The sequence below is a fragment of the Hemitrygon akajei genome, chromosome 17 (genome assembly GCF_048418815.1).
Source record: "Hemitrygon akajei chromosome 17, sHemAka1.3, whole genome shotgun sequence".
NCBI classification, from domain to species: domain Eukaryota; kingdom Metazoa; phylum Chordata; class Chondrichthyes; order Myliobatiformes; family Dasyatidae; genus Hemitrygon; species Hemitrygon akajei.
In genome coordinates, this window is record NC_133140.1 from 51,267,614 (window position 1) to 51,389,509 (window position 121,896).

Below are 121,896 nucleotides of genomic sequence, written 5' to 3' on the forward strand. Positions count from 1 at the left end.
ATGACATTGGAGAGGTAGTAATGTAGATGAACAGAGTAAGTATTTAGCAGCTTCCTTCACTGTGGAAAACACCAGCAGCATGCTAGAAAATCGAGAGTGTCAGTAGGAATTAAGTCATTGTTTTGTAGGAGCAGGTGCTAGGGAAGCTGAAAGGTCTGAGGGTAGGATAACAGAAATCCCATTTGCTAATAAAATTAACTTCATGCCATATTACTATGTTAGAATAGAGTGTTTTCTAACATTACCCTTGGTTACGCTGACTCTTGGCTACGCAGCATGACTCTGCGCTGTGTGCTTTCACGTGACTGCCGACTGGTGACATTACGGCCTCGCATGGGAACACCAGTGCCTTTGAGCGGAAAATCCTACAAAAGGTACAGCTGCCTCAGGAATCACACCACCAGGTTCAAGAACAGTTACTACCCCTCAACCATCATGCTCTTGAACAAAAGGGGATAGCTACACTCGTTTAAGGACTCTGTTGTATTGCTACTTCATGCTTGTTATTTATTGCTATTTATTTATATCTGCATTTGCACAGTTTGTTCACATTTTGCAGGTCCTGATGTTTAGAGTTTGTCATTACTGTTCTATAGATTTGCTAAGTGTGCCTGCAGAAGCACAATCTCAGGGTTGTATGTAGTGACATGTATGTACTCTGATAATAAATTTTACTTTGAACCTTGAACATTAGAATTCTAATATCCTCTTGTTTTCAGATCTCCCTTGTCACTTTAACTCTCCCTTTGCATGTAATAACTTTCAGCCTTACAAACCTCTGAGAGATCTGAGCACCTCCAGTTCTGATTCCATTTTTCTCTAGCTTATTACTGCATTATCAGAGCTCATTCCTCAAGCTGCCAAGAATCTAGAGTGCTCCCTTCCTAAACGGCTTTGCTGCTTTCTCTTCCTTTAAGTGTCTTACTCAAAAGGTAGGAAATTATAGGCCAGTTAGCCTGACTTCAGCAGTTGGTAAGATGTGAGAGACAATTATTAAGGATGAGGTTTTAGAGTACATGTGGACACACAATAAAATAGGCCGAAGTCAGCTTGGCTTCCTTAGTGGGGCATCTTACCTGACAAATCTGTTGCAGTTGTTTGAGGAACTATAGGCAGGACAGACAAAAGAGAGTCAATAGATGCTATTTATTTGAATTTTCAGAAGGCCTTTGACAAGGGACACCTATGAGGGTGCTAAACAAGATAAGAGTGCATGGTTCTATAACAACAATACTAACATGGACAGTAGATTGGTTGACTGGCAGAAGGCAAAGAGTGGGAACAAAGGAGGCCTTTTTTACTTGACTGCTGGTGACTACTGGTGTTGGGGCCACTGCTTTTCATGTTATATGTTAATGATCTGAGTGATATAATGGACTTCATGGCTAAAACTGCAGATGATACAACGAAAGGTAAAGGGGCAGGTAATGTTGAAGAAGCAGGGAGTCTTCAGATGAATAGGCAAAGAAGAGGCAGATGGAATACTGTGTAGGGAAGGGTATTGTCATGCACAGTGACAGAAGGAATAACGATTTAGGCATCTCCAATGTCTGAGTGAATTCAGACATTGGAAATGCAAATGGACTTGGGAATCCTAGTGCAGGATTACCTAAATGTTAACTTGCAGATTGAGTCGATAGCAACAAAGACAATGCAGAGTCAGCATTTATCTCAATTGGACTAGAATACGATCAGACCCGCTTAACGCTGAGGATGTGTTTCTTGGAGGTGGAGTGCCATGCGGGGTCATTATAACATGACGTAAATTGACATATGAGCCTGATAAAAAAAACCAAACCCGAGATATATATTATTTTATGTATACACAGTAATTTGTTGAGTAACAAACACATAAATAGGCCTAACCCGTACATCAGTGGAGCAGCAACACATTTCAACGGTGGAGGGAAGCAGGTGGTGGTTACATCTTAGAGAAGGGACCAGGCTGTGGGTTCTCCTCTAACTTTGGCTTCTTCTTCGAGTAGGCATTGAGATTTGATGGCCTCTTCTTAAGTTTCCTCTCCTGAAGTAGTTCTCGGTAGCAGGAAATCATGTTGAGAACACCTCTCTTTGCCTTATTACTTCATTCCCAGTCAGGGTCGATGAACTGGTCCATGATGTGTGTGACTGTGGTGATGCTGAGGAATTTTGTGGTGAGATTTCTTGCTGGTGTTTCCTCTCCTCCATCCGTGTCCTTCGTTTCACCCAGGATGCGTTGCTCTGCCAATCCTCAAAGCTCTTCGTTATTAAGGCTCTCGCCATGAGAGTGCAGTAACTCTTCAATATCACCATCACTAACTTCCACTCATCCCGCTTCACTGGCCAGTTCAACGATATTTTGGGTGACTGGTTCTGCCTGAAATCCTCAGATGTCATTGTATGCTTCTGGCCATAATTTCTTCCACACTCCATTCATGCAGTTTGAAGTTAATTCATCCCAGGCTGCTCTGATATTGTCTACAGCTTTCATAATGTTGTAGTTTTTCCAAAATTGCCTGATGGATTGTCTGTCTCGACCTTTTGTTTCCTCTACAAGTTGCTTGAGTGTGTGATGAAGGTAGTAGTCTTTAAAATTCGATTTTACACCTCGATGCATTGGTTGGAGTGGTGTTGGGTGGATGGTAAACCACTTCTACAGGAATGCAGGTCCACAACATGTCAAGATTCTCAGGGTGACTTGAGGCATTATCAAGCACCAACAACGCTTTAGGTTCAAGGTAATACTCCTCACAATACCGCTTCACTGCTGGACAAAAATGTGATACAAACCTATTTTGGAAAACACCAGTCGTCACCCAGGCTTTCTTGTTGGAATTCCAAATCACTGGTAAACTTGACTTTATAATTCCTTTCATTGCTCGTGATGTTTCTGGATGACACACAAACACAGGTTTTAACTTAAAGTCATCTTTAGCATTGCCTGTTAGCAAGAGACTCAACCGGTCCTTTACAGCCTTGGACCCAGATGCATGTTACTCTTCTCAGGAGATGAAAGTATGAGAAGGCATTCTTTTCCAAAATAGGCAATTTCATCCACATTGAAGACAGGCTCAGGAGGATAATCATCCTTTTGAATTAGGCCTTCAGTGTTGCAGGAAAATCCCGGCTGCCTTGCTTTCTGCACTAGCTGCTTCACCAGAGATATGTACGCTATGGAGGTTACTGCACTGTTTAAATCTATCAAACTGACCTGTGTTGGCTGTGAATGTTACCAACATATCTTCTTCTTCTTCTTGAATATGATTGAAGATGTTTCTTGCCTTTTCCATTATTATCAGCTGGCTTAGGGGCATGTTTTGTTCTGTTCGGTCATCCACCCATATATTTTCCATTTTTTCAAGCAAGTAGCTCCTTGAACAAGTCACCGTCATTAATAACTCTGAGGTCATTGTTGCAGAAGCTTTTATCTTGTCTGTATCTTTTTTATTTGTTCTCATCGTCGATGTAGCCAATTTCAAACAGGGGCCTACATCAACCTGACGCTCACCAGCTTCCAAACGCTGTATCACTTGCAATTTTACATCCATGCTAATGCTTTTCCTAGACATCGCAGACGTACTCCCCTCACTGGAAGTAGACGGCTGTTTTCCAGACATTATGGGTGAAAAAAATGGAATAAATTGGCAATGGAGCAAGAACGCTTACACATGAGGGGGAGGCAGAGTGTGAACTATTATGTGACTGGCTGTGAGTGGCTCGGAGCGTATAAAAAGCACTCTCATTGACTGACTGAATGTTTACTGCAATGCCAGCTGCTCTTGAGAAGCTTAGGAGTTGTTTATAATGAATTTTTTTTATTTCTAAAAATTTCAATAAAGAATTGAATAACCGCATTGTAACGAATCAGTCCTCTGCGGGTAGCTTTTTGCAGGGTGTGAGTGTATAAAAGCAAGGATGTAATGCTGAGATCTTATGAGGTATTCTTCAGATCACAACTGGAGTATTGTGAGGTGTTTTGGGCCCTATATCTAAGGAAGGATGTGCTGACATTGGAGAGAGTCCAGCAGAGGTTTACAAGAATAATACCAGGAATGAAATGGTTAATGTATGAGGAACATTTGTTGGCTTTGGGCCTGTGCTCGCTGGAGTTTAGAATAATGAGGGATGATCCCTTTGAAACCTATTGAATATTGAACGGCTTCGATGGGGTGGACATTACAGAGCATTAAAAAAATGCAGATACTGGAAATCTGAAGCAAAAGCAGCAAATGATGGAATCATTCAGCAGGTCAGCTAAAATCAGTGAGGAGACAAGCAGGCATCTCACGTCAAAGATAGCAGTGGGGAAGTGAGAAGGTGCGTGTAACTTAGATTTCAGAGTGGAAAGAATGGAGTGGACAGAGGTAATGCTTGTGATAAGAGTGTGCTCAAAGTTTGTCAAGTACCAGCCACTGGAGGTGGAAAAGAAATATGAAATAAATTTAAATAGAAAGGTGCAGCCATTTCAATGGAGACATAACAGAGGTGGCTGTCAGAATTGAAGGCTCAGTGGAGAATGAGATGCTGTTTTCAAATTTTTTAGATTCATTGTTGGAGAAATAACAGAGAGATTAGAGTGGGTGAGAGAGAGAATTAAAGTGAGGAAAAGCTGGCCTCCCGGGCACATTGCACTTTCAACAGATCATCTACCATAACTTTAGCCACCTCTAAAGGGATTTCACCACCGGTCACATCTCCCCCTCCCTTCTACTTTCAGCATTGGAACTGGATTATGTTGTTCGTGATTCCCTGCTCCACTTTTTCATATCACCATCACTACCCTTCTCATGGCAATTTATCAGACATCTTCAAGTGTTGCATTACCTTCTTTCTGTTTATCCAACACCACGCAAGCCTTCCAAGTTAGTGTTTTGCCTTCAGACAATCACGGTATGATGAGATTTTCATTGGAGATTGCAGGTTAGATGATTGTTTTGCAGAACACCAACAGTAAGCTTACAATCTCCTGAAGCTTTAATTCTCCATCCCACTGGCATGCTGAGCTGACTGCCATTGGTCCATCAATGTTAAAATAGGCTTAAAGGATAGCATCTACACCCATCTGGGCAGGTTGCAGCCTTTGTGGCTTCATGTTGAATTTAATCATTGTGGAGAACCCACCATTTGCTCTTTCCACAGATGAAACAATATTTCTGTTTCAAGCTGCAATTCTCAGTCATTAAGGTTATTATTTTGACAGGTTTGGGGTTTGCCCCCTATCACAGACATTCCCTCTTCTTTCCAGCCCTACCACATTCTGCAACTTCTGTTTTCTCATCTTTCCAGTTCTGCTGAAGGGTCCTTAACCTGAAGCACAGACTGTTTCTCTCCCCACCGATACCACTTGATCTGCTGTGCACCTCCAGCATTCTCTGTTCTCGTTTCATGTCACTGAAATCCATCTACATTGTTGATACTAACAATGAGTTTGGGAACATTTTACAGAGCGACAGGAATAATTTCAGAAGATTGCATCATGCTCGATTTGGCCTGCCATCCACAGTCAACCAGCCATGTCTTTCCAGCAGCTAATTTTGTGACCCTGGAGGGAGGAAGGATCTGGAGGCTTAGCTCACAGTGCCATCTGTCTTCTGGGAGATGAATGGGCCATGAGCAGCAACTCACCCTCAGGTGGTGGATCCTGAGGCCCTGTTCCTGGAACATCCTAATACCATTAACAGTGATTTTTTGGCTACTGAAAATTAGTTGATTAAAGAAATAATAATAAAGCACAAATGAGAGAAAATCTGCAGATGCTGGAAATATGAGCAACACACACACAGACAAAATGCTGGAGGAACTCAGCAGGCCAGGCAGCATCTATGGAAAAGAGTACAGTTGACGTTTCAGGCCAAGGCCCTGTGGCAGAGCATCTGTCTTACCATTGGGCAGTATTTTTAGGAGCCTGAATTCTCATACCACTGGCTTCAAGCACAGCAGCTTCCCTTCAACATACAGCCTGAACCGACCTGCACAAACATAATCACGGGCCCACCACATTGATGCAAGAAACTTCAGAGAGTTGTGAACACAGTTCAGCACATCGTAGTCTTCCCTGCAAGAGTCCATCTCTACTTCTCACGTCCTCAGTAAAGCACCAAGCATAATCAAAGATTCCACTTACCCTGGCTATTCTCTCCTCTCCCCTCTCACTGAGCAGGAGATATAATATTCTGAAAGCGCCAGACTCACTGACAACATCCATTATAAGGTCCTTGTGACCTTGCACCTTATTGTCCACCTTTTCCTGAGCTGTAATACTTTATTCTACACTCTGTTATTGCCTGCTCTTGCACTACCTCAATGCACTGCTGTAATCAATTGATCTGTATAGATGGTATGCAAGTTTTTCACTGCACCTCGTTACCTATGACAACAACAAGAAACCACTAAGCACAGGCACCTTTTTGAAAATCCACTTGTTAACAGTTGCATTTTTGATTAACAATTTTTTTTAAAATGAGTTTTTAGTACTACCTCTACAGTTGTGGCTTCAAAGCCATCTTTGCACAGTGCTTCCATATGCATTTGAGTCTGTATTTTCAACTGCAGTAAAGTGGTAATTCAGAAATCAAATTCAGAAAGAGTTGTCCCAGTTGTTCTTGGTGCTCCTTTTCATTATGTGTTGCTAAATAGTTATCTGCTCAAATGCTATTTGAATGGAATTGTCTTTATGGGCCTGCACAATAGAAAATGTTGCAATATTATATTGCGGAAATGTCAGTACTGTACGGTCAAATATTAGCAAATATTATCAACCACTTTCAGACTGTTGCAATTGTCAGTCAAAAGCCAAGAAACTGTTCTAAGATGTGCTGGGTGCAATAAATTTGTGCCAAATTATAGTGAGGGAGAAAAGCACTAAGAATTGAGTTTGAATCCACTTTAATTAAATATACACATGAAGGATATTTGCCAGTAACATATTTAAGGAATTGTCTCCTAAACAGATTTAAACATTTAGATCCACATTACCATGACCACCAGTGGTTAGTCAATGATTCTTTTCCGCTTGGCTGTTCTAACAATAATTCAGAAACATATGTTCTTACTAAAATGCTATTTTACCTTTTTCAATTATCTACCTGGGATCTTGTATTCAACTTTGCAAATACTGTCATCAAGTTAAAATCAGATTTACAATTGATTGATAATGAATGTACATTTTTTATAGTAACATTGAGAGGAAAAGTGTTGACCACGTTATTTGCTTCTGCGTTGTAAGGTAGATGTTGAATAAGAAGATTTAATTTCCGTGATACCAGCAGTCTGTCTTCCCCCAGCAGTTAAAGCTATTCCAGCTTCCACATTTGCAGTCTTCATTTTTTTAGATCTCCGCAATATCTGTCCATATCCTGTGAATAATCATGTTGCTTGCCAGATTTTTGGCAATTTGATGGAACTAATGGAAACAGGATTTGTTTGATGTTTGCTCCTTGTGCTACCATGCAAACTAATGAAAATCACCTACAAGCAGAAAAACGGATGAATGCGTGTTATAAACAACAGTAGCAGCGATTGATTTATCATGAAAACAGGCTGAAAATTCATGCAAGAACATAAAATAAGAATTATGTGGTAACTTGACATAATGTAATGCTATGTGATATATTCTGTAGCTAGATGATAAGATGACAGTAACATTTTCTATGCTGCCTGAAAGTATTTTAAGTGAATTGAGAAATCTTCAAATAAAAACTGGAATAAAACCCAGTAATGAACAACAGGATTGTGCGAGGAGCCTTAATGGAGTGAAATAATTAGAAAAAACTCTAACCAGAGACAGCTTCAGTAGCAAAGCTGTTTATAACTATCTTGCTCAGGAGGGGCAGGGTCCCATCAAAGGGAACAGGGATTAAGAGCCTGTGTTATTTGCACCCATTCAATGATCCAGGCAGAACTCCATTTAGATGATGGCAGCTCATTATCAGGGATTGAGATCTGGTGCTGTTACAGCAAGTGTCCATTTTACCTGTTGATTGAGAGGCACTCTCCCATACTAGCTATGCACATTGTCCCATTTGAGGAGCATTGCAGCCCTCTCATTGGCTACTATTTGGAACCTGCACCAGCTAATCAGAATCAGTCAAGTTTATTATCACCGGCATGTGTCGTGGAATTTGTTAACTTAGCAGCAGCCGTTCAATGCAGTACATAATGTAGAAGAAAAAGATAATAAATAAATTATGGTATTTGTGTATTGAATAGATTAAAAATTGTGCACAGAAATAATATGTTAAAAAAGTGAGGTAGTGTTCATGGGATCAATGTCCATTTAGGAATCAGATGGCTGATGGGAAGAAGCTGTTCCTGAATCGCTGAGTGTGTGCCTTCAAGCATCTGTACCTCCTCCCTGATGGTAACAGTGAGAAAAGGACAGGCCCAGGGTGCTGGGGGTCCTTAATAATGTGCGCTCCATTCTGCGACACTGCTTTTTGAAGATGTCCTGGCCTGGGTACTCTGTAGGCGAGTACCCAAGATGGAGCTGAATAAATTTATGACCCTCTGCAGCTTCTTTTGGTCCTGTGCAGTAGCGCCCCTCGGCCTTATCAAACAGCCTGTCAGAATGCTCTCCACAGTACATTTATAGAAGATTTTGAGTGTTTTTGTTGACATACCAAATACCTTCAAACTCCAAATGAAGTATAGTCACTGTCCTTATAACTACATCGATATGCTGGGACCAGGTTAGGACCTCACAGAGATCTTGACACCCAGGGACTTGAAGCTGCTCACTCTCTCCCTCTATGAGGATTGGTATATGTTGCTTTGTCTTACCCTTCCTGAAGTCCATAATTAGCTCTTTCGTCTTATTGACGTTGAGTGCCAGGTTGTTGCTGCAGCACCACTCCACTAGTTAAGATATCTCACTCCTGTACACCCTCTCATCTCCATCTGAGATTCTACCAACAATAGTTGTATCATCAGCATATTTATAGATGGTATTTGAGCTATGCCTAGCCACACAGTCATGGGTATAGAGAGAGTAGATATCACCAATCCGCACAGATTGTGATCTTACTGTTAGGAAGTCAAGGATCGAATTGCAGAGGGGGGTTACAGAGGCCCAGGTTCTGCAGCTTCTCAATCAGGATTGTGGGAATGGTGGTGTTAAATGCTGAGCTATAGTCGATGAACAGCATCCTGACGTAGGTGTTTGTATTGTCCAGGTGGTCTACGGTCATGTGAAGAGCCTTCTGACTGTGTCTGCTGTTGACCTATTGTGGCGATAGGCAAATTGCAATGGGTCCAGGTCCTTGCTGAGGCAGGAGTTCAGTCTAGTCATGACCAACCTCTCAAAGAATTTCATCACTGTAGGTGTGAGTGCTACTGGGCGATAGTCATTGAGGCTGTTCACATTGTCCTTTTGAGGCACTGGTATAATTGCTGCTTTGTTGAAGCAAGTGGGAACTTCCACCCATCGCAGTGAGAGGTTGAAAATGTCCTTGAATACTCCCCACCAGTTGGTTGGCACAAGTTTTCAGAGCTTTACCAGGTTCTCCGTCATGATGCAAGTATAGTATAATCCAGGGCACTGAAAGCACCTGGTCTTTTTTTGGCTCTCTGGGTCAGGTCAAGGATGGTGCCTCAAATGGTGTAAGCCTGCTGTAGTAAAAGCAGGCCCAGGTGCATAATCCAGGTAAGTATTTGTAACTGAATGTAAACTGAATGGTTTACTGAATCGTTAGTATTTGCCTCGACCTGTAATTAAACGGGTAACTTAGCAGTGATCAGTGTCTTCTGACCCATTCACCAAACCCATGAAGCTGATTTCACACAGCAACTGGCACTGCGAGTAGGGTTCGATGATTGGACAGAAGATTAATATGTGTAAATGAAAAGTAAGAGAGAGAAACTCCCACGTGAGGAGTGCCAAGACCCAGGATGGACCAACAACTCCGTGGGATTTGGGCTTCTCACCAACCTACTGGACGGCCACAGGATGCCAGTAAATGGGTCTGACAAGCTGTATTCCCACAGGGTGAATATGGATACCACTGACATGTAGTTAATGAGGTAGGGTACCGTGAGAGGAAGGGGAACCAGAGGGTGCTTTCTTGCTGCAAGAAGCTATAGTGAAGCTGGCCAATCTGGACCTTTTCAATGATTTCAAGTTCCCTGGCCCTCATCATCTTATTTTTACTATGGATGTCTAGTCTCTATACACCTCCATCCCCCACCAGGAAGGCTTCAAAGCTTTCAGTTTCTTTCTGGACATCAGACCCAACCAGTTCCACTACACCATCACTCTCCTCCATCTAGTAGAACTTGTCCTCACTCTAAATTATTTCTCCTTTGTCTCCTCCCACTTCCTTCAAACAAAAGCCATAGCTATGAGCCCTTACATGGGTCCCAACTACGTCTGCCTTTTTGTCAGCTCTGTGGAACACTGGTGTCCGTCCCCCACTTCTCCTATGCTACATCAGTCATTGCATTGGTGCTGCTTCCTCCAGCCATACCAAGCTCGTTGACTTCATCAACTTTGCCTCCAACTTCCACCCTGTCCTCAAATTCATCTGGTCCATTTCCAACACATCCCTTTCCTTTCTCAATCTCACTGCCTCTATCTCCAGAGACAGCTTATCCACTGATGTCTATCATAAAGCCACAGACTCTCACAGCTACCTGGACTCTACCTCTTCCCACCCTGTTACTTGTAAAAACGCCATCCTCTTCTCCCAATTCCTCTGTCTCCATGGCATCTGACCTCAGGATTAGTCTTTTCATTCTGGAACGATGGAGATGTCCTCCTTTTTCAAAGAAAGCAGCTTGAAAACATCTTGTATTGTCCCGGTACCGAAGAAACCACAACCAAAGGAGTTGAATGACTTCAGACCTGTTGCCTTGACGTCGCACGTGATGAAGACCATGGAGCGGCTGATTATACAGAATCTGAGGCCACAAACCAGGCACGCCCGGGATCCGCTTCAGTTTGCGTATAAGGAGAAGGTGGGAGTGGAGGATGCTATCACGTATTTGCTGCACAAATCACTCTCTCACCTAGATGGGGTCAGTTGTGCTGTGAGGATTACATTCCTTGACTTCTCTAGTGCCTTTAACACCATCCAGCCCAAGATCTTAAAGCACAAACTAACGGAGATGGGAGTAGACTCTCACATGGTGGATTGGATAGTGGACTACTTGACAGATAGACCTCAGTATGTGCGGTTGGGAGACTGTAGGTCTGACACAGTGGTCAGCAGCACAGGAGCACCACAGGGAACCGTACTCTCTCCGGTCCTGTTCACCCTGTACACATCTGACTTCCAATATAACTCGGAGTCCTGCCATGTGCAGAAGTTCGCTGATGACACGGCCATAGTGGGGTGTGTCAGGAATGGACAGGAGGAGGAGTATAGGAAACTGATACAGGACTTTGTGATATGGTGCAACTCAAACTACCTGCGTCTCAATGTCACCAAGACCAAGGAGATGGTGGTGGACTTTAGGAGATCTAGGCCTCATATGGAGCCAGTGATCATTAATGGAGAATGTGTGGAGCAGGTTAAGACCTACAAGTATCTGGGAGTACAGTTGGACGAGAAGCTAGACTGGACTGCCAACACAGATGCCTTGTGCAGGAAGGCACAGAGTCGACTGTACTTCCTTAGAAGGTTGGCGTCATTCAATGTCTGCAGTGAAATGCTGAAGATGTTCTATAGGTCAGTTGTTGAGAGCGCCCTCTTCTTTGTGGTGGCGTGTTGGGGAGGAAGCATTAAGAAGAAGGACGCCTCACGTCTTAATAAGCTGATAAGGAAGGCGGGCTCTGTCGTGGGCAAAGTACTGGAGAGTTTAACATCGGTAGCTGAGCGAAGGGCGCTGAGTAGGCTACGGTCAATTATGGAAAACCCTGAACATCCTCTACATAGCACCATCCAGAGACAGAGAAGCAGTTTCAGCGACAGGTTACTGTCGATGCAATGCTCCTCAGACAGGATGAAGAGGTCAATACTCCCCAATGCCATTAGGCTTTACAATTCAACTGCCAGGACTTAAGAACTTTTTTAAAAGCTATTATTAATGCTTTTTGAGTTAGTTATTTAGATGCATATCATATTATTACTGAGTTAAGTATTGTATGTAATGAGTTTTTGCTACAACAAGTGTATGGGACATTGGAAAAAATGTTGAATTTCCCCATGGGGATGAATAAAGTATCTATCTATCTATCTATCTATCTTCCTCCACCATCAATGCTGCCTTCAACCACATATCTTTCATTTCATGCACGTCTGCTCTTACCCCATCCACCTGCCACACGACCAGGGATAGGGTTCCTCGTGTCCTCACCTACCACCCCACCAGCTTTCACATCCAGCACATAATCCTCCAGAACTTCTGCCATCTCCAACAGGATCCGACCATCAAGCACATCTTTTCCTCCCCCCACATTCATCCCTCCCCACTGCTCTCTCTCCTGGCACTTATCCTTGCAAGCAGAACAAGTGCTACACCTACCCCTACACCTCCTCCCTCACCACCATTCAAGGCCCCAAATAGTCCTTCCAGGTGAGGCGACACTTTACCTGTGAGTCAAGTCAAGTCATTTTTATTGTCATTTCGACCATAACTGCTGGTGCAGTACATAGAAAAAATGAGACTATGTTTTTCAGGACCATGGTGTTACATGACACAGTACAAAAACTAGACTGAACTACATAAAAAGAAACAACACAGAGAAAAAAAAAACACACAACAGCTACACTAGACTACAGACCTACCCAGGACTGTATAAAGTGCACAAAACAGTGCAGGCATTACAATAAATAATAAACAGGACAGTAGGGCAAGGTGTCAGGCCAGGCTTTGGGTATTGAGGAGTCTGATAGCTTAAGGGAAGAAACTGTTACATAGTCTGGTCGTGAGAACCTGAATGCTTTGGTGCCTTTTCCCAGACGGCAGGAGGGAGAAGAGATTGTATGAGGGGTGTATGGGGTCCTTCATAATGCTGTTTGCTTTACGGATGCAGCGTGTAGTGTAAATATCCGTGATGGTGGGAAGAGAGACCCCGATGATCTTCTCAGCTGACCTCACTATCTGCAGCAGGTTCTTGCGATCCGAGACGTTGCAATTTCTGAACCAGGCAGTGATGCAGCTGCTTAGGATGCTCTCAATACAACCCCTGTAGGATGTGATGAGGATGGGGGTGGGAGATGGACTTTCCTCAGCCTTCGCAGAAAGTAGAGACGCTGTTGGGCTTTCTTTGCTATGGAGCTGGTGTTGAGGGACCAGGTGAGATTCTCCGCCAGGTGAACACCAAGAAATTTGGTGCTCTTAACAATCTCTACCAAAGAGCCGTCGATGTTCAGCGGGGAGTGGTCGCTCGGTGCCCTCCTGAAGTCAACAACCATCTCTTTTGTTTTGTTCACATTCTGAGACAGGTTGTTGGTTCTGCACCAGTCCGTTAGCCGCTGCACCTCCTCTCTGTAAGCTGACTCGTGTCATCGGCGAACTTGATGATGTGGTTCGAGCTGTGTGTTGCAGCACAGTCGTGGGTCAGCAGAGTGAACAGCAGTGGACTGAGCACACAGCCCTGGGGAGCCCCCGTGCTCAGTGTGATGGTGTTGGAGATGCTGCTCTCGATCCAGACTGACTGAGGTCTCCCAGTCAGGAAGTCTAGGATCCAGTTGCAGAGGGAGGTGTTCAGGCCCAGTAGGCTTGTTGGGGTCATATACTCACAGTGTAGCCTTCTGTATATCAGTGAGACATGACATAGGTTGGGAGGTCATTTCAACGAGCTCTTATGCTCCATCCACCAGAAAAAGCGGGATCTCCCAGTGGCCACCCATTATAATTCTATTTCCCATTCTTGTTCTGATATACCAATCCATTGCCTCCTCTGCTGTCGTGACGAGGCTACACACAGGTTGGAGGAACAACACCTTATATTCCATTTGGGTAGCCACCAATCTGACAGCATGAAGATCGACTTCTCAAACTTCTGGTAATACCGCCTCCCCTTCCCCTTTTCCCTCTCTCACCTTATCTTCCCTGAGTATTGCCACCCTCTGGTGCTCCTCCCCTTTTAATTTCTTCTTTCTTCCATGGCCTTCTGTTCTCTCCTATCGGACTTCCCCTTCTACAGCTCTGTATCTCTTTCACCAATCAACTTCCCTGCTCTGTACTTCATCCCTCCAGCCCCCAGCTTCACCTCTCACCTTGTGTTTCTCTCCCCCCCCCCCCCCCCCACCTTTTAAACCTACTCCTCACCTTTTTCCTCCAGTCCTGCTAAAGGGTCTCGGTCTGAAACAGCGACTGGACTTTTTCCCATAGATGCTGCCTGGCCTGCTGAGTTCAACCAGCATTTTGTGTGTAGCACTAGACAATCGCCTAGAAGGAGAAAGAGATAGGTAGCTTGAGAAACAAAGTATAGTGCTAAACTAGTGATGTGTTACCATGGGGGAGGCTGCCCAGTCAACACAGAGTTAGAGGACAGGGGTACAGAGATGGCCTATTGGTTAGTAAAGGTGCAGCGGTTAGAGTCTGCTTGCAGACGTAACTTCATTAAGTCCCAAACGCTATATTGCTTGGAGACACGCGAATGAGAGATGGGGACATTTGGTTTGATGGTGATGATGAGGAAGAGAGTTTAGAGAGAGCCTGAGGGCTTTTCCCTTTAAGTGAGTGTCCTTCCCCCTGTGTAGTCGTGCCAGTACAGGCCAAACCAGTGGAGTACCAGGAGAGTACCTGTGGAGAATAGCGCGGCAGGCCTCACCAAACGATACCATCAGGGAGTTCTCCTCTAAGTAACTGGTGAAGCCGGGAGACGGGTATAGGCAGAAGCCGGGGAGCCTCTGCCCACGTGGTTGCTGAGGATCTGAGATTCGGGAGTGCAGGGGTGAGTTTATACTCAGGGAGATGGGTGTCCTGGCGGTGGGGTGTGGTGTTTGCTGTCATCTCATCACATGATTAACAACGCCCTGAGGGTCCCACACGCTTCCCAAGGGGGTGAAGAATCACTCTCATGCAGAGTGTTCGCATTAGGTATCCCTCACACTTCCAGAGGGATCTGCAGCCCTGGGAGAAGTGGAGCACGATGGAGGAAGGGATGCTTTACTAGTGAGCTCTAATCACAGGGATCTACTATGACAGCGACAACCCACCAGGGGATCATAGGTTAACCTCAACCACATGGTGGGGCATTTAGTTAAAGAGGCAGCTCTCCATGTAAAGGAAGTGGTGCTGCCCTTATTTGGACCATAGACACTGTATTCAGATTACTGACAGGATTAGAGTACGTAGGGGAGGATCCCTGTAGTTGGATGCAAGAATGACACAAGCAGCCTGGTATGGAGGTTCCCGCGTGACCCACAAGGAAATGCTTTTGGGGTTGCTCAGAGCCAGGATCCCAAGGGTGTAGGTAAATGTGGTTCCCACTCCAACCCATGTGGAGGGAGCACTGCCAGGGGTAGAGAGGCAAGGAGGTCATTAAGAGAGAATGGTCATTCTTCAAGCCCTCCCCCCAATAAAGGCTCCTTCTGTCCTTTGCCAGATTCCTTGTATTCCGCATGGTTCCCTATATCCCTCACTGGAGGCTCTGCAAAAGGCATTGGCCAGACCTTCAGAGGTACAGGGTCAGGCAGTGGGTTGCACCTTACCTCACCACCCTCATAGGGAGGAGGGTCATTCACCCGGCACCCCCACCCCATAATAAAGTGTAAATGGTTTGAGTTTGAAAAATTCAGCATTTTGTGCATTGCTTGAGTTAGAAAAATGTTGTATGAGGTGTTACCACATGTGAGATCACTTGAGAGAACGAGAGGGAGAGTGCAAAATCTGCCATGTGTTTGTTAAATCGTGTATCAGAAGAGTATTTGAGTTAATTCACAGGAAGATCGTGTTACTTGATGTAAAACGAACTTACACAACGTCTTATCTTGAGAGGCAGCCCCTTTAAAAAGATGTGTGAATGTAAGTGCATGGGACCCCCTCCAGCATTTCTATTTCCCTGTTCTTTGCAATGTGTTTATTGTGTATTAGGTGTTTGTTCAAAGTATTTTTCAGTTTACTGATATTTTTGAAGCTTCAGAAGAAAGCATCAATTTTTGTTTTGTCTTATTTGTGTTTTATGTTTGTATTTATTTATTTCTTTATTCTGAAATGGGTAATGGAGTGAAACCTGGATTCCACAATGGCCATGTGGAATCCAAGTTAAGGTGATGGAAATGTGAGAAATACGTTAATACGTGAATATGGATTTATGCATATTCAAATTGGGAATTTGAAATTTGTTTTTGGAGAGAGATTGGAACACTTTGGGAGTAAAATGAAACATTTTTAACAAGAATGTTCCATAAGGTTAAAGTATATATATATATTGAATATTGTTGTCAAAGTACTGATTGCGTTTTAGTTTTAGTTGCGTTTTAGAGGAGGGTATTTTAGGTTGTATTCTCAAGTTAATGTGAATACAGCAGATATTAATTCAAGCAACAACCAGTCTTCAGTCCTTAATGTGGATTGTAAATTACAACCAATATATTGAATTTAAAAGCACACCTTTGCAAAGTGACGGCCATTAGACTTTTGTATATGCATCAGCCGGACATTAGGACAATGGGTCACTGGGAGGTTGGTGGACTGCTATACTACACTGGGTAGCAACTGGTAGGGTGATAACTCTGGGTCTTGTAGCGTTACATTTTGTCTGTAGCATACTCGGGCACCTAATGGAACTATACTACCCTGTAGACTGGGTGTCACAGTGTTGTGTCTTTCAGGGGGGTTGTATGTTGCAGTAAGTGTCCATCTACCTGTTCATTGGAAGCTGCTTCCCTGTGCTTTCTAGAGATTGGCCCATTTAAGGAGCATTGCAGCCTCCCCACTGGCTGCCATTTGGTCCCTGCACCGGGTGATGACATCAAGGCACAGGCAGATTATAAATCACTGAGTGCACCTGGTCTCTTCCTTTTGTGCTCTGGGTCACCGTGGACCAGGTCACAGATGGAGCCACATAACTATGATGCAGTAAGAGAGGGCCTAAGCACACATTTTAGGTAAGATCTGTAATTGGGTGTAATTTGAATGGTTTACTGAATGTTTATTGTTTGTCTTGTCCTGTAAGTAAATGGGTAACTTACTTACCAGTATTGGGTGTCTTCTCTCTCTAATCACCAAACCTGCCAACCTGGTTCCACACATCAGGAGCTCACCATATTGTTGCTTAATTTTTTGCAGCAATAATGACCCAATATCATGAATGGCTTCCAACAATTCAGTTCACTTGCACTGCTTTATGTCGACCTGCATGTTTTAAAGGGGAACAGTACTGTGGCTGCAGCAGGATCTGAAAATTGTGGCACGGCAGAATTCATAGGTTCCAACTATTGCCCTCAAGGCCTTGGTGCAAAAGTGAAGAAGTACGTTAAAAATAAGAGCAGTGGGAGGGGTTAATTACTGAGTTAATAAGCAGAGTCAAGCCCCAATGTCCTGGATGTTGCCCTGAGTGAAGAACGATGATCTCATTCAACCGGTCAAGATCAGAGCATACATACACCATCAAAATTGTAGGTTACATGGTCGGCACAACGTTGTGGGCCGAAGGGCCTGTAATCTGCTGTAGATTTCTATGTTTCTATGTTTCTAAATCCTAGTGCAGATCCCATCTGAAAAGTTATATTTTGCAACTCCAAAACATTAACTGATTTCAAGAAAAAGAATGGAGTCCAAGTGAGTGGGTCTTTGGTTTAAGTGAGGTGTGCACTTATCACATGGTATTGTCGTGATGAATGCAATTCACGTATTTTTACATATAACCCGTAATGAATTATTTAAAAGCACAAGAAAGCTTAAACAATATATTCACAATATTACTCAAATACTACTGAAATATTAAATACACAACACTCTTCCCTACTTAGCTATAAACTCCAACTCAATATGGAATGCATCACAACTATATAGACAGTGTACTCTATAACTACTGTACCGAAATCCACAGCATTGTAAATCTTAAACATTCAGGCCTGAAGGTTTAGTCACTGTGGAGGTTACTCCTAGTCGCTTACTCTCGTTTCCTGACAATAAAGGTCACTCTGCCTGACAGGTGAGACTTGTGGCTGTGAAACAATCTCAGGTTCTAGGGTGGTGGTGGCTCTGTGGTGGTTCTAGGAGTCAACTCTGAGATTGCAGTAAGTGGTTCTGACAGCTCTGGATACCTTTCTTCTCCTTTTCTCAGCTTTTCTCTCAATCCTTGCTTCTTTCCCGGTCGCAGCTTCTCTCGCTCTCATTCCTGCTCTTTTTTTTCTTTCTACGATGTGTATCTTGATCTTGGGAAGGTACATTTAGTTCACTGGAATATTCTCTTATTAACCTTTCTATTGCTCCCTTTGCAATCTGATCTCTTCAGCAGGTTTCCTCATCCGCAACATCATTTGACAAATCCTCTGTTTTCATACCTCCAATGATTCCTTTCTTTTTGGTCTTCCATTCATCCAGCTGGGCTTTGGTATTTGCATCTACCCCTACAACCAGCTTATTATCTCCGACTTGAAGTTAATGCAATAAACTTAATGCACACAAAGTAGATTCTGGTTCTTTATACTCACAAAAGCCAAATGCTTGCAACTTTCCTGAAGCTCTTTAAAATCTCTTCCAGCTTAAAGCCAAGCTATGTTTTGCAAGTAACTGCCTGATTAACATATCAGAAGCTTTCTCAGGTATGTTGCCTACAAAAACTGTTGTAGTCAGACCACTGCTTCGTCACTTTCACGATGGCTCTGAGCAGCATGGTCCTTCCTTGGCCCAATATGCTTTCCAATTAGAGGCACAGAGTTTGGCACTAACATCTGTCGGACAACTGTTCACTGTGTACAGCATCAGTACCTTTCCGAATTCCCTTTCAGTGAACTCTCTTGCAGTAGATGTGGCATGCAGCTGGCGGATGGGTCTCCAATCAAGCTTAACTGCCTCAGCCAATCAGGTCCCCAGAATGCTGGCCCTCCTGTCTTTACCACGTACAAGCCCAATGTGAGTTGCTGGATGTTACCTTTCACTGTTGTGGGAATGTCATTCCCACAGGAGTTATCTTTTCTCCGGTATAAGTTCTTAGTTGGATATCTGTAGGCTTCAGTTCAGTATATTAGAAATGCCATTCAAACTCATTTTGTGGAATGACTGAAACAGCCAAGCTCGTATCCAATTCCATTTTAATTAATTTGCCATTCACTTCAGGTGTAAGGCATATCGCTTTTCATTGTTGGTATTCACATTATAAGTCCCAGTCCTGAGTCACACTCATCATTATCAGTTTTTTCAACTGTATTCAAATTAGTGCTCTTTTTAAAGCTGCAACTTTTATCTTTCTCCTTTGATTAGACATTAAGACAATAAAACCATGAGACACGGGAGCAGAATTAGGCCATTCAACCCATCGTGTCTGACCTATTTCATTATGACTGATCTACTTCCCTCTCAATCCCATTCTCCTTCATTTTCCCTGTAACCTTTCATGCCCTGACTTATCAAGAATCTATCAATCTCTACCTTAAATACACCCACAGGTTTCTGTGGCAGTGAATTCCACAGATTCACCACCCTCTGGCTAAAGAAATTCCTCCTCATCTCCATTCTAATGTGGCATTCCTCCATTCTGAGGCTGTGCCCTCTGGTCCTAGTTTCCTTCCACCACCGGAAACATCCTCTCCACATCCACTCTATCTAGGCCATTCAAATTCAATAGGTTTCAATGAGATTCCCCCCTCATTCTTCTAAGTTCCAGCAAGTAAAGGCCCAGAGCCATCAATCACTCCTCATACAATGTCTTTCATTACCAGAATCATTCTCTTGAACCTCCCTGAACCCTGTCCAATGTCAGCACATCCTTTCTTAAACAAGGGGCCCAAAACTGCAACAATGCTCCAAGAAAGACCTCACCAGTGCCTTATAAAGCCTCAGCATTACATCGTTGCTTTTATGTTTTAGTCTTCTCAAAGTGACTGCTAAAATTGCATTTGCCTTCCTCTCCACTGACTCAGCCTGCAAATTGATCTTTATCAAGTCCTGCATGAGGGCTTCCAAGTCATCCTGCATTTCAGATTTTTGAACTTTCTCCCCATTTAGAAAATGGTCTATGCTTTTATTGCTTCTGCTAAAGTGCATGACCATACATTTTGCAACACTGTATTCCATTTGTCAATTCTCCTAATCCATCCAAGTCCTTCTGTAGCTTCCCAGCTTCATCAACACTACCTGCCCCCTCCACCTATCTTCATATTGTCTGCAAACTTGGCCACAAAGCCATGAATTACATCATCCAAATCATTGACATACAACATAAAAAGAAGTGGTTCCAACACCAACCCCTGAGGAACACCATTAGTCACCAGCAGTCAACCAGAAACAGTTCCCTTTAACTCCCACTCTTTGCCTGCTGCCAACCAGCCAATGATTTATCCATGCTAGTATCTTTCTTGTAACACCATGGGCTCTTATTTTATTAAGCAGCTTCCTGTGCAGCACCTTGTCAAAGGCTTTCTTAAAATACAAGTACATAACATTCACCAATTCTCCTTTGCCTATCCTGCTTGCTATTTCCTCAAAGAATTCTAACAGATTTGTCAGGCAAGACTTTCCCTTGAGAAATCCATGCTGACTTTGGCCTCTTTTGTCACATGCCTCCAAGTACCCTGAAACCACATCCTTAACAATCGACTCCAACATCTTCCCAACCACTGCAGTCAGACTAACTGGCCTATAATTTATTTTCTTCTGTTTTCCTCCCTTCTTGAAGAGTGGAGTTTCATTTGCAATTTTCCATTCCTCTGGAACCATTCCAGAATCAAGTGATTCTTGAAAGATCATTACTAATGCCTCCACAATCTCTTCACCTATCTTTTTTAAGAACCCTGCAGTGTAGTCCATCTAGTCCAGCTTACTTATTTACCTTCAGACCTATCAGCTTCCCTGTGCAGTCTATTTATTTTTGTCTGTCCGACATGCTCCTTGTATGTGTCTACCATGTTACATTTTCTGCAAATTTCACCTTTAAATCTGATGTATATGAGCCCCTACCACAATCCTAATACAATTTGTTCAGCCAGGCCGGTTTCTGTTTGATCATTGCAATTTTATTCATGCTTACCTTCATTTCTGACTGCAGCTCAATTGTATCTCTGCCTGCTGTTTCCATTGATACAGCTATTTTAACTGTTCTTTAAAATGTAAGTTGTGCTTCAGTTAGGGGCTGTTTTTGAATACTTCCTGGTAAGATTCCACTAAGGGGCGGAGTGAAGTTGTGATGGCACTAAACAACAACTCCTTTGCTTGTCTATTCGGAAACAGCTCTATTTCTATCTTTGACACCTCTTTTTTTTCCTTTTTCAAGTTCTTTTAAAGGAGTTACACTCTGATTTCAGTTCTTTGTGGGAATGGGACCCGTTCTCAGGCCTCAAGACCGGCCGCTTTTTGATATCCCAAGGACGCGGCCTGGAAGACTTCAGGCTTCCGGATTTTCATGGCTCTGGAAATGGGCTGATTCTAAGCTGGTGCCCCTGACTGAAGCATCACAGGAGAGCAAAGGACATCATGACCAGCGGGTTAGCTGCTGTGAGCTGTGTGTGCAGAAAGCTGCACCTTTCTGGGGCCGACTCTCTAGGTGCAGAGCTCGGAAAGAGTGTCGCAACAGACTTCTAACATCATAAATCAGTGAGTCGTCTGTTATGTCTTCGGGTACTGCAAGTCTGTGTCTTTATGGATGTTTGCTGCACGCTTGAGTGCTCGGTGGAGGGCGCAGATGATTTTTTTGCTGGTGGGGGTGGTGGGTCGTTGCCTTGTTGCAGCTGGTGTGTGGGGGGGGAACTGGGGGTGAGTGGTTTGGGGTTCTAACATTCATGCTTTGGGGCACTCCTCTGTTTTCATGGATGTTTGCAAAGAAAAAGAATGTCAGGATGTGTATTGTACACATTTCTATGACATTAAATGCACTTATTGAAACTAATTGAAACTTCTGATGTCTCAGTGAATCATTAAGCCCATTACTGAAGTGACAATGTTCAGACAATCTCTTCAATTCAGCCACAAGCACTGAAATTATACATGGCCTATCAGCAGCATTGACAGAGCTTTGCCAAGAGAGATTTCTCATAGGGTCGGCGGCGGTTACTTAAAAAGGGAGCTTCAAGAGCATTTGATCATTGTGTGTGGCCTATCAGCAGCATCAGCAGAGCTCTACAAACTAAATAAAAGTACAGAAGGGATAAGTGGAGCAGCCATTGTTGGGAGTAGGCCAGTAGCAAGAGTAGAAGTGACGGGCTTTGGCTCAAATGAGGCTTCAGCTCGGAGGAGGCATCAGTTCTGTGTAAAGCGTCTGGTAAGGTTTCCTTTTTGTTTTTCCCCCTCTCTTACTGTACCATTCAAATGGCTGTGGTGAGCTCTTCGTCCTGGATGTTGGAGAACTGGCAGACCCAGAGTCTCCCGGGGAACTATATCTGCGTGAAGTGCATCCGGCTGCAACTCCTTGAAGACCGTGTTAGGGATCTGGAGCAGCAACTGGATGACCTTCGGCTTGTACGGGAGAGTGAGGTTATAATTGATCAAAGTTACAGGGAAGTAGTCACCCCAAAGTTGTGGGGGGCGTATAGCTGGGTGACCGTCAGGAGAATTAGAAATAGGCAGTTAGAGCAGAGCACCCCTGTGGCCATTCCCCTCAAAGTAAGTATACTGCTTTGGATACTTTTGTGTGGGATGACTTCCCGGGAAAATGCCACAGCAACCAGGTTACAGGCACTGAGCACGGGTCCGTGGTGCAGAACGGAAAGAGAAAGAAGGGAGCGGTCGTGATAGGGACTCGATAGTAAGGAGAACAGACAGGAGATTCTGTGGACATGAACGGGACACAGAATGTGTCCTCCCAGGTGCCAGGGTCAGGGATGTCTCAGATCGCGTTCACAACATTTTGGAGAGGGAGGGGGAGCAGACACGTCTTCATACATATTGGTACCAATGACAACGGGAAGGGAAAGCAATGAGGTCCTGAAAAGAAAATTTAGACAGCCATGTAGAAAGCTGAGAAGCAGGACCTCCCGGGTAGTAATTTCTGGATTGCTACCTGTGCCACGCACCAGTGAGGGTAGAAACAGGATGATTTTGTAGATAAATGTGTGGCTGAGAAGCTGGTGCAGGGGCAGGGTTTCAGGATTTTGGATAATTGGGATCTCTTCTGGGGGAGGTATGACCTGTTCAAAAGTGCCGGGTTGCACCTGAACCCGAGGGGGACCAATATTCTTGCGGGCAAGTTTATTAGAGCTGTTGGGGAGGGTTTAAGCTAACTTGGCAGGGGCATGGGAACTGGAGTGAAGGGACTCAGGAAAGGACAGATGGTAAAAAAGTAAAGATAGCGTGCATTCAGATTGTCAGGAAGGGCAGGCAGGTGATGGGACTTAGTTGCAACCAATAGGTTAAGTATTCAAATCATTAGGGATGCAGAGTCAGAAAGGACAGCAAATACGGTACTCAAGGTGTTGTATCTAAATGTGCCTAGTAGAAATAAGGTGAATGATCTCGTTGCAATATTACAGATGGCCAGGTATGATGTTGTGGCCATCACTGAATCGTGGCTGAAGGATGGTTGTAGTTGGGAGATGAATGTCCAAGGTACACGTTATATTGGAGGGATAGGAAGGTAGGCAGAGGGGGAGGTGTGGCTCTACTGGTAAAGAATCGCATCAAATCAGTAGAAAGATGTGACATAGGATCAGAAGATGGTGAGTCCTTGGGGGTTGAGTTAAGAAACTGCAAGGGCAAAAGGATGTTGATGACAGTTATATACAGGTCTCCCAACAGTGGTTGGGAGGTGGACCACAGATTATAACAGGAAATAGAAAAGGTGAGTCAAAAGTGCAATGTTATGGTAGTCATGGGAGATTTTAACATGCATGTCGATTGGGAAAATGAGGTTGGAAATGGATCTCAAGAGAGTGAGTTTGTTGAATTCGTTAAGAGATAGCTTTTTTAAGTAGTTTGTCATTGAGCCTAGGGAATCAGCTATACTGAACTGGGTGTTATGTAATGAATCAGAGATAATTAGAGAGCTTGATGACACAGGACAAGATAGTACAAAGTCAGCATGGTTTCCTTCAGGGAAAATCCTGCCTGACAAACCTGTTGGAATTCTTTGAGGAGATTACAAGTAGGATAGATAAAGAGGATGCAATAGATGTATATTTGTACTTTCAGAAGGCCTTTGACAAGATACCACACATGAGGCTGCTTACCAAGTTAAGAGCCCACGTTATGACAGGAAAGTTACTGACATGGTTAGAGCATTGGCTGATTGGTAGGAGGCAGTGAATGGGAATAAAAGGATCCTTTTCTGGTTGCCTGCCAGTGACTAGTGGTGTTCCACAGAGGTCGGTGTTGGGACTGCTTCTTTTTACGCTGTATATAAATGATTTACATGATGAAATAAATGGCTTTGTTGCCAAGTTTGCAGATGATATGAAGATTGGTGTAGGGGCAGGTAGTGTTGAGGAAACAGGTAGGATGCAGAAGGACTTAGACAGATTAGGAGAATGGACAAGAAAGTGGCAAATGAAATACAATGTTGGAAGGTACATGGTCATGCACTTTGGTATTAGAAATAAATGTGCAGACTATTTTCTAAATGGGGAGAAAATCCAGGAATCTGAGATGCAGAGGGACTTGGGAGTCCTTGTGCAGAACATCCTGAAGGTTAACTTGCAGGTTGAGTCGGTGGTGAGGAAGGCAAATGCCGCATTAGCATTCATTTCAAGAGATCTAGAATACAAGAGCAAGGATGTGATGCTGAGACTTTATAAGGCACTGATGAGGCCTCACCCTGAGTTTTGTGAACAGTTTTAGGCCCTTCATCTTAGAAAAGATGTGCTGGCATTGGAGAGGGTCCAGAGGAGGTACACAAGGATGATTCCAGGAATGAAAGAGTTATTATACAGGGAATGTTTGATAACTCTGGGTTTGTACTCACAGGAATTCAAAAGGATAAGGGGGCATCTCAATGAAACCTTTTGAGTGTTGAAAGGCCTAGACAGAGTAGATGTGGAAAGGATGTTTCCCATGGTGGGAGAATCTAGGACAAGTGGGCACATCAGGATAGAGGGGTGCCCTTTCAAAACAGAGATGCAGAGAAATTTCTTTAGCCAAAGGATGGTGAATTTGTGGAATTTGTTGCCACATACAGCTGTGGAGGCCAGGTCATTGGGTATAGTTAAGGTAGAGATTGATCGGTTCTCAACCGGACATGGCATGGTTATGGGGAGAAGGCCGGGAACTGGGGTTGAGGAGGAGACAAAAAAAGGATCAGCCATGATTGAATGGTGGAGCAGATTCGATGGGTCAGATGGCCTAATTCTGCTTCTATGTCTTATGGTCTTCAATGGACTCCCCTTACTTTTGATTCCACTTATGAAATCTAAACCATTCTGGAATCAACAGTGGCTTTGGTTCTAACTGTTTCTGTATTACTTTTACAGTATCAACAAAGCTTATTTCAGCTGGTTTCATTGGAGCAGTTAAACTTCGAAGCAACTGTATGCCTTTAAATCCAATGAACTCAGCAAAATTAGTATTTCTCATTGTCTATTTGATTTGATCTAAAATATTTTATCTGCTCAATTCACTCTGTATATAATATCCAGTTATCTGTTGTGTAATCAAACACATCAATCTTTCCAATGTAGCCAGACATTACTGTCTACTTTTTATGATTATTATTACGTGGTACTCACTGCTTATGAACCTGTGAATTCTACCATTTTGTGTCTATTCTTGAAGAAACCACATGCTGCACTGTTTCTATACTTGACTATTTCTTGCTGCAGTTCTACAGTTAGGCAGTAATTTCAGGTTTGTATAAAACTTCCTCGTTGCCACTGTTATATTTGGTAACTCCAAAACATTAAACAAATTGTAAGAAAAAATATGGAAGTCCAACGGAACCGGTCTTCATTTTTTTTACTTGAAGCAAGGCTTACACTTATTATGTGGTAGCATCATGATTAATGCATGTACGTATTTTTACATATAATCCACAATGAATTATTTAAATAAACAAGAATGCTTCATCAAGCAATATATTTACCATATTCCTCAAATATTATTGAAATATGAAATGCACAACACGAAACCCAATGTTACTCACTGTGCCATACTCCTGATATTCAACCAGCAACTACCTTCATGAACCATAGGCCCCATCTGGACGGACAGACAGGGATGGAGCAGATCCCTGGCATGCTTTGCCTGGACCTCTGTGGGGAAGGCTACAATATTAGGATTTACAGTGATTTGCTGTGTATTGCATCTAATGTTTTCGCTGTCTCCTCCAACAGTGGTCCCAATTCATTCATGGTCAGACTGTTGGCGAACAACTAATTTACAACAGTAGTACACCTATTCACCAACAGTCCTGGATCAGTATTTGAGTTGTTATTGACCACCACAATAACATGAATGCTGACTGGAAAAGTGAATAAGAGAGAGAGAGAGAATGGGGCAAGATAGAGAAGGAAGGAGGGGGGAGAAAGGGGGAGGGAGAGAGAGAGTGGGAAAGAGAATGGAGAGGGAAAGGGTGGGAGAAAGTTTCAGAGAGGGAGAAGGAGAGGGGGGAGCGGAGAGAGAGAGAGGAAGAGAAGAGGAGAGAGAGGAAGGGAAGAGGACAGAGAGAGAGAGAGAGAGAGAGAGAGAGAGACATGTAAACAGGGCAGGAGACCACACACTGATGGCTCACAGTGGGAATAACAAGAAAAATTAAAGTGGCGAGGAACTGGTGACTCAGGTTTGCCATTATTCACTGAACACAGGTGCTCCATTAAACTGGCATCTAATTCCTTCTGCTCACTGAGACTGCACTGATCAGCAACCACTCTTTTACACTAAGACTAGATTAATCATACATTCCCATCAGCTTCCCCCAGATTCTACACCCACTTGCACATTAGAGGAAATTCATGGTGGCCCTGTTAACCTGCAAGTCATTGTATTGCAGGATGAGCACCAAGGAAGTCCAAGCTGTGGCAGGGAGAATGTGTAAGTGCCACACAGACAGCACCTAAGGTTAGGGCTGAACCCACTGCTACGAGGCAGTGGTTATACTCGATGATCTCTGTACTGACCATTGTGTCTTAAACTTATGCAATGGCCATTATCTCCATGGCCCTCCTGGGTAGACAATCCCCAGATTTCACCACCTTCTGGGTGAAGAAACCTCTTCTCTGTCCCAAATGACTGACCCTAATTCTGAAACATGAGCACAAGTTCTGGACATCCCAGTCAGGGGAAACATCTTTGCTGTTTCAACCCTATCAGGCTCCGTAATAAAAATGTGTATTCAAGTGGGATCACCACTTTTTTCCTGAATTTGGAAGATTATAAAACTAATCTGCTCAACCTCTCTTCAATGGACAAAATAGAACAAACAAGCCCCTCACCTCCCTCCCTGCTGCCCCCCGCCAGATCTCAGGAATAAACCTGGTGAACATTCAGTGAACTCTATCCAGGTTAGCTTTAGCACTAACAGTGCTAAGCCCCATCTTGCTCACACAGTGCTTTGCTCTGTTGACACTGTACATAGTAACCAGCAGGTAACACAAATATGACAAGCTGCCTACATCAAAAGCAACAGGTGCAAGGTCTTGGTGGGATAGACCACGGTATAGAGTTCTTCCACTACTGGAGAGGAAAGGACCAAGTTGTGTGAGAAAGCCCTCAACTATTGTAGTAGTATGCCACCCAAGGGGGCAACATAATTGACAGCAGTGTTGTTGGTGTGTAGCGATAGAACAGTAATAAAAACATTGACTATCAATGTAAGAATGAAAAGGCATTACACAGTTAATTCTTGTAAATATTTTTATAATGAATTAAGTTTTTTATGTGTATATATATGTGTGTGTGTGTATGTATATATAGAAAGAAAAAAAAATATATATATATAAAAAAAGAGGGGGAGAGAGAGAAAGAGATAACTAAATAGATAGATATAGTGCCACAATCTTATATCCAATTTGAGGGCACTCGCTTCCCTCTGTTAATATTTGACAATCTATTCATTATTACTAATAATTATATTAGCATTAGTATATTAATACAGCAACTAAATATTCCTGGATTTTGTTGCTTCAGGTGTGATAGAATCTGAGAGACAAGAGGGGGAAGTGTTGCATTGCTTGTCAGAGAAAATATTGCAGCGGTGCTCTGGCAGGATAGATTAGAGGGCTCATCTAGGGAGCCCATTTGGGTGGAATTGAGGAATGGGAAAGGTGTAGTAACACTTATAGGGGTGTATTATAGACCACCTAATGAGGAGTGAGGATTGGAGGAGCAAATTTGTAAGGAGATAGCAGATATTTGTAGTAAGCACAGGGATGTGATTGTGGGAGATTTTAATTTTCCACACATAGACTGGGAAGCCCACTCTGTAAAAGGGCTGGATAGGTTGGGGTTTGTAAAATGTGTGCAGGATAGTTTTTTGCAGCAACACATAGAGGTACCAACTAGAGAAGGGGCAGTGTTGAATCTCCTGTTAGGGAATGAGATAGGTCAGGTGACAGAGGTATGTGTTGGGGAGCACTTTGGGTCCAGTGATCACAATGCCATTAGTTTCAATATAATTATGGAGAAGGATAGGACTAGACCTAGGGTTGAGATTTTTGATTGGAGAAAGGCTAACTTTGAGGAGATGCGAAAGGATTTAGAAGGAATGGATTGGGATAATTTGTTTTATGGGAAGAATGTAATAGAGAAATGGAGGTCATTTAAAGGTGAAATTTTGAGGGTACAGAATCTTTATGTTTCTGTTAGGTTGAAAGGAAAGGTTAAAAGTTTGAGAGAGCCATGGTTTTCAAGGGATATTGGAAACTTGGTTTGGAAAAAGAGAGAGATCTACAATAAGTATAGGCAGCATGGAGTAAATGAGGTGCTCAAGGAATATAAAGAATGTAAGAAGAATCTTAACAAAGAAATTAGAAAAGCTAAAAGAAGATATGAGGTTGCTTTGGCAAGTAAGGTGAAAATAAATCCAAAGGATTTCTATAGTTATATTAATAGCAAAAGGATAGTGAGGGATAAAATTGGTCCCTTAGAGAATCAGTGTGGACTGCTATGTGTAGAGCTAAAATAGATGGGGGAGATTTTGAACAATTTCTTTTCTTTGGTATTCACTAAGGAGAAGGATATTGAATTGTGTAAGGTAAGGGAAATGAGTAGGGAAGTTATGGAAACTATGACGATTAAAGAGGAGGAAGTGCTGGTGCTTTTAAGGAATATAAAAGTGGATAAATTTCCGGATCCTGACAGGATATTCCCTAGTACCTTGAGGGAAGTTAGTGTAGAAATAGCAGGGGCTCTGACAGAAATATTCCAAATATCATTAGAAACGGGGATGGAGCCGGAGGATTGGCGTATTGCTCATGTTGTTCCATTGTTTAAAAAGGGTTATAAGAGTAAACCTAGCAATTATAGGCCTGTAAGTTTGACGTCAGTGGTGGGTAAATTAATGGAAAGTATTCTTAGAGATAGTATATATAATTATCTGGATAGACAGGGTCTGATTAGGAACAGTCAACATGGAATAGTGCGTGGAAGGTCATATTTGACAAATCTTATTGAATTTTTTGAAGAGATTACTAGGAAAGTTGACGAGGGTAAAGCAGTGATGTTGTCTATATGGACTTCAGTAAGGCCTTTGACAAGGTTCCGCATGGAAGGTTAGTTAGGAAGGTTCAATTTTTAGGTGTTAATATTGAAGTAGTAAAATGAATTCAACAGTGGCTAGATGGCAGATGCCAGAGAGTAGTGGTGGATAACTCTTTGTCAGTTTGGTGACTAATGGTATGCCTCAGGGATCTGTATTGGGTCCAATGTTGTTTGTCATATACATTAATAATCTGGATGATGGGGTGGTAAATTGGATTAGTAAGTTTGCAGATGATACTAAGATAGGTGGCATTGTGGATAATGAAGTAGGTTTTCAAAGCTTTCAGAGAGATTTAGGCCAGTTAGAAGAGTGGGCTGAACGATGGCAGATAGAGTTTAATGCTGATAAGTGTGAGGTGCTACATTTTGGTAGGAATAATCCAAATAGGACATACATGGTAAATGGTAGGGCATTGAGGAATGCAGTAAAACAGAGTGATCTAGGAATAATGGTGCATAGTTCCCTGAAGGTGGAATCTCATGTGGATAGGGTGGTGAAGAAAGCTTTTGGTATGCTGGCCTTTATAAATCAGAGCATTGAGTATAGGTGCTGGGATGTAATGTTAAAATTGTACAAGGTATTGGTAAGGACAAATTTGGAGTATTGTGTACAGTACTGGTCACTGAATTATAGGAAAGATGTCAACAAAATAGAGAGAGTACAGAGAAGATTTACTAGAATGTTACCTGGGTTTCAGCATCTAAGTTACAGAGAAAGGTTGAATAAGTTAGGTCTTTATTCTTTGGAGTGTAGAAGGTTGAAGGGGGACTTGATAGAGGTATTTAAAATTATGAGGGGGATAGATAGAGTTGACGTGAATAGGCTTTTTCCATTGAGAGTAGGGGAGATTCAAACAAGAGGACATGAGTTGAGAGTTAGGGGGCAAAAGTTTAGGGGTAACATGAGGGGGAATTTCTTTACTCAGAGAGTGGAACGAGCGTCCAGTAGAAGTGGTAGGGGCAGGTTCAATATTGTCATTTAAAGTAAATTTGGATAGGTATATGGACAGGAAAGGAATAGATGGTTATGGGCTGAGTGCAGGTCATAGAAACATAGAAAATAGGTGCAGGAGTAGGCCAGTTGGCCCTTCGAGCCTACACCGCCATTCAGTATGATCATGGCTGATCATCCAATTCAGAACCCTGTACCTGCTTTCTCTCCATACCCCCGATCCCTTTAGCCACAAGGGCCATATCTAACTTCCTCTTAAATATAGCCAATGAACTGGCCTCAACTGTTTCCTGTGGCAGAGAATTCCACAGATTCATCGCTCTGTGTGTGAAGTTTTCCCTCATCTCGGTCCTAAAAGGCTTCCCCTTTATCCTTAAATTGTGACCCCTCGTTCTGGACTTCCCCAACATCGGAATCAATCTTCCTGCATCTAGCCTGTCCAATCCCTTTAGAAATTTATACGTTTCAATAAGATCCCCCTCAATCTTCTAAATTCCAGTGAGTATAAGCCTAGTCGATCCAGTCATTCTTCATATGAAAGTCCTGCCATCCCAGGAATCAATCTGGTGAACCTTCTCTGTACTCCCTCTATGGCAAGAATGTCTTTCCTCAGATTAGGGGACCAAAACTGCACACAATATTCTAGGTGCGGTCTCACCAAGGCCTTGTACAACTGCAGTAGAACCTCCTTGCTCCTGTACTCAAATCCTTTTGCTATGAATACCAACATACCATTTGCCTTTTTCACCGCCTGCTGTACCTGCATGCCCACCTTCAATGACTGGTGTACAATGACACCCAGGTCTCATTGCACCTCCCCTTTTTGTAATCGGCCACCGTTCAGATAATAATCTTTTTTCCTGTTCTTGGAACCAAAGTGGATAACCTCACATTTATCCACATTAAATTGCATCTGCCATGTATTTGCCCACTCACCTAACCTATCCAAGTCACCCTGCATCCTCTTAGCATCCTCCTCACAGCTAACACTGCCACCCAGCTTCGTGTCATCTGCAAACTTGGAGATGCTGCATTTAATTCCCTCGTCTAAATCATTAATATATATTGTAAACAACTGGGGTCCCAGCACTGAGCCTTGCGGTACCCCACTAGTCACTGCCTGCCATTCTGAAGCTGGGCGGCGGTGTTAGCTGTGAGGAAGATGCTAAGAGGATGCATGATTTTCCTTTCACAAATCCATGCTGACTTTGTCCGATGATTTCACCTCTTTCCAAATGTGCTGTTATCACATCTTTGATAACTGACTCTAGCATTTTCCCCACCACCAATGTCAGACTAACTGGTCTATAATTCCCCGGTTTCTCTCTCCCTCCTTTTTAAAAAAGTGGGGTTACATTAGCCACCCTCCAATCCTCAGGAACTAATCCAGAATCTAAGGAGTTTTGAAAAATTATCACTAATGCATCCACTACTTCTTGGGCTACTTCCTTAAGCACTCTGGGATGCAGACCATCTGGCCCTGGGGATTTATCTGCCTTTAATCCCTTCAATTTACCTAACACCACTTCCCTACTAACATGTATTTCCCTCAATTCCTCCATTTCACTAGACCCTCAGTCCCTTACTATTTCCGGAAGATTATTTATGTCCTCCTTAGTGAAGACAGAACCAAAGTAGTTATTCAATTGCTCTGCCATGTCTTTGTTCCCTACGATCAATTCACCTGTTTCTGACTGTAAAGGACCTACATTTGTCTTGACCAATCTTTTTCTTTCCACGTATCTATAAAAGCTTTTACAGTCAGTTTTTATGTTCCCTGCCAGCTTTCTCTCATAATCTTTTTTCCCTTTCCTAATTAAGCTCTTTGTCCTCCTCTGCTGGTCTCTGAATTTCTCCCAGTCCTCAGGTGTGCCGCTTTCTTTTTGCTAATTTATATGTTTCTTCTTTGGACTTGATACTATCCCTAATTTCCCTTGTCAGCCACGTGTGCACTACCTTCCCTGGTTTATTCTTTTGCCAAACTGGGATGAACAATTGTAGTTCATCCATGCGATCTTTAAATGCTTGCCATTGCATATCCACCATCAACCCTTTATGTATCATTTGCCAGTCTATCTTAGCTAATTCATGTCTCAAACCTTCAAAGTTGCCCTTCCTTAAGTTCAGAACCTTTGTTTCTGAATTAACTATGTCACTCTCCATCTTAATGAAGAATTCCACCATAGTATGGTCACTCCTACCCAAGGGGCCTCACACGACAAGATTGCTAACTAACCCTTCCTCATTGCTCAATACCCAATCTAGAATGACCTGCTCTCTAGTTGGTTCCTCGACATGTTGGTTCAGAAAACCATCCCACATACATTCCAAGAAATCCTCTTCCTCAGCACCCTTACCAATTTGGTTCACCCAATCTATATGTAGATTGAAGTCATCCATTATAACTACTGTTCCTTTATTGCACACATTTCTAATTTCCTATTTAATGCCATCCCCAACCTCACTACTAATGTTAGGTGGCCTGTACACTACTCCCACCAGCGTTTTCTGCCCCTTAGTGTTATGCAGCTCTACCCATATCGATTCCACATCCTCCAGGCTAATGTCCTTCCTTTCTATTGCGTTAATCTCCTCTCTAACCAGCAATGCTACCCCACCTCCTTTCCTTTCCTGTCTATCCCTCCTGAATATTGAATATCCCTGGATGTTGAGCTCCCATCCTTGGTCACCCTGGAGCCATGTCTCTGTGATCCCAACTATATCATATTCATTAATAACTATCTGCACATTCAATTCATCCACCTTGTTACGAATGCTACTCGCATTGACACACAAAGCCTTCAGGCTTGTTTTTACAACACTCTGAGCCCTTATACAATTATGTTGAAAAGTGGCTCTTTTAGCTTTTTGCCCTGGATTTGCCTGCCTGCCACTTTTACTTAGGTCGGTGGGACTAGGTGAGAGTAAGCGTTCGGCACGGACTAGAAGGACCGAGATGGTCTGTTTTCGTGCTGTAATTGTTATTTGGTTATATGGTTATGTAAATAACATCCAATAACATTGGAAAGGGTTCAAATGAGGTTCACAAAAATGATTCGGGATTGAAAAGCTTGTCATATGAGGAGTGTTTGATGGCTCTGGGCCTCTACTCACAGGAATTCAGAAGAATGAGGGATGACTTCTTTGAAACCTATCAAATGGTGAAAGGCCTCGATAAAGTGGATGTGGAGAGAATGTTTCCTACGATGGGAGAGTCTAAGACCGGAGGACACGGTCTCAGAATAGAGGGTCGTCCTTTTAGAACAGATATGAGGAGGAATTTCCTTAGCCAGAGAGTGGTGAATCTGTGGAATTCATTGCCAAAGGCAGTTGTGGAGGCCAAATCTCTATGTATATGTAAGGCAGAGGTTGATCGGTTCTTGATTAGTCAGGCCATGAAGGGAAAAGGGCAGAAGACTAGAGATTGGGGCTGAGAGTGAAACTGGATCAGCCATGATGAAATGGCGGATCATACTCAGTGGTCAGATGGCCTAACTTAGCTTCTATATCTTATGATCTTACGTGCAGGGCAAAGCGCAGAACAAACAAAAATGTAAGAGGCAGCTAAAACCTTTCAATGGCCCGTATGAGTCAGCAGCCTGGAACTTTCATTCAATGTGATTGTAAAAGCAGAATTCCGCAGCATGGTGTATAAAGAGAAAACCAGAATCACAGCACATTTACATCTTGTATTTACTGCCACTGATACAATGACTGGTAAGCGTGGGTTAAAAATCCCGAAATGGACACGACTCATAAAGCACAGTGTTTGCACTGCTGTTAGCGGCATCTGATGAAACAACCAGTATTATTGGAAATTGATTGAGCATTCATAAATCCTCACATTTCCTTATGGTTTTCTGATGGGAATTTTATTCATAAGAACAGGATGAGTACTTTAATTTGGAGAAACATGTATCATAATTCAGCCCGTGATGACAGTGATATATCCACCGATGAGGAGCCACTCTTTGAAGCAAACTCCAATGAAGAAAACAACATAAATGTGAGTAAATGTTTTAACAGGCATTCAAAACCAGGATTTGGAAATATTTCTATGGAGCGTGAAACACCTTTAATAGCTTATATAATAGAACAAAAATTCAAAGTTGCATTCTTGGAGTGTGACATATCAAAATCATTGTGCATGACATTGCAGTGGATGTTTATGAAATAAAGCCAGGAATTGGTGTCAGTTTTGCCTGAATGTATGCAAGGAAATATAGATGGGTTTTCACAGTCGATGACCTATGTCAGTCAATCTTCCAGAAGAAAATCTCTGATCTGAATCCTCCCTAATTGATGGAGAAGCTGCTTAAGAACAAATGCAGACTCCATGTGAGAGGTGCATGACCTATCTGAATTTGAGCAGGGAATGAAGCTAACTTGCTCTGATCCATCTGTTTGCTTTCTGAGATTCTGACTTCGGTTTCAACTGGTACGAGTTTCTGATGCACAAAAAAACTCGGATTTCTGTGTTAAAATTTTGTGCAGCTTGGAAATGAAACCTAGAAATTCAATTACCTGCTCGGCTCTGAATGGCTGCTATGCATGTATGGATGAATTGGTCAAACTGTGCACAGATGATGAAAGCAGGATTAGCAGTGTGGCTCAGAGGGAAAGCTGATTTTGATTTGTTCAGCTTCTAATAACAAAGCGACCAAAAGAAAGTGTATGCACTTCCCACTTACGCAGGTGACATGTATACTGTGCTTGTATATTCACACACACTCAGTGTTCACATGATTATGTACGCCTATACACCTGCTCATTAATGCAAATATCTAATCAGCCAATCATGTGGCAGCAACTCAATGCATAAAAGCATGCAGACATGACCAAGAGGTTCAGTTGTTCAGGCCAAAGATTAGAATGGGGAATAAATATGATCTAAGTGACATTGATTATGGAATGATTGTGGGTGCCAGATGGGGTGGTCAGAAACTGCTGATCTCCTGGGATGTTCACACACAATAGTCTCTGCTGTTTCCAGTGAATGGTGTGATAAACAAAAAAAACATCAAGCAAGTGGCAGTTCTGTGGGTGAAAATGCCCTGTTAATAAAACAGGTCAGAGAGAAATGGCTAGACGGGTTCAAGCTGACAGGAAGGCAGCAGAATCTCAAATAACCAGGCATAACAACAGTGGTGTGCAGAAGAGCATCTCAGAATGCACAACATGTTGAACCACGAAGTGGATGGGCTACAGCAGCAGAAGACCATACTGGGTTCCACTCCTTTACCTAATTAAGTGGCCATTGATTGTATATGCAGTGCAAGGTATCTACACTATATAGAACCATATGTCCTGTTACTATCTGCATTTCATTTTTGCAATCATTATTCCAGAACTATGAAATAAATATTTGTTCTTTTACAGAATAATATGAGTGGTTGCTTTGACTTTTGATAATGTTACAGACCAGCAATATTAAAGGTTAGGATGATTTATCTGAAAGAACTGCTGAGTTTCCTGTATGAGGTGGTCTGCAGTATTGCTCCTTATGAATTGAAGTGGCTTGGAAATTTGAATATGCACTCCTGTTGTTTTCAACACTACCTACAGTACATGAACATCATCAATGGAATGAGATTTTGATGCTCTCTTGGCTGAATATGACAACCTGCAAATCTGACCGGGCACCAGCTGTGAATTGCCCTTGTGATGATAAGCAATTTATTTGTGAGATAGACTGCAGGTATTGTCAGGACCCATGCGAGGATCTGTTAGACTGTCACTTGGGAAATCAGATCACATTGTTCTGAATAGTGTCAGTTGTTGATCGCTCTCAGAACAGTTAAGCTTCAATAGTCCTACTCCTGAGCAGGCCAAGCTGAACTTGGGAACTACATTCAGCCCCATCTCCTCCCCTCCTTTTGCATGGTACCAACCACTGCCTTATCCAGAAATCACCTACAATGACTCATTCATCGCTGCTCAGTGCTTCACTCTTCCTTCCCTGATAGTCCCTGACTTGGAGTCCATTGCTTTGATCAGATCACAGCTAAAGGCCCGACTTAACCCCTGGCTTGCAGCTGAAGCACTGATTTGAATCTTGATCCTTCAACTTGCTGTTGAGCCTTGTTGTTCACACCTTCACAATCCCCAGATCCAGTCCCAGTCCCAGACAAACCTTAGAGTTCCACAATGCTGTGGCACATAACATGGGGCCCTGGGCCCAGGACACTGATGAATTTCTTGCTCGGTGTGAGGAGGTGGCAAGGATAATGATCAAAATACATTAAGCACAATTCTTTACTGTGCAGCCCCAGAGCCAATGGTTTTGCTTCAGGACCAAATCATCATTGGACACCAATATACAGGTGGAAGTTAAGAAATCATGATCAGGTTTATTATCACTGACTTATATGTCATGAACCTTGTTGGTTGCAGCGGCAACATTCGCCAATGATGTGAAAATTGGCAGCGTGATTGTAGGATACAGTTTAAATGAACAGAGTGATGTTTTAAGTGTATGGGTTCATTTTAAAGTGCTTTTGCCATTTCAGGACATAGAAAATAGAACACTACAGCACAGAATCTACTTCACTAATTTGTCCACCATTGACTCAGTGGTCTATAAATCCCAAGGTTATCCCTCCTCCCTTTATTGAACATTTGCCACCCTCCAATCATCTGGCAGTACTCCTGTGGTCCATGATGACACAAACAACATCCCCAAAGGTGCTGCAATCTCTTCCCTAGCTTCCCATAACAACTTCAGATATATCCTGTCCAGCCCTGGAGTCTTACCTATCCTAATGTTTTACAAAAGTTCCAGCATGTCCTCTTTCTTCATGTTGACATGTTCTAGCTTATCACAGTCCTCACAAATGTCGAGGTCCCTCTCTCTAGTGAGTACTGAAGCAAAATATTCATTAAGGACTCTCCCTAACTACTCCGACTCTGTGCACATGTTTCTTCTTCTATCCCTGTTCCCAACTTCACCTTAGTCAGCCTCCTGTTCTTCATATTTGTATAGAATGTCTTGGGCTTTTCCTTAATCCTGTTCGTCAAGGCCTTCTCATGCCCCTTTCCAGCTGGCCTAAGTCCGTTCTTGCATAGTTAGATTTTTTATCAAAGATGGCATTGCCTGGCACAGGAGGTGATGCACCATCAATAACTCTCGGAGACGAGAGGCAAGATATAGGCTTTTATTGGCTGGAAGAAAGAACAAGCAGCAAGTGACCACCACACCACATCCTGGAGACTGAGGCCAGGGCTCAGGCCTCAATCGCCTTTATACCGGGGTCCGTGGGAGGAGCCACAGGAGCAGTCAGCGGGGGGGCGTGTCCAGACAGGTATATGTAGTTCACCACAGGAGGATATGATGATTGTTTTGCATTTATCATCCCGTGTTTGAATGTTGCCTTATAACCACACTATTTATGTGTCTGGTGCCTACAGTATGCAGCTGAGGACTGCTACATTTCCTGAGTAAATGCAAATAGATTGAGCATTGTGCAGTCATCAGGGAACACCATTTTGCGTATGATTGAAGGAACCTCATTGATGGGCGCCACAGTAGCTTAGCATTTAGTGCGATGCTATTACAACTCAGGGAGTTCCAGAGGTTGGAGTTCAATTCTGGCGCCATTTTGTACAGAGTCTCACTACATCCTCTCTGTGGAATGCATGGGTTTCCCCCAGGTCCTCCGGTTTCCTTCCATATTCCAAAAGCGTAACAAATAGGTTTAACACCCTGGGAAAGATTTCACTGCTAACACAATAGTCTTTCTGTGGAAACAGTGTTTGGATAATGGTTAGAGATGACAGGTGCATTGGAATGTGAGCCGTCCAATCAGGGGAGTGGGTTTTGTGTTGTGTGCCTGACACCAGTGTAAGCTGGGTCCTTTGTTCGGTGAGAGATGAAGAAGATGACGCTAGACAGAACCAGTGATAGGATTCAACCCAAGGTGCCGCAGTCGACTGAAGATTGGTGAATATGTCTCACTTTTGAAAGAGTTGAGCTCCAACTTGTGCATATTTTACTGTTTAATTATAATTACCCCTTTTCGGTTTTTTCTTTCTTTTCTTTACTAACACTAAGATTCATAAATAAAATTCCTTCAGTTGTATGCAGTGTACTGTCTGTTATTTCTTGCCACTGAGTTGTAACAGGATAGCAAACTACAGCATCCACACAAACCGGGGTTTGGGGTGGGAGAGCTATCTCAATCTCACAGGTTTGGCAGGACTGGAGTGTCGATTCCCTAGACTTGTGCCACCAAGGAAACTGGGTGGGTTTCATTGTGGGGTATCGTCCCAGATCGACTTTGTTGGCCGCTGTGTGATTGGCCTGAGCATTGATCCAGTGGGATGTGTATTTAAGTCTGTGTTAAACTATCATCCGATAAAGTGATTACGATACATGATTATGGATGCTGCAGGGTTGAGCGGTGGTGCGAATCCACGGGGTTACCAGTAACGAATGCTTGTGTATTGAGTGAGTTTGACATTCGTAGCCTCAATGCATTGTTAAATAGTACTTTAGGAACCGTTAAAGCCTTAGGAACAGTTACGATCATGGAGTGGAGGTTTGACAAAAAGGCAAGAGCAGAATCAAGTGGTGGATCATCTGGGAGCTTCTGATGGTGCCATTCCACAAGCTTACTGCAACCTGACTCCTCTGTAGACAAAGCAGTTACTGGAATTAAGTCCTGGTGAGGTGGCAGCTGCTCAGCATAGCATAGGTAGCATTTGGTCAGTGGTTGCGAAAGGGGATGTGGCCCAAGTGGACAAAGAGTTGAGGAACCAGATTCTGTACTGGGTCACATCACCTCCAGACAAACAGTGGCATTCCCAACTGGTTCTGCCTGAAAAGTATCAGATCATCACTTCATGATGGTTTTGGTCATCAGGTGGTTGAGAAAACCTATGGATTGCTCAGAGATGGGTCCTACTGGCCCCGAATGAAGCTGGAGGTCGAAGAGTATTGCAAGTCGTGCATTCTATGTATACAGGGAGCACGTTGCCTAAAAGGGCTGCTCCGTTATCCCATTTGCAGAGCGCAGGGCCTCTGGATCTGAAGTGTATGGATTTCCTGTTAATAGAGCCTGATGCCAGCAACATGGTGAATGTCTTGACTATTACAGATCACTACACCAGATATGCGCAAGCCTTCACTACCAAGGATCAGTGGACACCCATTGTGGCCAAAGTGCTATGGGAGAAGTATTTCATTTATTATGGCCTCCTCAGGTAGATACAAAGTGATCAGGGACAGGATTTCGAGAGTAGGCGCGTACATGAGTTACTGAGTATGCTTGGAGTCGAGAAGTCGAGGACTATGCCTTATCACCCAAAGGGTGATCCCCAGCCCGAGAGGTTCAATCAGACCTTGCTAGATATACTAGGAACCTTGGAGATCAATAAAAAGAACAAGTGCAGTCAACATATTGGACATCTGGTCCACTGGTACAACTGTACACGAAATGAAGCTACTGGGTACTCGTTGTATTATCTGATGTTTGGGCACGAAGCGAGGTTGCCCATTCACCTCTGTTTTGGGACTGGCGAGGGAGATCTACAACAGAAGATTTATCTGAAGTATGTGTATGATATGAGAAGAGAGCTGAAAATGGCTTATGAACTAGCTGATGTCTCGGCTACCAAACAGAATCAAGGAAATAAGAGGAGGTATGATCAAAAGGTTAGGTTCTCCCAACTAATGCCTAAAGATCGAGTCCTCATAATGAAATTGGGGCTACCTGGGAAGCATAAGCTGGCTGAGCACTGGGTGACTATGCAATATGTAGTGGAGAGTCAGATGCCAAAAGTACCAGTTTTCTGGGTGAAACCAGAGGATGGGAATGGCCTGTCAAGATTCTCCATCGGAACCACTGGGACAAGAGGTACATGTTGACCCACATCCTGACCTGGACCCTACACCTAGTAAGAGGACTCTGCGGTGACATGGGGGAACCGAAGGACAAGCAGCAGGCAGGATTGGAGCAGACCCCACCCCTGAATGTGATACGGGATCGGAGAGTGTGGTATATGCTGCCCTTTGCAAACTCACCAATAATTGATGAAGAGATTCCCAACCCTTCTCATGCTGAGGCAGGTAAAATGGGGGGAGCTAGCAGTGGACAGACAGGTTTGCGGTTAGAAAATAACGGGAGGTTTGACTCTAAAATAGCTGGGTAGGAAGGTGAGCACAGACAAGTGCTGAGGGGCCCTGAGGTGTCAGGAGGCACGAGTAATGGACAGGGAGGGGCCTCCCCAGGTAGACAGGAAAGAGCCCAGGCAGAGTCTGAAGCTGAAGAAGTAGATTATGGGGTTAGGAGGTCCCAAAGAGTCAGGAAACCCCCAGACAGACTGGCCCATGTCACACCCGGGGAACAGAGTGTGGCACCAATCCCCTTGGTAAGCTATGTCACTGCCACTTACACCTGGGCTGGGCATTATGCTTTGTATGAAGGGGTGACAAATTACCTCAACATCATGAGGACATGACTAATTTTGGTGAGGGGGGTAGAGTGTAACATCTTGAGAAAGGCTTCACTCCTAATGTAATGTCCTTTCTGTAGAAGCAGTGCTTGGGTTATGGTTAGAGATAACAGGTGCTTTGGAATGTGAGCCGTCCAATCAGGGGAGTGGGTTTTTTGATGCGTGCCGGACACCAGTGTAAGCTGTGTCCTTTGCTCGGTGGGAGATGAAGAGTCAAGTTGCTGAAGAGAACCACTCATAGGATTCAACCTGGTGGGGGACCGTGATTTGATGGAGCAAGATGCCACAGTTGACTGAAGATCAGTGAATATTTATGACTTTTGGAAGAGTTGAGCTCCAACATGTGTACATTTGACTGTTTAATAATAATGGGCTCTTTTTGTTTTTTTTCTTTCTTTTCTTTACTAACCCTTAAGTTAAGATTCATCAATATAATTCCTTTCACAGTGTGCTGTCTGTTATTTCTTGCCACTGAGTTGTAACAGGGTAACAGATTACACAGCCTCCACACAAACCGGGGTTTGGGGTGGAAGAGTTGTTTCAATCTCACGGGCTTGGCGGGACAGGAGTGTGTCTTCCCTAGACTTACACAGCCAAGGAAACTAGGTGGGTTAATTGGTCATTGTAAATCATTCCATGATTAGTTTAGAGTTAGTCAGAGTTGTGGGGTTGCTGGGGTGGTATGGCTTGAAGGGACGGAATGGCCTACCTCGCGCTGTATCAAAGAAAGAAAGAAGCAGTTGACTCGATTTAGGGTATGGCCCTAAGTATTTCCAGATTTCTGATATTGAAATGGTTGAGCTCTATCAAAGGCAAACATCTTCCTTTATGTGGAGTATGTTTTCTCCTTGATACTTGACTTCAGTTTCACTATAACTGCCTGGTGCTGCACCTGATCAAATTCTGCCAGGGGCAGTCACTCTCCCCTCACTTCTGGAATTTGGCACTTTGGTCCGAGTTTGGAATTAACTTTGGAATGGCACTTGAAAACACTAAAACACAGTATTGGTGAGTAAGCATTATTTGGACAGTCGTTAGTTTGAATGAGTTATCCTACTTTGTGTGGGCAAAACAAATCTGGATAAGTTTACACATGTTTTTATCAATGCCAATATTGTGGCTACATAAAAATGGGTTGCCACAAGAAATGATGAGTTCTAAAGTACAAATTTGTAATACCACAGCACAGGTCATGCTATTGTTTAATTAGACATTAGCCTTGACTGTAAAGAATGAGAGGTCTGAGAGTAAGTGGTAATGCTGAATCCAAGAGAATATCGGCTTTAGGACTGTCAGGATAAAATAATTAATTGCTATCAGGGATGTGGTTCTGACTAAACCATTATCAAATCCTCTCAGGCAATGAAAACAAATAGAATTTATCAGAAGTAACCAATTGCTTGGCTTTTTGCAATTTTTCCATTATTGAATCCTCTGAACAAGGTTTCATTATTTGCTCTGTCTTGAACAAGGGTTGGTTATTGGCCTGCTGTAAGTATAACAGAGTCCTTGTTATCCCACAGATTGTGTACAGTACCAACTCAATTTTCTGCCCAAATATTTATTGAATGAGTACCTGGTTCATCATTAAGGGGTTTTTTTTTAAGGATGTTGTGATGGCCAATATTTTGGAGCACTCAGGATCAAGTGGGTTCATAACCTGGAAAACCAAACCTGAAGCATTCCCTTTCTCCCACATCCATTCTCCTCTCCTATAACGTTCCTTCTTCAGCCTTTTAACTTTTCCGCCCATCATCTCCCACCCTCTCAGGTCAAACCACTCCCCCCCCCCACCCAACCTTCTTCCCCTTTCTTTCCAGTCCTAATGTAGGGTCTCAGCCCAAAACATTGGCTGTTTATTGCTCATCATAGATGCTGCCTGACCAGCATTTTATGTGTGGTACTCTGAAGCATTGGGTGGAGTGGGGTAGGGAGAGGTCGTTGTTTAATCATACTAGAAGGTGATCAAGAAAACTTTGAATTACGGCTATTTTCTTTTAATCTCATACGATTTACTAATGGAGAGAAAACCTTGGCATGAATACGACTGAACTGTTAGTGATTAACAATTAGTGTTGCTTTTGCCAGCACCATCCAGATCCCAAAAATTAAATATTAAAATAGAGTGAGATTGCCCTTTAAAAAAATTGATTACATCACATACCCAATCCTGACAGCTTTCTGAAAGTGTTGATGAATTTATTGTACAAAGTTTAAAAGCCTGAGTCAAGGCTTGATGCCAAAGGAAGAAAATGGAATTGTATCATTTGAAATTGATTTTTATTAAAGATGATGGATAGGTTTCTTACTTTAGGGGAGAACTACTATCAGTGTATGAAATATTGGAGTTAACAAACTAGAACCAAGGACTAAAACTACCATTCTGCAGAAATCCTATATTGTGTATAATAACTGTATAGACTTTGATGTCAAAAGTTGTTTAATACAACTGATGTCTAGCTTTTATCCTGTATAAAGAAATGTGAGGACAGCAAAAATCAGGCAGATATGCTGGAACATGTCAACATTAAGACGGAAGACATGCTGAAACTTTTAAAGAACATTAGGATAGATAAGTTCCCACAGCCAGGTGGGATATACCACAGCCTACTAGGGGAAACAAGAGAGGAGACTGTGCTGGGAAAATGTAAAGTGATATGCTTTGGAAGGTCAAACCTGAGGGAGTGTACAGGGTTAATGCCAGGATTCGTAGTTGTGTGGAGAAACAGAGGGATCTTGGACTCCATATCCATAGATGACACAAAGTTGATAGGCTGGTTAAGAAGGCATGTGGTGCATTTGTTTTCATTAGCTGATGGACAAATTTCAAGAGCTGAGAGATAATGTTGCAGCTCTATAAAACTCTGATTAGACCACACTGTGTGTAGTGTGTTCACTTCTGGTCACCTAACTATAAGAAGGATGTGGAAGATTTAGAGAGGGTGCAGAGGAGACTTACCAGGATGCTGCCTGGATTAGAGAGCATGATTTATCAGGAAAGGTTGTGCACCCTAAGGCCTTTCTCTTTGGAGAGAAGGAGGATGAGGAGCAACTTAATAGGAGTGTATAAGAGGCTTAGAGTCTTTGATAGAGTGTAAAGCTACCGCCTTTTTCCAGGGTAAAAATGACAAGTACAAGAGGGCATAATTTTAAGGTGATTAGAAGACAGTATTGGGGATGATGTCAGAGGTAGGTTTTTTTCACACAGAGAATGCACAGCCGGGGTGGTGGTAGAAAGGCAGATATATTAGTGACATACTGTATAAGAGACTCTTAGGCACCTGGATGAAAGAAAAATGTGGGAGGAAGGGGTTTCACTGATCTTGGAGTAGGAGCACAACATCATGGTCCAAAGGACCTGTACTGTGCTGTACTGTTCTTTGTTCTTATGGGAATCAGTCTAATTTGATTGTTTTTAACTTCCTCGAAAAACTCTGTAAGATTTGTTAGGAACAACTTACCACACAAAAAGCCATGCTGACCATCACTAATCAGTCCCTGTCTAACAAAATACTTATATATCTGGGCCTTAGAATACCTTCCAGTAACTTTCCCACTACTGATATCAGACTCATCGGCCTATCATTTCCTGGCTTATTTGTAGAGCCTTTCTTAAACAATGGAACAACATTAGCTATCCTGCTCATCTGACTCCTCATTGTGGCTAAGGATGTTTTAAGTATCTCTGCTAGGGCCCCTGCAATTTCTGTACTAGCCTCCCACAGTGTCTGAGGGAACACACTGTCAGACCCTGGGGATTTACCCCCCCCCCCCCTCATTTGCCTCAAGGCAGCAAACACCTCCTTCTCTGTAATCTGTACAGGGTCCATGATCTCACTGCTGCATTGGCTCCATAGTTATAGGCTTTGTCTATGACCCTCGAGTAAATACAGATGCAAAAAATCTATTTAAGACCTCCCCCAGCTCTTTCAACTCCACACTTAGACTATCACACTGACATTCCTGTGGGTCAATTATGCCCCTTGTGATCATTTTGCTCTTATTGTATCTGTAAAAGCCCTTAGGATTCTCGTTCACTCTGTCTGCTAGAGCAACCTCGTGTCTTCTTTTAGCCCTCCTGATTTTCTTCTTGTGTTCTCTTGCATGTTTATTCCTCAAGTACCTTGTGTTTTCCCTGCCTGCTATACATGCCTTCTTTTTCTTAACCAGAGCCTCAATATCTCTTGAAAACCAAGGTTCCCTAAACTTGTTAACCTTGCCTTTTATTGTGAAAGGAACATGCATACTCCGTACTCCTCAGAATTTCATAATTCTGCATGTTGATCCATGCCCTACGCTCATCCATCGTTCCTACAAATACTCCTTGCATTGCTCCGAATATTAGTCCCACCATGCTTGTCTTCTCGATTGCTGACTTAGTAACATATTTTTTCACAACCACTCCATGGTCTGTTCGGACTGTTTTAGTTCCCACCCCCTGAAAATCTAATTTAAATCCCCCCCTAAACCCACTGTTCAGGTGCAAAACATCCCTTCTCTACATCTGCACGTCCCACCTTCCCTGGAAGAGAGCTCAATGGTCCAAAAATCCTGAAGCCATCCCTCCTGCACCAACTCTTTAGCCATGTGATAAACTGTGTGACCTTCCTATTTCTGGCCTCACTAGCACGTGGCACAGGTAGCAATCCTGACATCACAACCCTGGAGTTTGAGCGCTTTAGGTCAGATCAGATGTAGACTTGATAAGCTTAATAAAGAGCAGCATTTCAGCTGTTTCAGCGGTGAACAGAATAAATTTGTGTAACACGCTGTAAGGATTCACTGCTAATGTAATGTTCACTGCTGAAGTAACAGTTTCTCTGTAGAAGTAATGTTTGGGTTATGGCTGGAGATAACAGGACTGTGGATGCATGTTAGCCAATCAGGATTTTGTTGTGATTCTGGAAGCAGTTGGTTTTGTGGGCTTTTGCAAGAGGGAGAGAGAGAGACAAAGAGAGAAGACACGAATGGAGAGGTTTGGTAGACCGCCGGATGGGGTGGACTCGGAGTGGAGGTCTGAAGGTCGGCAACGCTCAGAGGAGACCGAAGGTGGAAGAAGGACTACTGAATGAGCTCCAACTTTGTGCACAGACTGTTTATTATTAAATCTTATGATCTGGGCCCTTTTTCTTTTATATTTTGTTTCTCTAGTAACCATATAGTCAAAGTAAGAGCTACAAAGCTTAATCGTTTAATCGCATATTGTGTACTGCTTGTTATTTCGGGATACTGATTTGTAACAGGGGACACATCGTGCAACATCAACCCAAACTAGATTTCTTAAGTTTGGCCAGGCAGGGGTTATCACCCCCTGTATTAAGCCATTAGGCGAAGCGATTGTTATATTTGTATTCCTGAACTACCACATAAGCAAAGCGAACTTTCTTCAGAAATCTTCCAAGTGGCAAGGAGGGGAACTTACACTGAGGGTGCTGAAGATATAGAGCTTCATAAATTTTTGCACGATAATATGTCTACAAAGACAGCGTCAACTGCATGTGTGTGTGACAGAGAGATCCATGAGATGCCACAGGCACTATAGAGAGAATGAAAGAAATGTGTCACCTGTTACAGGAGCAACAGCACACAATGCAGTAAAATTAGCCCTTGTTTCAACATTTATGCTATTGGAAACATATCAGGGGCTTTTATTTGCATTACGCCATTAATGAGATTACTGTATCCCAGCAATCTCATGCATTCCACTACTTATATTTACTGGATCCCTTTGGTATAGGACATGTTTAACTTACATCTATTCATGCATGTCACTAATTATTTGATGAGGTATTTGGCTATTCAGGCTTAGCAATACACTGCCAGATACGGGGTGAGTTTCAATACAGTTTATCAACAGTGATTATTCACATAACATTAAATAAAAGCAGTAAAACAAGAAAGTAAGTAAATCAACCAGAAGCCCATCATCAAGTAGATTCAGTCTAGACTGATTGATTAGTTATAGTGTCACAAAGAAGTTGACGTTTTTAAAAAATAAGTAAAAGTTATTACGAAGACAACACCTAAAAGATAAACTGAATATCTGCATCAATTTTAATAAAAACCAAGCTGTACTAATAAATAGTTAAACCAACACCACATCTGAAGTCCATAAACAAATCTAAAGCTATCAAGAGCTTCTAAAAGGTCAACATTTGAAACTTGTACAGTGAAAGATGTAAAGTTAGTGATGCCTTGAAAGGTTATGACTAAGCCATTTTCTGGGAACATTTTCTGCCACACCAATAACAATATTAAAGATCACCAACTTGCAATGCATCTGTCCCTAATGGCTTTCTCCAGTTGACAGAATGTGCTGACTTTAAAGTGTTGGCTGTACCCTATGATCGCAGGTTATCTTTGTGTCTAATAGAAACATCAACTACAGTGTTCCTTTTCTGCTGGATGACAATGGCATCTTAACAGCAGCATCCAGGAAAGCTCAGCTCCTTGAAATCACTAAGGTTGGCAAGGGAAGCCTTCCTGCTTAAATCTGGTTGTGGCACTTTATCTTTGGCTGTTGAACAGACTGGTATCTGTCTGACACATGCCCTGTTCCCACATCTCACTGACACACTCTCCCTACACCTTCTGCTTTTATCATATCTGGTGAATACAATGCTATTTGACTAAGTATGTATTCGATCTTTAAACACAAGCTAATAATAAAATTAGATTGCCTAACCCTTTATCTAACTGCTTGATGGGGCACTGTTCTGAAAATTAGTGATTTAGATGCATATCATATTATTACTGAGTTAAGTATTGTATGTAATGAGTTTTTGCTACAACAAGTGTATGGGACATTGGAAAAAAATGTTGAATTTCCCCATGGGGATGAATAAAGTATCTATCTATCTATCTATCTATCTATCTATCTATCTATCTAACCCTCACATCCTGAGACATTCAGATCTCCATCTCAAGTTGCCTTGACAATTGCTTGTTTATGCTGATGTCAGATGCAGTAAACTCAAGCATGTCATCCTAGCTTTCAAACATGATTAATTCTTATACCTTAAGATCTAATAATCCAACTTGATTCTAGAAAATTTGAAAAGAAGAGATGGCAGCTGTATTAAAACCATTCTAGTCCTTTAGAATCATTATTGGGATCACAATTTTACCAGGAATTCAGACATCCCACCTCTCCTGGAAGTTCCGGGAGTCTCCTGCATATTGATGGCAGCTCCCTGATGCCCGCAAGTTATATACAATATCCCGGAAATCGATTTTTTTTTAGAGCAAGCGAGCTGGGGGGGGTGGGGGGGGGGGGGGAGAGCGCGAGAGAGAGCGAGTGACAGACATAGCGAGAGAGTGTCGGTGGGAGCTTCCTGATTGGTCTCTCTTTGTGCTAAGTAGACCTATCAGTTTTCTCTGTGGGTGGGATTTATAGTCGACCTCTCTCTCTCTTTCATTGTCCTTCAGTCAGTTTAGTGTCCTGCAGCACCATGGCAGAGTGTTCCAAAAAATATATAAAACGTACTTCACCCCAGACTACACTAAAGAGTACCCCTGCCTAACAGGGGTCAAAAATAATGACAGTGTTGCTTGCTGCACTGTTTGCAACAGTGACTTTTCTATTGTCCATGGTGGGTTAAATGACTGTAAAAGACATGTTGAGGTGAGTTTAACAGATGTCATTCATTCATTAGCATAGCTAATGTTATTTAAAGAAATAGAAAAGATATTTGCATTAGCATTTAGCTATTAGCATTGAGACTGCCAACAAAATACTCAACAAGGAACATATATGTGTGTGTGTGTGTGTGTAAATAGTTTCAATATGTGATCAAATAAATTGTTGTGTTCTTTCATAATCAAATGTCCTGTATACATACACCCTTGGAGGTCGACGGGGGGGGGGGGGGGGAATACGGGGTTGTGAGGGGTGAGGGTGGTGGTGCTACCTCCCTGAAATGAGTTTTTGCAGGGTGGGATGTCTGAGAAACTGCTAAACCACCATCCCTCATCCTTGAGAATAAAAGTCACACAACAAGATAGGTGTAAAATATCATTAACATTATTTATAATTTTTTGTCTATGTAATGTAATCTGAGATACCTCAGTTAAATAATAAAAACATTGGAACAAAATAATGATTAAGTATATCAATTTATGGGTTGCCTTCAACCTAGCCTTGATAAATTCTTTGAATCCACCCTCCCTGCAGAACAACCTATCCATTGGCCAATGCTGGTGTTTAAATATTTTTTAAAGTACCTGGAATAATAAAACTGAGCTCTATGCCATTTCAAATCCATTTCTTGGCAGAGTTTTATTTTTAAAAACTGTATAAAAACCCAGTGTTTTATTGGCATTGACTTCAAGGTCAGTCTTACTACAAAATATGTCTCAGACCTTGAGATTTTTAGACATGTTCTTGTGAAAATCACTCACAAGGGCAGTATCAGCAATAGAGGCCAATGCAATACAGTAATATAATCGTCTTTCCCTAAATAAAAACCACACCCATCCCAAATGAGTGAACATAGTAAAATGTCCATTATGATGTTAAATTTAATAATGGGGGGAAGCAGGGAGCAAGTTATTCCACTCATGATGGTGATGTGTCTCGTTTTGGCCTTAACGCTCTCTATAAAACTAGTCGGGGTGGAATTTCAGTCAGAGGTAAGAATGATAAAATGGATGTGTACACCTATCCAGCCTAATGCTTTAATAATAAGTCTATGGCTGATGAAGTAAAAGGCTTTGCCTAGATCTAAAAAAACAACTGCAAGGTCCATCTTGTTTTTCTTGATCCATGTCATAAGATCTTTTAATATAGCAGTGTTTTAATTACAAATGAGGATGACTACTACGAATGTTTTTGGCGTATTTCAGGGTGATGGCATCAGCCAATCTTTGCCAGGACTTTTCTGAAACCCTTAATGCTATTGACCTGAATGATAATGAAGCTCCATTTATCAATATTTTCAGGTTTAATTGCATCGGGGGACTGGTGAATGAAGACTGTGCCACTGTTCTTAATATTAGACAGAATGCTGCCATATTTTACCCAAGAGGAATATAAAAACAGACTAAAACATTGAAGTCCACCTTAATAACCTCACCCAAAGACTTCCTGCCTACCATTCATTTTTTCAAAGTTCAACGTTTGAATTTCAATTTATTATCAGAATACATACATGTCACCACATACAGCCCTGAGATTCCATTTCTGCAGGCATACTTAGAAAACCTACAGAACAGTAAACGTAAACTATAAACATCAGGAACTGTTAACTGTAAATAAACTGTGCAAATACAGATATAAATAAATAGCAATAAATAATGAGCATGAGATAACAATATAACAGAGTCCTTAGGACACACACAAAATGCTGGAGGAACTCAGCAGGCCAGGCAACAACTATGGAAAAAATACAGTCGACATTTCAGGCCGAAACCCTTCGGCAGGACTGGAGAAAAAAAGCTGAGGAGTAAATTTAAAGGTGAAGGGAGGAGAGAGAGAAACGCCAGGTGATAGGTGAAACTTGGAGGGGGAGGGATAAAGCAAAGAGCTAGGAAGTTGATTGGTGAAAGAGACAGAAGGCCATGGAAGAAAGAAGGGGGGAGGAGCACCAGAGGGAGGTGATGGGCAGGCAAGGAGATAACATCAGAGAGGGACAAGGGGATGGGAAGTAGTGAAGGGGGCGGGGTGAAGGCATTTTTGGAAGTTTGAGAAATCATGGTTCATGCCATCAGCTTGGAGGTTTCTCTTGTTTGTAACAGAGTCCTAAATGAGTGTAGCTATCCCGTTTTGTTCAAGAGCATGATGTTTGAGGGGTAGAAACTGTTCTTAGACCTAGTGGCGTGAGTCCTGAGGCACCTCTACCTTCTACCTGATGGCAACAGCAAGTAAAGAGCCACACTCAGGTTGGAGGAACAACACCTTATATACCGGCTGGGTAGCCTCCAACCTGATGGCATGAACATTGACTTCTCTAACTTTCATTAATGCCCCTCCTCCCCTTCTTACCCCATCCCTGACATATTTAGTTGTTTGTTTTTTTCTCTCTCTCGCTCGGTCCATCACTCTGCCTGTTCTCCATCTCCCTCTGGTGCTCCCCCCCTCCCCCTTTCTTTCTCCCAAGGCCTCCCATCCCATGATCCTTTCCCTTCTCCAGCTCTGTATCACTTTCGCCAATCACCTCTCCAGCTCTTAGCTTAACCCCACCCCCTCCGGTCTTCTCCTATCATTTCGCATTTCCCCCACCCTCCACTACTTTCAAATCTCTTAGTATCTTTCCCTTCAGTTAGTCCTGACGAAGGGTCTCGGCCCAAAACGTCGACAGTGCTTCTCTTTATAGATGCTGCCTGGCCTGCTGTGTTCCACCAGCATTTTGTGTGTGTTGTTTGAATTTCCATCATCTGCAGATTTCCTCGTGTTTGCTTTGTAGATTCAAAATTGGCTTGTCTATAAAAAGGCAGTTAATGATAATGGATGGGGAATATTCTGCCTGAAGGTCAGTGACCAGTGGTGTTCCATAGGGATATGTTCTGGGACCCCTACTCTTTGTGATTTTTATAAATGACTTGGATGAGGAAAAGGAAAGATAGGTTACTAAGACACAAAGGTTGGTGATGCTGTGGATATTGTAGACGGTTGTTGTAGCGTACAAAAAGACATTGATTGGATACTGTGAAGTGGCAGATGGAGCTCAATCCAGAAAGGACTTTGGAAGGTCAAACATGAAGACAGAATGCAAGGATAATTGCAAGATTCTTACCAGTGTGGAGGAATAGAGAGATGTTGAGGTCCACATTCCTCAAAGTTACAGCCAAGTTGATAAGGTGATTAAGAAGATGTATGATGTGTTAGCTTTCATTAGTCAGGGGATTAAAGTCAAGAGCCTCAGGCTATTGCAGGTCTATAAAACTTAAGTTTGTCAGACATTACTTATGTATAACATTTCTTTGGTTTCCTGTAAATGCCTGCAAGAAAATACCTCAAAGTAGTATATGGTGACAGTCAGCATATGTACTTTAATAATGAAAAAACTCATCAAAAAGGATGGATCTGTCCTTGGCTACAGCCCGGATTCTTTTGAGCTAGTGGTGGAGAGGAGGTCACTAAACAAACTGTTATCCATTATGAACAATCAGGCACATCCTTTCCATGACCTATTGAACAGAGCACCCTTTCGAACACACATGAAGACCATGGAGCGGCTGATAATACAGAATCTGAGGCCACAAACCAGGCACGCCCGGGATCCGCTTCAGTTTGCGTATAAGGAGAAGGTGGGAGTGGAGGATGCTATCACGTATTTGCTGCACAAATCACTCTCTCACCTAGATGGGGTCAGTTGTGCTGTGAGGATTACATTCCTTGACTTCTCTAGTGCCTTTAACACCATCCAGCCCAAGATCTTAAAGCACAAACTAACGGAGATGGGAGTAGACTCTCACATGGTGGATTGGATAGTGGACTACTTGACAGATAGACCTCAGTATGTGCGGTTGGGAGACTGTAGGTCTGACACAGTGGTCAGCAGCACAGGAGCGCCACAGGGAACCGTACTCTCTCCGGTCCTGTTCACCCTGTACACATCTGACTTCCAATATAACTCGGAGTCCTGCCATGTGCAGAAGTTCGCTGATGACACGGCCATAGTGGGGTGTGTCAGGAATGGACAGGAGGAGGAGTATAGGAAACTGATACAGGACTTTGTGATATGGTGCAACTCAAACTACCTGCGTCTCAATGTCACCAAGACCAAGGAGATGGTGGTGGACTTTAGGAGATCTAGGCCTCATATGGAGCCAGTGATCATTAATGGAGAATGTGTGGAGCAGGTTAAGACCTACAAGTATCTGGGAGTACAGTTGGACGAGAAGCTAGACTGGACTGCCAACACAGATGCCTTGTGCAGGAAGGCACAGAGTCGACTGTACTTCCTTAGAAGGTTGGCGTCATTCAATGTCTGCAGTGAGATGCTGATGATGTTCTATAGGTCAGTTGTTGAGAGCGCCCTCTTCTTTGTGGTGGCGTGTTGGGGAGGAAGCATTAAGAAGAAGGACGCCTCACGTCTTAATAAGCTGATAAGGAAGGCGGGCTCTGTCGTGGGCAAAGTACTGGAGAGTTTATCATCGGTAGCTGAGCGAAGGGCGCTGAGTAGGCTACGGTCAATTATGGAAAACCCTGAACATCCTCTACATAGCACCATCCAGAGACAGAGAAGCAGTTTCAGCGACAGGTTACTGTCGATGCAATGCTCCTCAGACAGGATGAAGAGGTCAATACTCCCCAATGCCATTAGGCTTTACAATTCAACTGCCAGGACTTAAGAACTTTTTTTAAAGCTATTATTAATGCTTTTTGAGTTAGTGATTTAGATGCATATCATATTATTACTGAGTTAAGTATTGTATGTAATGAGTTTTTGCTACAACAAGTGTATGGGACATTGGAAAAAAATGTTGAATTTCCCCATGGGGATGAATAAAGTATCTATCTATCTATCTATCTATCTATCTATCTATCACTCATTTAGCTCCATTGCCACCAGGATCATTACAGAAAATCCTTCCTACCAAATGCAATAAACGTATACAACAGTTCATTCTGTGCGACAGGAGAACACACATCATAGTACAGTAGTCTCTGTTTGATTAATTTGTACACTATTACTTTATTGTCACCAAACAATTGATACTAGAGCATACAATCATCATCAATCATCATTATTGCACATTATTGAAAATTATTGTTCATTGGTAAATTATTATTGTGAATATTATTATTCCGTACTTTATTATTAGTTAAGTCTACACACTGAATAAGAGGTTTTTTTTAATGTTGTTGCTGTAACGAAAGAATTTCCCACTCAGGATTCATAAAGTATTTATTATTGTTGTTGTTGTTGCTATTATTATTATTATTATTAGAATTTGACTCTGGCTAGACACAGTTGGGTATTGTGTTCAATTCCAGTCACTTTACTAAAGAAACACTGAAGAAGCTTTGCAGAGGAGATTTACCAGGATGCTGCCTGGATTAGAAAGTACGTTTTATGAGGAGAGATTGAGCAAGCTAGGGCTTTTCCCTTTGGAACAAGGGAAGATGCAAAGTGACTTGACAAAGATGTACAGTATAGGACGATCAGAGGCATATAGTCCACGAGCCAGTAGAGTTGGCTGGTACCATTTGAGGGAAATAATGCTCATAGTGATTTTTGGCAAGGTATACATCTCTAGAGTTAGAAAATATGTGATAGCATTGCACCAGTGGTAGCTTAATGTGTGCTGTCATGCATTTTATTACACCACCATAAAATAAGCATTTCTGAAAAGTGGCCAATATAAAGTACAACATATATATTCAACCTAGTGGTATTTTGTCATCAGTGATCCCTCAACATTGAAATTTGTCACAATGATAGCTGAGTTCAAGCACTTTTCATCAAATGTTGTTATAAAATTCTACATTGAAAAAAAACCATGTCATTGGTGGCACTCACAGTACAGTGCCCAACTTCAGTAGAGTGAATCATTTCATTTTTATAAAAAATATTTGTCTGTTGTTTATTTTGGAAAAGTCAGTAAAAACCCTAGGACACATATAATCACATGGATTTGTAGAGAATTTATTCAGGAATTCAAATAAGTAATCACTTTTTGTATATATTCCATATTAACATCAGTACCGCAGAAAATGTTACCCCACCCCCCAAAAGGTAAAAAATTTCATTTAGAGAGCTTTATCAATGTCATGATATTTTCCACATTGTTGTATCAAATCAAAACAATCTTAAGCTTTTGTCATAGAATATAGAATCACAGTACAATGATTCAAATGTGGGGTTCCACACGGCTATAACCTAGGTGCCATTTGGTTGTAAAATTAATATATTTAATCAAAGACTGCTTTCCATAATTTGTTTTCCACACTTTCATAACCTATTAATAATCATGATAATTTTCCAAGACTTCCACGTCTTCCACATCTTCACCTGAACTTTCCTCACTCTCTGAGGTGGTTGCCTGGTTCTCACAGTCTGCCAGTCTACACATGTCAGTACACCTGAGGCCATTTGCAACACACATACATTTTGGGAGAGAACATTTTTTTAGACAGTTACAGGCCAGTAGATCCAAGACGGCATCGGGTGCTGGCTGGCCTTCCATCCAGTGCACCACCAACTGTTCAGCTTCCTCTTCTCTCTCCATCTTCCATCCTCTGCCAACAGGGCTTGGCACTTGTGGGTCCTTCTCCAAACATCTTCTCCATATACCAGCCTGGTAGTTGGCTCACTGTGCATGTTTTGTTAAGCAGTCCTTGCATGGTGGGAGTTGATGACTTTCGATTTCACCTTTTTTGGCAGAGAAAAATTGATACCTGAGCTCATTGACTTTGGTGGTCGATGCTTTTGGGGCACACAGGAGACATGTAAATGCCTCCAGTTTGTCCATTAGTTCTGGGGAGAGGTCCCATTCCTGACCCAACTCTAAGAATGTGTCCTGAGTTTCCCTTTTGCTGGTCAGAAGTTTTAGAACACTTGTCTTCCCTTTGCCTGCAAAAGCGTTTACAGTGTCACATCCTGTATATACATGCAACCCAATGAAAGCCCTACAAACCGCTATGCCAACAGTGGCAGCAACCTTTCTGAAGTCTACAAGCCTTGTACAGGTTCTAGTGCCACACTTCTGGAACAATGGGGCCTCAATCTTGTCACAAAATGCTAAAGACATGATAAAGACATCTGTGTCTTCTGAGCAGATCACTACAGACTGGAATCCCTCTCTTGTGGCACGGGCAGTAAGGAGAAGTAGGTGGCCATCTGCTTCTAGTCGTTGATACTGAAGAGCTGACACCTCCTCACTGTCTTGAGCTGAGATTCTGTAACATCTGTCATTCACAGTTGCATACAGAATCTTCTCCTGTAGCTTTGCTCTGTACTCCGCCTTCCTCCATTCATGGACTACGAAGCTAATGAGATGATTTTTGTTACTAACTTTGGTCAGGAAGCTCCTTCACTGCCTCACCATCTGTGTGCCTGTGATACCTTGCAATTCATGACCAGTCTCTTCACTCCGTAGTGATCTTTCACTATACTTGATAGAGTTCTCCTTGTATGTGTCGAACACAACATCTATTCTGCTACTCTGACTGTCCTCCCTCAGAGCCATACCCAGAACTGTTGTGGCAACATCTCTGAAAGTAACTTGATCACCTTTCACTCTTTGAACCAAATTCATTCCATCAACCACTGTAGCAGAGTTTCCTGGGAGATGCTCTTCTACTTCTACATTTTTCTGCAAGGTTGTGGCTAAAGTAGCTTTATTTGTCTTTCTCAACAATGCTTCTGGTGTGGACAGGGCCCAGGGCAATGGTCCAAAGGGATGAGAAAGGATATCCTCCATACGTAGACTGCACCCTTGTGCCATCACTATGATGCCTCCAAACAAAGACCTGTCTGCTTTCAAGATGATCGCCCTCCCATTTGATTTCACTTCTCTCTTCTTACACATATCACTGAATGTTTTCAGCTTGTTAGTTTTCATTGGGTCATGGAATTTCTTTGCTGATGGTCTTCCTCTAGTCTCTCATCCTTGAAGGTTGCATAGCTTTGCTCACCAATCTCATATGCCTTCATCAGGTCGGAGGCAATGTCCTTGGGGGCTGCCTTTGCCGTAGAGATGCTAATGAGGTCCCACTTCTCTGCAAATGGGTTGACCCATTCATGTATGAGGCTAACCTCTGCTGAAACTGCTTCCTCATCTTTCTGGATTCTTGGCCACTGTAGCTCCGCATGACGAAGCTCTGATTTGTTGCCTTGCACCATCTCCCTTAACTGTCCCAGGAATGCACTGCGGTGCTCAGCTGTTATGTAGTAATGCTCGATAGCCCCAGCATTCAGGCTGAACCGTGATGTGCCTCCAGGAGTCAGTGTGTCTTTGTTCATTGTGGCTTCAATAGCCTGGTCCACAGGGATCTGCCCAAAGGGGTTGTTACTTGACAGCTGCACTGGGAATTGGCCTGTCTTGAAGGCCTCACACACAGAAGGATTCTTCTCTGGGAGGATCATCATCTGAGCAAAGTAAGGGGACAGGTATGTAGCAAAATTCATCTTATCATAGGCAAAGCACCATGGGATCATGGTTCTTATGGCATGGAGGTTACCATGCAAGTTACCACCGCTGCAATGCTATCACATATTTTCTAGCACTAGGGGTGTGTACCTTGCCAAAAATCACTGTGTCAGTGGCCCAAATTTGGGGTCCTGGTTCACGGACTAATAGATAGTGAGAGCAGTCAGCTCCTTTTTTGTCAGGATAATCATGGCTCATATAAGAGGGCATAATTAAAGGTGATTGAAGGAAAGTATGGGCGGTGGGGGGGGGGGGGGGGGTGCGGATTAGGTGTCAGAAATAGTTTTTTTACACAGGCAGTGGTAAGTTCATGGAACACACTGCCAGCGTGATGGCAAAGGCAGATTTATTAGGGAGATTTAAGAGACTCTTAGATAGGCACATCTCGACCCGAAACGTCGACTGTTTACTCTTTTCCACAGATGCTGCCTGGCCTGCTGAGTTCCTCCAGCATTTTGTGTGTGTTGCTTGGATTTCCAGCATCTGCAGACATTCTTGTGTTTGTGATAGAAATCAGAGATTAGTGACAGGTCTGGCAGCCAGAGTGTTGGACCATTGATCAAACAGCATAAGTTTGAATTTCAACATGGAGGCTAGGGAATTTAAATTCAAATTATTTTTTTAACATCTGGAATTTTGAAAGGAACCTAGCAGTTGCAATTGTTAAGTTGCCAGACTGTTACATAAACCCACTGGGAAAGGGCACCACCTTAGCATAGCGGTCAGCACGATTCTCTTACAGCACGGGGTGTTGGAATTTTTTGTTCAATTCTGGCATCATATGTAAGGAGGTTACATGTTCTCCCCGGGACTGTGTGGGTTTCATTTGGGTGCTCCACTTTCCTCCCACAGTTCAAAGACGTAGCAGGTGGAAGGTTAATTGGTTAATGTCAATTGTCCTGTGATTAGGCTTGGGTTAAATCGGTGGGCTGCAGGGCGGTGCAGCTCATTGGGCCAGAAGGGCCTGTTCCACGCTGTATCTCTAAATAAGACAAAATAAAATCATTTTTACCTGGTCTGAGATATACGTGACTCCAGGCCAACCAGCAGATTGGACAACTGCATCCACAGTTCAGGGGCAATTAAGGATGAATAATAACTGCCCTCAATGTCAATGATGTTGGTATCACGTCAACAAATAAATAAGCTGCATCTCCACCAGTTGTACGCATATTTCCAGCCTTCTCTTGTATTTCAGATTTCCAGAATGTACAGTGGTTCTGCATCACTAATTCACTTCACTTCTGTTCTTATCCATTCCCTTTCATTTGTACTTTCTCCAGCCTGACTGTCATCATCAAACTTTCACCGCCTCTCTGTATTCTCCTGGTCTCTATCCTGTGATGGAAACCCTTCTCCGCAAGTTACCGTGTAGACCCAGCAATTTAAAACTTCCGTGCCAGTTCTGTTGAAATGTCCTTGACCTGAAATGTCAAACCCATTTCTCTCTCCAAAACATTGCCTGACTTGCTGAGCTTTCCCCAGCATTTCTGCTTTTATTTCAATACCTGCAATGCTTTGTTTATTGAATGAAAATAAAATTGTCAGTGGCAGAAGCCTCAGCAGGTGGTTGAAAGGAGAACCAGAACAAAAGTTAGCTGCAGTGAAGTGGTTACAGCAGGCAGAGGATCGGGAAGTGACGGCTGAAATCCAATGGTCCATTATTCTCTATTGGCCACATCACACAGTGACTATTTGCTTTTGCGGTTTGTGTTTTGTTAAAACCTGAACATTTTCCAATAAATTTACTTCCAATATCTAGCAGTCTCCTTGGTGCACAGGGGAAGCATTACACATTGCAATATTTATTAGAAATGAAAGGTCTTTACATGTTTCATTGCCTTGGTGTACTTGTTTAATCTATTTCTGCAATAGAGTTGCCCTTTGTGTTATGTGAACTCCTGCATCAATCGCAAACTACTGCAGATCCTGAAAAGCTGAAATCAAAACAAAATAATAATGTAAGTGCTTAGCAAATCAGGAAGCTGCTGTGGAGACAAAATAGATGAGTTGTTTTTAGAACAATTCTTGTTAACTGTTCTTTGTATGTTCTGCATATTCACTAAGTAAACATTATCTGAGGGAACTGCTCCAGCAAGCGATGGACAGTGTGTGACACGGGCATTTTGCTACTATTATCTGTAACTAATATGTCCAAGCTTACAATCTGTTTTGTTTACAGTGGTTTGCTCATTTCAGACAGCTCCCATAGACCTTAATCTAATCCATATAATAACACAGAAGAGGCATTGAAAAGTAATAACTGATTGCTGTCAGGGATCATCACACATTGCAATCCTTATTTCTGATTTACTACTGGCCTGTTTGAACATTGAATATGGGACATCCATAAATTTCCAAATGCTTCCTTTATTGTTACAAGCACAATTCTCCCAGCACATAGACATAGACATGACAACAATTAGAGCTAAAATTGTGATAAGAGAACTAGGTGAGGATGCTTAGGGCCTAACTGCTGGAGTATCCGTGACTAGAATCGAAACACAATAGAGACTGAAACGAGGACAGGGTTCTGAACTAGATGCTAGATGAGAATCCAAAGTAGAGCCGAGGATTGAGCCCCAAGCCTCAGTTCAAGTGCTCTTTAAATATTAAAATCCTGTTGCCAAAACATGGCTGTCAATTAGTGGGATGGACCTAAATCTTTAAAGGAGCCACACTAGCTGTCCATATTCCAGAGAGTCAGAACATCTAAACCCTGGAAGCTGGCACAGTCAGGTTCATATCATAACAGGATCCCTTCTCCTACAACCAACTCCTGACAGCCCTGGCTGCTCAGAGTGATGATGATGGTAGAATGGCTGCGAACCGGATCCAAGATGTCCCTTTCAGGAACCCAGCACTGTTCCTTGGGTCCAAATCCTTCCCAGTCCGTGACGAACAGCTGAACACCCTAAACAGTTTTGAATCCAGAATTCCTTTTACTGTAAAGACCTGTTCCCCATCGACAAACCTGGGTGGTGTCGAGACTGATGGTGGTGAGGCTAAAGGACTGGTGCTTACAGGATTTAATTTGGAAAGGTGGAAAGTGGAATTGATCTTGAGGGTCTTGGGGAGCTGCAAGGTGTAAGCCATGGGTTTACTTTCCTGAGAACCTTGAAGGGTCCAATGAACTTGGGTGTTAATTTCCTGGACTCCACTTGGAGTGGCAAACTCTGAGTAGACAACCAAACCTGTTGACCAGGCTGCAAAACTGGTCTCTGTCTTCTCTTGTGGTTGGCCTCATTTCACCCTTTTAGCCCTAGTTCATTTTACCTTGCAGCATTGGGCAAGATCATCGGCTGCAGGAAAACGAACCTTGGCCTCCTACTCAGGGGAAGAGTGGCAGAGAATACCCAAATTGGAATTTGAACGGGGGCATCCCATGCACAGAATGCTGTAAAGTGTTGCGGCAACCTCTGCCCGCATCACCTGTCTGGTTTTGCTGAGGCCAGGCATCTTAGGGTTCATTCCATATACTGATTCATCCACTCCATCTGGCCATCGGACTGCAGGAAAAAGCCCAGAGGAAGACTCATTGTAGCCCCGATCAGCATACAGAACACCATCCAAAAACGTAACGTGAATTGTGGATCCCAGTCTGACACAATGTCCACTGGAACTCTGTGGGTCTTGAAAACTTGATGTAGGACAATCTCAGCCATCTACACCACTGACAGTAGCTTGTCCAATGCAATGTATTTGAAAGCTTTTGAAAAATGATCCTCAATTACCATGATGATGGCCTTCCCCTTGGAAGGCGGAAGAGCTGTGACAAAGTCCATGAACGTGTGTGCCCATGGTCTGTCCAGAACAGGTAGATGGTGAGTGAGCCTTTGAAGTTGGGCATGAGGCTGTTTGTTCTGAGCGTACACCTCACATACCTGCACCTATTGTCAGACCTCATAGCCATTCCAGGCCACCAGTATCTTCTCTTAATTAACTCAAAGATTCATTTATTAACAAAGTATACAACCCTGAAATTCTTCTTCTCCAGATAGCCATGAAACCAAGAAAGAAAAGAGAAGCAGCACAGTCTTCAACCCATAAATTCCCTCTCCGTGCACAAAAAGAACAAACAAAAATGGAACAGGTACATCAACCCCCAAATCCGCCTTCCTGCATAATAAAACAAACAAAATGAAATGGAATAGACACATCGACATCCAAGTGTACACCCCCCCCCCCACACACACACAAAAGAATTGAGAAAGATCAAGCGAGAAACAGAGAATGAACAAAAACTATAAGGTTGAGAAAAGTCTATAGTCCAAGTCCACATCCAAAATGCAAAATACCTGGGCAACATTCTCCGGGCACAGCAGCAAGCTCTCCCCTCTCCAGTAGTGTAGCAGGGTGATCCTCAACAATCAAAATGCAGACAGCCGGTGCCTACTTTCCACACCTATCTTGATGCTTCAATCTTCCTCATAGCTTTAACTGGCAAAATAGAGTCAAACATCAGCTTATGCCCCAATCTGCCATGAGGTTTACGTACACTGCCTCTCTCATGGAATCCTTTCAGAATTTGCAAAGCACTGGAACACCCAAACGATCTCCAAACTTCCACCTTTGCCTCGATGTTTCAATCTTCCTCATCGCTTTAATCAGCAAAATAGAGTCGAACATTGGCTCGTGCCCTGCAGCCATCCTGCCTCTGCCTCCTGGAGTTCTCTCGGAGACTGCGGAGTGCTAGAACACCCAAACAATCTCCAGACAGCAAATCACAGACTCCAGCAGTTCCAGAATCACAGTCAAGATGAAAAACAAACATAAGAGACATAAAGAAGTAAAATATACAGTTTCATGATTTATCCTGAAGATGTCAACTGATAGAGCGTTGTATGTAGGAGCCATCTTGACCGGAAGATGTCAAACACTCGAGGGTCCTGGCAACCCCTAGGTGAGCAGTCATTCAGATGTATGTCTGCAATGAAGTACCTCAGACCTGACTGAATTTGGGACGAACTGATGACTCAGAGGTCAGTTCTTGAGAATCGCGCTTGTTCTTGGGACATGGGAATAAGTATGTCGATTCCCCAACAAATGAATGCTATCACTTAAGCTTTGCCCAAAACGGTGGCAGGCTGCTCCTCTCTTTCGGGTTCATCGAACTGATGAGACAAAACAATCGGTTTTTGATTCCTTGATCCCAGTTGACAGCTCAGAACAAAATTGAACTGGTTAAAGAAAAGAGACCACCTGGCCTACCTGGAATTCAGTCTTTTGGCTTCCTGAATATAAGGCAGGTTCTTGTGATCCGTCCATACATTAAAAGTGTTCTTGGCCCCCTCACGTCAGTGATATCATTCTTCCAATGCCAATTTAACCACAAGCAGCTCTCTATTTCCAATTCATCTTTCACCTCTTGCAGGGATAGCTGCTTGGAGAAGAGTACACACACATGCATTTTATTGTCTGAAGGTTGAGACAACACTGCACTTACTCCGATATCTGAAGCATCCACCTCCACAATGAAGGGAAGGAAAAGATTAGCAGAAACCAAAATGGGAGCTCTCGTGAACCATTGTTTGAGTCCTACAAAGCAGCTTCCACTATGGTAATTCACACAAAAGGACCAATGGCTCTCCTAATTAGTGCAGTCAGCAGAGCCGCCACTGTGATGAAGTTCCTGATGAACTTTCTGTAAAAGTTGACAAATCCCAGGAATCATTGGACTTGTTTTGCACTGGATGATTGTGGCCAATCTCTGACTGCCTGTGCCTGAGTAGGGTCCATCTTGAGATTGCCATTAAAGATGATAAAACCCAAAAATGAAACAGTGGTTACATGAAATTCGGATTTCTCCAGCTTGACATAAAGTCCATGATCTAGAAACCTCTTTAAGATATCTCTGATGTGAGCAACTAGGCAGAGACTAGGCTCTAAGGGTCTAAGAGCCTTTCCCTTAGATGGGACTTGCTTAGCTGCAAGGGTTCCAGACTCCTTGGCCATTCCTCAACAGACCTGTTGACTTGTTCCTGAACTAGACACCCTCTCTCTCACTAGTTCCAGCATACCCCTAACTAGACAGGGTCAGGATTCACACTGTCCTGTTGACTGGAGCTGGTCTGTCTGCCCTTGGAGGCAAGACTAGGTCTCCCAAAGGCTCGAGGTTACCCTGAGCAAAAGTCTATCTCAGGATCAGGGGCATGCAGGGTGAATAGATGATATGAAAGCAAATGCTCTCTGCAAGTTCCTCTATCTATCCTCATTCGCAAAACTGTTGCCTTCTGCAGAATCTGCCCGGACCGAAGAGGACGTTCATACAGGGTAGTTACAGGCATGGGCTGGCTTAACCCCTGCAGAGGTATGTTGAGTTGGCGGGCGGAATCCAAGTCCAGGAATTACCAGCTGCCCCAGAGCCCACAAAGGCATTCACCTCTCGTTGGTTCTTGCCCCAGGAGATCACCACCCTCAGTGTGACACCAGAATTAGCGAATTAGTAGGGTTGGGAGCAGAGGCTGCTACCATCATAGTCCTCCCAACATTAGACAATCTTAGTAGTTTCCCTGACTGTTACAGCTTCAGATGTTCAGCCCACAAGTGACCTGCTTCCCTTCAGTAATAGCAGCAACCTCGACTCCAATGCTGGGACCTCTCAACGGCAGAGAGTCTAGTGCTGCCAATTAACATTGGCTCAACAGAATCTGGTGCAGGAAATGGTCTGGCCATTGTCCATGGTTGGGAAGTGGAACTGTGATGCATTGAGGCTGAGCTTGGGCTAACCCTCTCTGAGCTCCTGAGATAATCCCATTTACTCTCCTCCAGGCGATTATCAAGGCAGATGGACTGATCAGTCAGAGCCTCTAAGAGCTCTACTGGCTCTCCCAAGGCAAGAGCATCCTTGAATTCATCTCAAGTCCATGGCAATACAGAGTGGCCAAGGCCTCCCCTTTCCAGCCACTCTCTTTGGCCAAAGTCAGAAACTCATTTGCAAAGTGGGCTGCCAACCGACTACCCTGACACACCTTCATCAGAAGGTCCATGGCTCTGTTTGCTCCAGTGGGATGATGAAACGCCCTCTTCATGGCATTCATGAATTCCTCCGAATCAGAGCAAATCTCCAACCTCCACTCCCAATGTGCAGTGGCCCAGGCCGGTGTTCTCCTGGTCAGGAGAGAGATCATGAAGTCCACCTTTCTGTGCTCCATAGGAACCAGGACAGCTGGAGTTCAAACACCAACAAATAATAGGTGAGGAGGCCATGGCAAGAACCTGAGTCATGATTGAATCGCTTCAGGTCAGAAGATGGACCAACTCTGCAGAGCAACTAACAGACTCACCGGAGCGACTCTGGCTTCCTCCTAATGACATTTGGCACAAAGCAACCTGGAGGTCATGTAGCTCCTGGGATCTGTCTTGAAACTTTCTCACTGTGGCTGCCCACAGCTGGTGAGAGGTTCCAATACCCGGTTGGGTCCATGTAAGCCTCAATCGTACTGCGTTGAAAGACCAAGGAGAAGATGGTGAGAACTCAAGTTCTGGAGTATCCGAGACCAGAATCGAGACACTATATGAGTCTAACAACATGTATTGTAACAAAAACAATAACAGTAAGAAAGATGTTCCAACTCTGAAAAGGATTAGGTTACCAAGAACATATTGGGCTCAGCCATGACTCCCTTCCAAGTCCATGAAGGATTATTAAACTTTGACTGGGATTCTAATGACAAGAAAGGCCAAAAGTTTACCTGACCCCAGTATATTCACAGTATGCATAAATCCTAGTCCTGCCAAATGATACAATTCATGAATGAGGGGACATTCTGAGGGCCTTCAAGCTTACAACCTTTGCCACATACTGACATATTCAAGTCTTCCATACTGGGTCTAATTGGCTAGAGTGGCCTCAACTCACAGCACTTCTTAATTTTCCTTTATTTGTGCAGCTGCTTTGATGCTTAAGCAATGTCATATGGGTAGCAGTCATAAGCGTGTTATGACTGACCGTTCTACTTGCTTTCAAACATTCAACCAAATTACACATTTCAGTGCTGTGCTTCTATGTTACTGTGGAACCATCAATAAAATGGAATACTTAATCAGTTTTGAATGAGAAAATATGGTTTAGGTACAGTAGTTTAATTACAGTCGGGTGTTCTTAAAATTCTTAAAAGCTGATTTCAGGTATGATGTGCCGTATTTATATTTGGCTTTCTATTCTAGGTAATAAGGAACATCAACACATATGCCAGGACAAAGACTATTGCCCAAGGCTTTCTGGACATAGCCTTATTTACTGCAAATGCATCACAAATGAAACATCTCCTGGAACAAGGTCCAGGAATTCGGTTTTACTATTTCCTTTTGGTTCTGTTGGTGCGTATACAAAATGCCTTTTACTTTGTGGTGTTGTTAATGTGGACTTGGTTAGAAAGAATTGGATATAATGATATGAATATTGAAAATAATGCATGATTTTGATTATGCAACCACAACATATAAACTTAACACCACAACACAGAAAGCTGTACTTACTTAGAAGTATGTGCTATATTTGAGTTTTTGTAACCCAGCAGTATAGCTTCAAATTACACCTTTTCTAGCTGATCCAGTAAAATTTGGTCACTTGAGAAACAGGATTTTATTTTTGAAAGTAACCATCAAATGTGCCACATTATTATAAAAGCAAAAACAATCCAGCACAATTCTCAAGGGAAAGGAAATTTCCAATCTTATCATGTGGCCTCTAAAATCCTCATCATCTCTGTGTTGCTAGAACACATCACTCAGTTATAAAATTATAAAGAGTTATTATCACCCATATGCCAAGGACCAATTTCAATAGCATTTAGTTTGGTTCTAATTATGTAAGTCATTTTACAACTAAAAGTCTCTATAGATTTATAACAGATTAATATAGTTTAGGTTCAACCATTCTATATTTGAATAAACTTTTTTTTAAAAACCAGCAGATAAGCAATTCATTTCCTTTTATACTGCTCAGTTATAAGAAATCTACAGACAGAAATCAATTATCTTGAAATACTGAAACCTGATAAAGTTTCAAGAATGTTGCACTAGATGCGAGTGTGCCTCAGTGAGGAACTCTTTTTACATCTAGATTGTTTAGAGAAATATCAAAGTAAACAAGGGGTGCTTTGCAACATCATATATTACATGCTCTGTCCAATGTTAAAATCTCTTGTCTTACAGTGCATCTCCATCATACTTCAGTTGATTGTTGCAGCCCTGTTAATTTATAAAGGATCAAAGAACATAGAATGTGATGATCCTGAGCGCCGGCTCAGTGACAGGTATATTGGTTCTTGCCGTATATACAGAGCTTGCTTCTTGAAGATTTATCTTGTCTTTCACTTTGTACCTCTTATGTTAACATTTAACTTGACACAGTCAAGAATTCCTTGTATCACAAGCAAAGCTGAATAAGAGTGTGAGGATGGAACTGCTTTTGTGCTTGTGGCAACTGAGTTAATTTACCCAAAGTCAGCAATATCAGCATGAAAAATCATGGGTTTTCAATGGCAGGTAAAATCGAGCACAAATCAAATCACCATGATCTTTTGCAATGACATTTTAATGATCTGCAATTTTTTATGTATTAGATAACTTCAGAACACAGGCTACTGTGTCAAACTTTTGTTTTTCTTCTTCCTACCCACCCAATGCAGACATTGAAATAGTAGTAATAACTTTTATTTTTACTACCCCTTTAAGAGTATTAGGGTGAGACTTCCACAGCAGCTCCTACTGAAAATAGCCATCAATAAACAGCAGTTAGATGTCGAGCCAAAAATGTCATACAGTACAAGTACATTGACAGGTAACAGTTTGGAATTGATGCTGCAGTATCACCACAACCAAAAGAACGATTTTTGTTTCCAAATCAGAATCAGAATCAGGTTTATTATCACTAACATATGCTGTGAAATGTGTTCCTTTACTGCACTAGTATTGTACAATACATAAAATATACTACCTATTAGCTCAGTGGACATTTTGTTAAGTACACCTGTTCACCTGCATGGTAATACTAATACTAATCAGCCAATCATGTGGCAGCAACTTAATGCATGAAAGCATGCTGACACGATGAAGAGGCGGAATGGGATGGAAATGTGATCTGACAAAAAACATCCAGCGATTGGCAGTTCTGTGGGCAAAAATACCTTGTTAATGACAGAGGTTTGAGGAAAATGACCACACTGGTTCAAACTAATAGGAAGACAACAGTAACTCAAATAACCACATGTTACAAGAAGAGTGTGAGGAAGAGCATCTCTGAATGCACAACACAACAAACCTTAACTGTATGGGCTTCATTAGCAGAAGACCATGAACATACATTCAGTGGTAACTTTGTGACAATGTTATTTGAGTTTCTGTCAGCTTGAATTAGTCTGGCCATTCTCCTCAGACCTCTCTCATTAACAAGGTGCTTTCACTCACGGACTGCTGTTCAATTGAATTTTTTTTGTTTGTTTTGTCACCATTGTCTGCAAGCTCTAGATACTGTTCTGTGTAAAAATGCCAGATCAGCACTTTCCCAGATACTCTGGCACCAGCAATCATTCCAGAGTCAAAGTCACTTAGATGACATTTCTTCTTCCATTCTGATGTTTGGTCTAAACAACTGAACCTCTTGACAATGTTTAGCTGCTTTTATGCATTGAGTTGGTGCCACATGATTGGCTGATTAGATATTTGTATTAATAAGCAGGTATATGGGTGTATCTAATAAAATGGCCACTGAGTGTCTCTATAACTCTAATGGCAAAGGGGAAGAAGCTGCTCCTAAAACATTGAGTGTATGTCTTCAGGCTCTTGTACCTCCTCTCTGATGGTAGTAATGAGAAGAAGGCATGTCATGGGTGCTGAGGGTCCTTAATGATAGGGCACTGAAAGCCTGTGCCAACCAACTGGAGGAAGTGTTTAAGGATAACTTCAATTTCTCATTGCTGCAGTTGGAGGTTACTATCTGCTTCAAGGGAGCATCGATCATTTAGGTTCCCAAAAAAGAGCAGATTGAGCTGCCTCAACGACTATCACCCATTTGCACTCACATCTATCATGGCAAAGTGCTTTCAGAGGTAGATCATGGCTAGAGTTAACTCCTGTCTAAGCAAGGATCTGGACCTGCTGTGATTTGCCTACCACAATAATAGGTCCACAGCAGATGCACTCTCACTCACTCTACTCCCAGCCTTGGACCACCTAGACAACAGCAATCCTATGTCAAACTGCTATTTATTGATTACAGCTCAATGTTCAATACCAATATCCCTTATATTCACAACCTTTGAGAAATTAACTGTAAAACAATTGTTTAAAACCTGCTCTTCATGTATCTGAAATATTTTATCAGATTTCATAACATTAATCAAAACTTCAGCTTTTAATTCTGACCCTTTTACTTTAATATACAATTTTCTGTCAGAAAGACCTGCCAAGATCATTTTCTGGTTACCTAGGTAATGAGTAAAACCTCAGTGTTTGTACACGAAGTCCATAAGGTTGCAAACACTGGTTAAAAAGAATGGTCAACTTTTTCCCACCACTCTCACCAAAAACACAAATTACCTTTAAAGTCAAAAGGATTAAGTCGGTCATTGACCACAAAAAAAACAGTGAATTAAGTTGAATTCAAAGGCTACTACTTAGCAGGATTGAGGGAGGGAATTATTCTTTGTGAAAGGAAAAGTAAAAAGCTTTTTTTGAGATAGCAGTGGTGCTTTTCTGAAGTGACTGAAAGCTATTGATGGAAGTTCTTAAACATCAGCTGTGGTAGATTGCTATAACAGTAATAGAGTACAGAGCATTAATAAAAACCATAAGTCATTGCCCGAGCAACTCAATACATAGCAAGCCAAATTGCACAAAATGGATTGAACGTTAACAAAAAAACCCCTAAAGCAATTACCTAGATAACTCCAATTTAAATGTATAATATCTAAATTTAAAATGTACTAAAATACTAAATTAAAACTTCATTGAAAAATTAGATCATGTAATGCATTGTATATTGTAGAAGTGCCAAAGCATTGAACCACATTGTGCCATATAGAGAGGTGGGTGGGGAGGGAGAGAGAAGGGGTGGGCAATTTTAAGAAGATTCTCCCAGACGCAAAGAAACAAGCCAAGAATGGCATTTGGCTCAAGTCCATTTTAAAAATGAAGATTAACTTCCACCTTTATCGTTTTTCAGTACTTCATTCATGCATGATTTAAGTTTGGCAATAATGGAAAATGGCATGTACTGTATAATAGCACTGCATAATTATCACCTCATATAATAAATATTCTGTTTTAAGAAGGAGGGGAATTTCAGCTATCAGACAAATTTCAGATATACTTGTATAACATACCTTGGAAAATTCAATATTGGACATGGTGCAAAGAATGCTAAATCGCCCAATCTCAATTATATCAAAAGCAGTCACCACCTTATTTCACACCAGCAAATCCATGGGATCTTATTCAAATAAAATGCATATACATCAGTCTATGCATTCATCCAGAAAGTGATCTGTATTGTGCAGCAGCTGTTTAACTTTGACAAAACATCACTAATCATTTCATATTAATATTTTCACACCATAATAATCTTAATTTCACTGTGATTTTTAGTTAAGGAGAAATCCTGCAATATCACTTAGTGTTTTAATGCCTTGCTTTTGCCATGCAAATGTTTTAACTGTGGTCTCAGAATAAAGCTGCTGTTTTACTCCAGGGTGTTAGTAAAACAATTGCTGTGTTAATGGAGTCCAGAATAAGAAATCTTGCAAGTGGATACACTAGATGTTCTCTGAATTGTACAGAAAATTAAATTATGTATTATATAAAGCTGATTGGGGTTCTGCATTTAAATTAGATGTTTGAGATTAATATTTCTGGTGTTACTTTTAACTGTTCTTGAGACTTTGTGCATAGCCAGTTTATAACATTGCTTAATTACATTTTTTTTATGTAGAGGAGGGGGCACAACTTTGGTTTCACAATTGGCTTCTTCAGTTTAGGTAGTTATATAAGAATGACGATTTCTTCTTTGAGGTCTTCTTACCAAAGACACAATGATTTGTGAGGAATTTTTTCACAAGGTCATAGCTTCTTAAATTTGAAGTTAGCAATACTTAAAAATATTATCATATATCCTTTGAGCACTGAAACAAACATTTCTTAAGTATTCATAGAATAACCGTGGCAAATATCAGACAACTGACTGAGAAGTGTTTTTTTTTCTGCCATCCCTCTCATTCTTTGGTAAATATATGCAACAACCCTCAAAGCAGTCTGGCAGAGTTCCCCATGAATCTTTGAGCTGGCAGTAATTTATTTACAAGTCAAGCTGCTTCTCTTTCTGACATTTCCCATCCTGAATGCAGGAAATTAGATGATAGTCTAGGAGCACCATCTCCAACCATATATACATATATATACTTCTGATTGACTTGCTGTCACTGCTGGCCTCCTTCAGAAAACTCCTGCTAGTCCAGGAGGTAATAACAATTTAACAATTAAAACCCTAAAAAACATAAAAAACATCCGTACAACATAACGTCCAGGGTACATTTGCCCACATTTTGCAATTCTGCCTGGCCACTAGGCATTCCCAGGAACAATATTTTTCACCTACTTTCCTTCAACGATTGTCTTGAATCTTAAGAATTATGTTTGGTGAACATGGGGATTTAGGTTTTCCATATTTCTGACTGGTCCGTGTGAGTGACCCTTTTGACTTAACAGTCATGTTTTTCAATCTGTTGGTTAAAGCCATAGCACAAGCCTGCAGTGATTACATTGAGGTTGTTTAAACACATTGTTCAAAGTTTCTTACACCAATCTTCATTGTTTGTTATTTTTAATTACTAAATGAGCTCCTTGAATATTTAGAATTAACTATTAACAAAATAAGTGAAATGAAATGTAGGGAATATTACAAATTTTCTTGCATTATAATCTGTTTGTCTTTGAGGGTTTTTCCCCAAAATACTTACAATGGTATAACAGGGCCAAAGCATGGCTTGGTCAAATGTGGGAGAATTGAGCAACTTGGCAAAAATGAGGCTGAACTGAGAAGTATTAACCATCCTATTCCAAAAGGATGATTGACAAATACAAACTTGTAGTCATAAAGAAGGCTAGACAGTGGCTATACTTTATTAGGAGTTTGAAGCAATTTGGCATGTCAACAAATACACTCTAAATGTATTTGCAGAGAATTCTGACAGGCTGCATCACTGTCTGGTATGGAGGGGCTACTGCACAGGACAGAAGAAAGCTGCAGAAGGTTGTAAATCTAGTCATTTCCATCTTGGGCACTAGCCTACAAAGTACCCAGGACATCTTTAGGGAGCGGTGTCTCAGAAAGGCAGCGTACATTATTAAGGGCTTCCAGCACTTAGTGCATGTACTTTTCTCACTATTACCAATAGGCAGGAGATACAGAAGCCTGAAGGCACACACTCAGCGATTCAGGAACAGCCTCTTCCCCTCTGCCATCTGATTCCTAAATTGACTTTGAAGCATTGGACACTATTTCACTTTTTTTAATACACATTATTTCTGTTTTTGCACATTTTTAATAATCTATTCAATATATGTAATTGGTTTACTTGTTTATTTATTATTGTTTTATTTTATTTTTTATTATTATTTTATTTTTCTCCCTCTCTGCTAGATTATGCATTGCATTGAACTGCTGCTGCTAAGTTGACAAATTTCACGTCACATGCCGGTGATAATAAACCTGATTCTGATTCAGCAGTGACAAGGGTTCCTGAGGCAAAATGGAAGTGGTCATCTAAAGACGACCTGCACATGATTTGGTGGGGGGAGGTAAAACAACAGGGGGAAGGAGTCTGAAACCAAACCACCAACATTAGTGTACACAACTGTCCAATATTTACGAAATGAATGCTGATCTCAGTAAAAGAATACAGTGGTGGCACCGTTCCATATTGCATACGCTTGCCTGAGACCTGCCGCAAGCTAACGGCCAATAGGAAATCGATGAGAGGATGTCATCTCTGTGTACTTGTTTCCAAATTGTTTTCTCTTCGGTTTCAGAGTACACCTGCTGAATAACATAGTAACTGGGTTGATCCTGGTGATTACAGCCGTCAATGTCTTCATCACCTCATTCTGGTTCAGTCCTCCCCACCCCACGTCAGATGAACTGCACTGAAATCAATTTGGCGCCCATACAAAAAAATGTTGACTGGCCACTACACGCTGAAACTGCTTCTGAAAATAAACTGAATCTGTATAAACAAACGACTCCATCAACTCATTCTTTATTGTGTATTCTCTGATCACTAGATGTCAGTTTCCTTTTGCCACCTCTGTTTGTGATTTGGTTTTCACACAGAACGGAAAACAGACATCACCGCGCCCTTACTAACAAAAAAAAATGTTTTTTAGTACGAATGCCGTCAAGAGTGGAGATCTGGCTGATCATTGCAATTATCTTTTGACTCGCAGATGTGGGAACATAAAAGATGTTCACGTTAAATCACCAGGCTGAACCATTCTCAAAGTTCACCGCTAAAAGGGCACTAATTTACAGCCTACTCGTTTAAAGCTGCATTTTGCGGGATTAATACGCTGCCTTCAGAGAGAATTGTTCTTTAACCATCAAAGCATCGGGGATCGTTTGTTGATAGGGTAGTTTACTGTTTCTTCTGCTACGGATGATATTTGTCAATATATCACCAACTCTCCTGAGTTTAGTCTGGATTCTAAGCCGAGCGCGTGGATGGTGCGCTTCCAAAAAGGAAAAGGCACACTCTAAGCAAAAAAAATTACTGCACATGCGGGAAATTTAATCTTAAAATATGCTGTAAAGTAGGTAGGGTGTCGGGCAATATTGATCTCCACCACCTTTCCAGATCACGACCCTGATAGGCAACACCGCTCTTCCCTCCACAACTGCCGACTAGTCCGCTAACCAGTGCTTTCTGCTGCTTTCATATTAACTGAGTTACATTCATCTGCCTGGTTTGAAATGCAACGCAACAGTCAGAATGTCAGCCGCTGAGTTTCGATATCAATGCAATTGAAAATCCGCAAAATAAAGATTACCCCTCGGGGATTATCAAGACTCTGAACTCGCTGGCACGTAACTATAACATACTATTAGGATTACCGGGCAAGAAAGGGAAACAGATCAGCTTATTTCGTGATGCTTTGTTGTAAAATTCGTATTGCATTAAGAAACCGCATCGCTTCGCAGCGTAACGCTGAGGTCGCGGGGTTCTGACCGCTTCGGGGAGCTCTGACTACCAAGCCGCTGTGTGAAATGCATTCCCCTGAGCTGGAGCGGCGAGGTGCGACGCTGCGCCACGCGTGCACGCGGACCCTTGCCTCGCATAGAAGAATATCGGCGTGTGCGCCCGAATGTGAACAAGGGATTAACGCAAACTAGTAGCAGGATTAAAGGCAACAGGAGCGGTTTCCAATGGAACGCTCTCTTGCTTTTCCATGCAGAAACTTCTCGCTGGCGATAAGAAGATGAAAGTGAAATTTATGAACTTGAATAATAGTAGCCTGCCAGCCACAGTCCTTGATTATTGGATATCCGCTATCGCGCTATGCCAGCGGGGGTTGATATCTATAAGGCAGAAAGTTGGGTTAACACTCGCGCCCTAGAAGTGGCGTCCGACACGAGTGGGGGTGGGGTTCGTGCCGATCGATATTAATAACGGGGCACACGCTTAAATCGTGTGGTATGGGACTTCATCAGACACAGGGTAGGGTATAAAAAGGTACATAACACACAAAGCACTGACAACAAATTGCATGGAACATGCCTTGCAGTAAAATGACAAATAAGATCCCTTAATTGGTAAGATGATTTTATCAGGATGATGCATTTTATGTTTGGCCACACTCAGCCGCACAGCACCGTTCAGAACTCCACCAGGGAGACAATGGACACAATCTTGCGTGTCAATAGAAGGCAGAGGTCCGGCGTTCTCCCCCGTCTCCACACTTTGACTGCGGATTGAAGAGAATTTCGGGTCGTGGGCTATTTTTGTACAGATTAAAATCGCCTTTTAACACAATCTTCAAAGCCAAAAATCTAATTGAAATTCGCCTTCCTAATCCTTAGCAGCTAAAATTCTTCTCCGTTTAAAAGCTCCAGGCAGATCCACCGATCTTATTCATTATTCCCTGGGCTGTCTGATTAGGATTCCCATAGCATCACAAGTCAGGACGCACCTTCACCAACATCTGTGCGCTCATATTCCCCCGTGACGGGCGGATGTGGAGCTGAACCTGCGCGAATGGCGCAGCCGAGGATTTACAACTCGGGATGTTTTGAGCTCCTTTGCCTCTCGATTACGTGAGACGTCAGTTGTGTTCATTGCCCCGATAGGTTCAGGAGGGTGCTGTGGAAGCCGGCCGAGCTTGTGTGTGTGTGTGCGTAAGTGTGCTTTCCTCCCTCGCCCTGCCTGTTGGGTGGGATGTCGGTGCCCCTTGTTTTGTGTTGTGAGCGCAAGGTGCAAACATATTATTACTCTCTGGAAATGCCCGGGAGACTCCGTCGCCTTTCCAGCCGCTAATCTACAAAATCACAAGCGGAGAAAGAAAAGGCAAGGAGGCGCGTGTCTCTTAGAACCCCAAAGGATCGGCGAGGGCTTCCCGGTACCAGAGATTTGATTCACATGGGGATGGGGGTCAGCGTGTCTAATCTGGAATCACTCCCCCGCCACGTCCCTGCAACCAGATCCAGCTTCTTTTATTGGGAAAATTACTTGTGCTTCTAATCATACCTAATTCGAATATAAATTCAAGCAAGACGTGTTTGTGAGTTTGGGAGGCATCGTGGTCAGATACCAGGAGTGCACAGAAGGACGGGCTCCGATCAACTTGTCGATCGCGCTGTCCGTTCTCCGTGACACAACGCCGAGCCGAGTGCTCCACATTTGTAACCTTGGAGAGCGAAGCTGCGATGGGATTGCAGCGCTCCAGAGGGCTCAAGATCTAACACCACTAACGATTGTCCTGGACATTAACAAGTCTCTATGAAATGGAAAATCGAGGGATCACCAGTATTCTCTATTACCTGATGCTAAACGCGCCGCTTTTGCTCTGTGTTAACGGTGAGTTGTGCTTTGCAATTTATGTCAGTGTCTTCGTTTTGTAGAGCTTTGCAAGTCTCGTTGTCTTTAACAATCTATGGCAAATTAGCCACGGATGAGTATGTGCTGGAGACCTCTAATTGCATGCGTGCACTCTATAAGTTATGGAATTATTAATTTCAATATATCGTTACCCACCATTGGATGTAACTTCAAGATATATTAATATTTCTAGTTTTCTTGGTCGCACGATGTCCTATTCAAAACTACCTAATAGCTGATACAGCAAAACATTTCACCTATATGCAATTACTTTAATAACGTTTAAATTTTCTTTTAAATTGCAATGGGAGAAATTGGGTGATTCGGGCAATGTAAGGGCTTGCGCGTTTTTAAAACTGCACAATATTGTGGTTTCTTAAATGCTTGTAAACAGTGGACTTGAGAAATGATAGACCTGCAGTGGTTCGGAGACTATTGTACCTGTTGTAGTCCAAGTTAAATTATGACTTGGGTGAAATCGTAGAAAGAGGAGAAATGCAATCTTGGTGTCTCACTGAAGTCAGGCGAAGCCTCACCAGTGATGTTTGTTAGCCATCGGTCTAAAATTAGTTTTTTTTCTCTTTTCTCCTGGCAGCAAAATTTCTTGAAGTCCCCCAGGATGTGACTGCGAAAGAGGGGGATGATATTGAGATGTCTTGTGCGTTCCGGGCCAGCGGGACCACCTCGTACTCTCTGGAGATCCAGTGGTGGTATCTAAAGGAGGCAGCCAGAGAGCTGGCACATGGGCTAACACTCGGCGCCCAGGCCAGTAACAGGGCCAAGGTGAGGGAATTGGACACGGGCCTCGGGGCGTTGGTGCTGCGCCGGCGGATGTGCCTTAAATCCCGCGTCCGCTTGGTGCAACCTTCAATCACGGGAACCACGATGGGATGGTTGGAGGAAATCAACTACAGCCTGTGCCCTATCCCTCAACAACAATGAGAGGAGATGTGTCCGAGAAAGCTAGTGGTACAATTATTTTAAAAACAACCAAGTCCAGGGCATGGACAACCCAGTGGCGCTGAAATAGGCAAAACCAGTGCCGTCCCAGCCTGTGTCCAGTCTGGGTCGTCATGGAGACCCCTAATGATAATGTATAGCATGGCCCTTGACAAAAACTAGGTTGCATAATTAGTATCTGTGTCAGGTTTCGAGTCCAAGATAATATTGAGGGGAAAGTAATCAATAATTTGGAGCAGTACGTTTGACAATAGCGCAAATTCAATGCAGGGGCGAGTTTTAAGACGAAACTTCCAAAATAAACTTGGACCCAGTTCTAGTTTGAGGCCGGAATGTAAGGTTTTTAGGAAGTCTAGTGCTTAATCTGGGAGAAAACTAGAGGTGAAATCGTTTTTTTTTTTCTCTCGGACAATACCTTGCGTTAAACTGGGGGACTCTAGGACATGGACAGGAGGAGCTGCAATTCCCGGCAGCTGGGGAGCTGGGAAAATCAGGGCAGCAACGCCAGGAAAGGTGTGAATGAACAGGGGGTGTCGGGGGAGGGGGAGGTCGCCTGCGAAGGTGAGAATACACCGAGGAATATCGGGAGAGTCCGATGATGACTATCACCACTTTAAAATATTCGGCCGGTTTTGATTCCGACCACATTCCTACTGAATACATCGACACGACAGTGGCCTGACGCTCTAAGTTGCCAGGAGCAAACCAAGTATGGCCACGGAAATTAGATCTTCCCTGCTTCGGCCCAGATCCGTAAAGAGGAACGGGGATGAATCTTGGGGAAAGGGTGTTGCAATGGAATGCGCGGGATACGGACGGATCTGTGTCACGGCTCCTCGAGCTATTGTGCACTTCTGTGCTATCGGAAGCGAGTCGCATTTATAGTCCCGAAAAGCTGCCGGTCTGTATCACGTCCTTAGCTTTGATATAGTGTTGGATACTAATTTATAATTCTGTGAATACAGTATTACGTGTCAAGCAATTGATGGCGTCAGTTCCTAATTTGAAGGCAGATTAATAAAATTCCAGCTGTGATCTGAATCAGTTGAGTTAATTGCATTATAATTGCTGACGCTATACTAATCTAACTCCAGATGTGGCACTAACGTCGGACAGAACAAAACAACCCCGAAGTTAAATACTTTCATTCATGACACATCGCAATTTACAGTGTAGAACTCGAGACCAAGAAATGACACTACATACACCCCGGCTTCTGAAAGTCTGTTCCCTCGGCTAATGTCTGGCAGGAAGAACTGACACTCATAATAGAAAAATATTCTTTCTCGAAGAAATGTGATGCATATTATTTTCTTGTTTTAGGTTACGTTAAATAAAGATGCCACCAAAATAAGCGTAAGTGTTATTTTCCTCTATGTGTTATTAATAAACGAAAATGTTTTATTGGTCACTCTGAATTAAAAAAAACCCGACCTCTACACGAGGAATAACGTGTTCTGCACTAGAAATAGAGAGTTCCATTGGCAAAGATCACATGTTGCTGTGTACTTCGTGGTCAATATAAAATTGAATAGCTTGATCGACTATTTTGCAGAATTTCGTTTAAAGTGCCGCCCGAGAAAAATAGCTACGATTTATTTTTTAAAACTTTAATTCTAGCTTCTAATTCTTTAATCGCCTTTGTTATTTTCTAAATTAAATACGTTTGGCATATCTTTACTGTCAATATTTCGCCAATCTAAAAGTAAAATACTGCAGATGCTGGAAGACTGAAATAAAAACATAAAATGCTGGAAACACCAAGTGTCCACATTAGTATTATTATATTTTCGCCGATATTGGCTGCTTTTATTAATATCGTTCCATTAATTATTCGATGTTTGTGGAAATAAAACATCACGGCAATGTTTCAATTCGGATTATTAATAGCGTTAGTCTGGTAGTTTTAATTGTTCATTTACTTTATTGACCGCGAGTCTTTCTCATTCTTCCTGCTGACTGGTATAGAAGTCGGTGGCAAATCAATAATTTCCCGGTTAGTGCCTTTGATTTTATTTCAAATATTTGGAGCGCCTTACGTGTTGCGGCCCTTTCTTTGTCTACAGACTGTCCGGGTAATGGGAAATGATATTTCGCATAAACTACGCCTCTCCAGTGTTAAGAAGGAAGACGAGGGGGTTTATGAATGCAGAGTCACCGACTTTATTGACGACGAAACTCAGGAACATAAAGCCCAGGCGACTTTACGGGTGACAGCCCGCTACAGTCCGGAGATGCAAGCGGCCGAAGCGGTCTCTCACATTCAGAGTAATGGGCGCCGCAGGAGCAGCGTACGCTCCACGCCAGCGACCGGCACAGACAAGCGGCGAGTCGCGGAAACTGTCAGCGACGGAGCGGCAACCTCCTCAATCACCCCCGCCTCAGTTACTCCACCCCCGGGCAATGCAGCCATGATTGGACAGCACAACTCCGGTAAGTGGAGTTAGATTGCCATCGTGTGGGGACTTTAATGGGTTGCAAAGAGCAGGTCTAAGCAACGTCGCCTAATACTGATGTTGTTATATGTATACAGTACTGTATAGCCTTTACCTTTCTCGATTACTCCCGACTATAGTCTTTCTACAGTGCCTTGGATTCCCAGGATCGACTAGAATAATGACAGTGCTTTAAAAACAAAGCATGTTATGAAAAATGTGTTAAGGACCCGGGGGGTTCTCCAAAACTTAACAGCCGGCGAAGACCTTTCAAAACATTGTTGTAACGTAATGTAAATTAGCAATCAAATAAGTCATCAACAATGATACTATGACCAGACAGCTTGATGTCGAACTGTTGGAAACGATAGTGCCACTGATCTTAGAGCCACCGGAGGGCAGAGTAAACCGAGGTTTAATACCTCGGGTGCAAAACAGACGGCGGGATGGAAATTTAAAGCACGAGATTCTGCAGATGCGTGAGATTTGCCGTCGATTGAAAAAAAGTTCAAAGTTCAAAGTAAATTTATTTTCAAAGTACATATATATTAGCATATGCAGCCCTGAGATTCGTTTTCTTGCGGGCATTCACAGTAAATGCAAGAAACACGATAGAATCAATGAAAGACCGCACCCAACAGGACGGACAAACAACCAACGTGCAAAAGACAACAAATTGTACAAATACAAAAATAAAGAAAACATAATAAGCAATAAATAACGAAAACATGAGAAGAGTCCTTGAAGTAATAGGTTGTGGGAACAGTTCAGTGATGGGGTGAGTGAAGTTATAACTGTGCCTGAACTTGGTGGTGTGGGTCCTGAACCTTCCTCATGACAGCAGCAATAAGCGAGCATAGCATGGATGGTGGGGGTCCTTGATGATGGACGCTGCTTTCCTGCAACCGCACTCCCATGTAGAGGTGCTCACTGGCGGAGAGGAATTTACCCGTGATGGACTGCGCTGCATCCACTACTTTATGTAGGCTTTTCTGTGCAAGGGAATTTGAGTCTCCGTACCAGGCCTTGATGCAGTTAGTCAATATATTTACAAGATGCTGGAGGAACTCAGCAGGTCAGGCAGCTTCTAAGAAAATGAATAAGCGGATGATGTTTCAGGCTGAGGCCCTTTTTATATACTACACCACACATCTATAGAAGTTTGTCAAAGTTTTAGACAGCATGTTAAATCTTCGCAAACTTCTACGAAAGTAGAGGCACTGCTGTGTTTTCTTCATAATGGCACTTACATACTGGGCCGAGGACAGATCCTCTGAAATGATAACACTGAGGAATTACAAGTTGCTGACCGTCTCCACCTCTGATCCCCTGAAAAGAACTGGCTCATGGACCTCCATTTTTCTCCTTCTGAAATCAATAATCAGCTCCTTGACGTTGCTGACATTGAGCACGAGGTTGTTGTTGTGGCGCCACTCAGCCAGATTTTCAATCTCCCTCCTATACACTGATTCGTCACCACCTTTGATTCGGTTAACACCAATGAAATTAAATATGAACTTAAATTTGGTCAGCAAATGTCAATATGGCATTGGAGCTGTGCTAGCCTCACAGTCATACATATAAAGCAAGTAAAGCAGGGAGCTAAGCACACAACCTTCTGGTGCACTTGTGCTGATGGAGACTGTGGAGGAGATGTTGTTGCTGATCTGAACTGCCTAGGTCTTGAAGCCTATTGGTTAGTTTTGTTTGAGATGATAGTGTTGAATGCCGAGCTGTAGTCAATGAAGAGCATCCTGATGTATGCAGCTTCACTGTCCAGATGTTGCAGGGTTGAGTGAAAGCCAATGCAATGGCACCTGGTTGTGACAGTAGGCAAATTGGAGCAGATCTATGTCGCTTCTCTTACCACATTCTTCTTAGCCACTGGGATAAATGAAGCCTGCTTGAAGTAGGTGGGTGCCTCAGATTGATGACGCAAGGGGTTAAAGGTAACAGTGGATACCCCAACCAATTGATCGGCATTGGTCTTTAGTATTCAGCCAGGTCACCCTTTCTGGGCCAGATGTTTTCCATGGGTTCACCCTCCTGAAGGATTCTCCTGAATGGTCTGAATATGAAGTATTTGTGCTCTTTGTTCATTGGATCACCTTCCAAATCACAGAAATCACTTCAGCCACAATATTCTGACTTGGATAAGAACACCATCTTTGAACTAAACCTGATACCTCACTGCTTGCCACTGATTGTATTAGATTTAGAATTACATTCATAAAATGTATAGCTTCCATTTATAATACACATTTCTCACAATTCCCTGCTGCTCTACAATGGCACTAATTGGAAGGTAAATTAAATGGCATATTTTATGACATATTTAAGAAAACATTGCTTATAACACAGCTCCTCCTGCAGTGTAACAAATTTAGAGAAGTAAGTAATCTCTGCAGCCAGAATATACGATGAATGCAGGAAGAAATAAGAGTTGGAAAAAGAGAGAATTTCTCCATTGTTTTCAGTGCATTGGCAGTGTTTACATGACACAAAAAATCCAGGTGCATGAAATACTTTTGCCGGGTTTTGGCAATTCACACATCGTCCCGGAATACAATCACTCTCTTTGAGTCCATGTTTAATCCACATGTGCGTATTGGCAAAATGTGAAGTGCCTGAGGGCTCATTTGCTTTGCAATTGCTAATGCACTCATGTCAGTTAGTTGAGAGATTTTAAGACTAATTGTGGGTTACTGGTAAGATTGGCATTTACTACATATGCCCAGAAGTTAGTCAACCAATCCACAAAATGAAGACGCCACCATGTGGTTGGTTGTGCTTTGCAGTGGTTAATATCAATGTGTAAGTAACTGGCCAATTCAGAGTTAATGACTGGGAGAGGTCTGAGATCACATAAAAGGCAGTCCAGATAAGGATGGCATTTCCTTACTTAGAGGACATGCTTGAACCAGTTTGCCTGATACAGCAATCTAAAGACAAGTTTCGCTTACAGATTCTTTTGAACTGGATTCATATTTTTCACCTGGTGGTACATTCCTCTGTATTTGATTGGAACATGTTACTGGATCACAGAGCAGAAACAGAGTCACTACCTATTATTATGGTGTTGTTGGGCCTGTCACAGAGAATAGGGAGGAACAGTCAGGCTTAAGCAATGACTTTTTTATTTTACAGCTGATTAATAATTTCTAAAGCTTTTGTGGGGGTCTGGGTAGAATTGTGAACAAAAATACTTGCACTTGCTTGTACAAACACTGGCATGTTCTGATTGCCTATCTTAGAGAGCAGGTGGGTCAAATGATGTGGAAATACCATTGCCCCAGTGTCCTGGAAATGAAGGAGGCAGAAGACAAGCACAGGACAGAGCTGAGAGAGAAAAAAAATCAGGCATCAATTCTAGAAGAGGATACACTACCATCCACTAACCAATGCCCCGGTCTTCACCAATCCTGTCCCTATAGAATATACAGAAAGCCTTGTGAGAGCTTTTCTTGTGGGTCCTGCATAAATAGAGTGCACTTCAGCAAAGAAGGAATGGGGTATTTTTTTTCTGCTTTGTTGGTCTTCCACTGGCACCAAAGGCAAGCACAATTCTTCATCTCCCATGATGCACGAGGCTGCAATGGAGGATCAACATGGCTTCACCAGCCATGGATTTATCAGATCACTGATGCTCTTCACAGGAGAACTGGTCAATTCATCATTCTTGGCAGCTTTAACAAAGCAAGACAGCAGCATGGGAAAGCTTTACGGCTCTGTGTGGACGCCTCTTCAAAATACAGTCTTCTCAGTGGCATCGACATTTATTTGAGAATACCTACGTAACTCCCAGTTATATCAAGAAGACAAGACCTACATGTGACAACAATCAGAAGATCCTATTTTCTGAAGTTTGGTATACAGGAAGTGAGAGGATGTCATTCCATTCCCAACTCAGCCCAGACTGAAGTTACTGAGAGAAACCATTGCTGGTGGAACGCAGCAGGCCAAGCAGCATCGATAGGAAGAAGTACAGTTGGCATTTCGAGCCAAGACACTCCGTCCTGAGAAGCTTTACAGAAAGCACTTCTGGGAGGGCCATCTGAGTACTGAAAAGGTGGATTGTTCAGGCAGCAAAAATCACAAGAGATACCACAATGTACTACATCAGATGTTGAAAGTGTTTATACACCTGAATGGGCTGACTCTAGCATAGATGATGAGAAGGATCTGTTTGGAAATAGAAGTACAATGGAAGAAAACCCACAATGACTATTTGAAACTGCAGCCTAATCTGGTGGGAAGAGAAGTTGCCTTCGTCTACCACCCACCCATATGATAGAATATAAGTTCTTTTAACTCTGCATGCTGTATCAATTATCTGAGTAAAAATTCCTCGTTAATGGAATATATCCGTTCCAGCATTAATGACTTCCATGAATAGCAAAGTACATGCCAATATATAGTCTGTTTGAGGAAAGTGATTAAAACGCACACAATTATCCAAATCTTTCCTACACTGTGCATCACCTGCATTTCTTTCTATACCAATTTTCAGGAAATTCTGGCAGACAACTCAGGGCAGATTCTTAACTTCTCATTTTAAACATTCAATCTTATCTTGTACATACAGATGGGTGTGTCTCTGAACAGTTATCTGGGGTGTAATTTGGTGCTTCCAGCATGTTCCCTGGATATGATTTCATTGGGAAGGAATTTGATGACATCCTACAATGGTAAACTAAGTGGTTCGGCCCACTTTATTTGCTGTATTGTCATCATTCACACCTGACAAATGAAGAAAACCACAGACGGGAATCGGAAACAAAAATAAAAATCCCAATAGAACTCAACTGTTAGACACCATCGCGGCAGGAGAAACCAGTCAACATCTCAGGGCGGCAATCCTTCCTTCGAACTGGGTGAAGGGTTTGCAGCTTTCAAAGAGCGGGGGAAGGAATGAGAAAAATGTTAGGCCGAGACAGATCAGGTGATAAGGAGCAGAATGTTTACACCTTCCTCCTGTGTGATTGCTTGGCGAGGTGGATTTGTAGTAATGAAGAGCAGAGAACAAGAACATATGCACATCACCTTCTTGATAGGTGGAAAGACTTGGAAGGCTGCAGCAATGTGGAACGCAAGAATTAAAGTATAAGTACTCAGTAAAGAGGTACCAGCAAGTGCCATCATCTTTGTCACCTACTGCAATGGGAAATGAATGCTTCTACATGAACTCTTATTTAAGCCAGGTGAAGTATTTAAAAAGAGGATGAGACAGCCACTTCCTTCTGTGCAACCGTCTGGTATTTGATCTTGAAAGAAGATATAGTAAGGGTAAGCTTTGGCTGTTAAGCAGTCTGTGAAAAATTCTGTGGAAGAGTTAGCAGAAAACTATGGCAACATGAGGCCATTAATGTGGAGACTGGGACAAGTACATAAGTACTGCAGTGGGAAATGGGTTTTCAAAGTGCTTTCTAGATGCCGAGTTGCAGCCTTTCTTAATCAAAGAAAGACCTGGGCTGATTGTATGAGGTCTGTTCTGCAGGTATTCTTTTAAGTAGGTTCACGTTGGACAATAATTGGTAATTTATTTATTGTCATGTGGACCAAGATACAGTGAAAAGCTTGTTTTGCATTCCACTCATTGAGATCATTTCATCAAGCTAGTACAAGGGGAAAGCAATAACAGAATGCAGAATATCGCGTGACAGCTACAGAGAAAGTGAGAAAGTGATGGACAATAAGATACAAGGGCCATGATAACGAGAGGTCAAAATTTCTATCTTACCATACAAGAGGTCTGTTTAATGGAAGGACAAAAGCTGTCCTTGAGCCTGGTCCTGCATTTTTTCAAGCTTCTGTATCTTCTGACTTGAAAATACACACCACCAGGCTCATTAAAGGAAGTCTAGTGCCTAACACATTATGTCGCCCACTGTGGCAGCACTGTACAGTCATGAAGTTGAGCAAATTGGCATATAGTTCAAGTGCTTCTGGCTTCTGAATTGATGTATTCTGCACATTGGACAGCATGTGTGAAGAAAGAAACCGTTGTTGTTTCAGGGCAATGACCCATCACTAGCTCTGTTAAAAGTTTAATATTTGCATAAATAGCATAATGAAATTTAAAATAATATGCATATTGCTATAGTACACTTGTTACTTATCAACACATGAAAATTGATTATAAATTGCTTGGTAACATAATTGGTTATCAAATATAAAACCTCATAGAATTTAACGGATTCATGAAAGCTGGAAAAATCTGTCATTGAACAGTTGTTATGTTAGTCTCAGAATGATGGAGTTATAGTCACTTATAATATAAGGGAATTCTTACAGTGCAGGGGTGGCACATACATAAGTATTGTTGGCATGTAGCATGTAGTTCCACCCCTCAATTCTTTAAATCCCACCCATCATAAAAAGATACATAATGATTATTACGACTGCCAAATTATTATTTTCAACCAAGAGCAATGAGTTGTTTTCACAGGAAACATCTCACACCAACTTGGGCACTAGCTAGATAGTTATGAAAACACATAACGTAGAAACATAGAAAACCTACAGTGCAATACAGGCCCTTCGGCCCAGGATGCTGTGCCGAACATGTACTTACTTTAGAAATTACCTAGGGTTACTCATAGCCCTCTATTTTTCTAAGCTCCATGTACCTATCCAGGGTATCTTGAAAGACCCTATCGTATCTGCCTCCACCACTGTCACCAGCAGCCCATTCCATGCACTCACCACTCTGCATAAAAAACTTACTCTTGACATCTCCTCTGTACCTACTTCCAAACACCTTTAAACTTTAAACTTCCAAGTTTAAAGGTACTTCCAAGCACCTTTAAACTTCCAAGCACCCTCTTGTGTTAGCCATTTCAGCCCTGGGAAAAAGCCTCTGACTATCCACACGATCAATGCCTCTCATCATCTTATACACCTCTATCAGGTTACCTCTCATCCTCCATCGCTCCAAGGAGAAAAGGCCGAGTTTACTCAACCTGTTCTCATAAAGTGTGCTCCCCAATCCATAACGCTGGATGATCTGTTTTGAAATCCTCACAGAGCTGCTGTACACATTACTATCTGGATTGTAATGGTTATAATAACACTACTATTTAGAAGTGATGTTATTTTTCAATGATCTTTTTAAAAGATTAATAGTAATAATTTTCAAACAGGTTTTCTAAATTTGCATTTATTTCAATCCGTGTTATGCTTTTATTAATTGTACCACAATGAATTAATGTAAGTAAGCAATAAGACTGATCCTTTTCCCTTGTAAAAGTCCATAATTATTGTTACTAATTCATTAATCAATTCTCAAAATTACCATGGCTTGCAAAAGAATGTTTTAGAAGATTATCAGCAATTTATCATCTACCCTAATATATGGTGTTCATGTAGCAAAATACGGACTTTAAGTATACTCTACTTGTTAAGTTTTGGTCCACAGCCCTGCAGTTATTTTCTAAGTGGTGTTGTCACAACTACTCTCAGTCCTTTATCACCAGATGTACATAGTTACTTCTTTTCTGGCAAATGCTACCAATAGTCCCCCTTAAGAGCATAGATGTATTGAGGTTATGTGATGTGTGGCCTCACGCGGTCGTGGTCGACCATGGGTACTGCGCCTCTGGTAGTCACTGGTTTGTCGAGCAGCATCGACTGTGGCTATTGAGGCTGATCCTGGAACGGCAGACTCTGCCACAGTTGCTGCATGTGTAGGGCGTCGTGGAATTGTTGTCCACTGTCCACTGTGCTCTCCGTTTAGCTCTCCACTCCTCAAACTGACTCAGGATCACTCTTTCACCTTGCTCTAGGTGTTGCTGAAGAGTACCTCACCATTTGTTGCGGTCATCTACTGTATCCTCCCAGCACTTTGTGTTGATTTTAAGGCTTTCATGTCGCGTTTGTAGAGGTCCTTGAAGCAAAACTGGGGTCTACCAACGTTCCTCTTGCCTGTTGCTAGTTCTCCATAGAGGATGTCCTTGGTCCAGCCAGCGCAGTCTGCGTTGTCTTAAGAGTGTGAACATTGTGGGAAGTCCAGCGCAGGAGAGGACCTCAGAATTTGGGACTTTGTCTCTCCAGGTGATGCCGAGGATGCGGAGAAGGCTGCGCAGGAGAAAACTGCAGAGTTTTCTCTCCTGTTTGAAGTAGATGGTCCAAGTCTCGCTACCATACAGGAAGGTGCTGATAACGCATGCATTGTACAAGGCAGTCTTAGTCTTTGTAGTGAGTTTCGGATTCTCCCAGACCCACGAGGATAGTCGAGCAAGGGTCAATGCTACTTTGCCAATACACCTATGGATTTCAGCATCAAGGGGGGGAGTGTCGCTAATGGTCGACCCCAAGTATGTGAACTAGTGGACCACTTTTAGATCGTAATTGTCGATCATAATGACTGGTGTCTCCACTACGTTCTGGGTAAGGACATTTGTTTTCTTTAGGCTGATGGTAAGTCCAAAGTCCTTGCATGCCTTAGAGAAGTGGTCCATGAGAGTTTGTAGTTGCTGTTTGGTGTGCGAGGTTATAGCAGTGTCATCGGCAAAGAGCATGTCACGTATTAAGATCTTTCGCACTTTTGTTCTTGCTCTCAGGCGCACAGGGTTGAACAGCCGCCCGTCAGACCTGGTGTGCATGTAGATGCCTTCTGTCGACATCCCAAACACGTGCTTCAATAGCAGAGAGAAGGAGATGCAGAATAATGTTGGGGCCAACACGCATCCTTGTTTGTCTCCACTACGGATAGCGAAGGGTTCTGATGAACTGCCATCGTACTGAACAGTAGTCCTCATGTCGTCATGGAATGACTTGATGATACTTTGGAATTTCGGGGGATGGCCGATCTTGAGGAGAATCTTGATGCGAGCTATACTATTGTGCTAGTTCAGGCTTGGGACTGGATCTCGGTTGCTTCCAATTTGGAAATATATTTATCAGCGAAGTTAGTGATGCTTTTAGATGCCGGTACATAAAACTCATTCACAAAATTTTATTGATAACTAGAAATTTGGTACATTGATGGAAAAGACTTTTGTTTTATGAAGTTGACCCTAACTACAAGAAACATAATGTGAACTCAGATTCTTTTATATTTGGCTACAGTTAGTCTTGATCATGTTTTAGTTCCTCAACATTTTCCTTTATAGTGTCTCTAACGCCATCCATAGATAAGGATCAGATCTGGTCATGTGAATGCTGCACTAGTGCCAAACAAATCAAGCAAATGTGAATGCAGAACCTTTCACTGAATTGGAAAATGGTTGGGTCTTCTACTGAAGTCTCGTTATGGAGTCAACTTTCAGTTAACTTATTTCAAGGCTATTTTCACTGGAAATTGTGAAGCGATTGCTTTCTGTAGTTGATTTAAAGGTAGTACAATAGGTTAGTGATGGTGCCTTTCATCTGGAACTCAGGTTTGAAACCACTCAATCTGTTGGCATGAAAGTCTTTTCTCCTTGTGTTTCCAATGGTTGCCCACCAAGCTATTCACAATCCAACACAAAAAGTCATTAAACTGGCAATTACATTTAAACATTTCAGAATGTTGGCAAAGAAATATGTTGATGCACTGGAATTTCTGTTTAGGTTTAAATCAGATAATGTCACATGAGCTCTGGGAGTTGATGTTAAATTGTTTCAAGGAAAAGTTTAACTGTATTCTATAGCCATCTAGTTTCAGTATTATTTATTTTCATGATAGGAAAGTTTGCCAAAGGGTGAGGAAGGGCATTCATATTTTTGAAAATTGTACTCCAAGTAGGCAGTATCGAGTACCTAAACCGCAAGAGAAAGAGAAGCAGTGTAACTCTGAAATAGACCGCAAACCCAATTACATTTAACCATTGTCATATATTTGATTTTCATATAGGTGGAAAGCCAACACAGACACTAACATCAGGTAAGGTGAATAATAAAAAACTGACTACTTTTAAAATACAATTGCATGAGATTAAAACTTTGCATCCAGTAAAGCCGAATTCTTTCCATGCTCTTTTTTTGTTTCTTGTTTTAAAATATTTGTTGTATTGATGCGTCTCCAAAAGTTGCTAGCTATAGTTTCAACAAAGCAAGTTTATTGAGCAAATTGTGTTCTTGAGGCCATCAGCATGAAGGCACATTTGCACGTTTGTATTTATATGTTTCTTTCTTGTAATTATGGAGCTTTATTCTTTTTCAGTCACTGGAGGATTTGTTTTACATTTGGAAAATTACATTCACCTTGAGTTATATTCTGTTAATTTTCTCAAATTGTCTGCTTTTCAGGCACTTTTCTACTGTTTTTCCATAGCCACACATTCATCTTCAGGAATGTTGGCTTTTCTATTAGGAAGTGTCTTTCGACATCCAATTTTTTCTAAATAAAATGCCATGCTTGGCATCTACAGGTCCAACTATGAGTTGCCAAAATTCTTCACAATAGGCTCGCCAAAACCAGACAGTTTAGCAATTGTTGAAATCTCAGCAGTGAAATATAAAAACATGATACTGAGAATTAAGGTCAAATTTCTTCCTTCCTATCCCTCCTGATTAACTAGAAAGACATTTTGTAGAGAAATGATATGATATGATTAGGGCTGAAGCTTAATTGTGATTACGTGCCAACATGAGTTTCTCAAGAGCAACCCATGCATTTTCTGTGGAAGTAGAAACAAATGGTCTTGTTCGAAAGGTTAAAAAGTTAATTTATTCATATATTGTAATTGGTGACAGTGATTTATGTCAAAGGTTGTCATATTTCACTTTGTTATGTGGGATAGTGGAATTCTTACCAATTTGTTGGGAATCACATGCCACACTTCCATTACATCTTCACGTGAGAAAATATTTCTTTTATAACAGTTTTCTTGACTTCAGCACATATCGAAGCACTTTACAGCCAACAAAGTACTTTTGATTTTATTTGATTCAACTATAATTCCCTAATTGTCATTAAGAAGATGGCAATGTGTTATCTAATTGAACCATCACATTCGAGTGTTGCTGATTAGGGAGCCAGTGGTGATGATTCGACAGCAATAAATCTTCATGCCTGGAGGGTGCGTAATTTGGAGGGGCATCTGTAGGGAATGGTGTCCCACTATAACTCTCACCCTTGGTGATTTCTGGGTGATAAGGGTCACATGTTTGGGAGATACTGTCAGAATAGCCAAGATGAGCAACCGCAATGCATTTGTAAATGGGACACACTGCAGCCATTGGATCAAACCTTCAATCTAATTGAGATTATTCCATGACATTTGCCTTGAAAATAATTTGGAGTTTCAGGAGGTGAGTCATGCTGTCGAATTTATCTGACTGTTTCCAATAAATTTCTCATCTATGCTAAAGCTTAGGATGTTACTGCTGAGAACATATTAGAGGAAGGTTGCTAAAGATGATCATTGCTAGCACTGTCATAGCACAAATGTCACTTCTTTTGTATCAAGCATGCATGAATGTGTCCAGGTCTTGCAGCATGCAAGCATGGGCTGCCTCAGTTTTTGAGGAGAGAACAGAGGTGGATCCCTTAAAAACCATGGAATGGAACTTGAATTCTCATTGACAGGAGAATGGACCTTGTTTGAATCTGTGTAGAAGAGTTTGTGAACTCTGGAAAAGTATGAAGAGATATATTTTGATCAGAAGAATAAGGAGAGACATTACCTGCTGCATAGTGCAGATAACAAGGAAGCGTAAGGAAGAAGTGGGCTCAGATGATTTATGATGCGAAGGGAATGTAAAAGAATGAGAACAGATTTCGTTGAAACCTACAAAATTCTTGTACATCAGTGCAGACTAGATGCAAATAATAGGAATGGCTTCCTCTGCTAAGTCAACTGAAGCCCATAACCATCCTGCAAATTTCCTCTCAATCTTTGTAGCTACAAGAAGAAAAAAATAAAACTCTTGCAGACACGTTTGCAGCTAAATTCAATACTTTCTGAAACCTTTATAGTTAAAACACCTTCTGAATCCTTTCTAGGAACGTTAGGTTGATACAGAAGTGAGTACAGTTCTCCATTTTGATCCTGCCTTTATATTCAAATCCTCTATTTATGAAGCCTAGGATCCAATGTCTTACTAACTATATTCTCAGCTTGTTTTTTTTCTCAGGTTTAAGCACATACACCTTAGGTTTCTTCCTTTCTGCATATCCTTTATTCTGTGAACTATCATTTAATATAATACCTTTTCCCATTCCGTCTATCATAATGTATCACTTTCAAATTCCCAGTATTAAATTTCATCTGCCATGTCAGCCCAATCTACCTCCAGTTAATAATAGTTGTCCTCACTAATTATAAGGTCTGGGATTTTGGTGTCTCTGGTAAATTTTGAGATTTTGAACCATGTATCTACATTTGAGTCACTATTGATCGAGTCACTATTCATTGAAATAAAGGCCATAAGACATGGGAGCAGAATTAGACCATTTGATCCATTGAGTTTGCTCCACCTTGGCTGATTTATTATCCCCTCAATCCCATTCTCTTACTAATGCTCTTACTAATCAAGAACCTATACCCTGTGACTTGGCCTCCACTGGTGCCTGTGACATTGCATTCCACTGATTCACCACCCTCTGGCAAAAGAAATGCCTCCTCATCATTCTAAATGTATTCTGAGGTCCTCCGGTTCTAGACTCCTCCATTATAGTAAGCCTCCTCTGCACGTCTAGTCTATCTGGGCCTTTCAATATTCAATAGGCTTCAATGAGCTCTCCCATCATTCTACTAAACTCCATTGAGTACATTCCCCGGGCTATTAATGCTCCTCATGCATTAACCATTTCATTCACAGTATCATTCTTGTGAACCTCCTCTGGACCCTCTCCAATGTCAGCACATCTTTTCTTAGATATCGGGCCCAAAACTACTCACAATACTCGACAAGTATGGTCAAACCAATGCCTTATAAAACCTTAGCATTACACCTTGTTTTTATATTCTAGTCCTCTCAAAATAAATGCTAACATTGTATTTCCCTTCCTTACTACCATCTCAACTTGCAAGTTAACTATCAGGGAATCCTGCATGAAGACTCCCAAGTCCCTTTGCACCTCTGACTTCTAAATTTATTGCACATTCAGAAAATAGTCCTCACCTTCTACCAAGACGTGTGGCTGGACACTTCAATGCACTATATTCCATCTGCCACTTATTTGACCATTTTCATAACCTGTCCAAGTCCTTGTGCAGACCTTTCTTTCTCAACATTACTTGTCCCTGCACCTACCTTTGTATTGTCTACAAACGTGGCCACAGAAGTCATAAATTCCAGCATCCAAATTATTGACAATTGATGTGAAAAGAAGCAGTCTCAACACTGACTCCAATGAAACGTCAGTAGTCAATGACAACCAGCCAGAGCAGAGCCCTTTACTTCCAATTTTTGCCTCCTGCTAGTCAGCCAGTTTTTTTATCCATGCTACTATCTTTCCTGCATTAACATGGGATCTTATCCTGTTCAGCAGCCTCATGTGCAGCACGTTGTCAAAGGCCTTCTGAAAATCCAAGTAAACAACATCCACTGACTGATTTAATTTAATCATCTAATTTGAGTGAAAAGGAAACTCATCCAGGGAAGTGCACTGCTGACTAAATCTGTAAATTTTTGGGATTATCACAACAATGCCTTAACAGATTAAGTCAAAGAATTCGGATTCTGTGTATAATGCAAATGTAGGCAAGGAACAATCCATCATAGGAAAAGATTTTCCAACACCAACATGTTTGAAATGATCTCATTAGCATAGCATGAGAAAATCTGTTGTAACGCTATCAAGTGTTGGAACAAGATGAAGTTTAGATTAAGTTACATTGAATAATAATGAAGTTTGCATCGATAAATGCCAAGAACAATCATGGTTATGAGACCATGATCGCCAATGTCGTACGACGCGGCACATAATGATGCTGGTGATGACATCAATAAAATCTAAATTCCACAAGTAAGCTTAATAACTGAATGTAATATCAGAAAAATTGGAATTTAGCATAAAGCTAAAGATGCAGTGCAAATTAAAAACCAATCTGATTAAGGACCAAAATATTACAAATAAGCTGTCAAAACAGAGACCAACAATATAGTTTTATTCTGACATTTTGTATAGAACATTGACAATTACAATTATTACAATTTTATACTAAGTGGACAGCCAGCATAATCTGAGATTTAGCTGCCACTTTATAAATATAATCACTTCCAAATCAGACATTTAATATCATGATTGTTATATACATAATGAACACCAAACTTCTGTTGAACTATCAGAAACATTAGTTGGGCTTCACTATTATACAATTTAATCAAAGCATACAGGGGCATATCTTCTTAATTTTATGCCTTAATTAAAAATAATCTGAAAGAGCTGCTGGGTTTTCTGTGTACATGTTCAGAATTTTATCAAATAATTTTTGAAAGGTTTAATGCTTGACATTAACAATTCTGATTCATGCCACAAGATGTCCTTGCAGGGAAAGAAGGCTGATTGCCTACTTGATATGTGATGTTGTTATTTCATTGTTTCTATTATATTTGTCTTCCTGGAATGTGAGCAGCACTGGAAATGCAGTATCCATTGTCCATCTCTAGCAGCACCAGATTTGAGTGACAGGTTCCTTTCCCTGAAGGAAATGTGAGGGGATAGGTCAGGTTGTTCCATGGACTGGCGCCCAACAGGAATGTCTGTCATTCTTTCTTTCTGGTTGGAAAGTGGCTGGATCAATACAGCGGCGTACTGATTGCTAAGCTAACCACGTTTCGTCTGCCTGCTGGCCAGCAAAGCTGGTCCCTCACCATGCCACTGAGAGGTGGATTCTCCGAGCCATTAAACTGGTGGGCAGACCCTGCCATTTAGTGATTCAGCTCCACTAAATCTTGTGATAGAAACACTCCAACAGCTGAGTGAAACGTTGCTATGAGTCTACAGATCAATCTGAGCCAATTAGATTTGAAATACGAGAAGGGTACACATTTGGGGGAGTTGTGTTTTCTTTGTGGGGTGAGGAGTGAATCTGGTGAATATTGCCCAAATAATTATTTGTCCAAAATACCAGCTTTAAGTAGGCAAGGATATTTGGAGCAAACAACTTAACAAAGACAAAGTTAACTGATTTTTAAATGAAAATTGTGAGAATCAGGATCCAAGTCAAACTTATTATCGCTGACAAATGTTGCGAAAGCTGCTATTTTATGGCAGCAAATCAGTGCAAGATATAGAGATTAATGTAAGTTACAAAATTAAATAAGTAGTGCAAAAGATTAATAATGAGGTAGTGTTCATGGACCGTTCAGAAATTGGATGGCAGAGGAGAAGAAGCTGTCCTTCAAACTTTGAGTGTTGGTCTTCAGTCTCCTGTATCTTCTCCCTAATGTTGGTAGTGAGAAGAAGGCATATCCCAGATGGTGTGGGTCTTTATTGGTGGAGGAGTGTCATTAATGATGGGTGCCGACATCTTGAGGGACTACCTTTTGAAAATGTCCTCCATGGCAGGGAGTGTTGTGCCCGTGATGGAACTGGCAGAGTCTACAATCTTCTGCAGTCTCTTGTGGTCCTGTGTGTTGGAGGCCGCAACCAGTCAGAATGCTTTCTACTGTACCCTTTCCACTATTGACCCTCATAAAGATTGGTGCGTGTTCTCTAGACTTCCCCTTACTGAAGTCCACAGTCAGTTCCTTGGTCTTGCTGATGTTGAGTGTGAGTTGTTGCAACACCAATCAATCATTCATTCTCTCTCGCTCCTTCACACCTCCTTGTCACCATCAATGTCCTGCCAACAACAGTGGTGTCATTGGCAAATTCATAGATCACATTTGAACTGTACCTAGACACAAAGTCATGAGTGAGTAGAGAGAGTGGTGAGGAAAGCACACATCCTTAAGGTATGCTTGTGTGATTGCCAGTGAGGACATGATGTTATTACAAATCGGCACTGACTGTCGTCTCCCAATGAGGAAGCTGAGGATCTCATTGCAAAGAGAGTAACAGAGGCCCAAGGATTGAAACTTGTTGATTAGTATTGAAAGGATCATGGCATTGAATTTTGAGCTGTAATCAATATCAAGCAACTTGATGTGTGTTTTGTTATGTCTAAGTGCTTCAAAGCTGAGTGAAGAGCCATGAGATTGCATCCTCTGTAGACCAGTTGAGATAGGAAGGCAAATTGCAGTGGGTCCAGGTCCCTGCTCAGACAGAAGTTAATTCTAGTCATGGCCAAGCTCCCAAAGCACTTATCAGAGTGCTATTGGGCATTAGTCTTTGAGTCAGCTCACCCTGCTCTTCTTGGACACTGGTATGATTGATGCCCTTTTGAACTCCAGCTGCAGCAATGAGAGGTTGACAACGTCCTTGAACACTCCAGCCAGTTGGTCAGCACAAATTTTCAGGACTCTGCCAGATACACCATCAGAGCCTGACACCTTGCGAGAATCCCCTTGAAGGATGTCCGGATGTTGGCCTCTGAGATCACAGGGTCACCAGAAGTTGTGGGGATTTACAAAAGCGTAGTGCCCTCTTGCATAAAAGGCATTGAGCTCATTGGGGAGTGAAACAACACTACCATTTACAAATGTTTGTAAGTTTTAAGAAGGCTTACAATCTTTCATTTCCTCCCAGACAATTAGCATGGAAATCCTGGTGATGTAATTTACCTGGGAATTGGAGGAAACATTGTTATTGGTGCATACAAGGACTAGTCACATCCCATGTGCTGATGAATGCAGAGTGGTGCCAGGGCTGCAAGCTCAGCTTGTCAAATCCAGTCAAGCACTCGACAGGCTTGGTATGGACAGTGAGCAAAACATGTTGTGGCCCCAAACTATTGGGATGCATGGATAGACGTGCAGGTGGGCTGAATACATTTAGAGAAGACACAATATCGTAGAGAATACACAATAAATGTTGAGGGGGGAACGTCAGGTTGTGAAAGCGTGTGATCATAGATATATGGGAATTAGCAGGACAGGATGGGTAAGCTCGTTTAAACGATATTAGAGATGTTTTACTGATTAAGATAGATAATTTAAGAGGTAACTTGCTGATCAATAATAAGGGCTCAGATAGAGGGCTATGTTCGGTTTCAGACATCCAATGGAACGGCCAGAAGGTTCAGAGCATGCTAATGATGATTTAGAGTTGTTTAATTAGAAAAATAAAATTAATTGACTGGGTTTACTTTCCTTATAGGAGGCAGTTGTGACATTCAGTGGACTGGTGGTGTTGGTAGTGGTGGTGGTGGCATTTTCAGGCATGTACATTTATGCAATGTATGTAAAATAATGGTGAAAATAATCTGTTTTCCTTAACTATGACACTAATAACCAGAAAGCAACATCACAAACCTTCTCGTTAACTGCAACCTTACCAACCCATCCTTCCACTCTCTTCTAAATAATCTCTAAAATCACAAAGAGCAGTGACCTCAGAACAGATCGCTGCCAAGCACCACTGACTTGCAGATAGAATACACCCCTTCTACTGCTCTGTGGGGAAGGTATTTCCGAATCCATGCAACCAAGTTTCCTTGGATCCTATGCTTCCTTACTTTGAGAATGAGCCTACCATGGGGAACCTTGTTGAACGCTTTACTAAAATTCATATACACCACATCCACTGCTCCACCTTCATCAGCTTATTTTGCCATCTGCTCAAATAAGTCAACCAGGCTCATGAGGCAAGTCCTGCCACTCACAAAGCTATGTTGACAATCCCTAATCAGACTATGCTTCTCCAAATGCTCATAAATCCTCTCTCTAAGAATCCTCTTCAAATATTTGCCAACAACTGCAGCAAGACTTACGGGTTTATAACTTCAAGGAATATCCCTGTTATCTTCTTCTGCCATCCTCCAATCTTCTGGTACTTATCCTGTGGCCAGTGAGGATGCAAAGATCGTCACTGTCACAACAATCTTTTCCCTCAATTTTTCTGGTTAACTGGGGTACCTCCCATCTGCTTCCAGGAACTTAACTTTCCTAATATTTTTTCAAAAATTCCAGGACACCCCCTTTCTTAACCTCAATATTTTCCAGCACATTAACCTGTTCTGGTCTGACTTCATTTTTGTCAATGTCCCTCTCACTGGTGGAAACTGAAACAAAGTATTCCCCAGGGACCTCCTTTACCTCCTCTGACTCCGGGCATTTTTCCCCATTTATTTTTCATCAGTTCTACCTTCACTCTAGTCATCCTCCTGTAGTTCACATATGTGTGAACGCCTTGGGAGTTTCCTTATTACTACTCACAAAGGCGTTTTATGTGCCTTCTTTAGCTCTTTCCTGCATACCTTGTAACTCTCAAGAGCCATGTCTGATATTTGCTTAAGCATCTTTCCTTCTTCTTCTTGACTAACATTCCACCTATTCCCCAAACATTTCTGAATAAGATTTTTTTTTAAAATTCTGTTGATTGGTGTGTGAATACAGTACAAAGCATTTTGTAGCCAATGGGGTAATTATCTGTAGTATTTGGATGCCAGTTACTAATGGTGTTCCACAGGAATCAGTATTGCTGTTTGTAATGTTGATTTGAATGTGGTTATAGGAGTAAGTTCAGAGATTCCATGGGAATTAGTGGAATTTTTAATTGCATGGAGGGTAGTCATAGGCTAAAGGGTGATATTGAAGTGTTGGTGAAAGAGGTTGAGAAATGGCACCTGAGCTGATGCATTTGGGAATACGAATGAGGCCAGAGCATGTACTGTACCATGAATGGTTGTGTCCTGAGCAGTAGTGATGAACGGAGGGATATAGGTACACAAGGTGGCAGTGAGATAGCTAGTGTGGTTACAAAGGCATATGGGATGCCGGCCTTCATTAGTGGGAGCACTGAACACAAGAGCGGGGAGGTTATTCGCCTCCGTAAAATATTGGTCACAGCGCAGCTGGAGAAATGTGTGCAGTTCTAGTCATCGCTCTACAGGAAAGATGTGATGGTGTTGGAGATGGTAAAAAAGAACTTCTCCGGACTTTTGCATGGATGCAGGAGAGACTGGAAAGGCCGGGTCTGCTTTCTATATAGTTGAGGAGGATAAAAGGAGATGTGGTTGAGGTATATAAAAATTTAAGGGTACAGAGGTAGGTAAAGCTAGAAGACCTATATATTTAGGAGAAGACATAAGAGATTTCAGGCAGATCTGAGGGGCTGTTTTTCATCCAGAGAGTTGTTAGTAGCTGGAATACACTGTGCAAGGAGCATAGTCATTGACAGCATTTAACAAGCATCTAGATGAGCTACGTGAATCAATAGGCACAGAAAGCTACATGCCAAGTGCTGGGAGATATGATTAATATGAATCAGCATGGACATTGTGGGTAAAATGGCCTGTTGCCATGTATGACTCTTCCATTTGGGCAACAGGGTTAAAACTGACCAAGATAATAGTCCATTCCCATACCACCATTTTATTTCAGAGTCGTCTAGAACAGCAGTTGGCTCGTTCAAAAGTATTGTGGTTAATTTCTCAAAAGTATCATTTGATTTGGAAATTATGTGTTTACTTTAACATTCTCAACAATTAGATTTTTGGAGGAAAAGAGGAAGACATAGAACAAGAAAATTGAAGTCTCTGATGCATGAATGTTTAACTGCGCTCAATTTGCTAATGCAGCTTATAAATGTAAAAAGCAAGTTTGTAATATTTCCTGATTTGATTAGAGAAAAAGGTCATGTACATCAGTCTACATCAAATAATTTCAATATCGTATTTGATGATTTATAAAAGCTTTTTATTAATGAAACGACTATCATGTTTCATTGGAGCTACTGGGAGTTTAAAGAATTGAGCTATTGTAATTACAATTGCCATTGTTTTACAATTAAAATTAACCTGTTATGGATGCACATTGCTGCAATTTTATTGCTGTACAATCAAAATCAGAATTAGAATCAGATTTTTTTTAATTTTTTTATTAGTTTTTCAAAACTGAATCAGATTTATTATTATGGGCATATGTCATGAAATTTGGTGTCTGCGGCAGCAGTACATTGCAATAAATAATAATAGAGAAAATGTGAATTACAGTAAGTATATATACTGAATATTAAATAGTTAAATAAGTAGTGCAAAAATAGAAATGAAAAAGTAGTGAGGTAGTGTTAAGGATTCAATATCACTACCTCACTTGCTATTGAAGAAGGTGGAGCAGTGGAAATTGGATTGCAGAGGAAAAGAAGTCGTTCCTGAATTGTTGAGTGTGTGCCTCCAGGTTTCTGTACCTCCTCCCTGATGGTAGCAATGAGAACAAGGCATGACCTGGGTGATGGATCCTGCCTTTTTGAAACATCGATCCTTGAAGATAGCCTGTTCACCTTCTTTTATCCAAAAATGTTTACTTCACATACATTGACATGTAGCTTATTATTTGAAGTAGTAAATAATAAATGAACAAGTCAAGAGTTTTACTTCTTAAAAACAAATAGCTGATGAAAGAATGAGAAATAAAGAAAATACATAAATGGCCATCCTATCCATCCAGTGAAGCTTGGAGCATTTTGCCATTTACAAGGTTCAGTTTACAGAATATGAAAGCAGCAGTTGCTGTTTCCGCTGTGGCTGCTATTCCAAAAAGGGGTTTGTTTGTGAGAATTTCTTTTGAAGTTTCTGCTATTTGTTTATAACACAGAAAAGAAGTCATTTGTGCCAATGAGTCAGTTGCACCTCTCAGAGCATTTCCATCACTACCATTTCACTGTAACCCGCTTTCTCCTGCATGCCAATTGACTTAGCTGCTTTTCAAATAAATGACTCACAGGACAATTTTTGTGGTTAACTTGTTTTTTGTATAGTAGCAAAAAAACAGCAATAATACATGTAGACCACGTAAATTGTAATTACAATAGCACAATTCTTTACTCTCCCAGTATCACCAATGGAACATGATAGTTACTTCAATAATTAAAAGCTTTTATAAACGATCAACTACCATAGTGAAATTATTTGTTGTAGGTTAGTGTACATGGTCTTTTCTCTAATCAAATCAAGAAATATTATCAACTTGCTTTTTACATTTATAAGATGCATTAGCAATATGAGTGCACTTAAATTTCACCGAGTCATGCACCAGAGTTTAATTTTTTTGTTATATGTCTTCCTACAAAAAATCTAATCTCGGAGAATGTTAAAGGAAATGCACAATTTTCAAATCAAACAACTATTTGAGAAATAGTTCTGAAGGAGTGGACTCCTGTTCCAAACTAACCTGAAATAAAATGGAGTTTTATCATCCTGGACAATTTTAAATCTGTTGTCTACAATGAATTGAATCACACAGTAGTAACCAAATTGGACTGCACAGTGACAGAGCAGTTAGTAACAGAAACTCAGGTTTGATCCTGATCTGAAGGGCTATTTATGAGGAGTTTTCAATTGTCCCTGTGATTGTGCAGGTTTTAACCCTCATCCCAAAGACATGCTGATTGGTGAATTAATTAGCACATAGTCACTGGGAAAATCATTTGCTCAAACAACCCTCCAGATCAGGACCAAATAGTTTGTTTAATTCTTTAGTGGAAATTTACCTTTTCGTGTAAGTTAACAGCAAAAATAATTAGAAGGTAGTTTCTGAGTGTGTGAGAGAGAATCCATGGGGAAATTAGGAGAGATAGAACAGAACTAAAGAGATTGCATTCTTTGGAGCTGATATGGAACCAATGGATTGAATGGCCTCCTGTACTGGTTTTATAAAGTTGGAGTCGCCACCATAGCTACACAGCAGACTCCAATAGACTGCAAGACATGCAATGTGCTGAATGATAAGTTTTGTCCAGAAAGTAGTACCTGCATTATCTGCTCCTTTTCACAACTGAACTTCGAAATTTATGTGTAGCTCTCATCTGAAGGCAGAAATTGCAATCCACGTCAGAAAAGATCAGAAGTGAGAGTGAGGGTGCCACTGACCAGCTCAAACTGCCACAAACTGTAAATGTTCATAACTCACACACACAAAAATAGTGAGTGCTTCGATTTGAAACAGAGTGCTATGAGAAAATGACGAGTTACCGATGAACAAACAACGATAGTCCCCTCTCCAACAAGTTCATGTCTGGGACAGAGAACAATAAAACTTGTCTGACAACCAAATTGTTGAACTGTACTCTAATTGTCATACTTTCTTTCTGTCTCAACAGAGAAATTATTTAAACCTACTCTGTTAACAAATACACAGACCCATAGAAAATATTCATTCTGTCCTGAGTCCCCTAGATAGCCTTTTTTCATATTAGTGATGGTTGCATTAATCTCAGTTGTTGTCCATTTTAAATGTCAGACAGAATGACATTTATATGTAGGTGAACTTTATGTTGTCTACTCATTTTAATACAATATTTGAGACACAGCAAAACACTTACTGTAATTGGGCAGATATAAATTCAATCGTGTTTGGATTCATTCATTACAGAGAAATATTCTGTCATATTTGGGGCAACATGCAGTCATAGTCGGATTGATGATAATGATTTTATTTGTTCTTAGATCGATATTAATTCAATAAAAAGGAGCCATTGCACAATTTAATTCTACAGAAATCATTTACTGTAATCGCTGCTGCCTACAGCTTTAGTCAATTTATCAAAAGAATGCCACATAAGCTATTAGTTACAATTATAAGCAAACATGCAGGGCACTGTCATAAAACATTATGCCAATAAATATGGAGAAATAGAAATCTTTGCCATTCTGTGGCCATGGAAAAAATGGTTACAAGTGAATTTCAATGTAGATACACAGGTGAGGGATACTGATAACATCATGAACCTTGAGTGCATGACTCGAGCAATTTATGTCACAAATCTGCGATTTTGGTGACTCTTTTGAACCAATTTAGTGCTCTTTTTATTTTACAGAGACATGAACTCAATTATGTTACTTTACCCGGAAGCCTATTATTTGTGATTCAGGGAAAATGATTTGTACTTATTTTATATACATTTCTATTGGAGAGGCTATGAGGCTCTGTTACTTGTAAAAGCAAGTTGCGGTTGCTCTTGTTACTTTCTATATTTATAGCTTTAATTATTTAATGTCAGCATTTGCATGAATTAATCAGATTTTCTTGTCAGTGAGGGTGAGACTTGATTTAAATGTCTGTGGGGGAGTCCTACAAAAGTCTTTGGAAAATCTATAAATTCACTTAGCACAATTGCCAAATGTGTTTTGGAGCAGGAACTTTGCTTTCACTGCATTTCATACCTCCTTCTCTTTATTTTAGTCTTCTATCAAACTCCATCTTCTTCAGCCCTTAACCTCTTCCACCTATCACCTCCTAGCTCCTCACATTCTCACATCATTACCTTTTACTCCTCCCCACCACCTACCTTCCCCCTCACCTACACTCACCTATCACCTGCCAGCTTGAACACTTGCCTCTCACTCCACCATTTTATTCTGTTTTCTGTTCCCTTCCATTACAGACTTGATGAAGGGTCTCGGCTGAAATATCAACTGTGTATTTCCCTCCATAGATGCTGTCCGACCTGCTGAATTCCTCCAGCATTCTGAGAGCATTGCTCTAGGTTTCAAGCATCTGCAGAATCTCTTGTGTCTTTAAAAAAAAAGCTGTAATAATCAAGATAAGTAGGAAAGTGCTGTTTAAATAGATAATTAATCCTGTGGTGATTGCAATCAGAGGCATAATGATGAGTCTATGGAAGATTGAGATATGCAAATAGTAGCAGTAGGAGATGGATGGAGAGAAGTTTGCAGTGTACTTCACGTCTGACTCTGAAATACACCACTGAAGGTTGTGAGTAGTTGAAAGGAAACATTGCTATGGCTAGTGGTTTCCTCAGAATCAGCACTTACGCTACAAAGTATTTGTACCACTAAAGTCCCAGGGAATGATCATCTCCAAAAACAGAGCGCCTATCCAGCTATTCTTGACTTTCAATGACATTACCATCACCACTGACCAGAAAACTCATCTGGACCAATCACAATTACAGCACACCATGTGCTTCCCTGTGGGGTGTGACTCACATCCTGATCTCTAAGAGTATGAGTGTAGTTCCAACAACAATCAAGTAGCTCCACGTCATTCAGGCAAAGCTGCCAACTTGACTGGTACCCAGTTTAGCACCACGAGCAATCATTCTTTCTTGCACAGTAGATGCAGTGTGTATCATTAACAAAGTGCTTGGCTGCTCAACAACTCCTTCTATCATCCTGATTTGGAAATATTTTGCCATTCCTTCATCCTCACTGGATCTAAATCCAGGGATATCTTACCCAACTACAATTTGGGAATAACATTGCAGCAGTTCAAGAAGGCAGCTCACCACGATCTTAAGAATGGGCGATAAATTCTGGCCTTCATTTATTATTAGAGTACATACATGTCACCACATTCAACCCGGAGATTCTTTTAGATGCCTAACTAGAAACGTCAGTCTGAGAAGCATGCAACATAAAAGGGTTTGAGGAGAAGAGCTCCACTGCATTGGATCAACCATCTAAAGTGCATTTGCACACGTGCCATTGTAGTGTTCAGTTGATCCTCTGCCTCAGAGAAATGTTGTGAGAAACATTTTAAAAGTTTCTGGGAGCTAGCATCCAGGTGCAAAATGATCTGGGATGTTGGGCTCCCACAGAATGTAACTGACACAGCAGCAATCTGTGTATATTGAGCACAAAGAAAGACCATAGGTTTGTTCGCCAGCTGCACATTAACTGAGTTGAATCTCTTCAGGCTAACAAATATTTTTTGCCCGTAATTACCACATACGTGGACTCAGCGACAGTTGGCACCTGTGGAAAGCCAGACGCTAATCATTCTGAATGATGGGACTACCAGGCAATGTTGACAAAATTGCTAACTATGGCAAACAAGACAGAGGTCTGTGGTCTTTTAGCTGTTGGCATCCCTGCAAGTACAGTATGTTCAGCACAATGATTCTGAGTTGAAAACAATGGGGATGGTTCTGACTCTTGCAGCCACTGGTGGAGTTAGCCCTGTCTGAGAACAGTGTTCGAACCAGTAGGCTGCCGTCAGCCACCTCCTCTCTATGCTCTGAAGCTTTTTCATATCTAGTATCAGCCATGTTCAATGCTGACGAAACTTAACCTTTGATTCTGGTGTTTGATATGGCCTCCTGTGAAGGGCTGTGCGAGCCAGGCAGTCAGCTTGGTTCTCATCTGAGATCTAATCAAAGACCATCTAGTTGCAGCACATTCAAATTCTGTGAAGTAACTCCTCTTGAAAAGAGCTGCAAGCAAGCAGTCTTCCACAAGCTGACATGAAAGCTGCAGCCAGGAGTTGCAATTGCCTTTTGGCATTGGTCTGAGATCTGTTCAGTCAATACATTTGTTACCTTGCCTTTGTCTGCACACAGAGCAATGCGCTCACAGTATGCCATCAGAATTTCAGATTTATGTACTTTGGTACATATGAATTTCCTATTTCTTCTTCGGTACTTATGAATTTTGGTAAATTTACGTACATGTTTCCTCTTTTCCTGCTGAGTTGGATTAAGTTCTGTGAAACCCAGCAATGATGTATGAAATCTGCAGAATCTGGGAATTCAGATGCAGACAGCAGTACCCTAAGATAGGTAGGTACAGAGGAGATGTCAGGGATAAGTTTTTTACGCAGAGTGTGGTGAGTGTGTGGAATGGGCTGCCGGCAACGGTGGTGGAGGCAGATATGATAGGCTCTTTTAAGAGATTCCTGGATGGCTACATGGAGCTTGGGAATATAGAGGGCTATGGGTAAAGCCTAGGTAGTTCTAAGGTAGGGACATGTTCAGCAGAGCTTTGTGGGCTGAAGGGCCTGTATTGTGCTGTATGTTTTCTATGTTTCTATGTTTCTGTATCCCATTCATCTTGATTCCTAATAATTTGTTATGGGATTTGCTCCTTGTTTTACTAGTTATTCTAATGTGTGGTTGACACCAGATATATGTCAATAGTACAAAGTCGAATAGTTACAGTCCAAACTTATGATATGTGGGAATAGCGCAGGAAGTGATTGCTCCCACGTTAAGCTGTGTATAATGGCTTGCCTACATGATTGGCATGTAGAACAGGAGCACAAGGGTCCCATTGTTGGGCCTAAACATATCCAGAACTTTGCTTCCATCTGAGATAAAAGAAAGTAATGACCAAGTATATTTTTAGAACATTATAAATTTCTTTAGATTTGTCACTCGACTTTTTGAGCTAGTTAGGCCACCAGATGTCCTATGTTTCCACGTTTAATTGCCAGTCTGTGCTGATCTCAGCTGGGAATGTCCTGCAGATTTGGGGATAGGGAATTTGTAAAGGTAACTGTTTAGGATTAGGATCAAACATTCCCTCCTGCACAGGTGAAGGCAGAAAACAGTGTTTTATCCCACATGGTTGAATCTCTTGCTAGCACTCATTTGCCATTGTTTGTAAATACATGCAGGCATTTGGCAAGATGCTGGAGAGCAAGCGGCACCAGTGAGATCGAGGCAGTAAACAGCAGTAGAAAAATTAGCAGTGAGCAATCCAAATTCTGACAGCTGGAAATTGAAGCAGTCATGAAGGAACACCTCAGTTTGTATTCTGAGGCCAACTGAGTGATGATCTCTACTGGTCTGCTCTCTGTGGAGGAAGTGTACTGCTTCAAGGTCTAGATGGGAATAGGGCGGGGGCGATGATCTAATCATGAAGCTCTGATTGCAGTGGAATTAACAATGATTACATTGGCAATTAACCCCACTGTTCACAACCCGTTTGAAGCAATGGAGCCACCATTTAGAAAGAAGACCACATGGTTCCAGAAACATATCACCAGGAACACAAGAGCATCATCACCAACATCTTCACCCAGGTAGCAAATAATTTTCTATATTTTCACTGGCTATAAATCTGTGCCAGGTGCACCAAGATGCAGCTCCTGAGAGACCATGTTAGGGATCTGGAGGTGCAGCTCGATGATCTACAGCTTATTAGGGAGAGTGAACAGGAGATAAAGAGGAGCTACAGAGAGTTAGTCACCCTGAGGCTGTAGGAGTTTGATAAGTGGGTGACTGTCAGGGAAGAGCTCAGATAGTAGAGAGCACCCCTGTGGCCATCCTCTTCAGTAATCATTACCTCATTTTGATGCTGTTGAGGGGGTGACCTGACAGAGGACGACCACAGCGATCGGGTCTCTGGCACTGAGCCTGGTTCTGTGGGGCAGAAGGGAAAGAGGAAGATGAGGAATGCGGTAGTCATAGGGGATTCCATGATGAGGGGAACAAACAGGAGGTTCTATCAGCCCGATAGAGATACCGGCATGGTGTGTTGCCTCCCAGGTGCCAGGGTACGTGATGTCTCAGATCGGGTGCAGAGTATTCTGAAGGGAGGGGGTGAACAGCCAGAAGACTTGGTACACGTCAGTACCAATGACATAGGTAGAAAAAGGGGGGAGGTCCTGAAGGGAGAATTCAAGGAGTTAGGTAGGAAGTTGAAAAGCAGGACTTCCAGGGTAGTAATCTCAGGACTGCTGCCTGTGCCTCGTACTAACGAGCACAAGAATAGCACGATCAGGCATATTAATGTGTGGCTGAGAGACTGGTGTAGGGGGCAGGGCTTCAGATTCACGGATCTTTGGAGCCTCCTGGGTGAGGTACGACCTGTACCAAAAGGATGGGTTACACCTGAACCCAAAGGGGTCCAATATCCTAGCAGCCAGGTTTAATAGAGCTGTTAGGGAGGGTTTAAACTAATTTGGCAAGGGGATGGGAACTGGAGTGATAAGGTTGAGGAAGGGGAAAACAGAAATAAATTAAAGATAGCGTGCAACAGAGATGATAGAAAGAACAGGCAGAAGAGATGAGGCTTAATCACAGCCAATGGGATGAGTTACAGGGCAATTGAGGCATGGTGCAGTTAAAACAGAAAGCAACAAATACTGGACTGAAAGTGTTATATTTGAATGCACCTAGCATAAGAAATAAAATGTATGATCTTGAAATTCAGCTACAGATTGGCAAGTATGACATTGTGGCTATTTCTGAAACTTGGCTAAAGGATGGCTGCCATTGGGAGCTGAACATCCAAGGATATACGGTGCATCAGAAAGATAGGTTAGTAGGTAGAGGGGGTGGTGTGGCTCTGGGTATAAGAAATAATATTAAGTCATTAGAAAGGGAAAACATAGGATTGGAAGGTTTAGAGTCTCTATGGGTTGAGTTAAGAAATGCAAGGATAAAAAGACCCTAATGGCAGTTGTATACAGGCCTCCAAACAGCAGCCAGGATGTAGGAGATAGAAAAGGCGTGTCAGAAAGGCAATGTCATGATCACCATTGGGGATTTTAACATGAAAGTGAATTGGGAAAACCAGGTCAATACTGGACCTCAAGAGGGAGAATTTGTAGAATGTCTAAGGGATGGCACTTTAGAAGAGCTTGTTGTTGAGCCCACTAGTGGATCGGCTGTGCTGGATTGGGTGTTGTGCAATGATCCAGAGGTGATAAGAGAGCTTAAGGTTAAAAACCCTTAGGGAACAGTGACCACAATATGATCGAGTTCACTTTGAAATTTGAGAAGGAGAAACTAAAATACAATATGTCAGTATTTCAGTGGAATAAAGGAAATTACAATGGCATGAGAGGGGAACTGGTCAAAGTTGACTGGAAAGAGACTCTAGCAGGAAGGACAGCAGAGCAGCAATAGCTGGAGTTTCTGTGAAAAATGAGGGAAGTGCAAGACAGATATATTCCAAATAATAAGATATTTTTGAATGTAAGAAGGACACTACCATGGCTGACAAGTGAAATCAGAGCCAAAATAAAAGCAAAAGAGAGGGCATACGAGGAAGCCAAAACTAGTGGGAAGATAGAGGATTGGGAAGCTTTTAAAAGCTTGCAGAAGGAAACTAAGAAGGTCATTAGGAAGGAAACGATGAATTATGAAAGGAAGCTGGCAACGAATAACAAAGAAGATACTAAAAGCTGCTTCAAGAATATAAAGGATAAGAGAGTTGAGGGTAGATATAGGACCAATAGAAAATGATGCTGGCGATATTGTAATGAGAGACGCAGAGGTGACAAAGGAACTGAATGCGTATTTTGCATTAGTCTTCATAGTGGAAGACATCTGCAAGATACTGGACATTCAGGAGTGTCAGGGAAGTGAAGTAGATAGATAGATAGATACTTTATTCATCCCCATGGGGAAATTCAACTGTTTTTTCCAATGTCCCATACACTTGTTGTAGCAAAACTAATTACATACAATACTTAACTCGGTAAAAAATATGATATGCATCTAAATCACTATCTCAAAAAGCATTAATAATAGCTTTTAAAAAGTTCTTAAGTCCTGGCGGTTGAATTGTAAAGCCTAATGGCATTGGGGAGTATTGACCTCTTCATCCTGTCCGAGGAGCATTGCATCGATAGTAACCTGTCGCTGAAACTGCTTCTCTGTCTCTGGATGGTGCTATGTAGAGGATGTTCAGAGTTTTCCATAATTGACCGTAGCCTACTCAGCGCCCTTTGCTCAGCTACCGATGTTAAACTCTCCAGTACTTTGCCCACAACAGAGCCCGCCTTCCTTACCAGCTTATTAAGACGTGAGGCGTCCCTCTTCTTAATGCTTCCTCCCCAACACGCCACCACAAAGAAGAGGGCGCTCTCCACAACTGACCTATAGAACATCTTCAGCATCTCACTACAGACATTGAATGACGCCAACCTTCTAAGGAAGTACAGTCGACTCTGTGCCTTCCTGTACAAGGCATCTGTGTTGGCAGTCCAGTCTAGCTTCTCATCTAACTGTACTCCCAGATACTTATGTTCAGTACATTCTACATACTACAGTATGTTCAGTGAAAATTAAGCCCAGGAAACTTAATGGTCTGGGGGTGGATAAATCTCCTGGACCTGATGGAATGCACCCTCGGGTTCTGAAGGAAGTAACTCGAGAGACAGCAGAGGCATTAACAATGATCTTTCAAGAATCGGTAGATTCTGGCATTGAACCAGATGACTGGAAAACTGCAAATATTATTGCACTATTTAAGAAGGGTGGGAGGCAGCAGAAAGTAAACTATAGACCTGTTAACCTGACATCAGTGGTTGGGAAGTTGTTGGAATCGATTATTAGGGATGAGATTACAGAGTACCTGGAGGCAAATGACAAGATAGGCCAAAGCCAGCATGGTTTCCTGAAAGGAAATTCCTGCCTGACAGACCTAACCTACTGCAATTTTTTGAGGGAATTACAAGCAGGGTAGACAAAGGAGATGTAGTAGATGTGGTGTACTTGGATTTTCAGAAGGCCTTTGTCAACATGCTGCACATGAGGCTGCTTAGCCCATGGAATTACAGAGAAGTTACTAGCTGGTTGGCAGAAAACAGAGAGTGGGAATAAAGGATTCCTATTCTGACTGGCTTCCAGTTACAAGTGGAGTTCCACAGGGATCAGTGTTGGGACCGCTGCTTTTTACGATGTATGTCAATGATTTGGACTATGGTATTAATGGATTTGTGGCTAAATTTCCCAATGATACAAAGATAGGTGGTGGAGCAGGTAGTGTTGAGGAAACAGAGAGCCTACAGAGAGACTTAGATAGTTTAGGGGAATGGGCAAAGAAGTGGCAAATGAAATACAATGTTGGAAAGTGTCTGGTCATGCACTTTGGTGGAAGAAATAAACGGGCAGACTATTATTTAGATGGGGAGAGAATTCAAAATGCAGAGATGCAAAGGGACTTTGGAGTCCTTGTGCAAGATACCCTAAAGGTTAACCTGCAGGTTGGGTCGGTTGTGAAGAAGGCGAGTGCAATGTTGGCAATTATTTCTCGAGGTGTAGAATATAAGAGCAGGGATGTGATGTTGAGGCTCTATAAGGCACTCGTGAGACCACACTTGCAGTATTGTGTGCAGTTTTGAGCTCCTTATTTTAGAAAGGATATACTGAGATTGGAGAGGGTTCGGAGAAGATTCATGAGAATGATTCCAGGAACGAAAGGGTTACTGTATGAGGAACGTCTGGCAGCTCTTGGGCTGTATTCCCTGGAGTTCAGAAGAATGAGGGGGATCTCAGAAACATTCTGGAACCCTCAGGTTCTGTCAGCTGCGTAAGTCTGGGGAAGACAATATCTGGCCCCACCAGACATATGAGATTGAGGTGCTAAACCTCCTGTTTGGGTGGATGCTGCATGATGTGTTCCCCTGTTACAAATCAGTACCACAAAATAACAGAGTACGCCATATGCAATTAAATGATTTAGCTTTATAATTCTTAATTTAACTAAAGGGTTAGTAAAGTAAAACAAAAACCTTTCCCAGGGTGTTACAATTCTGAAAGTTAAAATGCCTGAACAGATTAGATATGGCAAAGTTATTTCCCTTGGTAGGGGAGTCTAGGACAAGAGGGCACAACTTCAGGATTGAAGGACATCCATTTAGAACAGAGATGCGGAGAAATTACTTCAGTTAGAGGGTGGTAAATCTGTGGAATTTGTTACCATGAGCGGCTGTGGAGGCCAAGTCATTGGATATATCTAAAGCAGAGATAGTTTCTTGATTAGCCAGGGCATCAAAGGGTATGGGGAGAAGGCAGGGGAGTGGGGATGACTGGAAGAATTGAGTCAGCCCATGATTGACTGGCAGAGCAGACTCGATGGCCTACTTCTGGTCTTATTGTCTTAACTTGGAATTTCCAGCAACAGTGGCTGTTTCTTCATCAAGATCTTACTTCCACCTTCTCAAGCGCAGTTAAAATTGGACAATGAATGTTTGCCTTGAATTTTAAAACAGCATTTATTTTTCAGTTGGTGAATTTTACAAGCACATCAGACATAACGTGTTTCTCATTGTTGTGGATTTTATGAAACTGGGAATGGAGTACCATGAAGCAATATGTTAAAACCACATTGTTAAGGAATGCATGTTCTATTGCCCGGTGGCATTAACATCAGCCATTATGGAATGCTTTGAGTGGTTGGTCATGGAGCACATTAAAGCTTTTCTCCCGGCTACACTGGACCCTTTCCAGTTTGCTTATCGCTCAAATCAATCCACTCATAATGCAATAGCCTCTGCCCTCCACTCTGTCCTGTCTCACCTGGAAAATGGGGTCTCATATACCAGACTGCTATTTATAGACTTCAGTTCAACTTTCAACACCATCGTACTCCAGAAACTGGTGTGGAAACTGTCCTTGCAGGGTCTCGACACCTCCCTCTGCAACTTGCGTACTGGACTTCTTAGCAGTAAAGCCACGGTCCGTCCACGTGGACAGCAACATCTCTCATCCCATTACGTTGAACACTGGCATTCTCCAGGGCCGTGTGCTCAGCCCGCTGCTGTTCACACTGCTGACGCGTGACTGTGTCACATGATCCAGCTCAGATCATGTCGTCAGGTTTGCGGATGACACGTCGGTTGTTGGTCTTATCAAGAACGATGATGAGACGGAGTATAGAGAGGAAGTGGAGCGGCTGGTGGATTGGTGTGAGAAGAACAACCTAAGCCCGAATGTGGAGAAGACAAAGGAAATCATTGTGGACTTCAAGAAGGTGCGGACAAACCGTCCCCCTCTGCAGGTATATGGTTCCTCTGTAGAAAGAGTTAAGAGCACCAAGCTTCTGGGAGTTCACATCATGAATGATAGTCCCACCTGGTCCCTTAATATCACCTCCCTGAACAAGAAGGTACAGCAGTGCCTCCACTTCCTAAGAAGATTGAGGCAAGTAAGGCTCTCCACCCCCTCCATCTTAACTGCGTTTTACAGAAGCACTATTGAGAGTGTCCTGACAAGTTACATCTCCATCTGATATGGAAGCAGTCAAGCATCGGACTGGAAGTCCCTACAAAGGACTGTGAGAACAGCTGAGAGGATTATAGTGGTCTCCCTACCATCCATAAGGACATTTATCAGGAGCGTTGCATACACAGAGCCCTTAGTATTCCATCCATCCATCCAGCATCCTTTGACATTTCTACCATCAGGCGGGAGACTACAATGCATAAAATCAGAATGGTCAGGATGGGAAACAGTTTCTTCCCCATGGCCATCTGTTCGTACCTTACAATATTTAAAATCAATGCATTTTAGTTATTTATGTGTGATTCATACCTTCATAAGTTTTCATGTATTATCCATACCACTGTGCTTTACACCCTGGTTCATTTCCATATACATTATATGGTTATGTACATTATATACATGTACAGAGTTACATGACAATAAACTTGATTTGATGCATATAATTCTCTGCTTAAATTGTTTAGAAGACAAATTTTTAAAATTCAGTACTTTCACCTACAAAAAATATATCAAAAAATTAAAGAATACTTTGTGAGTACTAAGTCAATCAATATTAGCACAATTCATAATGATTATAAGAAACAAATTAAATCATAATGCATTATGCTGTTGAATATTTACTTAATATTTTCAAGTTTGGAGTCATTGTGCATCGTCACTTCATTTCAACCTTCAGCAACTTTAGTTACTTTTCCTGAAACTTCCACCATATTCATCTTTCTTACTTTTTCATCATGATTGTTTTATTTACTTATCATGAGAGAATGGCAAGACCAATATCTATTGCCCTTTCTTAATTGTTCGATCTGCGTGGTTCTCTGTTCATTTTACAGGATAGGGATAAGATAACTACAAGTGAAGTACTGAAATTTATAAAACAAATAAATATTGGTCCCAGAATTTGCACAGCACATATGATGACCTACAAAAAGTGTTTTGCCCAGTGCCCTAGCAGGAACTTTCAGAGAAGCTGACTTATGCACCAGGCCATGTGACTAAAGGCCTTTACGTGGATTGTTGAAAGGTCTAGAGAGGGAACATGCCTTGCCACAAAATAGCTCAAAGTAGCTGAGAGACTTTTACAGTTATACAAACACAGAAAACCTACAGCACAATACAGGCCCTTCAGCCCACAGAGCTGTGCCGAACATGTCCTTACCTTCGAAATTACCTAGGGTTACCCATAACCCTCTATTTTTCTGAGCTCCATGTACCTGTCCAGGAGTCTCTTAAAAGGCCCTATCGTATCTGCCTTCACCATCGTTGCTGGCAGCCCATTCCACGCACTCACCACTCTCTGCATAAAAAACTTATCCCTGACATCTCCTCTGTACCTACTTCCAAGCACTTTAAAACCGTACCCTCTTGTTCTAGCCATTTCTAGCCCTGGGAAAAAGCCTCTGACTATCCACATGATTAATGTCTCTCATCATTTTATACACATCTATCAGGTGACTTCTCATCCTCTGTTGCTCCAAGGAAAAAAGGCCGAGTTCATTCAACCTATTCTCATAAGGCATGCTCCCTCATCCAGACAACACCCTTGTAAATCTCCTCTGCACCCTTTCTGTGGTTTCTATATCTTTCCTATAGTGAGGAGACCAGAACTGAGCATAGTACTCCAAGTGGGGTCTGACCAGGGTGCTATATAGCTACAAGATTACCTCTCAACTCCTAAACTCAATCCCACGATTGATGAAGGCCAAAGCACCATACGCTTTCTTAACTGAAGAGTCAACCTGCGCAGCTGGTTTGAGCGTCCTATGGACTCGGACCCCAAGATCCCTCTGATCCTCCACACTGCCAACAGTCTTACAATTAATACTATATTCTGCCATCATATTTGGCCTACCAAAAGGAACCACCTCACACTTATCTGGGTTGAACTCCATCTGCCACTTCTCAGCCCAGTTTTATATCCTATCAATGTCCCACTGCAACCTCTGACAGTTCTCCACACTATCCACAACACCCCCAACCTTTGTGTTATCAGCAAATTTACTAACCCATCCCTCCACTTCCTCATCCAGGCCAGTTATAAAAATCATGAAGATTAGGGGTCTCAGAACAGATCCCTGAGGCACACCACTGGTGACCGACATCCACGCAGAATATGACCTGTCTACAACCAATCTTTGCCTTCTGTGGGCAAGCCAGTTCTGGATCCACAAAGCAACGTCCTCTTGGATCCCATGCTTCCTTACTTTCTCAATAAGCCTTACATGGGGTACCTTATCAAATGCCTTGCTGAAATCCATATATGCTACATCTACTACTTTACCTTCCTCAATATGTTTAGTCACATCCTCAAAAAATTCAGTCAGGTTCGTAAGGCACAACCTGCCTTTCACAAAGCCATGCTGACTGTTCCTGATCATATTATGCCTCTCCAAATGTTCATAAATCATGCTTCTCAGGATCTTCTCCATCAACTTACCAACCACTGAGGTAAGACTCACTGGTCTATAACTTCCTGGGCTTTGTCTACTCCCTTTCTTGAATAAAGGAACAAATCTGCAACCCTCCAATCCTCCAGAACCTCTCCCGTCTCCATTGATGATGCAAAGATCCTCACCAGAGGCTCAACAATCTCCTCCCTCACCTCCCACAGTAGCCTGAGGTACATTTCATCTGGTCCCAGTGACTTATCCAGCTTGATTCTTTCTCAAAGCTCCAGGACATCCACTTTCTTAATATCTACATGCTCAAGCTTTTCAGCCTGCTGTAAGTCATCCCTACAATCACCAAGTTCCTTTTCCGTAGTGAATACTGAAGCAAAGTATTCATGAAGTACCTCTGCTATCTCCTCCGGTTCCATACACACTTTCCCACTGTCACACTCGATTGGTCCTATTCTCTCATGTCTTATCCTCTTGCTCATCACATACCTGTAGAATATCTTGGGGTTTTCCTTAATCCTGTCCACCAAGGCCCTCTCATGACCCCTTCTCGCTCTCCTAATTTCTTCCTTAATTCTTTCCTGCTAGCCTTATAACCTTCTAGATCTCTAACATTACCTAATTTTTGAACCTTTCGTAAGCTCTTCTTTTCTTCATGACTAGATTTACAACAGCCTTACACCATGGTTCCTGTACCCTACCATCCTTTCCCTATCTCATTGGAACATACCTATGCAGAACTCCACGCATATATCCCCTGAACATTTGCCCTATTTCTTCTGTACATTTCTCTGAGAACATCTGTTCCCAGTTTGTGCTTCCAAGCTCCTGCCTGATAGCCTCATATTTCCCCTTTCTCCAATTAAACACTTTCCTAACTTGTCTGTTCCTATCCCTCTCCAATGCTATGGTAAAGGAGATAGAATTGTGATCACTATCTCCAAAATGCTCTCCCACCTAGAGATCCGACACCTGACCAGGTTCATTTTCCAATACCAGATCATGTACAGCCTCTCCTCTTGTAGGCTTATCTACATGTTGAGTCAAGAAACCTTCCTGAACACACTTAACAAACTCCACCCCATCTAAACCCCTCGCTCTAGGGAGATGCCAATCAATATTTGGGAAATTAAAATCTCCCACCACGACAACCCTGCTATTATTATACCTTTAAAGAATCTGTCTCCCTATCTGCTCCTTGATAGACAATAGACAATAGGTGCAGAAGTAGACCATTCGGCCCTTCGAGCCTGCACCGCCATTTTGAGATCATGGCTGATCAACTACTATCAATACCCGGTTCCTGCCTTGTCCCCATATCCCTTGATTCCCCTATCCATAAGATACCTATCTAGCTCCTTCTTGAAAGCATCCAGAGAATTGGCCTCCACTACCTTCCGAGGCAGTGCATCCAGACCCCCACAACTCTCTGGGAGAAGAAGTTTTTCCTTAACTCTGTCCCTTATTCTCAAACCATGCTCTCTGGTACTGGACTCTCCCAGCATCTGGAACATATTTCCTGCCTTTATCTTGTCCAATCCCTTAATAATCTTATATGTTTCAATCAGATCCCCTTTCAATCTCCTTAATTCCAGCGTGTACAAGCCCAGTCTCTTTAACCTCTCTGCGTAAGACAGTCCAGACATCCCAGGAATTAACCTCGTGAATCTACGCTGCACTTCCTCTACAGCCAGGATGTCCTTCCTTAACCCTGGAGACCAAAACTGTACACAATACTCCAGGTGTGGTCTCACCAGGGCTCTGTACAAATGCAAGAGGATCTCCTTGCTCTTGTCCCTGTTACTATTGGGTGGTCTATATAAAAAAAAGTAGAGTTATTGACCCTTTCCTGTTCCTAACTTCCACCCACAGAGACTCTGTAGACAACCCCTCCATGACTTCCTCCTTTTCTGCAGCCGTGACACTATCTCTGATCAGCAATGCCACGTCCCCACCTTTTTTGCCTCCCTCACTGAAACATCTGAAGCCTGGCACTCGAAGTAACCATTCCTGCCCCTGAGGTAGCCAAATCTTTGTAACAACCATAACATCATAGCTCCAAGAAATGATTCACACTCTAAGCTCATCTCCTTTGTTCATGATGCTCCTCGCATTAAAATAGACACATCTCAAACCATTAGTCTGAGCGCATCCCTTCTCTATCACCTGCCTATCCTCGCTCTCGCATGTTCTCCAAGCTTTCTCTATTTGTGAGCCAACTGTCTCTTCCTCCGTCTCTTCAGTTTGGTTCCAACCCCCACAGCAATCCTAGTGTAAACTCTCCCCAAAAGCCTCAGCAAACCTCCCCGCCAGGATATTGGGTCCCTGGGATTCAAGTGCAAATAGTCCTTTTTGTACAGGTCACTCCTGCCCGAAAAGAAGTCCCAATGATCCAGAAATCTGAATTCCTGCCCCTGCTCCAATCCCTCAGTCATACATTTATCCTCCACCTCACTCTATTCCTATACTCACTGTTACGTGGCACAGGCAGTAATCCCAAGATGACTACCTTTGTGGTCCTGCTTCTCAGCTTCCTTCCTAACTTCCTGTAGTCTGCTTCGAGGACCTCCTCCCTTTTTCATTCTATGTCATTGGTACCAATATGTACCACGACCTCTGGATGTTCTCCTTCCCACTTCAGGATATCGTGGACATGATCAGAAACATCCTGGACCCTGGCACCTGGGAGGCAAACTACCACCCGCGTTTCTTTCCTGCGTCCACAGAATCATCTGTCTGAACCCCCAACTATAGATTCCCCTATCACTACTGCCAGCCTCTTCCTTTCCCTGCCCTTCTAAGCCACAGGGCCAGACTCTGTGCCAGAGGCGCGGCCACTGTTGCTTCCCCCAGGTACGCTGTCCCCCTCTACAGTACTCAAACAGGAGTACTTATTGTCAAGGGAGACAGCCGCACGGTTTTCTCTAGCCTCTGACTCCTGCCCTTCCCTCTCTTGATAGTTACCCACCTATCTGTCTCCCGAGGCCCTGGTGTGACTACCTGCCTATAGCTCCTCTCTACCACCTCCTCGCTCTCCCTGACCAGACGAAGGTCATGGAGCTGCATCCCCAGTTCCCCAACGCGGTCCCTAAGGAGCTGCAGCTCAACACACCTGGCGCAGGTGTGGCCGTCTGGGAGCATGATTGGCCTTCAGGACTGTAAAAGCCTCATCTTTTAAGCGACTCTATTAAGTCTATTAAAATAAACCTATTAATGCTATTAAATGTCTTTTAGCAATATTCAAAGATTATCCTTTACTTGCAAAGGATTGAAGTAAAATTCCTGAATTTCGGTAATTTAGTCTCTTCAAGTTGTTCTCCATTGCAACAGATTGATTACTTAGAAATAATCTGTAGGCCGGACAGCATGTGTGGAGAGAAAAAACAGGGTCATTGTTTCATGTTTATGGTCTTTCTTATGTTCTGCAACTTTTCACTGTTGAAATTCGTTACAAAGTTGTTTTTAACTGTAATGAACTCATCACATTCCAAATAACTTACATCCCTAATTGGCTCATTAGCAAGTTACTTACTGCCCGTTGAAGGGAGATGGGAGCACAAGCATGTTGAGAGGATGTTCAGCCTCTCAGCTTACTTTTGCCAAGTGGTATCAAGTCCAGATGTTTTTTTCTGTGCATTAATGTGGATCTTACCATCACTCAGGTCACCTGGCGATGGAGTCTGAGACACTGGGCTGTCAAATAAGGTGTTTGGCATCTGAACCAGTATCTATGGCAGTTGTAGCATGATAGTGGCCTTACTAACAATAGCAGGCCCATGCTAGGAACACTTATTTATTAAGATTATTTGTAGTTCTTGTAACTGCTTGAAAATGTCATCATAGTAAACACACTTTGCCTCTTTACTGTTGCCCATTTTCTCTCCCTATGTCCTGTCCTAATCACGTTGATTTCCAGTTCTCTAGTGCTGGGGCGCTCTCCAATATTTTGCCCAACCATTCATTGGTGAGCTGTAGGACTGGTGCAATCAAACATAGAGCACTGGAGTCTGTGATTTCCTTCATGCTAAAGCACTTCAAACTGTCAGCCTGTTAATACAAATCTGGCTTTATCCATGACAGAAAATAATTCAAAACAATTCTTTGATCAAATCCCTACTGAAGTATTTTTCAGTCTGAGAATAAAATGGGATTAGTGTAAATAGACATCTCATGATTGACATGGACTTGGTGGGCCAAAGAACTTGTTATTATGCAGTATGATTCTCTTCCTAGAAGAAGGAAAACAACTTCTCTCATTTGCTTTGATTTCAGTGTGGAACTTTAATAAGGATGCTACATTAACTCACATTCTTTTTAAAATATGGAAAAATGTTTAAGATGGTGAGATGCTGCTTAGTGTGCAGAAGCATTTTGGATGCCTCTTATATGAAACACAAGATGCAGAGATATAACACACAAATACAGCAAACAACTGAAAGGCAAGTAAACACAAAGTACACTGCAGATGCTGTGGTCAAATCAACACGTACAAACAAGCTGGATGAACTCAGCAGGTCGGGCAGCATCCGTTGGAATGAGCAGTCAACGTTTCGGGCCGAGACCCTTCGTCAGGACTGAAGAAGGAGGTGGCAGGGGCCCTATAAAGAAGGTGGGGGGAGGGGGAAGGTGCAGATGAAAAACCAATCAGAGGAAAGATCGAGGGGTAGGGGAGGGGAAGCAGGGAGGGGATAGGCCGAAGAGGTGAAGGAGGAATGTAAGGGGAAAGCACTATGGGTAGTAGAAGAAGGCAGAATCATGAGAGAGGTGATAGGCAGCTAGAAGAGGAGGCAGAGTGAAAGTGTGATAGGGGAAGGGAGAGGGAGGGAATTACCGGAAGTTGGAGAGTTCAATGTTCATACCAAGGGGCTGGAGACTACTCAGACGGTATATGAGATGTTGCTCCTCCAACCTGAGTTTGGCCTCATCATGGCAGTAGAGGACGAAGGGTCTCGGTCCAAAACGTTGACTGCTCATTTCAACAGATGCTGCCTGACCTGCTGAGTTCATCCAGCTTGTTTGTACGAACTGAAAGGTAAGTACGTTTGGCATCATTGGAAGAGGGTTAGAAAGTACTAGAAGGGAGCATTGTTGCAGTAAAGTGGGGCTTTCATGAGGCCAGCTCTGAAAGAGGTAATCATGACATTGTATTCTGGTTGATCTGCCCAAAATGTAGGGGGAGGGGTGGTGGAGCTGTGTGGGGAGGGTTGCAGAGAGGCAGTTGGCACTCTATCAGGCAGAGTTAGCCAATCAGGAGTGCGTGAGATGAGATTTTGTTTCACCTCATTGATTTGAAATTTTGGAATTCATTAACCCAATAGGATGTGAATATATCAGAAAGGATATTTATCACTGGGATAATTAATTCTTAGATATCAAGGTGATCAGGAAAATGGAACAGATGGGATGGTCAAGTTCAAGAGGGTTGAGGAGGCTTATTGAAAGCTGCAGCAGACTTGAAACATGTCTTATTCCTGCTCTTAAAACTTATTGTCTGTTCACTCTGCTACTCTACATCATTACTTCACAAATATGTCATTATCTGCAATCAGCATTGCAAAGTCCCTGATTTCTTAAGGAACACCATGTTAATACAGATTTTTTTTCTTTTTTCTCCATTTTCCATTCAATCATGGGCTTCAAAATCATAATATTAGATAATGCTACTTCACGGAGGTCATGCGGCATCTATAATTTTTTTTAAGTATTATAATTAACATCTTATTCACACTAAAATAAATGGTGTCAGTTAACTCAGTGTAATTCTATTATTTACTAGTTGCTTGCGTATTATCAGTATCAATTATGTCATTGTTAATCCCATTTAAACCAGATACCCTGAATCTGAAATGGATAATTTTGGTTCACAAATCCTGTGGATAAAAATCTTAGGCTGAATTTCAAGCAACACACACAAAATGCTGGTGGAACGCAGCAGTCCAGGCAGCATCTATAGGAAGAAGTACAGTCGATGTTTCAGGCCGAGACCCTTCATCAGGACTAGATGAAGGCTCTCGGCCCGAAACATCGACTGTACTTCTTCCTATAGATGCTGCCTGGTTTGCTGTGTTCCACCAGCATTTTGTGTGTGTTGCTTGAATTTCCAGCACCTGCAGATCTCCCCGTATTTGCGGCCATATTTCAAGTACTTTTTATGGCTTGGAATGGGCTACGTCAGTTAGTAGGAAACCTTATGTTTGTGATTCCATTACAATGATCAGGAAATGTCTATAATGAGAGTTCAATGTGAAATAACTAAATACTTTTTCATTCTGCCGACAGGTTTTGAACCCCTTTCCCCCCTGGCCCCCTTCCTCCTTATCCCTTTTCTGATCTTACAAAAGCTCTGCACATATTAGTAACCCTTTGACTGACTACAAAGTAACCTTTCTGCAGCAAACAGAGAAAATGTGCAGTGAAGACATAAAAGTCTATGGAGAGCGAAGAATTTAAAAACTAGTGACATCAAACTGCCTTTCAAAATATCAAAGGAAGCTTTTGAAGGCAAGGGAAGGAAAAAATATTCATTCGAGGAGAACCTTCAAAAATTTTCAGCAGTCTAATGTTGCACATTCTAAATGTTCACAATGTGGTAAATTAATTTTACAATAAACATGATGTAAAGCCTTGCTGGATTTAGCATGGCAATTATAAGATTATTTTCTTTGTGACAATTTCTGCCTGCTTGTTTACTACTTAAATTGTTCCACAGCCACTATCAGTTAAAGTGAGAATGCAGGGTCAGTAAATCTAATGAAATGTGAATATTTTTAATTGATGCATTTAGTTACTTCCTTTGTTTTCTTTAGTGGCATTTGGATTTGATTCCCTTACAAATTTTATGTAGATACAGCTCATTCCACCATAAATACTACGTAGCATCAACAATATTTATTTTTAATAATGATGGGAATTAGGTAAGACATTCATTTATAAACTGTATTGATATATTGCTGAAAATAAGTTGGAATAAAGAGTTTTCAAATAATGTCTTCAATCACTGAATTGTTGTGCATCTCAATGTTGGACCTAATCTAAAGTGTATATTCATTCGGTTCTTCTTAACAGACATTGAAAGAAGGTGTTTGAAATTCATATGCCTCACCACCTGGAGCACATAACAGGAAAGCCAGACTCACATTATTAACTCTGTATGAATACACACCATGAGAGAAACTGCAGTAAATGTTCTTAATTTCCGTGAACCTACTACAGAAGTGATAGATTATCAGGATCCATGCTGGGCAGGATAGAAAGCATCACTGATTTTAGTTTCAAAGGTTCTATTCAAAGTACACCTTTTAAGTATAGGTGGATTTACGGAATTCCTGTTAAAAAACTGCTTAGTTTGGATTTCTCTGACACAAATATACTTAGGTTGAAATATCTTCTAAGTATATAATTTACCATCTCCTGGGGATGGAAAGGTTAATTTGTTGAATAGATGCAAGGATGCTCATGTGTCAGCTGCAACTAAATTTAAGATGTCAGCCTATACATTGGATAACAGTATGCTTCACTTGTTTGTCCTTAATAAGAGGATATTTGCAGAAACCCAAGCAATACCTCTAGTCTTACAGATGAACACCAGCAAAAAATCCTTTAGAGCAGAGAGTTTTACATTAGAAAAAGAAAAATTGAAAGCTTACAGACTCCCAGATCTATCTTGACAACACTTCCTGCCACCTTTGTTCTTTTAAGGACTCATTTCTGTTCTCCCAAGTTCTCTGTCATATCCACTCCGATGTCAAGTCTTTTTACACCTATGTCTATAATGTGTTTTCCTTCATCACAGCCAGGGCTTCCTCTCTGAAAAATATTCAGAGATTTTGACAGCGGGTTAAACCAGGACCAATGGCTGTCAACTCTTTATCTAGGCTTATCCTGCTCCTCAAAATGCAGTGTCTTAAGTTGAGGAAGGACAGTTAATGCATAGACCCTCCCTGTTTTTTTTTCCCCAGAGTTGTCATTGGAGATCTGCACAATATAAGATCTTTCTTTAGAAATCAATGCTGAATGTAGAGGCTTACTGTTGACTGCAACTTCTAGTTGAATATATGAGCAGCACTTAATCAGAAGAAGCTTCAAGTGCAGCATTTCTACAGTTTTAGTTAAACTTCTTTCCAGCTTTCATTTTGAGTTAGAGATGATTTAAAAGCCGGCTTGCTACCAAATTGGAACTCATGCAGAC

The 121,896-nt window shown here is 42.0% G+C and overlaps 1 protein-coding gene across 4 annotated transcripts; it reads left to right on the top strand.

Moving 5' to 3' along the window:
- Window positions 1-34,293: 34,293 nt before the first annotated feature.
- vstm2b (V-set and transmembrane domain containing 2B) lies at window positions 34,294-120,693 on the top strand. 4 transcript variants are annotated; one of them, XM_073070093.1, is made up of 8 exons: window positions 34,294-34,607; window positions 65,321-65,473; window positions 66,311-66,411; window positions 75,836-76,023; window positions 77,524-77,556; window positions 78,267-78,633; window positions 88,471-88,500; window positions 119,988-120,693. In XM_073070093.1, exons 3-8 carry the CDS (start codon window positions 66,384-66,386, stop codon window positions 120,062-120,064), a joined length of 723 nt encoding a protein of 240 aa, XP_072926194.1. In that variant the 5' UTR covers window positions 34,294-34,607; window positions 65,321-65,473; window positions 66,311-66,383; the 3' UTR covers window positions 120,065-120,693. The 4 variants fall into 4 exon arrangements, with proteins under 4 accessions (XP_072926194.1, XP_072926192.1, XP_072926193.1 ...); XM_073070091.1 differs by lacking the exons at window positions 34,294-34,607; window positions 65,321-65,473; window positions 66,311-66,411 and adding an exon at window positions 74,021-75,219 and having other exon boundaries at window positions 88,471-88,505; XM_073070090.1 differs by lacking the exons at window positions 34,294-34,607; window positions 65,321-65,473; window positions 66,311-66,411 and adding an exon at window positions 74,333-75,219.
- Window positions 120,694-121,896: the final 1,203 nt, after the last annotated feature.

Excerpts from the sequence above, each read along its gene's own strand:
- vstm2b (XM_073070090.1), top strand. The coding sequence starts at position 75,147 with ATGGAAAATCGAGGGATCACCAGTATTCTCTATTACCTGATGCTAAAC. Across the intron at positions 77,557-78,266 it reads AAGATGCCACCAAAATAAGC|ACTGTCCGGGTAATGGGAAA; the intron begins GTAAGTGTTATT and ends CTTTGTCTACAG. Across the intron at positions 88,501-119,987 it reads AACACAGACACTAACATCAG|GTTTTGAACCCCTTTCCCCC; the intron begins GTAAGGTGAATA and ends TTCTGCCGACAG.